The sequence below is a fragment of the Bubalus bubalis genome, chromosome X, assembly GCF_019923935.1.
Source record: "Bubalus bubalis isolate 160015118507 breed Murrah chromosome X, NDDB_SH_1, whole genome shotgun sequence".
NCBI lineage: Eukaryota > Metazoa > Chordata > Mammalia > Artiodactyla > Bovidae > Bubalus > Bubalus bubalis.
The window spans coordinates 81,410,503-81,554,681 of NC_059181.1; the positions used below are offsets into that span (position 1 = coordinate 81,410,503).

The 144,179-nt window shown below is 42.4% G+C and overlaps 1 protein-coding gene and 1 long non-coding RNA gene across 10 annotated transcripts; one reads left to right on the plus strand and one right to left on the minus strand.

Moving 5' to 3' along the window:
- Window positions 1–32,913: 32,913 nt before the first annotated feature.
- On the plus strand, window positions 32,914–99,174 carry AMOT (angiomotin). 8 transcript variants are annotated; one of them, XM_006048215.3, is made up of 15 exons: window positions 32,914–33,349; window positions 40,731–40,909; window positions 41,024–41,099; window positions 48,574–48,722; window positions 50,344–51,277; window positions 57,904–58,402; window positions 63,342–63,486; window positions 64,409–64,501; window positions 67,155–67,300; window positions 79,437–79,586; window positions 80,338–80,528; window positions 91,618–91,740; window positions 92,655–92,887; window positions 94,097–94,786; window positions 95,378–99,174. In XM_006048215.3, the coding sequence occupies exons 5-15, from the start codon at window positions 50,406–50,408 to the stop codon at window positions 95,473–95,475; spliced, it is 3,240 nt and encodes a 1,079-aa protein (XP_006048277.1). In that variant the 5' UTR covers window positions 32,914–33,349; window positions 40,731–40,909; window positions 41,024–41,099; window positions 48,574–48,722; window positions 50,344–50,405; the 3' UTR covers window positions 95,476–99,174. The 8 variants fall into 8 exon arrangements, with proteins under 8 accessions (XP_006048277.1, XP_006048276.1, XP_006048279.1 ...); XM_006048214.3 differs by lacking the exon at window positions 40,731–40,909; XM_025277215.2 differs by lacking the exons at window positions 32,914–33,349; window positions 40,731–40,909 and adding an exon at window positions 33,445–33,510.
- A 31,560-nt stretch (window positions 99,175–130,734) lies between these two features.
- Window positions 130,735–135,458, minus strand: LOC123331908. Of its 2 annotated transcripts, none has more exons than XR_006548717.1 (3): window positions 134,970–135,458; window positions 133,708–133,819; window positions 130,735–131,625 (listed from the first exon to the last, which is right to left on the minus strand). It is a non-coding gene; the product is annotated as an uncharacterized LOC123331908 (long non-coding RNA). The 2 variants fall into 2 exon arrangements; XR_006548718.1 differs by lacking the exon at window positions 134,970–135,458 and adding an exon at window positions 134,022–134,074.
- Between the last annotated feature and the right edge of the window lie 8,721 nt (window positions 135,459–144,179).

Sequence of the window (144,179 nt, forward strand, 5' to 3'; positions counted from 1 at the left end):
TCAGTTCAGTCGCTCAATCATGTCCGACTCTTTGCGACCCCATGAATCACAGCATGCCAGGCCTCCCTGTCCATCACCAACTCCCGGAGTTCACTCAGACTCACGTCCATTGAGTCAGTGATGCCATCCAGCCATCTCATCCTCTGTCATCCCCTTCTCCTCCTGCCCCCAATCCCTCCCAGCATCAGAGTCTTTTCCAATGAGTCAACTCTTCGTGTGAAGTGGCCAAAGTACTGGAGTTTCAGCTTCAGCATCATTCCTTCCAAAGAACACCCAGGACTGATCTCCTTTAGGATGGACTGGTTGGATCTCCTTGCAGTCCAAAGGACTCCCAAGAGCCCTCTCCAACACCACAGTTCAAAAGCATCAATTCTTCAGCGCTCAGTTTTCTTCACAGTCCAACTCTCACATCCGTACAGGACTACTAGAAAAACCATAGCCTTGACTAGATGGACCTTTGTTGGCAAAGTAATGTCTCTGCTTTTGAATATGCTATCTAGGTTGGTCATAACTTTCCTTCCAAGGAGTAAGCGTCTTTTAATTTCATGGCTGCAGTCACCATCTGCAGTGATTTTGGAGCCCAAAAAAATAAAGTCTGACACTTTTTCCACCATTTCCCCATCTACTTCCCATGAAGTGATGGGACCAGATGTGCTTCTACAGTGGGGGGGGCTCAGCTTCCAGCCATGGAAGTCCCACAGTGCCTCACCACAGCCCAAACAAATCAAAACAAATGAAAAACCATCAACCTCACCATGGATCATGTCTGACCTGTTAAGTCTTTAAAACTCACGAATCAGTGTGTCTGAGAAGGATCCTGTGAACTCCAGGCCCACCTGGGCAAACAATTCTTCCCCTGCCTTGCTCTGCCATATTCATTGTTGAAGGCTGGGCTTCCTTGGTTCCCAGAACGTATTCCAGTGCTCTCACCAGCATAGAAGCTCTTCTCTTCTCTATATGCTAGTCCATATGGCACTCACCCTGACTGCTTCCCTAGTTCTTATCAGACCCCTCTCCCTAGGGACTGAAGATGATGAAATGATAAAGTATGACAAATAAATGAAATCACATATGTTTTACGGGGCAACTTACATTACACATGTAAAGCAGTCAACACAGTGTCGTATGTCATACACTTAGCAAATGTTAGTTCCCAAATGAGCATTGAAAATCTCCTTAACAAAATCTACCAGCCATTTCATCGTTTTACTTTGCATTTTTCAGATTTTGATATTATTTGGAATTTTTTAAAACCACAGACAAGCATCTCCCTTCCTTTAAAATGAAAATAACTAAATAAGCCAGTTACCAAAGGACCAATATTCTATGATTCCACTTAGGTGAGGTCCCTAGAGTAGTCAAGTTCATGGACAGAAAGCAGAATCGTGATTGTCAGGGGATAGGAAAAGAAGGTGAATGAGGAGTTGTTATTTAATGGGTAAGGAGTTTCAGTTCGGGAAGATAACAATTTCTAGAAATCACGTGGTGTTGACAGTTGCACCACCATGTGAATGTACTTAATGTCACTGAAATGTACACTTAAAAATGGTTACGAGGGTCGATTTTGTATTATATGTATTTTACCACAGTTCAAAAAAATTTTAATTAAAATTTGAAAGATTAAAAATAAGTAAATGAGGGACTTCCCTGTTGGTCTAGTAATGAAGACTCCATGCTTCCAATACAGGGGGAGTGGGTTTGATCCCTGGTTGGGGAACTAACATCCCACAAGCCCCAAGGAGCAGTCAAAAATTCAAAAAATAACTAAACTAAAATGTTTCTCTCCCTTCTTCTTGTCCTTCTTAAAAGGCCTCTGCCTCCCTTTATCTCCCATGCAATCTTGTTTTTCACATTGTCATTCGAATGGTGTATCTGATCACAACACCCCCCATTAACCACTGTAGGATACAATGCAGTTTTCAGCCTGACATGCAAGGCTCTTCACCTAAAGCTCTTTTCTAGTCCCATCTCCAAACACTGCCCTATGATGTATCTCTGGCCAAATCATACCAAGTTGTTCTTAGTTTTTCAAACATGGAGTATTTCATGACTTGTCTCTGCCTAAAATGCCTTCCCAGAGTCTCTTATCTCCCTGACCAACACCTCATCCTTCAAGACTAGCCTCAGTGTCTGCCCTGTGGACTCTTCTTTGACAACCTCCCCCGCCCTCAAACCAAGCAGAACACTGCCCCTTTTGTCCCACCACTTTACCAAGTCTAGCCCACGATCGTTGCAGGTAGCATGCTGCATGGCAATAGTTTGTTTGTGTCTCTGTATTCCTCGTTAGACTGGGGTGGGGGATCAAGGGCTCATTCATGTTTGTATCCTCAGGGTTTAGACTGAACTGGAATACTACTTAGGAACTGATTAATGCATTGTTGAGTGAGTGAATGAATGTAGAGAAAGAGAAGCACAGATTTGTTCATTTGTATCCCTGTTGCCACCACTAAGTTCCAGAAAAACATCTATTTCTGCTTTATTGACTATGCCAAAGCCTTTGACTGTGTGGATCACAATAAACTGTGGAAAATTCTGAAAGAGATGGGAATACCAGACCACCTGAACTGCCTCTTGAGAAACCTATATGCAAGTCAGGAAGCAACAGTTAGAACTGGATATGGAACAACAGACTGGTTCTAAATAGGAAAAGAAGTACGTCAAGGCTGTATATTGTCACCCTGTTTATTTAACTTATATGCAGAGTACATCATGAGAAACGCTGGGCTGGAAGAAGCACAAGCTGGAATCAAGGTTGCCGGGAGAAATACCAATAACCTCAGATATGCAGATGACACCACCCTTATGGCAGAAAGTGAAGAGGAACTCAAAAGCCTCTTGATGAAAGTGAAAGAGGAGAGTGAAAAACTTGGCTTAAAGCTCAACATTCAGAAAACGAAGATCATGGCATCTGGTCCCATCACTTCACGGGAAATAGATGGGGAAACAGTGGAAACAGTGTCAGACTTTACTTTTCTGGGCTCCAAAATCACTGCAGATGATGACTGCAGCCATGAAATTAAAAGACGCTTACTCCTTGAAAGGAAAGTTATGACCAACCTAGATAGCATATTCAAAAGCAGAGACATTACTTTGCCAACAAAGTTCCGTCTAGTCAAGGCTATGGTTTTTCCTGTGGTCATGTATGGATGTGCGAGTTGGACTGTGAAGAAAGCTGAGTGTCGAAGAATTGATGCTTTTGAATTGCAGTGTTGGAGAGGACTCTTGAGAGTCCCTTGGACTGCAAGGAGATCCAACCAGTCCATCCTAAAGGAGATCAGTCCTGGGTGTTCATTGGAAGGACTGATGCTGAAGCTGAAACTCCAATACTCTGGCCACGTCCTGTGAAGAGTTGACTCATTGGAAAAGACCCTGATGCTGGGAGGGATTGGGGGCAGGAGGAGAAGGGGATGACAGAGGATGAGATGGCTGGATGGCATCACTGACTCGATGCACATGAGTTTGAGTGAACTCCGGGCGTTGTTGATGGACAGGGAGGCCTGGCGTGCTGTGATTCATGGGGTCACAAGGAGTTGGACATGACTGAGCAACGGAACTGAACTGCCACTACTACTATCAATAAAAGTCCTAAAAGAAAAAATTCTTATAGAGACTGTGTTGTCAGGGCAGTAGGCAATCCAATATCTGATGATAGAGAAGAAAAGGGGTAGCAAACCTCCATTGCCTGCTCATACCTTCTTTCCTGCCCCTAAGGAAATCATATCAATCTTGGAGCCAACTGCCCTGACTGATAAGGGATTCAGAATTGGGATGGGGCAGCACTAGAGGGAGGGTCACTGAAGAAATGGGAAATATGTTCTGGTCTTCTCATGTTGGAACTGGACTTTTTTTTCATTGACATGTGATACACACACTACTTTACTTCAAGCACATTATGGGTTAAATAGCCTTGGGTAAACTAGTTTGGGAATATGCCCATAATTTATAACATTGTTTATATGGGTAAATTTTTTCTGAGTTTAAAAAAACAAACTTTGGGAACTTAACTTGGGGACTTCCTGAATTCTTTTTGGAAGTACAGTGAATGTATCAATGGGAATCTAGAGATGTATTAAAATGAAGAGTTTTAATCAGGGAGAGGGGAGTGATCATGGCTATACTTAACTGTAACATTATAGGTATTATATTATACCAATCCTGTACTATAGTTCTCAAATGACCCATTACTGCAACTAGTATTATATTCTATAACAAAGTAATTGAAATAAAGTTGAAAAATGCAAGGTTCCATTTTAATCTGGTCTCATAAAGTTCCTCCATCCTATATAACCAATGTGTGTCATACACAATGCCTGAAATTTTGCTTCAGAACACAAGCAAGCCTGTAAAAGCAACGTACCCTCTCTCAAGTACTTTTACAGCAAAATGTCAGACCATGAAAATGACTCACTGACTTACAGTTTGTCATCCGGGTAAAATATCCCCTGAAATAAAACAGTCTTCTGTAGGGACACTCAGTGCATAAACAGATGCATTTGAAAGCCAATATGACCTAAATGGTTATTTCTGTCCATTCCCCTGCCCACATCCAAATGTTTGTGATATATTACCAAGCAGTTGAAGGCTGCAAGGCAATATGCATGATTTGAGAGGAAACAGTTCATTTACTGACACTACACAGAAAAGTTGAAGAAAGAGTCTTTCTTCTTAAAAAAAAAAAAAAAAAAAAAAAAGCAGGAATCTAAAACTGCTTTTAAAAATCACCATTTTCCTGTTAGAAAAAACAATCATGGATATCTGTCAAATATTAATGACAGTCTGTCAATCACACCCCAAGCCCGCCCCTCCCTGTTTTCAAGAACTTGTCTTCTTGTTGTAAAACTAGCTTTTAACTCTTTCCAAAGCAATAGAATTATATTGCTGTTATGTGTGACTGAAATGTGTGACAGGTTGTTTGGATTGCAATTCCAAGGCCCCAGTTATGACCCTACCAGTGAACACACTTTCCTCATTCAATAGAGCCTTGTGTCTACATAATGTCAAACAAATGGTAGGGCACTAAACAAATAATGAGCTGATTCAGTAACCTGGGGAGCGTCTCAGGTCGTGCCTACACTGTAGGCAACTTGAAATTATTCTGAGAGGCACAGTCAAGCCTGCCCCAAGGCAACCCTGTGAAGTTGAGAAATTGTCTGGGCCACCCTCCCACATCTTGTCTTGATACACCATCCTGAACACGTAGAACACATTCATGCACTAAATACTTAACGAATGAACCTTAAGGAAAAATTCAGGTCGTTCTGAAATGGACTAAAGTTGCCCATGCAGTATTTTAAGTATTTCCCCGAGGGACATCTTAAGCTAAGGCAAATTAAGCAGACTGCTCTGGTTGTCTACTGACTCAGGACACAGTGGGATTGAGAGGAAGCGATATATTAAGGGTGGGGCCTATGGAGGATAGAAGATGTAGGCAATGGGTTGAAGTGTTCAGGTAAGGCGACAGAGAAGATATTGGGTCTTGGATCCTGCTTTTTAAGAGGTAAACTTCTCCTGTCTACCTTTACTTTTATGAATTCACCTTTTCATCCTTCCTGCCAATCTCAAAAATCCCACTACTGGGCATATACCCCGAGAAAACCATAATTCAGAAAGACATACGCACCCCAGTGTACACTGCGGCACTATTTACAATAGCCACCACATGGAAGCAACCTGCCAAAATGTCCATCGTCAGATGAATGGATAAAGAAGAGGTGATATATATATACAATGGAATATTAGCCATAAAAAGGAACAAAACTGGGTTATTTATGGAGATGTGGGTGGACCTAGAGTCTGTCACACAGAGTGAAGTAAGTCGAAAGAGAAAAACACATCTTGTACATTAATGCATATATGTGGAATCTAGAAAAATGATATAGATGATCTTATTTGTTGGGCAGGAACAGAGATGCAGATGTAGAGAATGGATGTGTAGACATGAGGAGGGAAAGGGAGGGTAAGATGAATTGGGAGACTGGGATTGACATATACATACTACATTTGTAAAAATAGGTAGCTAGTGGGAATCCTGTATAGCACAGGGAGCTCAGCTTGGTGCTCTGTGATGAGTTAGATGGGTGGAATGAGCGGTAGGGTGGGAGGAAGGTCTGAGAGGGAGGGCATATATGTATATATATATAGCTGATTCACTTCGTTGTACAACAGAAACAAGCACGTCATTGTAAAGCAAATATACGTCTCCCCCCAGAAAAAGATGTGCACCCAATCATTGTTCAAGCTCCATCTTCCTGCCTTTCCTGTGATCATTTCAATCACATTTGGTAAAGGCAGCTTTACTGACTATACAACCAGCACTATGGCTTGTCTGTACAACTAGATTATAATCTACCTGAAGACAGGGACCTTGACTTCTACTTCTCAGGATAGCTATAGAAAGCTGAGCATCTCTTCTCTCCCTACTCCAGTTAGATGTTTTAACTTGCTCTTCTCCACTTACTTACATGCACAGGATCTTCTAACTGGTAAAAGCAATAATAAAAACTTGATCCTGCCTTCCTTAAGCTTTTATAACCAAACTGTTTCTCTTCTTACTCGATTCTTTTCCCTAGGTGATATCATCTCTCAGAATTTCAACTATCAGTTATGATTCTGGCTTCTAAGTGGTGGTATCCAGCTCTGATTTTGCCTCAGACTCCTAGGCCCACCTCTCAAAAGTGACTGATAGCTCACTGCCATCTCATACTTGGCTAAGGAACAAAATCCCCTCCATCCTCCCAAACTGACTTTTTCCTCCCTGATTTTTGATAAGGGAGCACAACTCTCCAAATTCTTCTATTAAGTTCAGTTTATTTCAACAAATAGTAATGGGATGGTTACCAGGAAGAAGACATTGAGCCCAGAAATCATGCTGGCATTTTTAAATCTTCTGTCTCATTCTGTCTTCAGTCTATCCGAAAGCTCAGTAAGTTCTTCCTTTGAAATGTCAGCCATATCCAAACCTCCCTATCTAGTCTCTTTTTCAAGGATTCCAGCAGTCCCAGAACTCATGGTCTTAAGCTTGCATTTTGGGCTTCTCTGGTGGCTCAGCTGGTAAAGAATCCATCTGCAATATGAGAGACCCGGGTTTGATCCCTGGGTCGGGAAGATCCCCTGGAGAGGGGAACAGATACCCACTCCAGTATTCTGGCCTGGAGAATTCCATGGACTACATAGTCCATGGGGTCATAAAGAGTAGGACACAACTGAGCTACTTTCACATAATAGCCTTCTAACTGATGTCCATGCCCGTATCTCTCCTTCCTCCATTACTGTGCTCTCAAACTCTGTTGCCTATTAGGAATACCTAGAGATCTTTTTAAAATCCTAAGGCCCAGGCTACATCCCACACCATTAAATCAGAATCTTGGGGTTAGCAACAAGGACGTACTATATAGCACATGGAACTCTGCTCAATGTTATGTGGCAGCCTGGATGGGAGAGGGGTTTGGGGGAGAATGGATACATGTATATGTATGGCTGAGTCCATTGGCTGTTCACCTGAAACTATCACAACATTGTTTGTTAACTGGCTATACCCTTATACAAAATAGAAAGTTTTTTAAAAAAGGTGTTAGTTAAAAAAACACACACACACACACAAAATCTTGGGGTTAGGATGGAGGCATCCAACACTGTGAACCAATGCTTATTCTATTCTACTCACTACTGTCAGGTCTTCTACAAGCACTGCTCTCATTATGTAACTTTCTGGTTCAAAACCTTTAATAAGCCTCCATTGAGCAACTTCAAGGCTCCTTAAAATCTGATTCAATTCTATCTCATGAAACCTAGGCCCTCTCACCCTCATGACTATATGTTGGAATGTGTTTCTTCTGTCTATCCAAATCTTTCTCATTCTTCAAAGTCCAGTTCATCTAAGAAGCATCCCCTAAGGAATTCAGACCATAGTGATTATTTACCTTTGGGGCACCTGTAGAACTTTTGGCCTATGTAGTCATAACCCAAGCATTGGCTTGTAGTAATATTTTCTGTTTCCATGTCTCATTTTCCTATTTAGTTTAAGCCCTGGGGACCTAGTCTATGTCTACCATATATCCCCACTGTACAGAGTTCAGTGCTATAAACATCGAAGGCATTCAATAAATATGTTGATTGGTTTATGTCCCTCCCATCATCAAGTATCCTTGCCTGGAAAATCTCATGGACAGAGGAGCCTGGTGGGCTGCAGTCCATAGGGTCACAGAGAGTCGGGCACGACTGAGTGACTAACACTTACTTACTTACTTACATCATCAAGCATGTTTCAATCAACATGTAACTAACTTTGTATGTTTGTGCTGTGTGTAATATTGAAAATTAAGCAGTGTGTTTAATCTCTACTCTTGTCAGTACACAGACTGACAGAAAACAGGACAGCATTACTTTCAGGTGGGAGTACTTGTCTTGAATACCTCCTGGGTATAGTTAAGGCATGTAGATATTATATGTGTGTGTGTGTGTGTGTGTGTGTGTGTGTGTGTGTGTGTGTATAATAAACCCAAGGGAGGCTATTAACAATTCAACATTTCCTGTTCGTGTGGGAATGCTAATTCCATTTATCAAACCAGGACAGAAACATTGTTCCTTTAGACTGATCCTCCCTTTTTGGCTCCTGGGGCTCAAGGCTATAATCACTAGCAGCCAGAGAAGGGAGAAAACCCTCCCACTGACCTTCTGACCACTGGATCTGAAAGTCAGGCTGATAACAGTTAAAGATGTCTATGTTCAAAAAAGTTGAAATGGGCCATATGTAATTGGAGGTAGCTGTAGCATAGTGTAAAAAGACTTAGTTCTGGGGTCAGAGAAGCCGAATTCACATCCCAGCTCTGTCACACAATTGTCCTGAACTTTAAGCAAATCACCAGACCTCTATTGATATTGGTTTCTTCATCAGTAAAATAGGATTAGAAATAAATAGCATAGTGTTTGGGGGAATCATTAAATAATTTTTGTTAACTCTTTGTAGTACGTAGTAGGCACTCAATAAATATTAGCATCTTTGAATAATGTTAGTCCATCAGTCATGTCTGACTGTTTGCAACTCCATGGACTGTAGCCTGCCAGGCTCCTTTGTCCATGGGATTCTCCAGGCAAGAATACTGTAGCGAGTACCATTCCTTTCTCCAGGAGATCTTCCTGACCAAGGGATCGAATCTGTGTCTCCTGCATTGCAGGCTGATTCTTTACTATTTGAGCCACCAGGGAATATGTTACTTGCTTATTTAGCATAAAATGCAAATATTTTAACAAAAGGGAGCCATCCAGTTCCCCTGTAAATGTTCTATACATTAAAAAAAATGTATTTGGAGATAATTTCAAACTTAGAAAAGTTGCCAGAATAAAGTGGCACAGAGAATTCCCTGGCGGTCCAGTGGTTAGGACTCAGCACTTTCCCTGCCATGATCAAGGTCTGATCCTTGGCTAGGAAACTAAGATCCTGCAAACCGTGCAGCACAGCCAAAAAAAAAAAAAAAGAGAGAGAGAGATAAGGCACAAAGAATACCCACATACCCTTTATCCAGATGCACTTTTTGTTAGCATTTTACCCCATCTACTTATCTCTTTAATCTAAGGACATTCCTGAATCGTTTGAGAGTAAGTTGCATGCATCATGACCCTCTGCTCCCAAATGCTTTGGTGTATGTTTCTTACGTACAAGAATATTCTCTTACGCACCACAGTACAGGTAACAACTTCAGTGATATTAACATTGATACAACGTTTTATCCAATCTACCATCTGTTTTCTAGTTTTGTCAAGTGGCCTAATAATGTCCTCTCTAGCACACTGTCTCAATCCCAAATACAGGACCTAGTCTAAGATGGGGTATTTAAACTAGAAGTAATGTTTTTTTAGCCTCATTTAACCTGGAATATTTCCACTGCTGTTCTTTATTTTTTATGATGTTGGATGCTCCACTTAGAATAGCACTGAGTACATGGTAAGTGCTCAATAATGTTAGATATATCAGTATTTCTAAAATTCCAATGTCAAATCAAATGTACAAAATTTTACCGAATACTTCTTACAAGCAAGGTATTTTACTAAGGCCAAGTAACATTTACTTCACCAGTTACAGAACCACAGAATGCTGGGCTTCAAAAAGCTTTAAGCATTATTGGTTCTTAAGCTTACTCTATATCACAGATATTTGAGAATCTGGTAAGCTAAAAAAAAAAGAGAGAGAGAGAGGAAGAATCTGGTAAACTCTTTGGAACTGTCCCAAGAAACAACAACAACACTTCAGTGGGTTGATGGTGGCTCCCTAAAAGATATGTTCATTTTCTAATCTCTAGAACCTGTGAATGTGACCTTATTTTGAAAAAGTGTCTTTGTATATACAATTAAGGATTTTGAGATGAAGAAATTGTCCTGGATTAAAGAGGTGAGCCCTAAACCCAACGACAAGTGTTCTTATAAGAAAGGCACAGAGTGGACTGCCCTGGTGATCCAGCGGTTAAGAATCTGCCTGTCAACGAAGGGGACACGGGTTTGATATCTGGTCCGGGAAGATCCTATATGTAACAGAGCAACTAAGACCATGAGCCACAATTACCCAAGCCCATGCACTCAAGAGCCTGAGATCCTCAACAAGAGAAGCCACAGCAATGAGAAGCTCGAAACTAGAGAAACTAGAGAAAGCCCTCGTGCAGCAGTAAAGACCCAGAACAGACAAAAATGAATAAATAATTTTTAAAAACCAGAAACCTACACAAGAGACAGAAGATGTGAAGTGATGTGAAGATGGAGGCAGAAATGTGGCCAAAAGTCAGGGAATGCCAGAAATCAGCAGAAACTGAAAGAGGCAAGTCACGTAATCTCACCCAGAGCCTCTGGAGGAAGCAATGCAAGAGCATAAGAGATGCTGGTTCAATACCTGGGTGGGGAAGATCCCCTGGTGGAGGGCATGGCAACCCACTCCAGTGTTCTCACCTGGAAAATCCCATGGACAGAGAAGCCTGGAGGGCTACAGTCTCTAGGGTTGCAAACAGTCAGACACAACTGAGCATGCACACGCACACACACGCATGCACACACGTGTGGCTTTCCAGACACAGTTATTTTGGATTTCTGACCTCCAGAACTGCGAGAGAATAAACTTCTGTTGTTTTTAAGTCACCAAGTTTGCGGAAATTTGTTACATTAGCCACAGGAAACTAATAGAACATACATCTTCACATGTTGTAGGTTTCAGTTAGTCTGTGAACCTGGAATTGAGAAACCCTGTTCTTATCCTATTTTCTCATTTACTGATCAGGAACCAGGGACTCAGGCAGGCCCCAAAGCTAAATATTCAAGTAGGAGGAGGGACGGCTGATTACAGAAACCCAAAGGTCGTGATATGGGATACAGAATATGGGCTTCCCTGGTGGCTCAGTGGTAAAGAATCCACCTGCCAATGCAGGAGATGCGGGTTCCATCCCTGCATCTGGGCGATCCCCTGGAGGAGGGCATGGCAACCCCCTCCAGTATTCTTGCCTGGAGAATTCCATGAAGAGAGGAGCCTGGCGGGCTACAGTCCATGAGGTCACAAAAGAGTCTAACACGACTTAGTGACTAAACAACATTCCTGCTTTAAGGCAAACTTGTTTTCTGTGATGGATTAGGAAATTTCCAGGGCCCCACAGATGCCTTTCCCTATCCTGTGACCTGGCAAACATATTTTTGGTCTTATTTGCTCATATACAGAGAGTATGTAGGTGCTCTAAAGATTAGATTTCTCCTGGCATTTCTGAAATTTCCATTTATCCAATGACACATGCACATAGCTCTCTGTCCCTCTGAAGTGGCCATGAAAGGAGAGTGGGGAAGGGGAAAAGGGAAGGTTCCAGGACAGCTTTACATTTGGTTTCCTGCCCATATCTTTCCCAATGTATCCATATTCCCAATGATACATCTCCTACTCGAAAATGAGGAGTTCCTCACACATTTTATGAAACACTATGCAAGGACCACACTGTGGCACTGTTTCATTCCCCAAATTTAATAAAATACACAGTTCATTTCATGTCATACTATAAACCTTCACCCCAATGGTTTGTGGTATGGCAGAGGGAAGGGTGCAAATCTAAGGCCAATTAGATGTCACCCTCAGTAACAGAGCCCAGGCCAGACCCTGCTGCCACCATGGCAAGGCTTTGTCAAATTCAAGTCGGCAGTGTTTGTGTTTATTTCAGTCCCATATTCAAAGACCCTCATTAAAAAAATATTGATTTATTTATTCTTCATTGCTGTGCAGGCTTTTCTCTAGTTGTGATGAGCAGGGGCTAATCTTTAGTTGTGGTGCATGGGCTTCTCACTGTGGTGGCTTCTCTGGTTGTAGAGCACGGCCTCTAGAATGTTCAGACTTCACTAGTTGTGGCTTGCAGGTTCAGTAGTCTCAGCTTGAAGGCACTGGAGTGGAGGCTCAGTAGCTGAGGCTCACAGGCTTGGTTGCCCCATGGCACGTGGAATTTTCCCAAACCAGGGATCAAATCCATGTCTTCTGCATTGCCAGGTGTATTCTTTACCACTAAGCTACCAGGGAAGCTCCCCCTATTTTTTGTCATGTTCCACCCTCTCCCTTCTGCCTACCCCCAGGAAAGTGCCCTTACTTGTGTCCTTATCACATTTCATGCTTTGTCTGGCTGTGGTAATTTTGCCCATGAAGGTACTAACTGATAACAAGGTATAAGGTTGAAGAATGACCCCTTCAGAGAAATATTTTATGTTTAACCAGATCTGTCTTGGAAATCAAAGAGCACTCAGAACCAAAAAGAATATAGCTCTAATGATGAACTGACATGTGGCGGATGAATCCTTTGGGGTAGGAGGTCTGTAACCTCTCATATTCATGTATTCAGTTCCAGCTGACAAGTATCAAACACATGTTCTTTCCCTGATCAGACCAGGCATTTTCTTTCACTCAGCTCATTGTCTTCTTCACAACAACCTTATGAAGTAGATATTTTGTTGTTGTTGTTTAGTCACAAAGTCATGTCCAACTCTTTTGTGACCCCATGGACTGTAGCCCACCAGGCTTCTTTATCCATGGGATTTCCCAGGCAAGAATACTGGAGTGAGTTGTCAGTAGATAACAACATCTCAATTTTAAAGAAAAAGAAACTGAGGGACAGAGGATTGAAGTGACTTTCATGGTCAGATAGCAAGAATGTGTAAAAGTTAATACTTCCCAATGTCTGTCTGACTTCCAGTCCAATGCTCTTTCTTCTATACCCCTCTGTATCATTAAACATAATTTGAAAGAATACCTCCTTAGGTTTAAGACTCTGTCTTGAGCCTTATGGGATGACACAGAAATGAGCATGTCCATGCCCTCTAAGAACTTAAAATCTATTTCCTTCAAAGCATATTATGATGGACTTCTGCATTGACAGGTGTCATCCCTTGAATATCTTTCCTGGATTGTCTTACACAGGTCTAAGGAACTCTCATTTCAGAGAGTCACTCAGGGGTTGGGGGAAAGGAGGAGGTAGTTGGTGATGCATTCATTCAGATGCTTTCTTGTAACTAAAAATCTGAAAGTCTTCTTCCTTCTATAAGCACTATCTATTTCTGCCTTCGTCAGTAGTAGTCTCTTGTTTACCTCCAGCATCCTGGTGACCTCCTACCTCCCAGGAAGTCAGCTGGCTCTGCTAACTAGGCTGCACTCTTTCTCTGTTGTCACATAAATTCCTAGATTGCCAAGGCTTGTCCTCTCCAATGATGGGCAGTTTCTATGGAACATTCGGTATGATTTTTTTCCTCTGCTCATAGCATCCCCTAATACTCCATATATCAACATTCCTCTTATATTTTCAATCATCATGATTTCCCTGCTCTGTACCTCTCAAACCTGTTCTCCAGAGGGATCAGGTATTGAACCTTTACATATCACTATGAGTACATTCAAATTCATTTGTTCATCCATTCCAGTAACAAATACTTTGAAGGGTGTACTATTCAAAGACATTACTGATAGAAAAAAAAAATTTCATGGACATTTTCCTTCAAGAAACTCATTTTCTGGTAGCAAAGACAGACTACTACAATAGAGTCAAATGCCATTATTTTATATTCAAAGTAAAACCATAGTACTGCAGAGGCTGCACAGGAACATCTAACCTACACTAAGAGAATTGAGGGAGGGCTTCTCAAGGAGGTAAGAATTTCTGGAGAGAGAGAGATTTTTGAGGTCTTTGGTGATTCTGGCTTGGGTAATTAGACAATAAGGTAGAGGGTGGTGTATTCGTGGAGATGGTAATAAATAAAAATAAGTCACTTCAGTCATGTCCAACTCTGTGCGATCCCATAGACGGCAGCCCACCAAGCTCCCCCATCCCTGGGATTCTCCAGGCAAGAATAATGGAGTGGGTTGCCATTTCCTTCTCCAATGCAGGAAAGTGAAAAGTGAAAGTGAAGTCGCTCAGTTGTGTCCGACTCTTAGCGACCCCATGGACTACAGCCTACCAGGCTCCTCCGTCCATGTGATTTTCCAGGCAAGAGTACTGGAGTGGGATGCCATTGCCTTCGAGGCAAATGAGAATTATGGGTTAGGATGGAGGCAGATGATATGTTTGGCTTTACACATGTTAACTTTGAGATGCCTATGAAACATTCAGGGGATTCCAGCATGCAGTTTGATACCTGGATCTTATAAGAAATATGACAGGTGTACTGATTTTGGAATCACTCAACATGTGCCCTTGTTGTTTTGTGAGATCACAAAGTCTTTGGCTTCTGACTCGTGAATAGCAGGTGGAAGAGACATTGTTAAGGTGGGAGAAACTTCCAGGTATCTTTGAAATATCTTGGCCACTGGTCGGCCTTGTGTACCCCACAGCCCCCAACTCAGTCCAGCTGCTCTTGATCCAGGATAGAAGGACAGGTTTGTGGACTTTAGCTGTGAAATGTGATTAGCACAGTAGTTAATATATTCTGCAAGGGGTGGAAAATGACCCAAGAAAATAAAACGTGGTATCTCTTGGTCTTGGTCCTTCACTAAATAGCATTTATGCATTAAAGAGAATTGGACAGAATAAACAAGAGGTTGTATGCTCCTGATTTGAGGCTTTTTTGTTCTTAAGGCTTTGTAAAGTCTTCCTTACCCCTGTTTATAGACCTTCTAAACCATTCTGTACCACCACCAAGTTACTCTTCATAAAACACCACTTTCATCAGTCTCCCAAACCTCCAAAAGAGCAAGGCCCAGTTGCCATTCAAGTTCCTGAAAAATCTAGTCCAATCTTACATATGTGAAGTTTTCTTAGCCTCTACCAAACTATCACTCACATGTACTGAAAACAAACCAGAGTTTTTCAGATTGTTAACTCTTGCTAATGCAAGAGTTGAAGAGTTGTTCCATGAGCTTGAAATGCCAGGTACTAACTTCTTTACCTACAGTCATTCAAGGAATCTTTATTGAACAGATACCTGAGCATTCACACACATTCAAGGAATCTTTATTGAACACATACTATGTACTTTCTTTGCCAATCAAAGTTCATACAGCTCTAACCCTTATCTTCCATATTATATTGCAATCATGGTTACAGTAACCATATATTCAGGATAAAAAGAGAATTTGATAAATATACATGTGTTATGGGACAATCAGGAGAGATTATTTTAAATTGAGGCTATTCATACTCATCTGGATTATATCAGAGAACTCCGTATAGACTTATTTAGCATTTTGTTTTTATAGCTACACTGGAGATTTTGGAGGCTCAGTCCAAGTTTAGACTTCTTTGTACCCCACAGGGCACCAACTACATGCTAGGTATCTAGTAGTTATTCAGTAAGAATTTGTGTTTGGACTAACTACTAATGTTCTTTGTTTGAGTCTGGCAGCATTCTTTAGGTGTGACGCACCCTCAATTACTAGGAAGGTAGTGCACAAGGAAGATCAATGAGAGGAAGATTAAATTTGGCAGAAAATACAGTTTAACAGAGATTAGCCCTTCTGCTGAGTAAGCTGAGCCTTGGTAAACTGAGCCTGTCTTCTTCCTAAGAGCAATGGAAATAAATCACCTTGTGGGTGAAACAGAGTTAGTCTCCATTTGCAGGGGGATTTTAAGTGTCTCCATGGTTTAGTCCCCCTCAGAAATCTCCCCATATTTAATATCTGCTGTCTTCAAATTACCTTGGACATTTTTCTGAGACCCTGTGAAAATGAGCAAGGAGCTCTCACTTTCCAAAATGTCCACCAAAGCCAAAGGAATATTAATTAGAGGTAGGAGGAGAGGGTCCCATCACTTCATGGGAAATAGATGGGGAAACAGTGGAAACAGTGTCAGAGTTTATTTTGGGGGGCTCCAAAATCACTGCAGATTGGGATTGTAGCCATGAAATTAAAAGACGCTTACTCTTTGGAAGGAAAATTATCACCAACCTAGATAGCATATTCAAAAGCAGAGACATTACATTGCCAACAAAGGTCTGTCTAGTCAAGGCTATGGTTTTTCCAGTGGTCATGTATGGATGTGAGAGTTGGACTGTGAAGAAAGCTGAGGGCTGAAGAATTGATGCTTTTGAACTGTGGTGTTGGAGAAGACTCTTGAGAGTCCCTTGGACTGCAAGGAGATCCAACCAGTCCATCCTAAAGGAGATCAGTCCTGGGTGTTCTTTGGAAGGAATGATGCTAAAGCTGAAACTCCAGTACTTTGGCCACCTCATGTGAAGAGTTGACTCATTGGAAAAGACTCTGATGCTGGGAGGGATTGGGGGCAGGAGGAGAAGGGGACAACAGTGGATGAGATGGCTGGATGGCATCACTGACTCGATGGACATGAGTCTGAGTGAACTCCGGGAGTTGGTGATGGACAGAGAGGCCTCAGTTCAGTTCAGTTCAGTCGCTCAGTTGTGTCCAACTCTTTGCGACCCCATGAATCGCAGCACGCCAGGCCTCCCTGTCCATCACCAACTCCCGGAGTTCACTCAGACTCATGGCCATCTGGTGTGCTGCAATCTATGGGGTTGCCAGGAGTCAGACATGACTGAGCGACTGAACTGAATTGAACTGAGGAGGGGGGGGGAAGAGGGAGCTAGTCTCACCAAAGGAAGTTCATCTATTCCCTGGGGAAAAAATGAAATGTGAGTTCAGGAGATAGAGGAGAAACCTTTTAAGCTTTGCAGGACCAGAGTAGAAGTTGAATAACAGAGAGAGATGAGATGGTAAAATGTGGCAAAAAAATAAGTCAGAAATTTCCTGTAGCCTTGGAAGACAAGGTGATGGGGTCAAAACTGCTTCAAACTCTGTTTTTGGATATTGAGGAAAACTCTACCAGTCAGCAAGCCTTTTTGTAAAGAGTCAGCTAGTAAATACATTTTAGGCTCTGCAACCTACAGAGCTCTAGTCTTGATTGTACATTCTTCTTTGTTTCTTTTAACAACTCTGTAAGGACTTCTTAAAATAATTGTTAGTAGCAGTTTGTCTGCCCTTGCTCTGGAAGGTGGTGTGTATGTGTAAATTTCAAGTCCATTTCAACTTGAGAAACACTTAATGATGAAGAGGATTCTCAAGGAGGAAAAGACTAAACTCCAGGCTAAATAACCAGTGATTCTCAGCCTGAAAACAGGACAACACTCCCAGCACCAAGAATTAGCTGGAGGAGAGAGCCAGAATTCAGTGAATCTAACAGTCTGTGCAAAAGCTACTCAAACTGGAAAAAATTTGTGAGTGTGATTTGAGCAGGACACTGAGCATCTGGCCAAATTAAAGCTGGGGAACTCTCCCATAAGCTTTCAGAGCAGACCCAAACACAGTCTGGAAGCTGAGGTCAAGGAGAGGCAAACGCTCAGGGTGTTTTTTTGACCACAAAGGCAGGGGAAGTCCTGGGCTTTGTAATTACCAAGCAGCTGGGACTGCACTTTGGGAATAAGTAAAATCTATGCATCTGGTCCCATCACTTCAAGGAAATAGATGGGGAAATAGTGGAAACAGTGTCAGACTTTATTTTGGGGGGCTCCAAAATCACTGCAGATGGTGATTGCAGCCATGAAATTAAAAGACACATACTCCTTGGAAGGAAAGTTATGACCAACCTAGATAGCATATTGAAAAGCAGAGACATTACTTTGCCAACAAAGGTCTGTCTAGTCAAAGCTATGGTTTTTCCTGTGGTCATATATGGATGTGAGAGTTGGACTGTGAAGAAAGCTGAGGGCCAAAGAATTGATGCTTTTGAACTGTGGTGCTGGAGAAGACTCTTGAGAGTCCCTTGGACTGCAAGGAGATCCAACCAGTCCATTCTGAAGGAGATCAGCCCTGGGATTTCTTTGGAGGGAATGATGCTAAAGCTGAAACCAAAATACTTTGGCCACCTCATGCGAAGAGTTGACTCATTGGAAAATACTCTGATGCTGGGAGGGATTGGGGGCAGGAGAAGGGGACAACAGAGGATGAGATGGCTGGATGGCATCACTGACTTGAAAGACGTGAGTTTGACTGAACTTGGGAGTTGGTGATGGACAGGGAGGCCTGGCGTGCTGCAATTCATGGGGTCACAAAGAGTCGGACACTATTGAGCGACTGAACTGAACTGAAAATCTCTGCAAAATGTAACTTACCTGCCTGGGATCAGTCTAAAATACCTTATAGGGTATACCCTGATGAATGTAAAGAAATTAGGCCTGAAAAATTGGAGTCTGGGGACCCTGGGAGTTCAGGTGCAGGAGAGGGGGAGGTTAGAAATATTCCCTCCCCCTTCCCCTAGGAACCACTTTTCACTAGGGAGGACAAAGGGGGCCTAAAGGTAGAAAGTACTTAGTCTCTAAAGAACACCTGACAAACAGCTTTTGAGAAACCAAGGGAGGGGCTCCCCCCCAGATGTTGACTGAAAAGACCTGAGGGCAACAAGTCTTAAGCTGAGATCAACTTGTCAAGAAGATAGGAAGAACAATGCTTCCCCCACCCAAATGTAGCCTGGGGCCGGAGCATTTAAGACTAAATAAATGCTTGGTGCCTAATTGGGAGGAGGAAGGGTTAGTGTGGATTGGTGTGGGTTAGTGTGGGTGGTAACCACACTAACCACAGATGTCCTGAAAATAACCATATATTTCAGCCTCCAAGGTGTTTTCACCACCCTTGTTTGATCTGAAGCTCACAACGAGCCAGTGTGGTCCTAAAACATGACAGAGATTATTCTCCCAATTTTTATAGATGAGGAAATTGAAGCTCAAAAGGGTTGAGCTACTTGCCCAAGTTCTCACAGCTTGTAATTAGCAGTTACACACTCAAATCTCTCAAGAGTTCATACCTAAAGCTACTTTTACACTACTGCTGGTGTTCTTAGTGACAAAACACCAAGGTGGGAAATGGTTGGCAAAGAAGTACATCCATGGGGAGAGGTGACCCACTGGGGAGCTGGAGAGGTGAAAACAGAAATGAAAAATGAGAAATGAGGATGGTAAAGCTGTGGGAAAAAGTTCAGGCTTTCAGAAGGCTAGGAATCGAAAAGACATTTACATTAAAATAGCTGGGAATCCAGAGTCTTTGTTCCAAGGAAATGGGGAGGTGAGTTTTGAAAGTATTGAGAGCATCCCGGGAAAGCCACCATGATGGGGTTTTACCGAGGGCAGAGGGGTACACTGGAGAAATGACTTTGCCTGCTCAGTTGTCACAGGTGCTGAGAAAAATAGTTTTGATTTTGGTTTTAAACACAAAGTAAGATGGGGAATTGTTATGAAATATGTTTCCTTCACCCAACAAGTATTTCATAGGTACCCACTATGGGCCAGATACAGCATGTGCTAGGTTTTGGGGATATAGCACTGAATAAGAGATTGTCCATGACCACGGGTGAACCTAAAGTCTAGCTGGGCATCCAGAGTATAAATAGCTACATGACAATGTGAAAAGTAATCTAATAAAGAGAGGAACTAGGAAAAGACTTGGAGCCTAGAGAAAGAGGGAGGGATCTAGGGAGGAGGTGTTGCTCGCCCACAGCATACCCTGACTGGATGCCTGCCCCACTCCCAAGGAGAGTGTTATTGAAATGCTGGAAATGGGATAGTACATGAAACACGACACCATGTGAAATGAACTACATATATTGTAAACATAAGTTGCAGTTCTGTTGTTCTGTAATGAGGCAAAAAATGCAATTTCTTCTTTTCAAGCTAGAAACCATGAACCATGAAAAACTATGAACAGCCTTCCCTTCTTTCCCACTCTGACACTATGCTTCTAGAAAGGGGACTATGGGACAAGAGGGATGGGACATCGGATCTCTGTTAGAAAGTTCAGTTGGTTAATGTCACCTGAGGAGGAGCATGACCAGAGTGGTTGGAGGGGAATGTCATCATCCCAGATTTATGCTCTTTGATCTCCTGGAGATAATGAAAGTTTATCCAAATAGAGGTTAAACCTATGGCTTAGGGACACCCTGGGTGAAAATTTGCCACAGAGGGAACTGCTACTGAATAGTTCAGTCGCTAAGTCGTGTCTGACTCTTTGCAACCCCAAGGACTGCAGCATGCCAGGCTTCCCTGTCCTTCACCATCTCCCAGAGTTTGCTCAAACTCATGTAGGAAACTCAAATAGGAAGAAAATATTGCCACTTAGCATAAACTCATACAAGTCTCCTTTTACTACAAATTGCATGGATCTTAAGTACTTTGTTCAAGCCATCTATAATCTCTTATGTAGAAATTACCTGACTTCACCTGAGTTTTCTTCTTTCTTTTTAACAACGCTTTGTACAGACATTTGAATTTGTATAGAAACTACCTGCCTTCACAGGTGTTGATTGCTTTGCTAAAAATATAATAATAACAATAATGTAATAACTACTACTTACTATTATTATTTACTGATACTATCATGTTTCAGGACTATGTGGACAACATCATGAATTTTCAAGGATCTTTAAATATCTACTTACCATTCCCACATCCCTCCAAAATGTAAGCTCCGTAAGGGCAAGGATGTTGCCTGTTTTTTTCACCAAATCATCCCAAGTGGTTAGAACAGTGCTGAACACATAGTCGATACTCAATACATATATGTCCAACCAACAAATTATAATTCAGACTTGTGAGGTTAAGTGATTTTTCCAAGGTCACATAACTACTTGAATGTAGAAATCTTAACCTAGTTGGGTTTGAATGAAAAACTGCTTTGTTTCTTCCACTATACTAGGCTGCCTTTGGGTGAAACTCTTCCTGGTTTATAGTTCTCATGGGAATACAGGAAGCAACACCATTCATAAACCCATCGGGAACCATCTTCTTGCCATCAAAAGCCTTCAGCCAGTCAGTCACACTCTAATGAATCGACTTCCTATCTCTCATGCCTATACTGTCTTCCCTCTGATCTCATAGCACTTATTTACTAGCCACCAAATAAATAAACCACCTTGTGCTTAAACAGTTCACACCCACATTTCCTTGCCATACTTCAGACTTCCCCGTTATACACCAAGATCAAGAAACCGGGAGGCAGGAGGATATGGATGACACTTCTGACATAGCTCCCCATGCCAGCATTAGGCAAACTTGTCTGCATCTGACAACCGTCAGCAGTCAAGAGTTGCAACGAACCCTAAAGATCATCTAGTTCAATGCATCTGCCTAGCACAGGAAGCACTCTAAAACAATGACTAACTCAGGTCAGTCCATGGGTATTCCTAAGGAAGTAAGCAAAAGGGTGCCAGGCCGTACACAAAGCTATCTGATAAGCTTGAAGCTTCTTCCTGAATCAATGATTTTCTAGATTGGAAGACAAAATTAAATAATTTACCTATGAAATAATTTAAATATTATTTGTATACTAAAACCACTCGTGATATAGTTTATCACATAGAATATGCAATTTTCATGAATGTTTAAAGAAAAACAGGAGACTAGGGTAGAGGTTACTATTGTTTAGGGAATTTTTCCATGAAGAAGTGACATTTAAGCTGAGGCCTGAGAAATAAGATTGAGTCCACGAGGTGAAGACTGGAGCGAAGGGAGGTGTGTGTTTGTGTTCTTGGCAGAACGAGTAGTATGGGCAAGAAATCTAAGGCAGGGACATGTGGGATTCAAAGAGCTGGGGGCCTTAGTGTTCTCAGCTCACACTCCACAACGAGAATATTCTATTATCTCAGGATCTCCTGAAACACCTCCTAGGAATTCTTCCTCTTTTGCTCATATCCTGTGAAAACACTGTGAAAATCTTTGTGGGGCACAGGGGTGGGGAGAAGTTCCAATTGCCTTGAACTGAGATGTCTGCAGCTACTCCAAAAGCACCCCAAATTCCTTAGCCAAAACCCAGAAGCCAGAACACATCACTGTCATTGCTTAAGGATTTTCAACACTCTTGCTAAAACTAGTTTAGAACTGCTTGGTATAAAAGTAAACTCTAATCAGCCCATGGCATAGAATATTGCAAATAACCATCTCAGCTGCTGTAATATCTGCATATGGCTGACATTTCATCCTCATCATCCTCCCCCTCTCCCAATGAAATAGGTGCTATTATTATTATTAGTTATTAGTGAAGGACAGGGAAGCCTGGCGTGCTGCAGTTAATGATGTCACAAGGAGTCGGACATGACTTAACAACTGAACAACAATTGCTCTTTCTAAAAATGAGGAAGATCAGATCAGATCAGTCGCTCAGTCGTGTCCGACTCTTTGCCACCCTATGAATCGCAGCACGCCAGGCCTCCCTGTCCATCACCAACTCCCAGAGTTCACCCAGACTCACGTCTTTCAAGTCAGTGATGCCATCCAGCCATCTCATCCTCTGTCGTCCCCTTCTCCTCCTGCCCCCAATCCCTCCCAGCATCAGAGTATTTTCTAATGAGTCAACTCTTCGCATGAGGTGGCCAAAGTACTGGAGTTCCAGCTTTAGCATCATTCCTTCCAAAGAAATCCCAGGGCTGATCTCCTTCAGAATGGACTGGTTGGATCTCCTTGCAGTCCAAGGGACTCTCAAGAGTCTTCTCCAACACCACAGTTCAAAAGCATCAAATCTTCAGCGCTCAGCCTTCTTCACAGTCCAAGTCTCACATCCATACATGACCACAGGAAAAACCATAGCTTTGACTAGACAGACCTTTGTTGGCAAAGTAATGTCTCTGCTTTTGAATATGCTATCTAGGTTGGTCATAACTTTCCTTCCAAGGAGTAAGCGTCTTTTAATTTCATGGCTGCAGTCACCATCTGTAGTGATTTTGGAGCCCCCCAAAATAAAGTCTGACACTGTTTCCACTGTTGCCCCATCTATTTCCCATGAAGTGATGAGACCGGATGCCATGATCTTCGTTTTCTGAATGTTGAGCTTTAAGCCAACTTTTTCACTCTCCACTTTCACTTTCATCAAGAGGCTTTTGAGTTCCTCTTCACTTTCTGCCATAAGGGTGGTGTCATCTGCATATCTGAGGTTATTGATATTTCTCCCGGCAATCTTGATTCCAGCTTGTGTTTCTTCCAGTCCAGCGTTTCTCATGATGTACTCTGCATATAAGTTAAATAGACAGGGTGACAATACACAGCCTTGACGAACTCCTTTTCCTATTTGGAACCAGTCTGTTGTTCCATGTCCAGTTCTAACTGTTGCTTCCTGACCTGCATACAAATTTCTCAAGAGGTAGATCAGGTGGTCTGGTATTCCCATCTCTTTCAGAATTTTCCACAGTTTATTGTGATCCACACAGTCAAAGGCTTTGGCATAGTCAATAAAGCAGAAAGAGATGTTTTTCTGGAACTCTCTTGCTTTTCCGATGATCCACTAGATGTTGGCAATTTGATCTCTGGTTCCTCTGCCTTTTCTAAAACCAGCTTGAACATCAGGAAGTTCACGGTTCACATATTGCTGAAGCCTGGCTTGGAGAATTTTGAGCATTACTTTACTAGCGTGTGAGATGAGTGCAATTGGGTGGTAGTTTGAGCATTCTTTGGCATTGCCTTTCTTTGGGATTGGAATGAAAACTGACCTTTTCCAGTCCTGTGGCCACTGCTGAGTTTTCCAAATTTGCTGGCATATTGAGTGCAGCAGTTTCACAGCATCATCTTTCAGCACTTGAAATAGCTCAACTGGAATTCCATCACCTCCACTAGCTTTGTTCGTAGTGATGCTTTCTAAGGTCCACTTGACTTCACATTCCAGGATGTCTGGCTCTAGGTCAGTGATCACGCCATCGTGATTATCTGGGTTGTGAAGATCTTTTTTGTACAGTTCTTCTGTGTATTCTTGCCACCTCTTCTTAATATCTTCTGCTTCTGTTAGGTCCATACCATTTCTGTCCTTTATCGAGCTCATCTTTGCATGAAATGTTCCTTTGGTATCTCTGATTTTCTTGAAGAGATCCCTAGTCTTTCCCATTCTGTTGTTTTCCTCTATTTCTTTGCATTGATCGCTGAAGAAGGCTTTCTTATCTCTTCTTGCTATTCTTTGGAACTCTGCATTCAGATGTTTATATCTTTCCTTTTCTCCTTTGCTTTTCGCTTCTCTTCTTTTCACAGCTATTTGTAAGGCCTTCCCAGACAGCCATTTTGCTTTTTTGCATTTCTTTTCCATAGGGATGGTCTTGATCCCTGTCTCCTGTACAATGTCACGAACCTCTGTCCGTAGTTCATCAGGCACTCTATCTATCAGATCTAGGCCCTTAAATCTATTTCTCACTTCCACTGTATAATCATAAGGGATTTGATTTAGGTCATACCTGAATGGTCTAGTGGTTTTCCCTACTTTCTTCCATTTAAGTCTGAATTTGGCAATAAGGAGTTCATGGTCTGAGCCACAGTCAGCTCCTGGTCTTGTTTTTGCTGACTGTATAGAGCTTCTCCATATTTGGCTGCAAAAAATATAATCAATCTGATTTCAGTGTTGACCATCTGGTGATGTCCATGTATAGAGTCTTCTCTTTTGTTGTTGGAAGAGGGTGTTTGCTATGACCAGTGCATTTTCTTGGCAAAACTCTATTAGTCTTTGCCCTGCTTCATTCTGTATTCCAAGGCCAAATTTGCCTGTTACTCCAGGTGTTTCTTGACTTCCTACTTTTGCATTCCAGTCCCCTATAATGAAAAGGACATCTTTTTTGGGTGTTAGTTCTAAAAGGTCTTGTAGGTCTTCATAGAACCGTTCAGCTTCAGCTTCTTCAGTGTTACTGGTTGGGGCATAGACTTGGATTACTGTGATATTGAATGTTTTACCTTGGAAACGAACAGAGATCATTCTGTCGTTTTTGAGATTGCATCCAAGTACTGCATTTCCGACTCTTTTGTTGACCATGATGGCCACTCCATTTCTTCTGAGGGATTCCTGCCTGCAGTAGTAGATATAATGGTCATCTGAGTTAAATTCACCCATTCCAGTCCATTTTAGTTTGTTGATTCCTAGAATGTCGACATTCACTCTTGCCATCTCTTGTTTGACCACTTCCAATTTGCCTTGATTCGTGGACCTGACATTCCAGGTTCCTATGCAATATTGCTCTTTACAGCATTGGACCTTGCTTCTATCACCAGTCACATCCACAGCTGGGTATTGTTTTTGCTTTGGCTCCATCCCTTCTTTCTTTCTGGAGTTATTTCTCCACTGATCTCCAGTAGCATATTGGGCACCTACTGACCTGGGGAGTTTCTCTTCCAGTATCCTATCATTTTGCCTTTTCATAATGTTCATGGCGTTCTCAAGGTAAGAATACTGAAGTGGTTTGCCATTCCTTTCTCCAGTGGACCACATTCTGTCAAATCTCTCCACCATGACCCGCCCATCTTGGGTTGCCCCACAGGCATGGCTTAGTTTCATTGAGTTAGACAAGGCTGTGGTCCTAGTGTGATTAGATTGACTAGTTTCCTGTGAGTATGGTTTCAGTGTGTTTGCCCTCTGATGCCCTCTTGCAACACCTACCATCTTACTTGGGTTTCTCTTACCTTGGGTGTGGGGTATCTCTTCACGGCTGCTCCAGCAAAGCGCAGCCATTGTTCCTTACCTTGGACGAGGGGTATCTCCTCACTGCTGCCCTTCCTGACCTTCAATGAGGAAAAAAATGAGGAAAACAGGCTCCAAATGGGCCCAAAGTCACATAGCTAGTAAGTGACAGAACAAAGACTCTGATACTCGGTCCTTGGTGCTGAAGCCCATATGCTTAGTACCACACTGCCCGGATGAGCAGGGTTAGGACGGAAGAGTGATAACTAGAGTCTTAATCCCAGCAGGCCCCTAAGCAAACCCATTGTGCTAACCCCTGGAATTCCCTAAGAACATTGAACAGAGAGGCATAAAGAAAGAAACAGTGTTAAGTGACTACTAAAAGCCAGGCATGGTGACAAGGCCTCTCAATGAGTTATTTCATGGAATACTAACAGCAACCCCCTCATGGTGGAGAAATTATTACCATCCCCCTGACTTTACAGATGAGGGAGCTGTTGCCCAGCATGGTTAAATAATTACCTCATTGGTAAGTATTTGAGCTGGGACCGAAATCCGGGCTTGAGTGACTCCAAAAGTCTACACCCTTTCCATCACAGTACACCAAAGATGGCTTAATGTTTAACCCTTCACAGGTTACATATTTGCACTTTAACAAGGGTCTTTCCTGTGTGAATCTCACAGGACCATGGCGAACGTGAAGAGAAGGCTAATTGGGGGCTGCAAGGTGAGCTTGCCTTAAATCACACTGGAATGGCATTGACCTGCCCTCTCCCTGTAGTTCCTGAGGTGGGGCAGCGTGCCAACAAAGATAAATCTCTATTCCAGTCACAGCCTTCTTCTCCAACTGGGATAACAACTCTAAGAAACTCTAGCAACTGCAGAAACAGAGAAAGCTCTGAATCAATCAAGAGTTTATGTGTAAAGTGTAATGTCAGAGGATGAACTTCCTTTAAATCCTGTTAACTTCGTACAGTTCAACATCTCACTGGCTCAGGAATGTGATTTCTCTCTGAACTTGCTTTCAGCGATTTGTTCTTTATCATTGACTAAATCGTCTTCTTCCTCTCATCCCACCACCTTTCAGAAGTGCAGACTTTGATGTGTGCCTCTTGGTCTCCCTACCTCCCTCTTGCACCATCTAACACAGGACTTTGCAAACAAACCCTGCTGAGAAGTTGGACAGTCTGGGCCTTTCCAGAAACTCAAGCTGCTGAGGGAGATATGATATTTAGTTAAGCTGAAATGAAGCCCTGCATAAATCATAAAGAGGTGAACCCAGGTTACTCAAACAGGACCCTAGGAGGTACTTGGGGAATAGACTTGCAGTCAGCTTTATTTTTCTACAGTCGTTTGACTTCCAAAATACTGGGGCCCACAAGTACCCCAGGAGTAACTTGGCTCCCAAATGCTGGAGCAGGTCTTGGCCTTGGAGCACAGTTCTTGTGTTGTTTCCTGAATTCCCACATTGATGTTTTCCACGCATAGATCAGGCTTCAAACTTCCTGTGTCTGGACTGTGTGTGTGTGTGTGTGTGTGCATGCGTGCACACTCACGTGTTTGTGTGTGTGTTTGTGTGTTATATGCTTGGGAAGGGTGGATAGGGAGAAGGAGGGGAAGCTAAAAGGAAGAGAATTTAGCTCAGTGCTTGTACTGCATATATATTCCTTTGATCCTTTTCTGTTCAGATAAAGCAGCTATTATCTATTCAGCTGGCTTCTGTTTATGCAAGGGATAGTATTCTTGGGAATAAATGAGAGACTGACTTTAAGAGGTGTCCTGGGGAAGGCTGCTTCTCAGTGTTTGTCAAATATATCTGAAGAGTGTGTGTGTGTGTGTGTGTGTGTGTGTGTTTTCCTGGAGTTGGGGCAAGAGCAAGAGTCATGTGGAGCTATAAATCCTTAGGATTTATTTTCCCTGGTGTATGTGCTTGCCTCTACTTTGTTTCTAAATACCTTCAAATGATTGAGTTGTTCACGAGGCAATTAGAGGAAGATGTGCTCATTTCACACTCCCAGTTGACTTGATGGGTGGGGAGAATGTCATTCAATACAAGGCACTATGGTTTTGTGGTCTTTCCTTCTAGAAGAACCTAGCCAGGGATCGAGGAATACACTATAAACCACTATAAACCATATTCTCCTTCCTACTTTTCCCATACATTGGGGGAAATATTGTGTGCAAAGGGCAGATTTTTTTTATTAAAATATTTGGTAGTTGCCAAAATTAAAAACCAGGAGGCTTTACACTGAAACCTTTGACTTCTACTTTCTCTTGAAAAACAGAAGTCCTGGCCAAATTGGGCCTGCTTTTCCCCTGGTGATGACCCCCTTTAGAGGGGTCCTGCCTTTTTCTTGCAGAGAAGGCAATGGCACCCCACTCCAGTACTCTTGCCTGGAAAATCCCATGGGTGGAGGAGCCTGGTAGGCTGCAGTCCATGGGGTCGTTAAGAGTCAGACACGACTGAGCGACTTCACTTTCACTTTTCACTTTCATGCATTGGAGAAGGAAATGGCAACCCACTCCAGTGTTCTTGCCTGGAGAATCCCATGGATGGAGAAGCCTGATGGGCTGCAGTCCATGGGGTCGAACAGAGTCGGACATGACTGAAGCGACTTAGCAGCAGCAGCAGCAGCAAGTAAGTAGCATTAAATACATGCACAGTGTTGTACAACCATCACCACTATCCTGTTCCAGAATTTTTTTATCATTCCAAAGAGAAACTGCTCATTAAGCAACAACTCTCCATTTCTTCCTCCCCTCAGTCCCTGATAGCCACTCTACTATTTTCTGTGTCTGTGAACAGTGCCTATCCTAGGTACCTCAGATGAGCAGAATCACACAATATTTGTCCTTTTGTATCTGGCTTCTTTGGCTTAGCGTAATATTTTAACGGGAGACCTTGATTTTTTAATTGCTTTTTTCTTGCACATGTGGCTGTTGCTCAGTTGCCAAGTCATGTCTCGCTCTTTGCAACCCCATGGACTGCAGCATGCCAGGCTTCCCTGTCCTTCACTATCTCCCAGAGTTTGCTCAAAACTCATGTCCATTGAGTCAGTGATGCTATCTAACCATCTCATCCTCTGCTGCCCTCTTCTCCTTTTGCCTTGAATCTTTCCCAGGATCAGGGTCTTTTCTAATGAGTTGTCTCTTCACATCAGGTGGCCAAAGTAGCATGTTGACATTGATTTTTACTGTGTTTGGGGCGGGGCACTGCACCCCATGTCTTCCAGGATCTTAGTTCCATGACCAGGGATTGAACCCAGGCCACGGTGAGTCATAATCACTAGACCACCAGGAAACTCCTGATTTTTATTGCATTTTAAAGGAAGATTTGCATTTTATTGGAGAAAAAAAAGTGTCAAATAGGACAGGTAGTTTGGGATGGAGATTCTTGACTTCTAAGCTTAAAATGTTCGTTACATCTATTATCAATATGTGGAGATTGTTCATGTACTCAGGCAAGCCCGTGTCTTTACACAGGTGTTCTACAGCTAGTGGTTAATTCTTGTGGTATCCCCCAGAGGCTTCTCTATATAGTCAGGATATGAAGACACAGGGATGCTCCAGGGATTAGTTAAATGTGTGTGGCAAACTTGGCTGTATAAACTCGCTCTCTGGAACTAGTATTCGCTCCCTGCTCTCAACTTCTACAGCTTTTACTGTCAATCACACTCATTTAGCACTTATCATATGCTTGTTAGTTGTCTTTTTCTGTATATACCCTTGAAGGCAGGAGCCAAGTTTCATCCCTCTTTGTTTTTTCAGTCTTGTCCATAATAGCTGCTCCATCAATGTTTGTTGATGTTTGCCCCCCTCCCCCCTTCCTTTTAAGTAGAGCAGGCAAAGCATAGCTTTACACTGAAACTCAGTTTAAACAAGCTGAAGGGTTTTCAGGGTAAAAACAGAAGGAAATCTTGCGTGGCAGGACAGAAGAACACCTAAGATGCTTAGAAGACTTGGGCGAAGAGGAGGTAGTGAAAAACCTGTTATTAGCCACAGGCTAAGAAAGTGACTCACACAGGGCCTGATCCACCATGAGATTCAGAGCTGTGCTCTGTTCTACCACATCAAAATTCAAAATCAGAGGAGATCAGTAATGCCCAAGGTAGGATTTGAGATGGGGAGTGTTAAAGGAAATAAGTGTTTGAGGAGTTTCCACTGTATGAACACCCCAGTAGCTGTGAGGAAGGCAGGTTTAAAAAAATCTCTGAAGGACAACTTCAAGCCTGGGGTCAGGCATTCTGCAAACAGTCACCAGGCCTTTGCTACCAGGGTTTGTTTTCCAATATTTTCCATAACGGCCTAAACCACCTCTCAAGAGGGGCATGAGTAAAAGAATTTTGGCACATCTATGCAATGGAACACTGAACAGTCATTAAAAAGAATGAGGTAAAGGAAGTTACCCTGATATGGAAGGATATTTAAGAGACATTGCTGAGTAAAGAAATGAAAAATGTGTGTGTGTGTGCAAATAATATATTTTGAAGATTATACCTAGGTATGGAGAGAAAGGGACTAATGAGAACAGAGCTAGAGAGGAACCCTTTATGGTCCTGCTTTCAGCACTGTTTTCATTTTGCCATGTGCATATTTTACTTTTCCCACTTTAACAGCATTGTTAATTTTAGCAAGTATCCCATTACCATTATGATCAGCAGTCATCTGCAGCATATACCCACCCTATCCAGCTCTGTTGTCCACCCCTCCAAGCAAGGCTGGAATAATCTTCCTTTGCTTCACAAACCAGGTGTCTTCACGTCTTGAACACTCAAAATCTCACCTTTCCCAGGAAAAAAATCACCTAAATAACTTCACCACACACATAAACTGAATCATACCAAGAAACCATTGTTGCCCCTGTGCTTGCTTCTGAATCTTTCAGCAGCTCTAGCAGAACCCTCTGCACATTGAGGGTACCTCACTACTTTTTCTGCAGCTGGTTACAGCCTGGGACCCTGTTCATGGTGAGATGGTATTTCCTTGGAGCACACTTTCTCTTGCATGTTGGTCCATGGCACCTCAGAAGGTTCCCATTAGGCAGGTTTGCATTGGGTGTCATTTTCTCATTGGCATGAGTTCTTTGTAATAGCTCTGCATTGTCAAGGCCTTACATTTAGACTAACTTCCTCCTTGTAGTATTTTCTAGGAAATATGGATCTGTTAGAGAATGGTGGTTTCCATGGTAAATGTTCCCTCACATTTGTTTTCTTAAGTGCTCTTCAGAGATACACAGTATGATTTCCTCTTTTAGTACCAGCATCACAATAGACTTTAGGTCGTGGCGCCACTGCAGAACTGTTTAAAAAAGAAATCTCACCTACCCTGGTTAGATTAAGTAGTAATTTATTATGCTAACTGCAGGGAGCCACTTTCATATCCACCCTGAAAACTGTAGGAAAAGAGCTGACTTTCAAAAGAAATAAAGCCACAGGGAGGTGATATATGTATACTTATGGCTGATCTGCATTGTTGTATGGCAGAAACCAACAAAACATTGTAAAGCAATTTTCCCATTAAAAATAAATTTAAAGGAAGAAAAAGAAAAAAAAATAAAGCCACAAAACCTACACACCTTGGCTATAAATGCTTAAAGCATATGAGCTGAATATTTGATTCCCAAACACATGTGGAGAATCTCCACGTGTGACAGAAACAAGTAGGAACATATACACGTGTGGAGTGCCTTGTGATTTACAGAGTTTTCACACACAATTCGTTTTATATTTCATATACCAGTGCCATTAGGTTAACAGGACATGTCTCATAGCCTTTATTTACAGATAGGAAAATAAAGGCTCGGAGAAATTAAGGAATTTAACCGAAGTCGTCGCACAACTAGCTAATGAGTGCTTGAGTCTGAAGGAGTTCTTCCTTTAGTTCCGAATTCCATCTTTCCTGCTATTTCTTTGTGCTTTCGTTTCCCGGCTTAAAATGGTTGATTTTCAGTGTCCCAGGAAGCTGTTCTCAACCAGGCTGTGTTTTTCAAGCAATACCAATTTTTTCGCAGCCGGGAAATATGAACACCACATTGACACTTCTCATACTTTTTTTCTCCCTCTGGGCCTAATGAATTAAGGGGGAAGAAAAGTTACCTATTCCCGGAGGGCTGGGAAGGTGTACCAGATCCAGCCGACACACTGTCGTACTCTCTTAGGAGACGGAAAAACCAAGCGTCTCATCTTTCTTTTCTCGGCAGTAGCTGTGAGAGAACCGAGAGCAGGACAATAGCCTCTTGTTTAGTTTTATTAATTTTGAGGGAGGGTGGGACCAAAGAATCCGAGCGACGACGCACGTGACCAATCATAAGAGAACCTTGGGCCAGGATTCGCCAACCGGTAGCTGTCAAAGACTGGTGGGCGGAATTTACTCCTCTAGGCCGGCCCCGCCCAGACCGGCCCTCTCAGCCCGCCCAAGAGGCGGAGACTCGGAAGAGCCCCGCCCACGCCACCCCTGTTGCCAGCGCGGCCCGCCGCCGGGAGGGGGGCGGGAACGCAGGGTGGCGCGGGGGAGGAAAGGGGTGGCTAGGGGGAGTGGAGGAAGAAAGGAGGGTGTCTCGCGTAGCTGTGACCTGGGTGGGGGCCTCCTGGTCATAGGAAACAAGAGGGGAAGGAAAACTAAGGATCGCTGCTCCTTCCTGAATTATTTTAAGCAAGCTTCTCGAGAAGCTGCTTTTCAGCATTTCTGTTATTTGTTTTTCTTCCCCCCGCTATGGGGCGGGGGGTGGCACTAGCTCTCCCACGCGACTCCGCTCCGCTGTTGCCGCACACTATTTTTGGAGTCTTTGCACAAGTCTTTCCTTCCTCCCAGCCAGTTCTTGCGTAGACTCGGGGCTACTATAACCGAATCGTGCCACGTTCGTGGGCTTCCAGAGTGAGCGTCCCCGCTTTCGTCGGAGCTATCGGACCCGGGCGTTCAATTGTTTGAACTTCCCCGCCCCCTAGCCCCGCCCCTCTTCCGCCCCCCTCCCCCCCCGCCCGGGGTCCTGGCCGACTCCCCCCCTTCTTTCCCCGCCCTCTTCTCCGCCCCACTGCCTAGTCCACCCCGCTCCCCGCCCCACCCCCCGGCTCCTGGGCGGTCCTAGCCGCTCACCGCAAGAAGAAAAGCCACCCGTTCGTCCCCCTCCCCTAGCTCCCAGCTCCTTTGCCCAGGAGCTGCCTTCATCGCAGTCACGCCCCTTCCTTCCGAGGAGCTTTCTAGCTGCCTAAGCTGGTAGACCCCCTGATTTATTCCTCCATCTCCGCTCCCTTTCGCCTCATCTTCTCTTAGTTTTCAGCGCCCCCTCCACCCCCACCTCCAGTCTGTCTCGCCTCCGACCATCCGCTGCTCCACCCTCCGGCCCGGTATCCTGCCTGTCCACTGCCACCAAGGAGAGACCGGACGGAGCGGTGAGGAGGGGAGCAGCCGGGAGCTGGGGCTTCCCTCCTGCCTACCCCTGGCCTCTGGCCCGGGACCGAAGCCACTTGCGCCAGCAGAGTCGTCACCGTGTCTTCGTTTCCTTCAGGGGTAGGAGACGCGTGGTTACTTTTCGCGGGGAATTGGGGCAGGAATCCATGGTGGCATGAACTTGATCATAACCTCAGCGTGAGTGAGTCGATCTAGATTTGCGTGGGGATGCCTGTGTTCTACTTTCTTTGCAGCTGGCCACAAGTTTTCCGGGATGTGCAGTAAGTTAAATAGGTTAAAGAGTGTGCGCTCTTTTCCCCGTCCTACGGAGATGCGAATGGGTACCACTATTTGATGGCACTTTGACTTTCTTGCCTCCTGGGGTCCTTGTAGGTCTCTAGGTAATTAAGCACAAAAGAAACTAAAGAGCAGAGGGAACTTGAAGTCTACGTTTAGATCATCTGGAATGTCTGGGTTTATCTCAGATTGTTAGATGCATTTTTCCTAAATGCTTGGGGTTGGGGTGGGAGCTCACACTCCTCTTCCCCGGGGCTGTGAATTCTTGAAATCTTAGCCTGGAGGAGTAATCTACAGTGCTATACTCTTTTAGGTATAGGTTCTTTTAGGTATAGGTGTGTGGTCATGAAGAAAGGGTTGCCCCTTATTTGCGTTATGGATGTTAGTAATTAGTTTTGCCTGATCGTGCAGGTGTCTTGAGGGTCCCAAGGCTGGGTCGCTGTACACAGATGCTTCAGCAGCAGAATGGCTTTATCAGGGTAAGCCAATGAAAAGAAAATTGAGAGACAAAGTGACAGTCTTTGTAGACTGAGCAATCCCTGGTTAATTGCTGCTAGTAATAATATAATAGTAATTTGCAGCAAAGGACTAAATACGATTAAATGAGAGAGGAAAGGACAGTTTGTGAGAAATGGCATTTCCAATCTCTGACATGTATTTTAGAAGGGATTTTTCTGATACCTTGGAGTATCTGATTTAGTTTTACTTCCTCTTCCCTGTCCTCCCTCACCCTGATGAAGAGTGGAAGTTGGGAGGCAGATTAAAGCTTTAAAAAATATAACCCTCTTCTGCCATTCAGAGAGAAAGATAATTAGTCACCATAATCTTCCATAATGTGGGGCTAAGGGTATTTAAGTCTCCTTGAACTAGGCTTTGTGAAAAGTCCTTTCTCAGAACAGCCTTTGTGAAGCTTTCTGAGTTAGACCTTTCAGCACCCTCATTTAGTAGCTAAGAATAGTTTGAAATACCATTTTGGATGCTAGATAAATCTTCACCCATCTCCCACCTAACCTCCAATCTAGCAAGCATGGCAAACTTATAAGAATGGTGGTGTTCAAAGACCAGTTACCAAGATGTCTGCAACATATTGCTTATTGGGGAACAAATTATTTTCTTATATTTTTACCTGATTTCATTAGTTGATTTCAGTGGGGGAAAAGAAAGCAGGAAGGAGAGAAGGAATGCTACAGGGTGACAATTTTAAAGGCTATCATATTTCAGATCAACTGAGAAGGAAAAGTTGGCCTGACGAAACTACATTTTATAACTGGCCTGGGACATTTCAATAGCCAGGTGGTTGTAGAGTAGTTGCATCTATTTACAGATGATAACTCAGGTTCCAGCTATTCTGTATGGGTTTATCCAGTGTCATTTACAGACACTTTCTGGCACTACATCATACTTCATTTTAAGATACTTCTTTCTTTGGAAAAGTCTGTGGCTCTGTAAAATTGAAAGCACTTTTTCTTACTTCATAGTCTAGATATGAAGTAAATCTCTAACCATGCTTATATGTAAAGTAACTTTTGCTTGAAAGTTGCGGATCTGTTTACCTATGTAAAAGATTTTAGGGAATTTAAAAATTCACATTCAATACTGTTTTGGATTTGGAAATTGAAATCTCATTTCTGGTTTATGAAGTAGGATTTATTAGACTAATGTATTACCAAGGTGTTTTGTGGAGTTGCTTTTTATGAAGTTTTGTAAAGACCGAATCAGTCTCTTTCTAGAATGCCTTAGGAACAGTCTATTCAGAAAGCAGAGGGATGGATGCTATGACCTTGAGGTTCCATTGAGTGCCAGAATTCTAAGTGGGTACATCTGCTTCTGTGCCTCTCCTAAGAGCCCTCTCCCAGGGCCTGTGCCTTCTTTAAAAGGGTGTCTTTGTAATTAAGCAGCCCTTCTCCCCCATCCCCCTTTTCTTCCTTTGATCAGCTTTTTTAAGGCCTTTTTTTCCATTTTGGAGACAAGAGTTGTTTCTCACACTCTCCTACTCCCTTCTTAAGGTTTCTTTTCCTTTCTCCCCACCAAAGTGCCCCAAAATTCTCAGGATGGCTAGAAATTGTTTTGTTTTGTTGGGGTGGGGGTGTTACCAATGAGGAGGTGTTGACGATATAGTCCCTCTTGAGAAATGTTTGTGACCAGGTAGCCTCTTCCATGGAGACTGAGCATTTGGAATGCATGAGAACAGTTTATTCTTAGGGGCTGTCTGGAAGAAATTGTCCTTTGCACCCATTAAGCCCAGCTTAAACCCACTGAAAGGGGTGGAGAGAGGTGTGTGTGGTCGTAGCTGAGCCTTTTAGGATGGTAAATGGGTAAATGTTCCCAAATCTCCTATTACATCACCTCTTTCCCCCATGGATTCAGGGGGTTTGGAGATCTGCTTGACAAGTTAATTAGCTTGGGACTAAACCAATTTGTTTAGAATTGTGCTCCATTGATTTCCTGTCACCAGGAATTTTTGTTGCTGGTTTGCTATGACGTGTTGTCTTTAGTCTTGCTTACTTCTTGGTTCTTTGCTTCCTTTTGTGGACTTTGGTCCAAAATCTAGGGTCCCACCCCTAAGTCAAAGGTTAGAATTTGGTCCCAGGAACTAAGGGGGGCATTAAACAAGCTGCCCATATGGCATTACTCTTCTCCATGGTGGGTTTCTGACCCCTTTTAAAACAGAGAAAGGAGGGCCGTCTCCCCTTCCATACACGAAATCTGAACTAGGAAAGAAAAGAGGAAAAAGAAGGAAAATAGGAGGTCATTTGTTTTGTAAAAGAATCCACTACAGTTTTCTTTGAAAGAACTAGCTTTCCTAGTTAGTGCCTTTGAACTATGACTTGATATGTAAAAATTCACTCTAACTGAGACTGCTCAGAAACACATTTATTGCATAAAGGTTTTAGAATTTTGTTGTAATGATTATTGCTTGAATAAGTGAGGCCATTATTTGGTCTTGGAAATCTTTTTGTTACATGGGATGGAGTTAACTGTCTAAATCATCCTGGCTTGTAATAATGCTGGCCACGTTTAGCCTCACCGTACATCCACTCATAGAAGAAAGCTAGTATGACTTTCTGAAACAGTATCAGATTTCGTGGATTTTGAGAAGTCTAAATGGGCCTCTATCCCATATAGGTAGAAGATTTAAATTCCAGTTGTTGTATTTGAATAACCCAAGGATTCGGAAATTTTTTTTCTGGTAGTCTGTTCATGTATCTAGTAAGGCTGACAAAAATAATAGCAACTGATGCCATTTTAAATAAAAAAATGCACAATAGGTTTTCCTTGTGAGCCTGTTGGTGAGTGGGACTTGGTTCTGAGCCCAACTTTTAAGTTTGCCACCCTTAGCAAGTTTCCTCCTCTGTAAATTGTGGGGGATCAGACAGGATGATTTTGAGAACCAGTTATCAAAAGTTTAGGGTTCTCTACTTAGGCCTCGATTTCTGATGTGAATGTGAATGTGAATGATTCCTACTAAATGAGGTGCAGCAGTTGTTAGAAATACAATCATGTAGTCACATGGATATATTAAGAAAAACACTCGAAGGATATATCAATAATCAATATATTGATATAAATGCATTGTGTTTTGTATTTAGCAACATGTCAAATTAAAAAGCTAAGACCCTACCCAAAACTTCATCAAGAATCCCATCATCCTAACAGATCACCTGCTTTCATTTTTTGTAGTTCCTTTCAAGTCCTTGTTTCTGTACTATTATGAGTTTTACAGAGTAAGAGTCCTAGAAATGTACACTGTTGCTTTTAAATTTTAAAAAAGAGCCCACCTAAGACTTAGCTTTATAAACCCACGTGGAGGAATGAAGTCAGAATCTGAGTATATGTGAGGAATCAAATGCCAGGAGAAACTAACAGATTTAATAAGTAATCCCTAATCCATTTCTGTAATTTAGGGTGTTCATGTATCTAGTAAGGCGTTTAAGTGTACTCCCTTGACGTCCTAGTACCCTTCTCCCATTCTTTTTAAGCAAAAGGAAAACTAGCATTCACTGTTTACTTTGTCTAAATCATTAGCAATGGTTCTTAAATCACTGTATCATGATATACCTTCAGGAGAGTACAAATATGGGTATACTATGAAATCTCCCAAACAAGAAAGAAAAAGCAAGAGAACACACATTTTTTAATAGCTTTGAAAACAATATTAAACTAGAATAAATAATAGTAAGGAAACTAAGGGTTTTAGATAATTAAATAAAAGACATAGGTAGTAAGCAGGATGACCCACACATAAGAGGTTCTTCGTTTGAGGCTTTACTATACAGTGACAGTTCAGTTACATGGTCCTTCAATTTTCCTTTGATAGGCTCTTCATAAATTAGATTAAATTTCATTTAACCAGAATAGGAAAGTGAAGTATGGGTTTTTAGTACTCAGAAAGTACCAAGTCAAATATAGGAACTTTTTTAATGATAGGTGTTCATGGGGAAAATGCAGATGGATATATCTGCTAACATCTCCTAAGGTGATTTTTGAAGATCTGCTTAAAAAAATAACTCTGTAGGCTGCCCTTGACATTTGTTAAGTCACTTTCACTATTGCCCCAACTCATGAAATATCATTAGACTGCGTGACTTGAAGCCAGGCTCTGGGTTTCTCTGCCCAACCCTTTGACTTGCCATGTGACCAAGGGTAAATGAATTAGCTGGTCTGAGCTTCAGTTACCCTTCTGGGAAGCAAGGATATTAATATTTCACAGAGGTGTTTAGGCATGCTTCATATTGGGCACATGCTTTGAGGTCATTGGATGAAAGGTGTCTGCATGATGGCCGAGCAGGCTTATTATAGGGTCCTGAGCAGGTGTTCACTTTTAATGAGCTTTTTCTCTTTTATAACATCCAGAGCCCTTTGGTGCCTCAATTGCCGTACTGACTATAATTGATTGTCCAAACATTTGTATTATTGGTCCTCTTGACTTTTATAAAAAAAATTACAACATTGTCATTTATATGATAAGTTGAGGTTCTAATCAGAGGACTCCAGCATCTGCTGGGGTGGTGAAAAATAGCTTCAAAAAGAGACATTAGTTGGAATGTGCCATGGAGATCATTGAGTTCTTCAAAGTTCTTACAAAAAATTAAAAAGAGTAAAGAAAATTTCTGCATGTATCTCTGTGTGTGGATGTGTGTGTGTGTGTGTGTGTTTTAAGGGAGAAAGTTTTGAGTAATATTTGCTTGTGACACATACTGATGATAGCCAGTAACTGAAACCCAGCCATTGTAGTGTTTTATACACAGCTGGTTTTTATTAATGATGGAATATTTATGCTTGCTGCACAATTCGTGGCTCATTTCCATGTGTATGTCAGAACTTAAATACCCCCCAAAGCAACATTAAGATAACATTAAATATAAATGTGGCCAAGCTAGAAAGGGTGGATTGGGGGAGTCCTCTTTATCCTTATTGATGTTGCTTCAGATCACAATAACTGCCTCCCAACCTTAGGCATTGATGCTGATCTTTATTTTTTCCCTTTATATATCCTGTAGCATGCTTCAAATTTTGATCCTTTTGATATGGACAAATGATTGCCCCCCCCCACCCATAATGCAGATGAAACTGATGTATGTGTTTTTTAAGAGCATATTTTCCCTGCACATGCTTCTCATTATCCGAGAGGCCTGGACTCAATCAGTAAAGGAGCAGAGAAACCACATAATTGAAAGGAGAATGACGGTGGTGCATACTTGGAATATTTGTGGGAAGGAGATTGCTGACATCAGAAAATGTAGTGGCCTGAGTGTTAACAGCATTGAAGAGAAATAAGCTTTCTGTGTTTCTGTGCATTGAGAATTATTTTTAAGGGGATAAAAATATGGGCCAGGTTTGACATCCTTTTATGAAGTTGCCCTGGAAACTTTGATGAAGGTTGTTATAGAATGGCTCAATTAAATAAAACCTTCCCCATTAGGAAGCTAATTAGTACATCACTTACTCATTTCGGTTGTTTTCAAGGGGCATGGATTTGCATTGAATTAATGACATTCTTTTCCATGTGATAGCAAAGTAAGATAAAAATCACAGATGGGGAAAATTATTTAGATTGCCTATTTTGAAGAAATCGAATTTCCTCTTTATTACATTTAGGTTTTCAGTTCAGATTTTTCTTTTACTCTGGTTATATACAGTGATCACATTTTAGTTTAGTAGCTAGTTTTACTTTGTGGATCATGGGCTGTAAACCAAAGCTTATTAGTTTGAGTTTCCCATATGAATTGGAGAAATACGACAAATGACAATAAACCATTTTATTAAGGTAACATTTGTGTTCTTTTCTCCTACAATTAGTTTCTCTTTGCTGTGTGTGTGTGTGTGTTTGGTGGAGGCAAATTGCTTTCTTAGGAAAAAAAAAATGTTGGAGCTAAGAAAAATTTGATGACCGCCCCCCTTACTCCCTAGAACATTTTGTCTGCCTCAGGCTCTCAGCTTGGCTTCCATTAGGACACTGTCATGATTTTTCCGACCTAGTACTTTTTGTGAGTATGCTAAGTGGTTCTCCCATGGCAGCCTGAAGTAGAGCGGTTATGATGGGAATTGGAGTGCAGAATTTCTAGCATGTTCTTTCTACTGTACTCCATCTTTTTAGGGAAATGAATCCTTACTTCTGAGGGTTGAAGGCCATTTGCAATAGAATAAGTGTCCTGTAGTTAAATAAATATGTAATATGGGTCTGCTGTGGTCCTCCTTTCCCTCGTAACTAGTAGGGGACAGTCATTCTGTACATATATTCCCTGATGCCGTATGCCTGTGACCTGTGCCTGCACGAGTTTCGGAGAGTAAGTGGGGACATTGGCTGGGTTATCTGATTTGTAGTTTAATTGATTCCACCTTAGCCCTTCCTGAGAAATCAGGGTCTAGATTTTGTTTTTCAGTAGCAACTCGGTGAAGACAGGTTCCTGGGGCTTGTAAATCAGAGGGAGGAGAAGCGGCTGCCTTTGGGGAGTGACTCAGGCCCTTTGGTATGAAGATACGAAATGCTGGCTTCTGTCCATGCACCTGCTGGATGCCACACCTGTAGTCAGCACCTGAGCCCCACTCAGAAAAAACAGACTGAAGGCAAATGGAGCTCCCTTCAAAAGGGGTTCAACAGAACGGAGAGCTCCTGATTATGTTAGCGGAGCACCACCGTGAATGATTGCATTGAGCCATTGCAGTGCTGGTATGGGGAAACGTCTTAGATCTTTTCTTATAGGTGCAGTGCACTGGCTTGCTCAAGAGACTGTTGAAGTCCCAGAGGAATTTGCTTTCCTGATGAATTTCTCCTGGGAACTGTCATCTTAATTGGAGAGTCAGTTCTGTAGAAGTTTGTGTCTAGTCACACAGCATGGGGCAGGAAGTCACAAGACCTGGGTTCTGATCCTGGCCCCACGAGTAAGTCAGAGTGGAACCTTGGTCAAATTAATTATCAAAAACTATCTGTCCTGGACTTAAGCTTCTCCTGTTAATAAAATGGAATTAATTACATCAGGCTTTATTTCCTCACAGAGCTGCGAAGAAGGACGAATAAGATAACAGAAGTGAAAGCTTCTGTCTCCTTAGAAGAAAGGCTGAGAAACTTAAGGTAAGAGTATTATTGTTATTGCTATTCTGTGTCTTTCATTCCTTTTCTTCTCTTTCTGTTGCCTCTAGCAGAGTGTTTGGAAAGTTATTTACTCAATAGGCAGTTATTAAGCACCTAATGTTTTAGGTGTTGGGAAGTATATAGAGGAAATCATGCACTCAGCCCCTGCCCTCTAAGATCACAATTTCCATTTCTGGCTTAGCCTATCATAATGGTTTCTATTGGGGCTTCCCTGATGGCTCAGGTGATAAAGAATCTGCAGTGCAGGTGACCGGGTTCCATCCTTGGGTTGGGAATGATCCTTGGAGTAGGGAATTGCTACCCACTCTAGTGTTCTTGGCTGGAGAATTCCATGGACAGAGGAGCCTGGTGGGATACAGTCCATGGAGTCGCAAAGAGTCAGACATGACTGAGGGTAACATTTTCACTTCACTTCAACCTGGATACTTAGAAACATAAAAGAATAAAAATGAACTTTCTTTTCTCTGCATTGCAAGTGGGGACTTCTGACCCTGGAGCAGTGTACTGCAAGGTCTCGATTAAAGGTATATGGGGGAAAAGCCATTCAGTACATAAGGGAATTTCTCTCTCACTCCCACATTTGCAAAGCACCTGACTCTTTAATGATTACTTTTTTGAGGAGTCTATCCTTAGCTTCATCCTTGTTCTGTTCTGCTTCTATTCTGTATGATCCAGCCCACTCTTTGACCTTAGCTTTTACCATATGCTAATGACTCTGGAAGATATATATCAACCTATCTTTGACTCCTCCCTTTTCAACTTCCCCAACATTGGTTATCAGATTCCACCTCTCCTATTCAGCTCATGGGATTTTTCCCTGTAGGAAGTTTTGCTCAGGTGGCCCAGAGTTTTTTTTTTTTTTTTTTTTTTCAGCATCCTCTGCATTGCCTGAGCTATTTGCTCATACCTCTGGTCTCCCATTGAATTGTGCCCCCTCTGCTTGTCTGGGAACTCCTCGAGGACTAGACTCTGTATTACTTTCTTTTTTTTTTTTTTTTTTAATCCATTCTAGGGCTTATTCTGGAGAAGGCAATGTCAACTCACTCCAGTACTCTTGCCTGGGAAATCCCATGGACAGAGGAGCCTGGTAGGCTGCAGTCCATGGGGTCGCAAAGAGTCGGACACGACTGAGCAACTTCACTTACACTTTTCACTTTCATGTACTGGAGAAGGAAATGGCAACGCACTCCAGTATTCTTGCCTGGAGAATCCCAGGGATGGGAGCCTGGTGGACTGCCGTCTATGGGGTTGCACAGAGTCGGAAACGACTGACGTGACTTAGCAGCAGCAGGGCCTATTCAGTGCCTGGCTGTAGTAAAGTGAAAGAAAGTGGAAGTTGCTCAGTCGTGTCCCACTCTTTGCGACTCCATGGACTATACAGTCTGTGGAATTCCCCAGGCCGTAATACTGGAGTGGGTAACCCTTCCCTTCTCCAAGGGATCTTCCCAACCCAGGGATCGAACCCAGGTCTCCCACATTGCAGGTGGATTCTTTACCAGCTGAGCCAGGAGGGAAACTGGCTATAGTAAGTGCTCAATAAATGTTTGTGGAAAATATGGTGCGATAAGTATTGTAATAGAGATGTGTCCAAAGTCCAGTGGGGAGACTGAGAAGAGAGAATTAATTTTCCACATTTAGCAGAGTTGGGGGGCAAGGGGAAGATGGAGATGGATTGGGAAAATTCTTCAAGGAGAAGATGGAAAGAGCAACTGCCATCTTCTGAAAGCTCTGACCGAGCAGCCCAGAAAGAAATGCTTGTTGTGTCTGCTTTTGCTAAGCCAGGGGCATCTCTGCCCTGTTGCCTCCTCTGTCTTAAGACTGGATGACTTTTATGGTTGGATCTGCAAATAAACCTCTGTCTATAACACATTGACCATGTAAGACAGGTGCCACTTAGTCATATAATATTAAACAAGACTGACCTTAAATGTGCCTCCTTAACTGTGGTTGAAAATAGAAGTACACACACAGGCTCATTGGTCATGTGCACTTATTTCTATATAGCAAAATAGCCTTTAAAATATATTGAAGATTGGTTCTGAAAATTAACAGATTTATTTCTCAGAATGTACCATGTTGGGTCACTGGAACTGAATGTTTTTGAACTGTCAGATCTTTCCAAGGGCAAAAATGAAACATGATATAAGCCATTATAGGCCATGAACCTGTTCTCACCCACCTGATGCTTTTACTAATTAGCTTCTTGGCTGAGTGGCAATTTGGGGCAAGTGCGTGCAAGCTGGATTCACAGGGGAACCTACATTCCACTCTGCCATTTCGCAAGCCACTAGGATACTACACTGGCTTCTTTCCCTCCCAGGAGTCCTGCTCTGCCCTGGTGGAAAAATGGGAGCAGAAGAACTTTTCATTAAATAAAGGAGAGATTTCATGGGGCTTTGGTGTTTTGTTAGTTTTATTTATTTTTTTAGTGAGTTGTCTGAAAACATTCATGTTCCTTGACCCATTAATTTTACTTCTGGGACTCTATTATTAGGGAACAATCCAAAATATTGAAAAAAGGCTAAATCACAAAGATGATCTTGTCGCATTATTTAAATTAGCAGAAAGTGAAAAAGCAATTTAAATCTCTTAATGATTGGAGAATGGATTAGGGAATCTTGATGCACTCATTTAATGGACATTGAATTGTTTGTTAAGAAGTCTATGTCACAACATAGAAAAAGTGCTTATGATTAAGTGAAATGGAGGAGCCAAAATGATATGTATGTTAATATTTCATTGCTTTGTGAAAAATACAAAACCACATAGAAATAAACTACAGATAATATTTTATAATGCTAACAATGCTTGGGCTGAGGTGCTGGGATTATGAGTGTTTTTTTTTCTCTTTGTTATCAGTATTTGCATATTGTGCTTATATTATTATACTTGTAAAATAAAAATGGGTAGTATGCCAATGAAAATAGAAGATTGGTAAAGCTGGCAAGTTTCAGGTATATTCTTAACCTTTTCACAGTTTATGCTCAATCTGATTCCATGGACTGCTTATACTTTTTCTGAGGCAAGAAGAAATGGGATGTGATGGTGTGATCTATTCCTCCCTTGGAATGGGTGTTTGTGGAGGGGAGTGGAGGGTGGTAGCATCAGGATTCTCCTTGTTAGTGTTTCACTGCTCATGTACTCTTTAGGGTTAATCACCTTTGTTGACTATTACCTTGTTCAAGTTGATTGTTTTAGAATCTAGAAGAGTAAAACTGCTACCAAATTGACCATGCCTTGAGTTACCATTTGAGAAACAGATAACTGACACTGATCCTAAGATTTGGAAATGCCAAGGACCTGCTGTGATTCTTAAAATAATTTTCCAACCTAATCTAGATAGAAGTAGAGATAGGAGCAAAGAGGTGGGGCCAACTCATAACCTGTTCTTAAACTAGTGCTCGACTTAAACCACAGTAAGTGCCAAGTTGGTACGATGTTGACAAGACCTGGAACAGAGGCCTGGAAATATTGATCAATATTGATCAGTGGAGGTTCCTACTACTCTCCAACCTACCTGCATATCATGGCCTAAAGAGGAGAGATTTTGCCGGGTCCTTCTGCCATACCTCTGGCTAAACATATCCCTCTTAGGTCTTTGAATTTTCCCTCCTCCCATTAACATTTTACTTCCAGTTGAATTGGAAAATTGATGGTAGCATTAAGCCAGATTTATAATCTCTTAAAACCAGAGTCAATTCAATTTAATGAATATTTATTAAGCATCTTCAATGTACAAGCTAATATACTACATAATATATTGTAGTGCGAATGTGCATGCTAAGTCGCTTCAGTCATGTCCAACTCTTTGTGACCCTATGGACTATAGCCCACCAGGCTCCTCTGTCCAAGGGATTCTCCGGGCAAGAATCCTGGAGTGGATTGCCATTTCCTTCTCCAGGGGATCTTCCTGACCCAGGGATCAAACCTCTCTTATGTCTCCTGCATTGGCAGGCGGGTTCTTTACCACTAGTGCCGCCTGGGAAGCCCATATATTGTAGTGGAAGTGCTGTTACCCTGGGAATAATAAAACCTGCATTCTGGCCCGGGCTCTGATCACTTTTAAGCTCTGATATCTTCATCTTTAGAAAGAGAGGGTTAGACTACCAGATGGTCTTCCAAGAGTCTTTCTAGTTCTGGCCTTCACTTATTTAAGGATGTGGGCATAGAAGATTTGAGTTGCAAATAAAAGGTTTAAAAAAAAAAACTTTCTTCATAAAATAACTGTACTATGCTAGAAAAAGACCACTTTGAAATAGTAATAGTAATAGCTAACTTTTATTGAGCCTTTACAATGTACTGGGCTCTGAGCTTAGCACTTTACATAGACTACTTCCCTTAATCTTTATAACAACCATATGAGGTATGAACACCGCTAGCCCTATTTTGCAGATGATGAAATTGAGACTTGGGGAGACTGAGAGACATGGGTGAGGTCAGTTAGTAAACCATAGATCCAGGATTTGGATTTGGGCAGTGTGATTCTGGACCCAGGCTCTTAATCATGATATTTATACTGCCTGCCCATTACCCACTGAAAGTTTTAGGGATAACCTGCAAAGGGACCATTGTTCCTTACCTCCCAAAGGAAGCAAATTAGTAGCTTGCATTTCAAGACTCTTGGGAAAGGCGTTCTCTAGAACACTTCAGGCTACAATATGGACCAATGTGAGAGGACATGAGAGAATTCAATGGCCTGTTTGGCATCTTTATGTGGGAGGTTGTATGTCTGTGTGTATGTTATGCACAAATACATGCACACAGATATAGGGAAAACTTTGAACTGGCTTCCTTCCATTTAGCTGGAAGTAAAATGGTATGAAACAAGTTGACCAAGATTTAGCAGAGAAACAGGTTCCCTAGACTCAGATTCTTCATCCTGGTTGGTAGAGTGAGGGGTGAGGGCAGAATTGGAGGAGGAGGTAGAAGGGATAGAAAGAAGATCTTATAGGCAGATTTCAAAATTTATGTGAAGGGTTGGAATTTGGTGTGTCCTGGCCACGTTGATTTTCTGGGACTTAGCTTGGGAAACACCTTGGTTGTTTCATTTTGGCTCACCCTCTCAGGTACACTGGGAGTGGCCGATGACTGCAAATGCAGTGAGAACTTAGCTTGGCCTTGCTGCCCTGTTGTTGTTACAAAAGAGTTGAATATATAGATTCAAATTGCATTTTTAAAGAGAGAACCACGGAAATCCTTTCCTCCCCTATCAAATATCCTCAGGGACAGTCTGTTTGTACAGGAGAAACAAGGTTATTTTATTGATTGAAGATGATGTCAGACCCCTGGAAGTGGCATGATTAAAGCTGTGGGCAGATAAAAGTTTGCAGAGTTCACACTATTTTAGTTCTTGCGCATGAGACAAGACTTGCATTTTATTTTTCTCTAATAAATGGAGTAGTGTTTTCCTTCTTACGTGACTCTGAACATGTAGATGAACATAAGTATTGTAGGGGAAAAAAATCGGTAAACTGGAAAGGAATCAGTAAAGCTTTTTTCTTAGACTGATTTCTTTTCCTCTTTTAAACAGAAACAAAAAGGCCAGGGGGCGGTGTCCTGGGAAGGGACAGTCTGTCTGGTTGACACAAAGTGATTTGGGTTTTGAAAAGGATATGGAGGAGAGGGGACAAAATTGAAGGAAGAGAGCAAGATGTTGGATAAGTTTTCTTGGTGAGGAACTGGGTGTTAGGAGCAAGCCAGTCAAAATCAGCATGAAGAATCTAAATAGTCCTGGAAAAGAGTCGTGGTGGTTTCTCACCAGGGGCTCAAGTTTAAAACCCTGTTTTCTGTGTGTTTCATTAAAAAAAAAAAAAAAAAAGACAACTGTTTTGTTCAAAATTGGGCAATAGAAACACAGCAGTTATTTACCATAGCTCTGTTAGCAGCCCAGCTTTGATTCCAATTAGAAGTTGTTCCTCTGCTTTTGAAATTAGGGGAGACACCCTAAAACAATTATCTTGCATACTGGAGATGATTTTGCTTTTTGATTGTCATTATATATTGGACCAAGACAAGATGGAAAGACAAATATCCGTGTTTGTTCACTCTATAACTGTTCACTTTATTTTTGGCAACATTGCAAGGAAATAATGTTAAATTAATCACCGTGCGGTTTTGTAGATTTTTTTTTCCAACTTGGATGTTTTGGACATGCTCCCAAAGCACGGGGACGCGGGTGTGCTTCCTTTGCATTGCTTTGCTTCTCAAATGGCGTCCCTGGTGCAGATTAAAGGCTTTCCTTTAAGTGATATGAGTGAGTCATGGCTAGTCCAGGGCAGAAAATAGGAATGTAGATCATGTGCCTCTCACCTCAACCCCTCAGTTTCATAACCATTTTGGTTGGACCTGCAGGGCTTTTTGCTGAGGGTCAAAGGAGTCATTCGAAGTGAGGACTATCTCAAATCCATATCTGGTGGGCATTTGCATCTAGTCTCTATAATGTGAGTCTAGTAGTTTCCTTGCGTGGAGATACTGGGGCAGTGGAAGCACTGAGAAGGCAAGTGGAGCCATCTTCTCAGAGAAGAGTTGCTGCTGTGTGTGGAGAAGGGCCATCACTTTTGCTACTCTAGTAAGAATGGATGGACTGTTGATCAGATTGTAAGCTCTGTGAGGGCAGGAACTATATATTGTGTGTCATTTCTATCCCTCATTGTGTCTAGCGCGAGGCTGGCAAATATCTGGCATAGCCAGGATGCAACAAATACTTAATGGCTTGGTTGACAAGAAGTTGGGATTTTCTTCTGGCCCTCTGAGGCTGTAGCCGTTAATCAGGAGCTTCACCAAGTGTTCTTTTTTTGACTAAAATCTACCTTCTGATGACTGCTTTCCCTTCTGGGATGTGGGCCAGTGAGCCCCACTCACCTCCCCTGCTATTGATAGCAGTTTAAAGGTCGCACTCTCAAGGTGATGGTAGTTACAGCTTTTGTCATCACCTACCATTCCAACGCCGTGGTAGCTCAGCTGGTAAAGAATCTGCCTGCAATACGGGAGACCTGGGTTGGGAAGATCCCCTGGAGAAGGAAATGGCAACCCACTCCAGTATTCTTGCCTGAAAAATCTTATGGATAGAGAAGCCTGATGGGCTACAGTCCATGGTGTCGCAAGAGTCAGACATGACTTAGTGATTAAACTACCATTCCAACTCAGAATGGGAGCAACAGCTCCTGAGGGCTGTGAGGCTATGACAGAGCCATCTTGCACATTTCTATCTCCAGGAGACTGGCTGGCCTCCTGAATACAGCCACCAGAGTGAGATTGCCTTTTGTCCTTGTGGAAATGGACTCTGCCATTCACATAAAAGGCAAAAAAAAAAAACAAAAAACAAAAAAACAAAACCCAAAACGGGAGGAGAAGTCATCCCCTTGGAAGAACTGGTTTGGTTAACTGTTGGCCATTGGTGGCAAAATAGAAACGACATTTTTGTTTCTCCCCCTCCCCCTCCTGACCATTTCAGAGTGACCAGTGGTTGGACTCTTGGCGACGCTTACCCTGAACCTGAGTGTTAGGGCAGAGGGAATCTACTGTTGCGGTTTCTGGAGCTGCTCATAAGCAAGAATTCCCTATCCTGAGCAAGGCTTTAAGCCTAAAAGAAAGCAGAAATAGGTATGGACCATCAGTATGCATGGGTGCCGGTGTGTGTGTGTGAACCTGTGTGTGTCCGGGGTGGGGTGGCTGTGGGGTGGGAGGGGGTGGTGTGCTCTTTAGAGTCTGGGGCAGCTCACTGTCTGGATCTCCCTGCCTTGCAGAAGGGGTTTCTGAGTGGTGTTGTTTTAACCATACACACTCCCATTTCTATTTTTCTTTTGACAGAGGAGAAGTAATTTGGTAATCATCTTTCCAGTTTGAGGCACCAAGAGAGATTTATGTTATACTTGTCAGCCTAATAGAAAATCTCAGTCTGACAGTTGAAATACAGGAATCCCTGAGGGTCATTGGCAGGGAGGGAAAGGGGACTTAAGGGCAGGTTGCTCAGCCCCTTGGTATATACTTCCCCAAGAATCTGATGAATGGGATTTAAAGGGGGCCTCTGGAAGGTTAACTGTGGAGTCAAACTGCTCAATAGAACAATTAGAAACCAGGTAGCAGTAATCAGAAAAGTAGAAAAGGAAGGGGGATGACCTTTTTCCAGCTACCACACACCTTCTGGGTCAGTCCCTGTAAGACTGAAGGCAAAGGGGGATCATGTTTCCAGAGACACTGGAAACTATTTCATATCATAGAAATCAGGACCTGGAAGCCAGGAGTCCAAAGTTCTCCTCTAGGAACCTGAGGCTGATTAGGTTGACCTAACTGTGACTTGGTGTGACATCATGTCCATTCTCCAACACTACTTAAGATCCTTGAGGTGAAAATTTTCACTACTGAAGCTTAGTATCAAATTGCAGGACTTAACATGACAGACAGATTCTGTCCAAAGATTTAATGAGCTTCTAATGAATTTGTGGATACTATACTACTATCAGAGGCACACTTCAAATGAAAGAGGGCTTCCCCTTTAAACTCCTCGTACCCAACAACAACAACAAATGCTCAATGACTATTCCTGGATGGCTGAAAGAGAAACTTTGTCAATAACAGTTATCCCAAGCTCTTCTCTTATTAAGCCAAGGAGCATCCAAAATGGACAATACAAAAAGGATTAATAAAAAAAAAAAGATATGTTTCAGAGTTCTATGAGATCAGAGAAAAAGATTTGCATCAAGCAGAGATCATTTCTATCTGGTACTACCAAGCTCTCTCATCACTTTTTATTTATCTTAGTTATCATTTGACATTTTGTAGCTCCCTCCACATGCTGAACTGTTTTACAGATCCTGCCTATGGGGTAATTTCCTGCCCCCACTGCCACAACCTTAAGAGTTGAATTTTTCATTTCGATAGAATACAGAGAGATGAACTTGATAAGCGCCTAGGAAAATTGCACTCTCTGACAACCTCACTTGACTGCTTCAGGTTTCCCCAGTCCTTTTAGGAGTTAAGAATGAATACTTAACCCAGGCTAAAAGTAAAAGAGGAAACAGAGGGCTCGTATGCCTCCAAGTTCCTCCTCATGTCAATGCTAGAGCCAGAAGTGGTCAACAATTAACTGATTAAGTCTAGATTCAGTTCTCTACTTGATCTCTGCAGAGAAATCCTCACCCCCCCCAAATACTCATTTTCTCCCCCTTTAGAGGACTGATTTATCCATCAACTGGGTGTTAAGCTTCCTGTTTCCCCTTCCCAGGTCAAGGGCAGCCCAGGTGCCCAATTTCTCTCTCTCTTCACAAGGCACCACCAGCAATAGAGATGAGAAATTCTGATGAACAGCCAAGTGGAGGAACCACGGTGTTGCAGCGTCTGCTACAAGAGCAGCTTCGCTATGGTAATCCCAATGAGAATCGCAACCTGCTTGCCATACACCAACAAGCCACAGGGAACGGCCCTCCTTTCCCCAGTGGCAGTGGGAACCCAGGCCCTCAGAATGATGTGTTGAGTCCTCAAGACCACCACCAACAGCTTGTGGCTCATGCTGCCCGACAGGAACCTCAGGGGCAGGAAATCCAGTCAGAAAACATCATCATGGAGAAACAGCTGTCTCCTCGGATGCAGAATAATGAAGAACTCCCGACCTATGAGGAAGCCAAGGTCCAGTCCCAGTATTTTCGGGGCCAACAGCATGCCAGTGTCGGAGCTGCCTTCTATGTCACTGGCGTGACCAACCAGAAGATGAGGACTGAGGGACGCCCATCAGTTCAGCGGCTCAATCCTGGAAAGATGCACCAGGATGAAGGACTCAGAGATCTTAAGCAAGGACATGTTCGCTCCCTGAGTGAACGACTCATGCAGATGTCACTGGCTACCAGCGGAGTTAAGGCCCATCCACCTGTTACCAGCGCTCCTCTCTCCCCACCACAACCCAATGACCTGTACAAGAATCCCACAAGTTCCAGTGATTTCTACAAGGCCCAAGGGCCACCTCCCAGCCAGCATAGCCTGAAGGGCATGGAACATCGAGGCCCCCCACCAGAGTATCCCTTCAAGGGCATGCCACCCCAATCTGTAGTGTGCAAGCCCCAAGAGCCAGGGCACTACTATAGTGAGCATCGTCTGAACCAGCCAGGGAGAACAGAGGGGCAACTGATGAGGTATCAGCATCCCCCTGAGTATGGAGCAGCCAGGTAAGACAGTTCCCTTTCTGTCATTCCCTGACCTCATCCCCAACCAGCTTCTGCTGTGTCGGGAACCTTAAGGGAAGTAATGGGCAGGCATTTGGTGTAACAAACTCTGCAATGCATGGCTGGCCCTCAGCTTAGTAAATGTCCTGCCAACCTGAACGTGTACCCTTCTTCAGACATCATTAGTCCTGTAATTAACATATCCTTGACTTTATAGGTTGAGCATGGCCTCAACTGCCTAGTGGCTGAACGGGAGCACAAGTCTTGATTTCAGTAGTGTTTCACTGTCCAGTCTCCTGGGAGATTGAAGGAAGAGTCAGTGTTCCTCTTGTGCATTATTAAGCCTTCCTTTGAGGGCAAGTAAATTATCTTGCACTTGAGTCTGGAATATCCTATCACTTTCATTTATTCTCTTCCAAAAAATTCTTTTCACTAATTTCTGCAAACAAATCTTTCTGCAGAATTACCATGATTCGCTCAGACACTAAACAAACATCTGGATATTATTGTTGGGAGAACTCTATATGTGCAGGTTCAGCACGTGACTAGCCTTGTACTTGCTCGCAGTTCACGAAGTCTGGGCTGCTTAATCTTTCTTATGTAGTGAGTTTAGTAGTTGCCGGTGACGTTTTTAAACATCTAAGTTAAATTCACCTCATATTGTATAGAAGTTTTGGTCAAATGCTAAAATGCAGAAGAAAAAATATTCCCATGGCTTCTGTACAACTTGCCATTTGTTTAGGAGGACTGTTTTGAATATTCATTAATCCCTAAATATAGTTCTGAATTATTCAAGGGCCTGTTGACTTATTGCTGTATCAACTAGACCTTACGATTCCTTGATTCTGTTCATTGTTCCTATTGGGGCCATGTCTCCAGTCAGGAGTATTTCAGCGTATGGGACAGAGGGAAGGTTTCAGGGTTGGACAAAAATGATGACAGTTATATGTGGTATTCCTGCCTGATTACCATGGGTAATTATGGGAGGCTTTTTTTCTATAGGCAGCCCCCAGACCAGGCCTATGATCTCTTTGATGTCTAACTTTTTGTCTCCTGTCCCCTCTTACTCATTTGGGAAAGAGTCTCTTGGCTTGAAGTATAGTGGGTGACTCAGGAGAGAAAGAAGGCAGTCAAGGGGTGGAGTAGGGTGAAGGTAAGAGAATGCACCTGGCATTTCCTGGTATTTTACTTTTTTCACCTTCAGGTCCTGTTTTTTAGCTAGAGGCAATTCACTTTGGGCTCCACTCCTAACTTTGCTAGTTTAGGATTTTTTTCTTTCCTTAACTCAGGTTGATTTCCTAACCCTTTTCAACCTCTGCTGTGCAGCTTTCAAAGGGCAGGAGCCTAACTTCTGATAAGTGGCTTGGAACAGGAAATGGGGTAAGGGACAGGGCCCTTCCGGTTTAAATGAGCAAGAATCCGATTCCCATCTGCCCAGTAAAAGACCCGGGGAGGGGTTGGTCCATTGGACTGCTTAGCTTAGTGCAGACCCATGCAAGCCAGCAACATGTCAGTGAAGCTGGGGGGTTTTGTTTTTCTCTTCTCATCAGCATGGAAGAGTCTGGGGGGACTCCCTCCTGTATGTGGATGGGATGTGTGTGTATTGCCTTGTGGGAGGGGAATGTGTTGGTTGGGGTGTGGAGCAGAATCCAAGCCCCGCTTAGCACATGGCCCGCCTTCCCAGGAAAGCTATTTTCAGAACTCATTCAGGAGTATTGTTTGCGATCTGAAATGACTCCCACAGCGTTTGAAGCTAGATGGAAAAGCCCTTTGATCTGCCTAAATAAATACTAAGGAGCCCAAAGAGGGTTTTTTTTTTTCTTTCCATACTGATTAAACCACCAGAGAAACTTAGTTGCATATATTTAACCGGAAGAGATTTGTATTTTCTCCTCCCTCCTATGTTATCTATGGATCTCTTGCTCTGCTTCCCAAAGCAGTAGAGCCCACGCTGATTATCGTCTCTTGAGCAGTATTTTAACACACGGGTTTGCGGAAATAGTTTTGTTTTTTTTCTCTATGGGAGAGAAATGGTGTTTTTTTTTTTCCCCCTCTATGGGAGAGAAATAGGGTGCTTGATATGCTCAATGAATGTGCCTGCATGCTCAGTTGTGTCCAGCTCTTTGCAGTCCCATGGACTGTAGCCCGCCAGGCTCCTCTGTCCATGGAATTCTCCAGCCAAGAATACTGGGGGGTTGTCATTTCCTTCTCCAGAGGATCTCCCTTACCCAGGGATTGAACCCGCACCTCCTGCATTGCAGGCAGATTCCTTACCACTGAGCTACCTGGAAAGCCCATGCTCAATGAAAAGTCAAGCCTAAAACAATCCTAATCAGAAGATGCTCTTTGTGAGTTTTGGGTCTGCAGCAGAAAAACTGGCAATAAAATTTTTGCAGAGCCTGGGGTGAGGGTGTGGCACATGTTGACGAATGCCTGCCAAGGGGAGGACCTTGAATGGCTTTCCGTAAGTGTACCATTTTAGGTGGAGGCACGTTTTTCCTCCTTTATTTCTTTTAAACCAACTAGCTAGACAGTTTGTGAGTACCTTTCCAAGTAACTGCTGCTAGTACCAAACAATTAGAAGACAAAATACTTAGTTCTTAATCCACAAATTACAGATCAAGATTCAGAGCAAGCTCTTTGAGCAAATTGTTGTCCAAAAAAACCTTTGTTGACCTTCAGAAGTGAAGTGAAGATGCTCAGTTGTGTCCGACTCTTTGTGACCCCATGGACTGTAGCCCACCAGGCTCCTCCATCCATGGGATTTTTCCAGGCAAGAGTACTGGAGTGGGTTGCCATTTTCTTCTTTAGAGGTGCTGTGAAATGCTAGAGATTTGCTGTTAAGATGAACACAATGTTATAAACAGTCTTTTTTATTACTTTATTTTCCCTATCCCCTCCTCCCCACTTAAAAAATAAATATCTTGAATGCCCTGAACTCCAGATGGGAAACAAGGCCAAACCATCTGAAGAATTAAAAGTTTGTTGAATCTTTGTCTAAGTGCTGAGCCTTTTCTGCAGCCGGGGTTTATGCATTTATCAACTGCTTTTAAAAATCAAATCCTTTCTGTTTGTAAAGCAGCCACCTCCTTTCAGTTGTTGATATCGTGCCCAGATCTGAGGTTTCTTGAAATCCTTGTTTAGTGGAATCTAAGGGTGACCTAACTCTGTAGCTCAGAGCAGAGTTGGTTGTGCAAGAGAAACAATCAGGAATTTGCAGCCCTCTCCAGACTTCAGAGAGTGACCATCACAGAGCCTGGGAAAGGCAGTTTCTGTGGGGAGAATAAATTGGGTTCCAGGCTGTTGGCACCTGATCTGGTGAGAGGGTGTATGGGGGAGCTTGCATACGTGTAGGCTAGGACTGTCTTGCGTGCATTGGGGGCTGGGATGGGGGGTTGGGGTGACATAAGTCTGGGAAGAGTGGGGGCTCTGGTCAGCGAGGGGGCAGGGTATAAGTTGCAGTGTCAGCTTGATTGCTTTCCATTTGTGTCCTCACAAGCTGTCTCTGGGTGGGGATCTTCCCCGGCTTCGAGGAGATGCTGATTTTGGTCCCTGGCCTCTGTCCCATATGTCTGTCAGGTCTCCTTTTCCAAGAGAACCGGAGGCCCAGGTTGTCTTAGGAAGGAGAAGGACAAAGGGAGGGAAGGGGCAGGGATGCAGGTCAGGGCTTCCATGGGATCATGTGATTCTGTTGTCTGCATGCGCCTTGTTGTTCTGGTTAATATGTCAGTGGAAGGAGCTGGGGAGAGTGTCGCTCATCCAGCTGACACCTTATTACCATTATTACAATTACTCTATCTTGAGTGTAGGTTTGCTTCCTCTGACATTCCCCCAGCTCTCTCCCACACCCGTCGTTCCTCAGTCCCCTTCTCTCAGGGGGAAATTCACACAAGCATTAGTACTGTCCTGCTTTTTCATGGTGGGCGGATGCTGAGATCCAGATGGAGTTCGTTGGCTGGAGGGCTTTCTCTTCTTTTACAACTGCCCAAGCCTTGCTTCGTGTTTGCAAACCTGCCAGGGTCGGACTGCCTCAGTTTTACCAACAGCACGGTGCATGGAAATCTGCTTCCTTTTCCAGTCTGGGAAATGTGAAGGGCAGCTGCCTCTTCTCCATTTATCTCTAGGCAGAGCCCACAGTCGTGGCCATGGTCACTGCCATCCTGGGCTTATCCAACTCTGGAGCCTCCTTCCAGGCACCTTGTGGTCACTCCTTCCATGAGGCCCCTGGGAGGCCATGTTCTGTCCAGGGCATGGGGAGGCCTTTCGGTCTACAGGTGGGAGAGAGGTCAGTGGCTATTCTGTTTGAGAGAGAGGTCTAGGTTGCTGGTAGGACCCAGGGGAGCTGAGGGGAGGAAGCCCACTTCACAGCTGGGCGTTCAGTCTTTAAAAGAGAACACCTACCAGGCCTTGGGTTTACACATCCTGGCAATGAGGATGAACGTTAATATGGTCATTTTCTCCTTAAAATTTGAGGGCTGGATTAGAGAACATGAAATTTCAGCCCCTCTTTTCTGCCTGAGGCATAAGCCCTAACAGATCCCAGGCTGCCATATTTTAACTCAGGATGGCCAAAAAGTTCATTCAGGCTTTTCTGTAAGATGTTTTGAAAAACTCAAATGAACTTTTTGGCCAACCCAATTTATAATAGCTCTTACTTAAAGTGGAAGGAGAGTACATAGATCATTTAACCTTTGAGGAAACTAAAGATCCACAGTATGAAAAATGGAGACAGACTCCCCCCACATAAGTTTATAAACAGCTCCCATGCTTCTGATTGCATGAGTGCTTTAAACTCTCAGACATAAGGGTTATGTAGGGTAGCAACTTTCCAGTTGTCATCATGAAAACCATGTAAATTTTTCTGTCCACAAGTAGTAGTTTGCCCACTTTAGTATTCAGCAATTATTTATACTGACAGATATGTGAAATTGGAAGAATGTGGGTATACCAGAGGCACTGATGGGGCTGAGCAACAACCTTCAACTTGAATACGTTTGAGGGCTCTGGTGAACATCTGGGTTATTGGGTATGTGTGAGCAAGTGTTTGGAATGGTTTTGTAGCGGTAAAAATCCGTCATAGTAAGGATCTCTTGTAGCGACAGATAAATGAACAGTAATGATAACTGGAGTATGTGTGGGAGGGAATGTGCTTTAGCATCAGGAATGCCAGTTAAAAGTTAATTGCTCCTGGTGATTTGTCCCAGTTTCACCACAAATTTTATGCAATTTAGTGCAAAGATTAAGTGGATATCCCATAAGTAAAATCACTAACAGGGTCAACCATTCTCATTGGGAGGTAGATATGAGACTGTTGGTAATTCAACACTGAGAAGAGCCCAGTATTTTAGTAATTCATTTGTGACCTCGGGAACAAAATAGGCTCATGCAGATGAAGTAACTTGAGCAAGGTTACACAGCTAGTAAGCAGTAGGAAAGGTCTCCAAACTCTGTTGGGATCCAAATCCTGTGCTCTTAGCCATCTGTCTTCCCTGGATTGAGAAATACCAACTGTAGGACAGGCATCCACTGGATGTGGGAGTATATTAGGTTAACTGGGCAGGGGCAGGGAGGTGAACATTATTTGTGTGTGTTTGGTGTATACTGACAGATATTCTTCCTGGTTGTGGCAATGGTGGAAATGATCCATTTGCATACACTGTTTCCATTAATGGCTCATAGTCCAGTATTAGGTACCAAAATGGAAAAGTCACATTAAACCATGTGCCAAAGTTCTCTATCTGGAACTTTCTATAAGTAATAGGTTGGGAATCTGAACATCACTACAAATCAGTGCATTTTATTTAATAGTAGTAGAAAGAACCTGAAAATGGCACTTAGGTTCTACCCTGGCACTGCTTCTAACTCACTCTGTAATATTTAGCAGGATACTTCTCCTCTCTGGACCTTGGTTCCCCCCTCTGTCCACTGACAGAGTTGGACTAAATGATTTATTTAAGGCCTTTCCAGTCCTTACATTTTGTGATTCAGTACATCACAAATTGTATGATAGTGTTACTTGTAATCCCTTCCAACTCTTGGAATTATTGCTGCTAAAAAGCATCATTCAGTTATTAACAACTGTCATCGACAATAATTATTTGGTGTCTCTAATGTAGTAAGTACCTGTATATCCTCAGGTAGTTATTTCTGACTATATGAATTATCCAAGAGAGTTGCAGATAACAAGATGAGGGGCAGATTTGATGACGGTTTGCTCTTTCCTTCTGGGCAAGTGGAACGAACTTTCTGTGACCCTTTCTGTGTGCAGGGCCACATACAGTATGCCAGAAAAAGCTTAGTTTAAAATCATGAGGTGACAATTACGTTGTCAAAGACGCATTTGAAATGCTTAGAATTGAGAAACAAGTGTATAAGGATGCATTACTTTGATTTTCACAAAGCTGAGATCATCTGATCTGTCCTCCATAGGATCACACCTCTGTGGGTCAGGTATTGAGAGGAGGCCAGGCGTGGAAGGGACTGGAGAGGTCTCGGCAGAGACCTTGTAGTCCAACCCTGCCTGCTCCTCATTTTGCACCTGTTCTGGGGGAGCCCGGGAGCCTCCACATCTCCCTTTCTTGTGCCTTCAAGTGGGAGCTTAACCTGAGTACACCCTCCATGTTTTCCAGGCCAACACAGGACATCTCATTGCCTTTGTCAGCCCGGAACTCTCAGCCTCACAGCCCTACTTCTTCCCTCACATCTGGGGGTTCCTTGCCCTTGCTGCAGTCTCCACCATCTACTAGATTGTCTCCTGCCCAACACCCCTTGGTCCCCAACCAAGGAGACCACTCGGCTCACCTGCCTAGGCCACAGCAGCATTTCCTCCCTAACCAGGCTCACCAGGGGGATCATTACCGTCTCCCCCAGCCTGGCCTGAGTCAACAGCAGCCACAGCAGCCACAGCCACACCATCACCACCATCACCAGCAGCAGCAGCAGCCAGGAGAAGGCTATTCCGCTATGCCACGAGCTCAGCAGTCGTCTGCTTCATATCAGCCAATGCCAGCCGACCCTTTTGCCATTGTTTCCAGAGCCCAGCAGATGGTTGAGATTCTCTCAGATGAGAATCGGAACTTGCGGCAGGAGTTGGAAGGATGCTATGAGAAGGTGGCGAGACTGCAGAAGGTGAGATCTCCATATGGGGCTATTTGAGTCTTTTTGAAATCTTATTTGTTTAATATTGATATAGAAGTGTCCACTTGTGGGTCCCTGTATGACTTATGGGCGAGTCTTCAGGATTCTTATATCTGAAGGTTAGATGGAGCAAACTTTAGAAAAACCTTCTGCCTCTCTATCTAGAAGTAACATTTCACAGAAACCATAGCCACCAAGAAAGCTCAACTGAGTGTTTGAGAATTACGAAAGGCAGGGAAACTGCTTCAGAAGGTCAAGAACACTGGAGAGGGCTGTGTAGGAGAAGTACCTGCCAGCATAAAGACTTTTCCTTTTGATTATATTTTCCCAAATACAAAATACTGAATTTGAATCTTAACTATAAATCCATAGTTCCCAGAAAAATCTCATCATTGAAGTTAGATCCTGACCTGCCTTGTTCTGGAAAGGGCCTAGAGTTTTCCAAGTGGTAGTTTTCATTGTAACTCTTTTTCAATCCCCTTTCCTTTCCCCCCTTCTTGCGTTGGTCCTTCCTTGCAGCTCAAATGAAACATCTCCTCTCCTCTGGTGTGTGTGGGGGGCAGGAGGGGTTTAGCACACCACAGATGGGTAACAGGTGACAGCCTGAAGCTAAGGAAGTAGCAAAAGGAGTGTATGTCCCAAGTTCACATTCTTCCCTGGGCCCCTCCTGAGTCTTTTGCAGCTGGGACTTTAGGTCTTGAGTGCCCTAAGCTAGGAACCTTAGCTCTTGGCTTCCTGTGGCTGGTGGTGAATAGGGTTCTGCCTTTGGCAGCCTCTTTGCAACTTCTGTCATTGTGGAGCTCCTTTGGTTTGATCTCCCAGACAATGCAGACTGCTCAGGGATGTGAGGATGAAGGTGGAGGAGGGAAGGGAGGTTGCCTGGTATTGTTCAGTAACTCGATCCTCAGGAGACACCCAAGAGTGGAAATTTCAGGGGCCTGAATTAAGCTGCTGCTGCTGCTAAGTTGCTTCAGTCGTGTCCGACTCTGTGCGACCCCATAGACGGCAGCCCACCAGGCTCTCCCATCTGGGATTCTCCAGGCAAGAACACTGGAGTGGGTTGCCATTTCCTTCTCCAATGCATGAAAGTGAAAAGTGAAAGTGAAGTCGCTCAGTCGTGTCCGACTCGTAGCGACCCCATGGACTGCAGCCTACCAGGCTCCTCCGTCCATGGGATTTTCCAGGCAGGAGTACTGGAGGGGTGCCATTGCCTATGTATGTAAACACCAGATCTGAGTCCTAAAGGAGAGGAGGGCTTATTATCAGCTAAGTATTTTTACGGAACAAAAAAATGCCTTCACTGCACCTAATGTTCCCAAGTCTGGATGGATGGGGGTTGTTGAGTGAGAAATGTTTCTTCCTGGCTTTGCCCCCACTTTAAAATTTTCCCTCTTCTCTCATACCTGCCCCTGTTCCATCACATTGATACTCACACACTATAAGCAGACAGGTCCAGTTTGGCTGATTAGGTTTAACAGTTGACACTGCTCCCTAAACTCTTATTTGTGGTGGCCCTGGCCCCATCTTTGATGTAGTAAATGAAGGGTGAACCCAGATCTTCTACAGACTCTCTTTTCTAGAGGATAGTGAAATTTTTTTTTTTTTTTGAGGGGGAAGATGGGTGGCAGGGAAGTGGAGCAGAACAGAGTCTGGGTTGTTGTTTTGTTCTCCATTATGGGGAAAGATGCCTCAACCAAGTGTAATTGGGACAGCTTGAGTGCTGGGAGAAGTGAAAGCTGACCCAATGCTGCAGTGGGTTAGAGGCACAGGTGGGTTAGAAGAGGACAAATGAGGGGAATAAGGTAGATGTCAGCTGGTGCTGGAAAAAATAAGAAGGCCTGAGGCTCATGAGGGGAATAAGTAGATAGAATCAACCTGGAAACCCACCACCATCCTCTCTCTCCCCTCACCTCCCACCACAGACCAAACGGATGGATATGCCCTTCTGACTCCTTTTCCTTTTGACAGATGTACAACTTGCCCCTTTAGTGGGGGCAGTATCTACAAACGGTATAGGGAAAGGATTGGTACAATGACTTGAAATAGTACTCTGAACAACTTGAGTAAAGGGACTGCCTTCCATGAGGATGCAGAATAAAAGGAACCCTTATACACTGCCAGTAGGAAGGTAAATTGATGTAGCCACTATGGAAAAGAGTATGGAGGTTTCCCAAAAAACTAAAAATAGAACTATCATATGACTCAGCAGTTCCACTGCTGGATGTACATCTGAAAAAAAAAAAAAAAAACACTAATTCAAGAAGATGCATGCACCCCAGTGTTCATAGCAGCATTGTGTACGATAGCCAAGATATGGAAGCAACCTAAGTGTCCATCAACAGATGAATGAATAAAGAAGATGTGGTGTGTGTGTGTACACACACACACACACACACACACAATGGAATACTGCTCAGGCATAAAGAGAATGAAATTCTGCCATTTGCAACAACATGGATGGACCTGGAGGGTATTATGATAAGTGAAATAAGTCAGAAAAAAAAATACTGTATGATATCATTTGTATGAAGAATCTAAAAAATACATCAAACTAGTGAATATAACAAAAAGAAGCAGACTCAGAGATACAGAGAACTAACTAGTGATACCCAGTGGGGAGAGGGAAAGAGGGAGGAGCAACATAGGGGGAGGGGAGTAAGAGGCACAAACTATTAGGTATAAAATAAGCTACAAGAATATATTACACAATGCCAGCTTCCCTGGTAGCTCACCTGGTAAATAATCCACCTGCAATGCAGGAGACCCTTGGGTTCAATTCCTGGGTTGGGAAGATCCACTGGAGAAGGGTTAGGCTACCCACTCTAGTATTCTTGGGCTTCCCTGATGGCTCAGATGGTTAATAATCCACCTGCAATGTGGGAGATCTGGGTTCGATCCCTGGGTTGGGAAGATTCCCTGGAGGAGGGAATGGCTACCCACTCCAGTATTCTGGCCTGGAGAATTCCATGGACTGTATAGTCCAGGGGGTCGCAAAGAATCAGACACGACTGAGCAACTTTCACTGCATGAGTAATATAGCCCATATTTTATATAACTATAAATAGAGTATAACCTTTAAAAATAGGGAATCACTATATTGTACACCTATAACTTCTACAATATTGTACGTCAAATATACTTCCATAAAAACATAAACAAAGGGGACTGCCTTCCAGGTGTGGCATTCTGTGGGGCACTAGAAAACCTTGTACTCTGAAGACAGCCCAGAACAGACCAGCACCAAGCCTGCTCTTTCAAATAGAAATGTTTATTTTCTCTACCAAGCACTTGAATTTCATGCAAAAGCTTTATTGGGCTCAGGCCTTGCAGATCTTGTCTCTAAATGCCATTCACCAGTTTTCACCTTCTGTGCTGCTATCTTGGTACCATCTGCAAGGAAAAAAACACTCTCAAGTCTGCTCTTTTCTGTGGTGTAAGCTTCATTTGTTTGCAGGCAGTCCCGCCTCAGGCATCATGCTGGAGCTGGGGCAGGTGCAATCAGAGTTGTTTGGTAACCCCACCTTTCCCTGAGTCTCCCATGGGGTGGGGGGTGGTGCTAATATTTCTCCCCCTAAAGTAGCCTGAGCTTTGTTAAGGAGGATAGTGAAAAGCTGAGAAGGAATGCAGAATGGTTGCAGGAGTCAGATTTAACTTGAAAATTACTTAATAGGCAATGGGGTTTACTTGTCTTATACAAATCATATGCAAATATCTCTGTGGTTGTGATATGTACAGTGAAGCTCTACTGGTTCCAGAGAGACTCTGGAGTCAGACTTCTTATTTTCTTCCCAATTCGGGCTGATTCAGGGCGGGATCCTTTCTCTTTGAGGTTGTGTGTGTGTGTTTACCTTTTAGAAGATTTGCTGGAGTGTCATAAAACACAACTCTAATCATGAATTTCTGTTAAAAAATCTGTTACAGTGTCCCACTGACTATGGGATAAAGTCCAAATGCCTGGCATTAAAGCCCTTTTATGATCTGACTCCAATCTATCTTTGCAGCCAGATCTTACCAGCTTCTCCCTGTGTACCCCACAGTGTCCAGCCAAATGAGACTACTGGTCATTCTGGGAATGCATTCGCTCACTTAGAATAGAATACCCTTCCCCTCACCTCTGCTCGTTGAAATTTAACCCAGCTTTCAGGATCTGACTGTAAATGCCACCTCCTCCCTGAAATTCTCCTCTCCCTTCACCCCCAAACAGGAACAACCTCTTTCTCCCCTACAATTTATAACACTACTCCAGCTTTTCTTAATAACATATCTTTCCCGGTATTCTTTTACTTGATTAGATTGAAAGCTTCTTGAGGGCAGTTGTAATGTCCTTATTCATATTTACACACCCCACAGTGCTTTAAAGAGTTCCTCTAATATTTGGCCCCTGGTAAATGTTTGTTAAATTGAACTGAACTAACTAATGAGGCTGAGTCTTAGGGTTTTTAGTTTTGATCTCTGCCTCTGCCTTCTAGTAAAAGGCCATCTCAGTCTTCTCTTTCCTAAAATGGGGGAGAGGTACTCTTGTGTAGGCCAATATCAGCCCAGATCAAAATAAACATATAAAAACCCTTTGAATGCTTTGCAGTAACTATATACATTATTATTTTCTAAATTAAGAAAGGAAAGGAAAATCATTTGTAACTATACTTATGAAATTTATCCTCTCCTACAACCTTCTCTGAAGACAGATAAACATATTTGTTTTTAACCTAAGGAAATCTTGGGGACTGGTGAGTTAATTACTGAGCTTGAGGTTGAACTTAGAAATTTTTCCAGGAAACTTTTCTTATCTGACTGTGTTATGATTGCCTCCTGCCTATCCATAAATCCCTGGGAGAAGTTATCATTAAGGATTTGCATATATGTTTTCAGATCTTCTTCCCCCATCCACTTCCTACCATCATCACTGTCTTTCATTTTTGTTGTTGTTCAGGTGGAGACAGAAATCCAGCGAGTCTCAGAGGCATATGAGAACCTTGTCAAGTCATCCTCCAAAAGAGAGGCCCTGGAGAAAGCAATGAGAAACAAGCTTGAGGGCGAGATTCGGAGAATGCATGACTTCAACAGGGATCTGAGAGGTGAGAGAATCACTGAAAGGCATCAGTCAAGACATTAAAGGGAACAAGGTCCTACTGTAAACAACAAGGTCCTACTGTAAACAACAAGGTCCTACTGTATAGCACAGAGAACTATATTCAATATCCTATGATAGAAAGGGAGGTCAGAGCCTACCAGTACCTCTAGCAGTCAAAAAAAAAAAAAAATCCCTTTGATAAACTTCAGTGAAAAGAATATAAAAAAGAATGTGTATATAGATATATCTCAGAATCACTTTGCTGTATAGCAGAAATTAACACAATTAAATCAACTATACTTTAATTTTTAAAAAAGGGTGGTGAAGGGAAGGGCTAAGCTAAGGAACACATGGTAAGGCTTCTAGGTCTTGTCCAGCGCACTGGGATGGTCAGCAAATTGCAGAGCATAGACAGGCTAGGTTTTTGTAACTATAGTCATGTCTGTTCCTAAGCTTTCTTAATCAAAGGGGGATGAACTGATGTGTAAATCAGATGGTATTCCTCTCAGGTCTCTTGGACCCAGTTGGCCTGCCCCCATAGTCTATGCTACTTGTCTTCCTTTCCAGCTTTAAAGATTTTATAAACATTTAAATTTAAACATTTTATAATAACTCTGGTGCTCTTTTTTCCCAGTGAATTAAAAATATCATATATTCAGGGACAGATTTCTTGGATAGAATCTAGAAATTTGGACTTAGGTGTTGTCAGTGAGGAGTGAAAGTGTTAAAGTACTTGCCTCCTACTTTCCCTTCATGGTCTAGTGTTGTTTTGGGATCCACGTTTGCAAACCTTTGTCTGTGTCACCCCTTCTTGTGTAATAAGAAGAGACAGGCTTGTTTTGATCAAGATCAGTATTTAGAGGGCAAATAGCTTGTGCTTGGAAGTTTGTCCTCAGGGCCCTGTTGATTGTCTCCAAATTCCACAGAGCGTCTGGAGACGGCCAACAAGCAGCTTGCAGAGAAGGAATATGAGGGGTCAGAAGATACCAGAAAAACCATCTCTCAGCTCTTTGCAAAAAGTAAGTCTGAAAGCTTCAGCAGCAGGTATTCATGTACGAGTGGGAGTGAGGTGTATGAAAAGGTTATGCAGTTCTATATAGCCCCCTAAAACAGCCAGGGAAGAGTGAAGGTCATCTAAGGATTCTTTTTCCTGTTCAAGCATCAAGTTGGGAGATTGTGTTTTTTTCCTTCTGGCCACGAAGGCTGCTTGCTATAACATCAAGTCACATCAACATAACTCCTGTATTAAAACAGAGAAGCCCCTTGGAATTCTGGCTTTTTGTCATAGCTAGCTGAAAAGGACCTCGGTAAACTTGGGGTCCCTTCATATTGAAGGGACTTATCATTGAAGGCTGCATCTGCTGGTTCTGGAAGAGATGAGATTACCACATAGAACTGAGACTAGTGCTTAGAATACCTAACCTGTACCTGGGACTCCAGTCAACACCCTTTTTATATCATATGATTCCATATTGGAGGATTGCAAGGGGAACTAGAGGGAGACCACAGCTAAGGCCTCAACTAGTGACTCTAGTGTGGAGTTGGAGGTTGTGCGGGAGGGCAGAGCTATGTCTTCCTCCTAATAGTGTTTCCTTTGTTTGGAAATACTCCTAGGACCAGGACAATGAATTAATCTTTTTCTTTATCGGGTCCCTAATGGACTCCACCCAGCTAGACAATGCTTCATTCTTTCCAACTGCCGCAGTAAAAGCAGCAGTAAAAAACTACACAGTGGATTGAGTCCATAGGGAGAGACAAGTCCGGAGGAAATAGATTATCTCCTCTGACTTCTGCAGATGCCCAAGGCTTGGTGGCTGCTACCCTCGGCCTCCACCAGTGTGGTTCTCAGCTGGAGAAGTACTTCGTGGGGATCCATCAGGCCACATCTTTGTTGGGCCTCCACATGACCCTTTCAAGTCATTCCATGCAGCTTCCAGTCAGCTTTTACAAGTTTGTTTGATCTTCACTTACAATATCCCCCTCCCTTCCTGGGTTGCTCTCTTGTGCTTTGGCTTCAGAACTGGGGCTTTTTTTTTTTTTTTTCCTTCCTCATTTCCCTGAGCTTCCTGTTCTTTTGTCAGTTTGCCTTAGAGGAAGGAATGTTGCTTTTCTGGTGTCATCAGTGCTTAGTGTAAATTGTTGTGAAGTTGCTTTTGTGGTGTCCTTTGGAAGCTACTTTGCTGGTGGAGATGGTGGTGGCTTCCCAGTTTAAAACACAGAGAATGTATGGGTTCTTGGCCCTGGATCTGTGACTTCACACTTCTCCCTGTGTGGAGATGGTATTTCAGGTGTCCTAATAGTTCTGCTGCTGGTTTCTCATGTGGTCATTTAGTAGATCAAACTGTATTAGCAGCAGGGTCCAAGACTGTCAAACGGTCCTGGAAGGAGCCTAGTAGGTAGGGAAGAGGGCATGACTTGTGTGCCTCTGTCATTTCTTTTGCCTTTGGGCATCCACAGGGTGCTACATGGTTGAAAGTGTGGCAGGAGCCAAGAAAACACTCTTGAAAAGCCCCCCTAGACAGGCCAGACCAACCTAATCCTAGGAGAAGGCAGTCTGGTACAGTACAAAGAGCTCAGAACAACTTGGCCTTAAGGGTGTGGGACATGGTACAAATTACTCAAGCTCTCAGAGACTCTGTTTTCTCATATGCACAATGGAGAAGAGAATAATACAACACCTGCTGTGTATGGTTGTTCTGAGGATTAAGTTAGTACAATACTTGGTATGCAATAAGTATTCAACAAATACTTATTTCTTCCCAAGGTACATCTGAATAGGTATGTAAAGTCAAGATGGGAAGGAAGGTAGGTTGCCCAGTTAAAGTCTCTCTTACAGGGACTTTCCTGGCAGTCCAGTGGTTAAGACTCTGAGCTTCCAAGGCAGGGGACGCAGGTTTGATCCCTGGTCAGGGAACTAAGAGCCCACATGCCATGCCTGTGGTGTAGCCAAATAGTCTCTCCTAAAGACTTAAGTATCCATGTCTTGAGAGGAAGGGCACTCTTCCTGCCACTGAGAATCAAAACTGCTCATTTGAGTTTTTGTGTGAGGTCTGTCCGAGTTAAAAGCAGAGGGACCTAGAAAGGCATGGGGCATAACTACGTGTGTCATGGTCATCTGTACCTACAGTGTGATCTCAGATTGACCTCAGTTTGAAAATTATGTTAGTGAATAAAGGGTGACATTGCCAGTTTTATGCATTTTTATGAAATACCATTTTTTTTCTGATCGATTTAATATCGATTTTTTAATTGATTTAATAGACTGTCTATTGAGGAAATGATGGGGAAAATTTGTGGAGGCTCAATGGCTCATTGGCCAATACAAGACTGTTTGAAAAAATAAAATGGAGGAGACAAGCCTACCTGTTCTTCTGACATATGTGTGTCTGTATGTGTTTTTGTGTTCACCTTTGTATAATATTTTTCACAATACTTTTGACATCTGTTTCCTCATTGCTTCTGCACAAACCACCATTGTTAAGTGACTTCTAAATTGACACAGCAATTTAGTGGTAGAACCAGTGGTAAGAGTCCAGATCTCGGCATCCTGCTTCTTGTCGCTGGGTGTTAGAACACTAAAATGTCCAGGAATGGGTATGACTATCAGTTTTGCTCAGGTAAGGTTTTGAGCCAGCTCTGGAATGGCAGTATTAATATTTCATGTCCTGATAGATAAGGAGAGCCAGCGTGAGAAGGAGAAACTGGAAGCGGAGCTGGCCACTGCCCGTTCTACTAATGAGGACCAAAGGCGACACATCGAAATCCGAGACCAGGCCCTGAGCAATGCCCAAGCCAAGGTGGTAAAGCTGGAAGAAGAGGTATGTGTAGTTTCCTCAGGTGGCATGTGAGCCTGACGGTAGAAGAGCTAGAAACTGATGGCACTGGGTTGGGGGGTCTTCCATTTTGGCAAACTGGCAGCTGCATCATTCCCTGACAGGAAGGTGCTATCTGCTACTTCTAGTTATAAGTGTACTGATGTGACTGGACTTGGATTTTTTTGTCTCTTCTCTTCAAGTTCCTTCCTTTTGCTTCAGAATTGAAAGTTACCAAGGTCAAGGAGTGATTTTCATTTGCTCATTTATATAATAAGCTAACTACCCTCCCTCTCCAAATTCTAAGTATTGATAGCTAATCTTGCCTTAAATTAAGCTAATGACAGATTTTGTGTATATATCTGTATCTATAGATATAGATAGATAGATATACATATATATCTATATGTGTGTGTGTATATGTTTACATATTTGTATTTTGTGTATATATACATACACATATATGTGTATGTGTGTGCATATATACACAAAATACATATACAAATATATGTATGTATATATATATCTCACTGATTGTCTATTCTGAAATTGGAATTAGTAGGAAAAAAATAGCCTCCGTTATAAGAAGTTGGGATCTTTACAAACTTGAGATTAAAAAAGAAAGTGTTCAGTTATAAAGCCTTACCCATTCTGGCTATTATAGGTGAGATGCCTCTCCTACTTGCATTCATTGACTGCTTTCTCTCCCTCAGTAAGAATGTTCTAGTTCTTAAAGATCTTCTGACTTATAAATACCCTTTGAATTCTTTTGTGGGCATTAACATGCTTGTTGGAGCTGCATTGTGGGCTTGTAACTTTTCTAATAGATGGTGCCATCTAACCTATGATGTCCTTTAACCTGAATTGTTTAATCGTTAAACTTCAGGTTGCATCAAGTCAGGCTAATATTCTGCTTCATCAGTTGTCTAGATCAGAAATACTGCCAAGTTTCTTTATTGAAAATGAAGGATACTTGTACGTGCCTGGTCTCCAGGTCTTAGGAGCTTAGCACTCCCTCTAGCTAGCCCTTCACCACACTCATATATTCCCTTCCATTCCCTTTTTGCAAGGAGATCACAGAGTAAATTACAGGACAGGGTTAAGACTGTGTTCTTTTAGAGAAGGGAAAACTGAGAGACCCACTGAGAAGTAGCTTGCTGGTAGTCACATGGCAACTCTTAACAGAGCCAGGAATAAAACTGGAATCTCATGACTCTTCATTCCCTAGACCCTGCTGCCTGTCTCCCCATCTGAATCATCCCTTGGTTCCACTCCCAAAAAGAAAATGTGGGCGCTTGTTCAGATTTAGTAAACCTCTGCATCTTTTAATTAAAAAAAATAATTGCTTTACTCATTGGGCCACTCTTTTTCAACAGACTATGGGAAGCTTGTCCAGACTGCTTTGAGATTAGGGTATATATACAGCCCACTGCCTCTCCAGGAAGGATGCCCATCTAATTGGAGATAAACTGGGGATAAAGACTCTGCAGCCATCTTGGTTTTCAGTGTCTGAGGGCTCAGTGGTAACTGGCTTTTAATCATGGAAATAACATACATGTATGGAGACGATGTTAATCTGTAGTTCCCACTGGGAAGCCCTCACTGAAACAGTTGCCTGAAATACATTTCTGGCTTCAGACTTCTGAGGCTTTTCTGGGCATTTGTTCCAGAGATTTTTGTCATTTTCCAGGGCCCCACTCCAAAATATGTGGATTTACAATTTAAAGAAGAAGCTCTGAATATTGGGCTAGAATTGAATGATGGCATCTAGTAGTCAGAGATATCTCACATAAGCTCATCAATTATAGTTAATTTTTTAGTCTTCATCCAACTGGTTGTCTCACACAGAGTCTAGTAATTGGGAAATTCTGAGTTGCTGTGGCTAAAGGAGGCAGGACATGTGACAGCAAGCATAACCTGGGAGCCTTGTACCTGGCAGAATTGCAGAGGTAGAGGCCATGTAATGTCTTCCAGAATCTCAGGCTAGATCACCTCTAGCACATGTCAGGGCTTAAAACCACATCTCAGGGAAAAAAATCCATGGATTCCTGTTTACCTTTTCATTTAAGTACCCCATAAGGGCTAAGTTTGCTCCTGGGTGATGTTTGACGTATCTCCTCCACTGTATTCAAAGGAAAACATTCCTTTTCCTTATCTTCAAAGACAGGAATTGATAACTGAAGTTTTGCTTGTTTTTGCTGTGACTCAGCCCCCACGAGGTCTCATTTTTCCTGGGGTAAAAATTTTAAGTAGAACATTAGGGAGGTATTTAAGATGTAAGTAGCCTTGGAACTAATCTAGTAAGGGTTCTTGATTGTGATTTCTTCACAAAAATGGTGGACATTTCTAAATGAAGAAGAGTATTCCCAAACAGAAAATATATATCTATCTGTTGGAGGTGGCTGAAGTCAGGTCATGTTGGAAGGCAGAGGGATATTGCAGATGCCTGTCTATGGCTCATAGAAACAGATAATTTAGTCATGGCTTACAAATGGCACCATGAATTTTCCTTAGAAGTTCTTTCAGAGAAAACCTCTCTAGTCTACTTTGTAAATGAGAATTAGGGAAATTTTCCAAAATTAAGCTTTTTTTTTTTTTCCCTAGGGAATATTTTCTTAGCCTACTAAGTGCAAGGTCACTCAAGTTTACCTATTCAGCATTGCATCAAGATGGTCAGGTTGACACATATTATATATTGAATCATAATGTTGTACACCTGAAATGCATGTAATGTTACAAATTAATTATATCTCAATGATATCACCTGCTTTACAGATGTGAAAATTGAAGTGTAGATAAGTGAAGTGACAGGAAGCCCTGTGAACCCACTGACAGGTGGCTCAGTGGTAAAGAACCCGCCTGCCAGTACAGGAGACATGGGTTTGATCCATGTTCCAGGAAGACCCCGTGGAGAAGGAAATGGCAACCCACTCCAGTATTCTTGCCTGGAGAACCCCAAGGCGAGAGGAGCCTGGCAGGGTCGCAAAGAATCGGACATGACTTATCACCTCAACAACAACAAATAAAAATAAAGATGGTTAGGGAACAATGATGACTACTTTGATGGTCTGAAGACCCTTGCATCTATTTATGTCTTTCTCTTTTATAACATCCTCATTTAGATATTTTCCCTGCAATCCTTTCCATCTTTCTAATCCTATTAACTCTCTTGCCCATGACACTCAGCATTCACTGTGCTCTAAGCTCTATACAGAAAGGGTGCCTTGGCCTTACAGAGAACTTTCTTGTGCAATCACAGTCTCCTTCCTCTTCCAAGTTCAGCACAGATTTTCTCACGAACCCTGCTCTGCTGACATCGAGGGATATGGTATCTTGCTAGGAAGGGGATATCATTCTAAAGAGCAGACCTGTTTTTTTGGTGATTGACTATAATCCTGCTTGCTTACGCAGCATGCAGCTGGCTGAGGTAAATGGGGTCTTTTCATCCCTGCCCTTATCTTTCAGGACACATAGGTCCTATTGAAGTGGAGCCTCATTAAGCTCCAAGTCAAAAGAACTCTGTGTCCTACAGCAACCAGGGTATTCTCACATTCAAAGAGACTTCCCTCTGCCCACCACTAATTTGACCTCACTGGAGAGTTTCGACAGATGCTTGGCATATCCACTCACAAGGCTCAAGGCAGCCCAGGCTTCTGGCCGGCTACTGTCTTATGATGATCCAGAGCGGAGCTACTGCTTGGGTAATTGTTTCAGGGATGGTGGGGAAAAGGCCCTGGCAAGATCAAAGAGGGAAGATGCTGCGGGTGGGCTGCTTACTGAGCAGAATGCACAGGAAGGGATAGAGTAGAATGTGGGAGGGCTGGCAGAAAGAGCCAGTGAGCCTTGTTCTTTGGCTTTAGGCTAGATTGACAGCCACAGAGATTCAGGGGCAAAAAGGGCCCAAGTGTTAACCTCTTCTCAGCTGCAATGTCTGGTACAGATATTTAGACACTGCAGTGAAAACCCTTAGCGGTGGTGCATTTTCCAGAGTCCTTTTGCCACTCCTCTCAGTTCTCCAAAACTAAATCCATATTGTTTCATTTCATTTCCACCACCATTCTTCATGGCTCATATTTTCTCATTTCTCGATCCCCTGCCACTTATTTGACTTGTCTTTGACTTTAGAGAGACATAATTTTCACTATCACATATCCATAGGGCATCTTAACTGTCTCCTTCTTGCCCAATATTAGAGGAAGATGTCCTAGGGATAGACATTTATATGTCTCATCCAAAATAATCCTCAAACAACAGTATTTTGCTGTGATACGTAAAATTCATACAGTGGTTATAATGGATTATAAATCTGAGGGTACGAATTATGTGTGCATTGAGAGTATAGATAGGAATTCAGATAAAATATGTATATAGCAAGAAATCTTGAGTGCTCTGCTGATGAATTGTTGACTCATTTGAAGGGTGTTTCATTTAAAGAGGACTTTTTTCCATATTTACGGGCAGCATGTTTTCTTTAAAGTAGGTATAGCTCCACTCAATATGAGAAATTATGTCCCTGCTCCCAACATAGGTAAAGTTACTTCTCAGAGTTTGATATTCTGTTTTTCTCCTGATTTTGGCATTTGAAATCCCCAAATGAAAAGCCTTGTGTATTTTTCTTTAGTCTCCTTAACAGAATGAACTCCATTCCCTTGGTAGCAAGTTTCTAGACGTGGTTTTATTTTTTACTCTGCAGTTCTTTTAATATCTACCAGTGGACCACAGCTTCTTGGCAATGGACACAGGCAACTTGCTAATACCAGGGTAATGTTACCAAATTGCTTCAGAGGGAACTCTTACTTGGAGCCATGTGCTCCTGTGTAAGACTAAATCAGATCAAATCACTGGAGGCTCATGGAGCAACATGCAACATATAACTTAGTTGTATGAAGGAGAGGAACAAAGAAAGTACATTTCAGTTGTGACATTTATGGTACTGTGAGTGTTCGGAGTTCTGGGAGGTAGAAGGGAAGATGAAAATCAAGACATAATGAAGGATGACCTCTGTGACACTGGACTTAGTGCTGTATCATTAGTCTGAATGTTCTTTGGTCATTGGGTGTGTGTATATGTTGGTGTTCATCTAGCTCATAATAGTCTACCCCCTCTACTTATCCATATTATATATATTTTTATTATTTATTAAGACTTTACTTTTTTTAGGGCAGTTTTATGTTCACAGCAAAATTGAAGGACAGGTACAGAGATTTCATCATATACTCACTGGTTACACACATGCACAGCCCGCGCCTCCCCCGCCCCATTATCAACATTCCCCACCAGAGTGGTTCATTTGTCACAACTCATGAACCTACATTGACACATCATAATCACCCAAAGTACAATGTTTACATTAGGGTTCACTCTTGGTAGTGTACATTCTGTGGGTTTGGTAAACATACATAATTACACATATCCATCATTATAGTATCATATAGAATATTTTCACTGCCCTAAAAATCCTGTGTTCTGCCTGTTCACCCCTACCCCCATGTATTTTTTTAACCTTTTTAAAGTATTTCCAAATACTTACTATATCCCCACTGTGAACCTTGAAAGTTTCAATAGATTAGGAAATTAAAGTGCAGACAGATTATATAGTTGGTAATACATCTAGAAGAAAACTCAGATCTCTTAACTCCAAAATATCCCATATTATGCCTTGTCTACCAGTGAATAAATGGAGAAGGTTGATGATGAAATCACTTTCTGACAAATGACTGAGACAAATGGGTAGCTTTTGGAGCCCTAGATGTAACTTTGTAAAATTAGCCATCCTTGAAAAAATAAATTTGAAAGACATCTGCAGTTGTTGGAAGGAGGGAATAGATGCCATCACGTGGTATTCATTTGCAGGGATCAGATTTTCCTGAGTCAGAAGGGGGTTAAGAGATCTGCCAAATGCTTGGGAATGGGTTCAAATTATTGTAGAAGTGTGATGAAAAAACATGATTGATTGAGCTCAAGAGTATTTGCCCTATTCTTCAGTAGATTGCCTTCCTGCAATTCTTCCCCCCAATTTTATGATTCCCCTCTAAAAACTTAACTCTTAATAGAAATGATTTGAAGCCCTTATCTTGACTTTCCAAGCAAAGTCAATACATCTGTGAATGTGTTTATTGTTTTTGTATCTTAGCGTTATAGCTAAGCTATGCTATGCTCGTTTTTGTTCCTGTATTTGACAGTTATTTAATATTAACTGGTCACCAACAGTATAGTGAAAAATGAACTATAATTAGAACCTAAGAGAGATATGAAGGAAATCTCCAGTAGTGCTGAAGTGGAGAGCAAGGTTTCTCAACTTCAGCATTATTGACATTTGGGGCCAGATCATTCTTTGGTGATTGTGATGGGGGAGGCTGTCCTGTGCACTGTGGGGTGTTGAGCAGTATCCCTGGATTCCACTAACAAGTTGCCAATAGCAACCTACCTCCAGATCTAACAATAAAAAATGTCTCCACACTTAATGTTCCCTGGGGACAAAATCACCCCCAGTTAAGAATCATTAGTATAGAGGTAAAAGAGTAAACTACCATAGATTGGACCTTTGAGGTACAGCAGGAAGTGACAAATTGGAAGAGAAGGTGGGTCTAAAAGATCAAGGCAGAAAGTAAGAATGATTTAAGGAACCCCATGAGGAGATCATAGGATTAGGGAAAGAAAGGGAAGACCCAGCACAGCCAAAAATAAATAAAAGAGGAGCCACTTGCTACAACTCACCAATTGCAGGTGGCTTCTGAAGCACTCCTTAGAATGCTAGGACTCTGGAACAGTTTGAAAATCACTCTGGGGGCAGGCACCTTATCTGTAAAGGGCCAGAGAGTACATATTTTCAGTTTTGTGAGCCATATAGTTTCTTTTGCAACTGCAGCTGCTCAACTGTGCCATTACAGCAGGAAGACAACCCTAGCCAATATGTAAATGAGTGAGCATGGCTGAATTTGGCCCACTGCTGACCATTTTGGTTTGCTGGCTCCCAAGACCTCTGGAGAAATATCAATAACCTCAGATATGCAGACGACACCACCCTTATGGCAGAAAGTGAAGAAGAACTAAAGAGCCTGTTGATGAAAGTGAAAGAAGAGAGTGAAAAAGTTGGCTTAAAGCTCAACATTCAGAAAACTAAGATCATGGCATCAGGTCTCATCACCTCATGGCAAATAGATGGGGAAACAGTGGAAACAGTGGCTGACTTTATTTTTGGGGGCTTCAAAATCACGCAGATGGTGATTGCAGCCATGAAATTAAAAGACAATTACTCCTTGGAAGGAAAGTTATGACCAAGCTAGTCAGCATATTAAAAAGCAGAGGCATTACTTTGCCAACAAAGGTCCGTCTAGTCAAGGCTATGGTTTTTCCAGTGGTCATGTATGGATGTGAGAGTTAGACTATAAAGAAAGCTGAGCACCAAAGAATTGATGCTTTTGAACTGTGGTGTTGGAGAAGACTCTTGAGAGTCCCTTGGACTGCAAGGAGATCCAACCAGTCCATCCTAAAGGAGACCAGTCCTGGGTGTTCACTGGAAGGACTGATGTTGAAGCTGAAACTCCAATACTTTGGCCACCTGATGCGAAGAGCTGACTCATTTGAAAAGACCCTGATGCTGGGAAAGATTGAAGGTGGGAGGAGAAGGGGACAACAGAGGATGAGATGGTTGGATGGCAACACTGACTCAATGGACATGGGTTTGGGTAGACTCCGGGAGTTGGTGATGGACAGGGAGGCCTGGCATGCTGCGGTTCATGGGGTCGCAAAGAGTCAGACACGACTGAGCAATTGAACTGAACTGAACTGAAAACCTCTTTCATTTTTTACAAATGGGAGAACAGGGAAGGAAATTACCATTAAGAGTGGAGGTGGGACTAGAACCCAAGTCTCCTGATTGCCACCTTGCTCCTTTACCTTTCAATTTACTGTAAAATGGAAATTTCTGATGTGTGTGTACAAATGTGTGTGGTGGGGCAGGGAATGATGTCTGCCTAAGAGTCTTTATTTAAACAGTACCTTTGACTATAGGTAAAGTATTTCTCAGACTTTCCTGGTGACACAGTGGTAAAGAATCCGCCTGCCAGTGCAGGAAACTCAGGTTCAATCCCTGGATCGGGAAGATCCCCTGGAGAAGGAAATGGCAACCCACTCCATTCTTGTCTGGAAAATCCCATGGACAGAGGAGCCTGGTGGGCTATAGTCCATAGGGTCACAAAGAGTCAGACACGATTTAGTGACTAAGCAACAACAAAAATATTTCTCATAAAGCAGAAGTGCCCTCCAAATTGTATTATTTTGAGAGAATATGGTGTCCTTACAGCTTCTAATTGTATCTCCAATGAAAAAAGGCCTTGCCCTCTAAAGATACGTGAAGCTCTGTTGCACAAGGGGTTTGAGGCCTCCTTGTTATATGCCTTCCTGGGGCAAAATGGCTGTGTTTTTAATGCCTTAATTGATGTGATAATTAGACTTATTGAGATAATGAGAACCATGTCAAGGCTATCTGGAGTGAATGTTCCAAGTTGAGAGGACTAGAGGATGTGCGACTTGGCATTAACTTTTTCTTTAAAACAGAAAAACAACTCTGAGTACTTTTTGTACCAGACACTCTACTAAGCACTTCATTTTTATCTCATTTGTTCCTTCTAGAGGTATATCAAATTATCATCATCTCTATGCTACTGATGAATGAGTAAATGGAAGTTTAGGGACATTAAGTAGCTTTCTTCAGATTTCATACAATTAGTAAGTGGGAGAGCCAAGATTTGGACTTGGGTAGCCTGAGGCCAGAGCCCATGACCTTAACTACTTTCCTCTATGGGCTCTCTCTTTACCTGGAAGGAACCACTGACATTTCTGATGGCATTGAAACGTGAAGTTGGGGACTCAGGATGTCCTAATTACCGAGCTAACATTTGAGGAGCTTAGCATATGAGATAGTTTTACAGAAGAGAGCCAGAAAATAAAAGGGGATTTACCATGATGAAGGTAAAAATGAAACATATAAAGTCTAGGATAATAGAGGAGTTAATAAGCCTAATAGACCTGTGTTATTTTCTGTGTATAGATGAGACCTAGAAAACATAAAATATATAACCTTGAAGATTGCTGACTTCATTGAGTGCATCTTTATAGGGTCTTACACTGGTAGTATCCACTGGTAGTATGTAACAGTTGTCCTTTTGTATCCTAAATTATCTAGGGGTTAAGCATTTACTAGGTGATCTTGGTATTTATAGGGCTTCCCTGATGGCTCAGATGGTAAAAAATCTGCCTGAAATGCAGGAGACATGGGTTCAATCCCTGGGTCAGGAAGATCCTCTGGAGAAGGGAATGGCAACCCACTCCAGTATTCTTGCCTGGAGAATTCCATGGACAGAGGAGCCTGATGGGCTACAGTCCATAGGGTTACAAAGAGTTGGACACGACTGAGCAACTAACACTTTCACTTTCTTGGTGTTTATGTTTGAGCTGCACTGTTTCTTCTTTAAAGAAAGTAGAAGAGTTATGCCAACAACAGAGGTCCTGGTACCTTGTGGAAAACCATCCCAGTGGCAAAGCATAATGGGATTTTTCTTAGCCTGCTTGTGGAAGTTGTCTGACTTGTGTAACTGTCTTCAGCAAACTCAGAAAACTCTAGGCCTTTATTGCTTTTCCCTTTCAGATGGTTAGCTCAGTGACTTCTACTGCTGGGGATTCCTTAGCTAAGACATTGAGGGTACCTTTCTGAAGAAAGACAGGGCATGGAGAAAGACACCTAGCCCTGGACTGATTATTTTTCAGTTCTCTGACCTTACATTGCAGTACTTTACTATCAAGGCAAGAACTGCATGCTATCTAACTTTAATTGCCTTTAAGTATAACTGCTGTAAGCCTCAGTAATTATAGTTAACATTCTCTGCATTAACATTGCATGGCTCCCCTAGGGTTTTCAGAGTGATTCACAAATAAATGCATTCAGCTTTAAATAGCTCATCAGGACTATGGAACCCAAAAGGTGAGGGATAGAGGATATTTTCTGCTCTCCAATTATTCAAAGCTTAGCAAATAAGAAGGCAGGGGTGTCCATGGCTTAAAGGTCTCGATTGCCCTACTCCATGTTATTACAAATAGTCACATATCCCAGGAAAGAAAGGTTTAAGCTTATTAAGAGAAAGAGAATGGCAATTTTTGTTTCTTTTATTTCCTAGGCGAAGGTCTAATGGATAAAAGCATTTAGACTTATAACTTGCCTCAGCTGGTTTACAAGGCTAGATTGAACTAGGCCTTGGAATGAAAGGAAATGTCAAGACATGTAGTGCAAATTTTTTAGGTTTTCCCAGTCACCTAGGCAAAGCATAACACAAGTCTGGTAGGAAAATAGAAGTTCTCTTCTACATAGAGAAAGTTCAGCAATTTTAATTTGGAGAGAGAGCAGGTAAAAGACAAGGAGAGGTTCCTAGTTGGCATATACCATCGTTGTCTAACTGGACATTCTAGAGAGCAGTTGATTTGGACACATTGCCTTGAATCTGTTGCCTGGTTTCTGCGATGAGGGAGTCAGGTTGGTTCTGCTGGCTTTACTCCAGCTAAATGGATGGGGGCAATGCTGGTAAAGTGGGTAACCTCTTACATTGCAACTGTCTACCTAGGTATCTCAAGGGCTTGGGAATTTGTTGGAAAGTTAGAGTTGAGCTGAATTCTTGAATTTCCTTTGGACCATGTTATCAATAATATCTTCACATTTAAGTCTTTGTAGTGAGATTTTAGGAAAATAATAATAACAGATGTGACCAGCTGGTAAGAATTTCTGCTATAGAAAGAGTCCATGAGTTGATTTTATTAGCAAGAGAGGCACTCCCACAAGCATTTTAAGTATTAAGGAGCATCATCTGTGCATTCCTAACAATTTGGGAAAGTTGTACTTTCCTCTATCTTCTTAGATGTTGAGAGTAAATATGTTGTTGTTGTTGGTAGTGTGGTCACTAATTTGTGTCTGACTCTTCTGCAACCCCATGGACTGTAACCCACCAGGCTCCTCTGTCCATGGGATTTTCCAGGCAAGAATACTGGAGTAGGTAGCCATTCCCTTCTCCAGAGGATCTCCCTGACCCAGGGATCAAACCTGCATCTCCTGCATTGGCAGGCAGATTCTTTACCACTGAGCCCCCAGGGTGTGTATGCCTTCTTTTAAAAGCTCTGGAATTCTCTTCATTCCTTCCTTCCAATGGAATCAGGGATTTGCCATGATGGAATTTGCCTTGGAAGTTACAAGGGTACAAAGAACTCAAACTCTGAGTCCCAGCCTGCTTCAGCTTTTGTATTTGGTTATGGTTCATAGACTTGCAAAGAGAAAGAATTATTATATGTGATCTCATTTAGTCTTAGATTTGATTCATTATTTGGCATCTTTAGATATCTTTAAAGGTCCCAGAGTGAAAGTTAAGAGATTACAGTCCAATGTTATCAACTCAGGCTCATGAGTGAGGCAGAAGTCGCAAATGACCTGTGTTCTTTTAATATAGAACTGGTGGGACAGTGCTGGTCAATGAAGAGACTAAAGACTTTTGAACCATTGCATGGCACCTTCACTTTTGAGGGGCAGAAATGTTCCAGGAGCACAGCAGTGATGACACTGAGTAATTACTAGGACTGTAGAGTTCAGAAAGACAATTCTGGCCTCCTTGTTGACCACCCTTTTTCTCTTACTTAAAGGGGAGACTGCTATATAAAGGGGCTTCCTTTCCATTCCAAATTAAACTCTTCTCCCTGGGGATCCCCCTTTCATTCTTTAGCATTCCCCCCAATATAAGGACCAAAATAAGATATTCCTCCCCCAGAATATTGCAGTTTAAAGAAGGGAAGAGGTGAGGACATCTATAGATGGGAATCTTAGGAGCTTGCTAGCAAAGACTCTCTTGATAGAAATAGACTTGGGGGGAAACATAGATAGAGGGAGAGATGAAAAAGGAGCTCCTAATTCCTAACTGCTGAGACATCTATGTATGGTCAACACAAGGCAGCCTGCTACTCATGAAGGATCTTCTTGCTATTCATTCTTTCCTGGAGCTGGACAGGAAGAGATGTAAACACAGGGCTGGATTTGGAGGGCTCTATATAACTGACCCTGTTGTTCTTTTTCCTTCCATCTTGCAATTCGCCCAACCTGGATTTTCAGCTAAAGAAGAAGCAAGTGTATGTAGATAAGGTGGAAAAGATGCAGCAGGCTCTTGTACAGCTCCAGGCAGCATGTGAAAAGCGAGAGCAGCTGGAGCACCGTCTCCGGACACGACTGGAAAGAGAACTGGAATCCCTCCGAATCCAGCAGGTATGGACAATTTCCAGAAAGTGGGATGGTTCCTGATCGCCCATTTGTCAGATAGTGTCTGACATGAGAATGAAAAATATACTCTTGCCCTACCTGGTCTTACTCCAGAGCGGCTCCCAGTTGTAAAGACATAGTCGGCTTCCTTAGCTTCCTAGCGCAGCACAATCCTTAATGCCTTATAAGAGGTAAAGATGCTATACAAACAGACTTTGGGACATTTTAGGATTGGAAATGGTCGTTAGAGTCATTTAGCCATACATCTCACTTTTTTTTTTTTTTGGCCCCATGGTTGGCATCTTAGAACTTAGTTTCCTGACCAGGGATTGAACCCATACCTCCTGTAGTGGAAAGCATGGAGTTTTAACCACTGGACTGCCAGAGAAGTGCCCCCATCTCCCCAATTTCAGATGAGAGAAAATCAAGACCCAGGAAAGGTTGCATGATTCACTTAAGATCACACAAGTTTAGGGGAAAGGTAGAGATGAAATCCCAGATTTTTAATTTCTGTTTCTATGATCCACTTTCTGAGCAGCATGACAATTTGATATGGCAGGCTCCTTTTGTGGTTCAGAGTCACATACTCAAGCCTAAGGTAGAAAGTCCTAGGAATTTCCCTAGCTTCTGAATTGGAGTCCAAACTGCAGTGGCTTGGGCAGTAATCCTGTCCAAAAATAAGGACTCTTCAAATGGGACTCGGCCCACCATGGTCCTAACTCACTAACGTCAGAGGTCTTGGCATCTCCCCCAACAGCGCCAGGGCAACTCTCAGCCCACCAACGTTTCAGAATACAATGCTGCTGCACTGATGGAAATCCTTCGTGAGAAGGAAGAAAGGATCCTGGCCCTGGAAGCTGACATGACTAAGTGGGAGCAGAAGTACTTGGAGGAGAATGTGATGAGACATTTTGCTCTGGATGCTGCAGCCACTGTAGCTGCTCAGAGGTAAGTAGTTGGCTGGTAAAATCTCGGCATGAAGGGCAGGGGTGGTGGGGAGAACAGAAAAGTGACTGAGTGATAGTTTTTCCAGTGTTCCCTGCCCCCCATCATGTTGTGTTTCTTTTTTCTCGGTTTCTGCTTAAGTGTGGTTTTTAGTTTTCTTTAATCTGGTTAATGCAGAGACTGGGCCTTCCCTGGTAGCTCAGCTGGTAAAGAATCCACCTACAATGCAGGATACCCTGGTTTGATTCCTGGGTTGGGAAGATCCCCTGGAGAAGGGATGGACTACCCACTCCAGTACTCTTGTCTAGAGAATCCCCATGGACAAAGGATTCTGGTGGGCTGTAGTTCATGGGGTCACAAAGAGTCAGACACGACTGGGCAACTAGCACCGCACAGCACATGCAGAGACTGAATGACTGTAGGGGCTGAGGGTACAGGATTGGAAAATTCAAGTTACTGATGAACTTTTTAGACTCATAGTTCAGCTTTCCTCAGGAGCCTAAACAATTGCAGACCGGATCAAGTTGTGTACATCTCTTTCCCCAGGGCCTCAGGCTTTTTGAGCCACATGTGTAGGTTTCTTTGTTTAGCCCCAGGACTGGAATGAAAGCTTCTCCAGAGAAATGCCACTCCAAAACTAAATGTCACTCAGGAGTGGCTACTGCCATTTGATAGCTCTGGCTCCTCCAAGGTATGCCGAAGGTTGTACTGAACCCGAATCTGTCTGTGCCCTTTGAGAAGGTCTATATTTGAAGCCCGCATTCTCAGTGTCCCTGAGTTCATTGCATGTAAGCAGTCACATTCCATTTGGTAAAGGAGAGAAAGTGGCAGGAGGCTTTTTCTTTTTTGTTTTTTTGCCTTTTATGTGTTTCCCCTCTTCTCATTATAAACATTTATTATTGGTCTTTGGAGGACACTGTGCTCTTATCCAGTTTGTCTGTCTTGCTGCTGTTTGTAATCATCCATTGGGAAAGAAACGAAAACTAAATTTGAATGGTGCGTGTTGGAGATAAAGACAGAGCCATGGTCTGGAGTTGGGTAGCTAAGGCAGGCTATAGCATATTGCACCCAGATAGGTCTCTACACAGAAAGTTATTAAAAATCCTGGTGTTGTTTTAGCATTCTCCTAAATGTGGTAAGCCAGCAGAGTCTGGCAGTGGTTGCCAGACTTGGGCTGGAATATGTGTAGAGGGGGCGGTGGATACATTTATTTTTGAGTCCTTCTCTTGCCAAATCAGAGGGAGGTCAGTGCTTAAAAGCTGGACTGGTGGTTTGTAAATCTATTCCCAGTGCTTCAGGAAGATGGCTTACATTTCTCTAATGTGATCTGTCTGTTTTCACATACCCCCTATAAACCTTAAACAAATTGCCTGTGTCTTGATTTTGAGGTCTTCATGGGCTTAAGCTTACCTGTCTTTTTTCTTTCTTCTTCTGAGAACAGTATGCTCAGTACCTGCCAGTGTAGTAATAGAGTGCATAGAAGCCCCAGCTATGCTGGAAGATGGTCAAGAGGTTTGTAGGCAGCTTTGAAGCAGAATGAAGTATAATTTTAGCTGCTGGTTCCCAAGAAAACACCTGTGCTCACTCTTTGTTCAGAGCTTGTTCAGGAAACCCTAACGATGAAAGGGAGATGAGGGCATTTTTGTCATCTTTGGGCAGAAACTTAGAAAGCTAGAGCTCATGAAGGTGTGCTGTGTAAGAAAATGTTGGTGCTGGGAAGTTTGCTATTGAAACTGACTTCAGAATAGACTCCAGGTCAAAATTCAGGAATGGTAGGAGGTTGTCATTTGGGGCCTTATATAAAGAAACTACCCCTTTCCTGCCTCCCTGGAAAGTTTAGAATATGGGGAGAATCCCCTTTCAGATGGATTTCTTTCCAGAGTCTGTTGGCTCCCGTAAAAGAGATTTAATTTAAATTGAATTCCTTTAAATCACCAGGTATAAAGTTTCCATGTAATTACTATTTTCAGTAAAATGGGCATGCTTATCATTTAATTATAAAAAGCGGCCAGTTCCCCCCTAGTAGGAACACTTTGTAATAGTTCCCTGGATAAACATTTCATATCTGGACTGTGTACCTTTTGCATGCCTATTAATACAACCCACATGAGAGATTGAGAGATTGTATTTGAATTCCTGTAAAATGAGAGAATTGGACTAGGTGATTCCTCCAGACCCTTCTATTGCTAAGATTATACTATTTTCCAAATATTTGCATCTTATGCTCTGCCATGGAGATTGGTCTCCTTTTCCTCCTTTCTTTCTTTATGAGATTTCAGATTTGGAAACTGGCATTCAGAAAACTTTATTTCAGAACCTGTGTGCTTTTCTGCCTTCCCTTTCAACTTCTCTTGCCATTTATTTTCTCTCCAATGATTTCACTTTCCCTCCTCCCAATCCTTAATGTATTGACCAAGGTTCTGCTCTTTGCCCCTTTCTGTAGTAAAGCCTTTATATATTATTTTCTTTCAGAATAATTTTTAAGTGCCTAGGCTATTGGCTGCAGATAGAAAGTGCTCAACATACGTTTGAGTAATAAAGGAAAGAAAGAAAGGACAAAAAATGAAAGAAGGAGAAAAGAAATGAAAGAAGGACAGAAATTATTTATCACTCTACAATTTAAATCCTTAAATCTAGTGTCACGTTGTAATGGCCTTCTTGGTTTCTTCTGTGTATTCTGCTAGTATCCCAAACTTAATATATTCCTAAAATAATAGCTCATAGGTAAATAACAGGTTTCATGATTAGGAAATGTTGCTTTGGTGGTGTCAATGGTAGTTGCAGAATTTTTTTCAATTGAAGTATAAGCTACATATTTAAAAACTACTCATTTTAAGGGTCTGATTTGGTGAATGTTGGTAATGATATACAATAATGTAAGATATTATTGTATATGTATCCACCATCAAAATAGAGGACGCATTCTAAAGTGTCCTTATGCCCCTTTAACTTGAACCCCTCCTCCTATGCCTGACCTCAGACAACATCTGTTCTTTGTCATTGTAAGTTTGCCTTTTCCATTGGCAAACTTGCAACATTGCCCAACATGGGGTTGGCCAAAAAGCTTGTTTGTTTTTGCAAAAAAATCCTAAATGTCATATTTTTAAAAAGGCCATATAGTATGTACTGTTTTTTTAAATTTCTTTCACTCAGCATGATTACTCTGAGCTTCCTCTAAATTAATGTGTATATTAATAGTCTGCTCCTTTTTTATTGCTGAGTAGTGTTCCATCACATGGATGTACCACACTTTATGCATTCATTTGATGATGGATTTTGAGATTGTTTCCAGCGTTTGGCCACTGTGAATAATAAAATACAGATTTTTAATACAAAAATAGACATCTGTCTTTTCTCAGGTGAGAAGACATTAGGTTTTCTGTTTATACTCATTGTGGCACTTTGATTCTATGAAACATCTCTTGTCAAAGGGAAAGCTGTCAATGCAAGAAATCACATGTGGTGTTTACTATAAGATGCTCTTCTAAGTGCTTTACAATTATTGCTTATCTTAATGATAATTCTTTGAGCAAAGTACTAGTTTTCATTCTATAGACAAGGAAACTGAAGCACAGACAGATGAAATACTTCCCCCAAGATGATACAACTATTAAAAAACAGAAGAACCAGGACTTAAATCTGCATTTTTGACATCTTAACTGCTATATTCTGCTGTGCCCCATATAGGATGATTTCAAAGGTGATGAAATAGGGATTATCCCCTTTTGAGAGTTGCTATTTGAGATTTATTTAGTTTCTTAGTCTATTATAAATAATCTCAATAACATAGCCTATATTATAACTTCATATTATTGTGTTCCTAAAGATTCCCCTCTAGATGCCTAATGTAGATGAGGGAAATTACTAGCAAGTAGGAGTTCATCTAAGAACCAATTTGGCAATGCAGATTTTTAGTTTCAGCTCACAAATGGTGATCTATTTCTAAATAGCAAAAAGAAAAAAAGATAACACACCTGACCAACCATGTAACTTATTTCTTTGCACTTACTAAATCAGGTTGTTACTGTTCTCCAAATGTGCAGTGTTTCACTTTTATTTGGGACCAAGTACATCTGGGAAAGAGGGAAGTAAAGAAATGGATAGCAGAGGGTAGAAGCTGGTCACGCTTGTTATGCATGTCTATCTAATCTTGCACTGTGGAGACCTTTCTCCAGTTCCTTTCTCAGTTTTTCCTCTCATTCTACCTTCTATCTTAGTTATCTTGCTCTCTACTCTAGCTTCACAACTGGGTACTGTTTTTGCTTTGGCTCCATCCCTTCATTCTTTCTGGAGTTATTTCTCCACTGATGTCCAGTAGCATATTGGGCACCTACTGACCTGGGGAGTTCCTCTTTCAGTATCCTATCATTTTGCCTTTTCATACTGTTCATGGGGTTCTCAAGGCAAGAATACTGAAGTGGTTTGCCATTCCCTTCTCCAGTCGACCACATTCTGTCAGACCTCTCCACCATGACCCTTCTGTCTTGGGTGGCCCCACATGGCTTAGTTTCATTGAGGTAGACAAGGCTGTGGTCCGTGTGATTAGATTGACTAGATTTCTGTGATTATGGTTTGTGTGTCTGCCCTCTGATGCCTCTCGCAACACCTACCATCTTGCTTGGGTTTCTCTTACCTTGGACGTGGGATATCTCTTCACGGCTGCTCCAGCAAAGTGCAGCTGCTGCTCCTTACCTTAGACGAGGGGTATCCCCTCACAGCCGCCCCTCCTGACCTTGAACGTGGAGTAGCTCCTCTCCGCCCTCCTGCACCCACACAGCCACTGCCCCTTGGACATTGGGATGCTCCTCTTGGCCGCCGCCCTTGACCTCGGGCATGGGGTAGCTCCTCCTGGCTGCCACCCCTGACCTGGTGATAGAAGCAAGGTCCGATGCTGTAAAGAGCAATATTGCATAGGAACCTGGAAAGTTACGCCCATGAATCAAGGCAAATTGGAAGTAGTCAAATAGGAAATGGCAAGAGTGAACGTAGACATTCTAGGAATCAGCAAACTAAAATGACCTGGAATGGGTGAATTTAACTCATATGACCATTATATCTACTACTGCGGGCAGGAATCCCTTAGAAGAAATGGAGTAGCCATCATGGTCAACAAAAGACTCCAAAATGCAGTACTTGGATGCAATCTCAAAAATGACAGAATGATCTCTGTTCGTTTCCAAGGTAAACCATTCAATATCACAATAATCCAAGTCTATGCCCCAACCAGTAATGCTGAAGAAGCTGAAGTTGAACAGTTCTATGAAGACCTACAAGACCTTTTAGAACTAGCACCCAAAAAAGATGTCCTTTTCATTATAGGGGACTGGAATGCAAAAGTAGGAAGTCAAGAAACACCTGGAATAACAGGCAAATTTGGCCTTGGAATACGGAATGAAGCAGGGCACAGACTAATAGAGTTTTGCCAAGAGAACGCACTGGTCATAGCAAACACCCTCTTCCAACAACACAAGAGAAGACTCTACACCTGGACATCACCAGATGGTCAACACCGAAATCAGATTGATTATATTTTTTGCAGCCAAATATGGAGAAGCTCTATACAGTCAGCAAAAACAAGACCAGGAGCTGACTGTGGCTCAGATCATGAACTCTTTATTGCCAAATTCAGACTTAAATTGAAGAAAGTAGGGAAAACCACTAGACCATTCAGGTAGGACCTAAATCAAATTCCTTATGATTATACAGTAGAAGTGAGAAATAGATTTAAGGGACTAGATCTGATACATAGAGTGCCTGATGAACTATGGACGGAGGTTCATGACATTGTACAGGAGATGGGGATCAAGACCATCCCCGTGGAAAAGAAATGCAAAAAAGCAAAATGGTTGTCTGAGGAGGCCTTACAAATAGCTGTGAAAAGAAGAGAAGCGAAAAGCAAAGGAAAGATATAAGCATCTGAATGCAGAGTTCCAAAGAATAGCAAGAAGAGATAAGAAAGCCTTCCACAGAGATCAATGCAAAGACATAGTGGAAAACAACAGAATGGGAAAGACTAGAAATCTCTTTAAGAAAATTAGAGATACCAAGGGAACATTTCATGCAAAGATGTACTTGATAAAGGACAGAAATGGTATGGACCTAACAGAAGCAGAAGATATTAAGAAGAGGTGGCAAGAATACACAGAAGAACTGTACAAAAAGGATCTTCACGACCAATATAATCACGGTAGTGTGATCACTCACCTAGAGCCAGACATCCTGGAATGTGAAGTCAAGTGGGCCTTAGAAAGCATCACTACGAGCAAAGCTAGTAGAGGTGATGGAATTCCAGTTGAGCTATTTCAAATGCTGAAAGATGATGCTGTGAAAGTGCTGCACTCAATATGCCAGCAAATTGGGAAAACTCAGCAGTGGCCACAGGACTGGAAAAGGTCAGTTTTCATTCCAATCCCAAAGAAAGGCAATGCCAAAGAATGCTCAAACTACCACATAATTGCACTCATCTCACATGCTAGTAAAGTAATGCTCAAAATTCTCCAAGCCAGGTTTCAGCAATATGTGAACTGTGAACTTCCTGATGTTCAAGCTGGTTTTAGAAAAGGCAGAGGAACCAGAGATCAAATTGCCAACATCCGCTGGATCATGGAAAAAGCAAGAGAGTTCCAGAAAAACATCTATTTCTGCTTTATTGACTATGCCAAAGCCTTTGACTGGGTGGATCACAATCAACTGGAAAATTCTGAAAGAGATGGGAATACCAGACCACCTGATCTGCCTCTTGAGAAACCTACATGCAGGTCAGGAAGCAACAGTTAGAACTGGACATGGAACAACAGACTGGTTCCAAATAGGAAAAGGAGTACGTCAAGGCTGCATACTGTCACCCTGCTTATTTAACTTATATGCAGAGTACATCATGAGAAACGCTGGGCTGGAAGAAGCACAAGCTGGAATCAAGATTGCCGGGAGAAATATCAATAACCTCAGATATGCAGATGACACCACCCTTATGGCAGAAAGTGAAGAAGACCTAAAGAGCCTCTTGATGAAAGTGAAAGAGGAGAGTGAAAAAGTTGGCTTAAAGCTCAACATTCAGAAAACGAAGATCATGGCATCTGGTCCCATCACTTCATGGGAAATAGATGGGGAAACAGTGTCAGACTTTACTTTTCTGGGCTCCAAAATCACTGCAGATGGTGATTGCAGCCATGAAATTAAAAGACGCTTACTCCTTGGAAGGAAAGTTATGACCAACCTAGATGGCATTTTTAAAAGCAGAGATATTACTTTGCCAACAAAGGTCCGTCTAGTCAAGGCTATGGTTTTTCCAGTGGTCATGTATGGATGTGAGAGTTGGACTGTGAAGAAAGCTGAGCACTGAAGAATTGATGCTTTTGAACTGTGGTGTTGGAGAAGACTCTTGCGAGTCCCTTGGACTGCAAGGAGATCCAACCAGTCCATTCTAAAGGAGATCAGCCCTGGGATTTCTTTGGAAGGACTGATGCTAAAGCTGAAACTCCAGTACTTTGGCCACCTCATGCGAAGAGTTGACTCATTGGAAAAGACTCTGATGCTGGAAGGGATTGGGGGCAGGAGGAGAAGCGTACGATGGAGGAAGAGATGGCTGGATGGCATCACCAACTGGATTGACATGAGTTTGGGTGAACTGCGGGAGTTGGTGATGGACAGGGAGGCCTGCCGTGCTGCAGTTCATGGGGTCCCAAAGAGTCAGACACTACTGAGCGACTGAACTGAAGTGACTACTCTAGCTTCAAATCTGACATCTCTAAGATTAAAGTTAGAGTTTTCAACAACTTGTTGTATATTGTCATGGCTATTCAATAAGATACTGTAACTCCACTGTAACTAAAATCAAAACTCATAGCGTTTTCCAAGAAAGAAAGAGAGAGAAAAGTTCTTGGTTTCCTATCACAGAAATAGAGCAGTATGCCATCTTTTCTAGTCATTTGAATTAGAAACAACAAAGTCCTCATTCATTCTTCCATCTCCCTAACACCCACATTTAAATAGTCTCCAAGTTCTAGCAATTCTGCCTCCTGTAGCCTGTTTCCATTTCCTGTGCCACTTCACTGGGTCCCATTTTCAAAATCTGTTGCTGGGATTATAACCTTTCTGACTGGCCTGCCTGATTCTAGTGTTATGGTTCCTTTCATCTCTCCATCACGTTTCAGCAGAGATAAAGCTATCTTCCTAAAACACAGCCTGGATTATTTCATTCCCTTTGAAAAGCTCTAATAATCTTTGGGGCCTATTGGAATTAAGTCCAAACTCATTTCTGTAGTAGTTAATTCTTTACTTTTTTCCCCCTCCCCTTGCATGTTCCCTGCACTCAGGGACTAGTCTTATTCATGTCCATTCACTCTCCAGCCTCCCAGGAACTTCAAACACAGTGCTCCACTCATGGTTGAGTTCCCATGTTAAATAAACAAAAGGCTGCTACTGATAGGAAAAGATGGCCTGGAAGTTTAAAAGGCTGCTAGATGTTTTAATTAGGAGGTCATGGGTGATATTCTAGAAAGCAATGTAAGTAATGTGACAGGGATAACTTTGTCAGACAGAGGAAGGAGAGAGAAGATGATTGGAACGATAGTTGCCAGAAACAGTTTACTTAAGAATTTGAGATGCAGGATAGTAAATTCAGGTATCTGGGTTTGGGGTCTGTAGGTTGTCATTTCAAGTCCAGTATCTCTCTGCTGGGTATGGTCAGAGTATTGGAAGTTAGCAGGTCAAGTTGCTCCCTCCAGCGCTGTGCCCACTTGCTTTGGCTTAAGCCACTGGCCTGGTAGCCCTGGTCTAGAAGGAAGATTGATGGTGAAGGCCATCCTGGCAGCTCTGTAGGAATTCACTAAGTGCCCCACATTTTCAGGCTCCATTCCTGAGGAGTTCACAGTGTCCATATCAATTAGCTGGCAGGGCTGTGTGTCCCCAAAATGGTCTTTTATGCAATGAAAGTGGCAGGAAGCCAGCACTGGCTCCCCCAGTGACAGACCGCAAACTCAAGTCCCCAGTGTCGGAGCCAGGCCATCACATGGGAACTCTGCACTGCGGGCAACTCCTCTAGGGTCATACCTAGAGCTAGAATTCATTCAACTCATACTCTCTTGTAGGCAATTCTCTTTCTACCTATACTTTTCTCTCTTAATAATGGATAGTTTTGTTGAGGGATTTTCCTGTGCCTGGCACTGCATGGCTTACATGCATACTTTCATTTTATCCCTCCCCTCCCCCATCCCATGAGATATGGGTATAATTATTATCTCAGTTTTGCATACAAAGAGACTGAGGCTTAGGGCAGTTAACCAGTTCCTGAGCTCTTCGAGTTTGTTAGTGGCAGAGGACTTGGGAAAGTGGAACTTGACCCTGACCGGGTCTACAGTCAGGGTCTGTGCTCTCAACATTACACAACGCTGGTTTCTTTTGCATACTTTGGGACACAGGGGCCATTCAAAGTAGGATTACAAGCAAGTGAACTGCAGTAGGGCAAATGTAGAATTCTGCTGCTACTGCTGCTAAGTCATGTCAGTCGTGTCCAACTCTGTGCGACCCCATAGACGGCAGCTCAACAGGCTCCTCTGTCCCTGGGATTCTCCAGTCAAGAATACTGGAGTGGGTTGCCATTTCCTTCTCCAATGCATGAAAGTAAAAAGTGAAACTGAAATCGCTCAGTCGTGTCTGACTCTTAGTGACCCCATGGACTATAGCCTACCAGGCTCCTCTGTCCATGGGATTCTCCAGGCAAGAGTACTGGAGTGGGTTGCCATTGCCTTCTCCGAATTCTGAGATGCTAAAATACTTTGAATTTAGCAAATGATGAAAGCCACTGTGGTCCTTTCCCTTCTTGTTCTCCTACTACTTCACAATTCAGGTACATTGTTTCCCACCTCATGTATAAGGGGCAAGCATTTGGGGGAACTGTTAATTTTGCAGAAGCTCTCCAAAGTATCCCAACTTTAATACCTACTTTCTGCCTCTTCCTTCCCCTGCCCCTTCACTGCCATCTGCACTGGTCACAGTCTCTAAGCTCACAGGACGTAACTAGCTGCCAGCACAAAAGATGCCTGGAGTTCTCCTGCAGATTCTCATTCTCAGAGGAAGTATCGTACAGCAGTGCCGGTCATTGTTTTCTCAGCCCATTGTCTGATTTTCTTTAAAACCAATGTTATTATAACATTCTTCCTAATCCCTTTTTTTTCCCTCCAAGTTACTCAAGTAAGATCCAGTTTTCTTCCTTCTCTTCTCTACCACTAGTTCTAAATGAACTAAAGAAAGATGCATGATATCACTTATCAGGAGGATATAGGATTCCCATGTGTCTTTGACTTGTGCTGTTTAAACATCGGCCTTGTCTATGGGTTACATCCTTTCCCTTCCTCTCCATGTCTCTCCTCCACCCTTCACCTCTCTCACATACACATACACACACATACTTTTCTCCTTGTTAGTTACTCTTTGAGTTAATGGCCTGAGACACTTTCAGATGGAACATGATGGTCCTTCAGGCAGTTGGGACTCTGGCAGGAGACTAGTCAGTTGAGGGGGACTCACTGATTTGGCACTAGAATGTTTCAGATGTAGCTTCAGTAGGAATCAAGTGGCACTGACTCAAAGACTCTGCTTCTCACTCAGTTCCCATGCCCTACCTGAACTGGTCTGTTGACATGTCTAGAGTTCATTTTTAGCAAACACTCAGGTAGAGTTACTGCTGTTGAATGTAGCAACAGCTATTTGGTACATTCTCTGACTTACTTCAAAGTCTAGTTTTTTCCTCTCCATGACTGTCATAAGAATAAAATGGGCATTTCTCATATGTAATATAAATAATATAAAGTTAAAAAATAAATGTCTTCCTATTGCCTGGCCATGATCTAAAAACTTGAAGGTACTTTCTGCCAGAGGTTTTGGCAGAACTATGTAGTTCTGAAGGCAAGCCTGTGCACCTCTCATAGAATCCATCACTGATTCTTACCAGTAAGTCACCCAGAAAGCCACCATTCCTGATAAGTTTGATTTTAGTTTAGGACTTTCTGACAATACGTTTGACTTAGGAGGAAGATAGGGTTCATCAATTTTGTTGCCCTCCCATCATCATCACTGCCATTTTCCTTCCCAGGGACACAACAGTCATCAGTCACTCTCCTAATACCAGCTATGACACGGCTCTAGAAGCTCGCATCCAGAAGGAGGAAGAAGAAATCTTGATGGCTAACAAGCGTTGCCTTGACATGGAGGGCAGGTAAAATGCTGATCTGGACTCTGGTGGATCTGAGAGTTGGTGCAGAGACACCAGATAGGTCAGTAGGGAAGAGCAAGCATCTTCATTCACCACAGGGACACCTGATAAGGCAACCTCCTCCACCCCTTCCCCGCTCCCAGCCTGTTATTTAGGATTTGAGATGGAATGACCTTTACCTTGATTATTCTAACTCTGGAATTCCAAGTAATATTGCTTTCCTCATTGTCCTTGGTAATTGCTTTCCATAGGCCCTCTGCCAGAACTGAATTGTTAGTATTTGCACTCTGGGGTATTCTTTCTAGGATTGCACCTCAACTCTGTGGTACAGTAAAGTGCTTGGCAAAAGAGCATCCACTCAAACTGGGAGATAGGGTATCCGATGTCTCTCATAAGCTCATGGTCACTTACTTATTAGCCCAAGTTGTAGCCCGTTCATAGAAGTTCTCATTGACTGACTCATCATTTCCATTGACTCAGATTCTTATCTGTGGTACCCACTGCATCAGTTTACTCTCTCACATACAGCCTTTCTTTTCACAGATACTTTTTCTTTGGCTTCCTAAGGTTTAAGCAATAACTCCTGGATGATCTGCTGTGCCCATTTGGGTGTGCATTAAAAATTGTTGCAAGACACTGTCTCTTGTCTTACAACTCAGAAATAAGTAGACCACCCCTTAGTTGAAAAGATAATGGGGAACCTCCCTGGCTGTCCAGTGGTTAGAACTGCGCTTCCACTGCAGGGGCCACAGATTCAATCCCTGGTTGGGGAACTAAGATCCCCAAACCATGGCAGCATGGCCAGCCAAAAAGATTTTTTAGAAAAAGAAAACAGAAGCTCAAGTCCACGCATGTAGTGAGATCAGAACCTAGAGGTGGCAGCAATGTTTTATACATTTTTTGTCTTTGGCTCTTAGGATTAAGACCCTCCATGCCCAGATTATTGAGAAGGATGCCATGATCAAAGTGCTCCAGCAGCGTTCCCGGAAGGAGCCGAGTAAGACAGAGCAGCTGTCATCCATGCGGCCAGCAAAGTCGCTGATGTCCATTTCCAATGCTGGATCAGGCTTGCTCTCCCATTCTTCAACCCTGACTGGCACCCCCATCATGGAAGAGAAGCGGGATGACAAGAGCTGGAAGGGGAGCCTAGGTAATGACGGTAAACAAAACAGATGTATACCTGTGGCGGATTCATTTTGATATTTGGCAAAACTAATACAATTATGTAAAGTTTAAAAAATAAAATTAAAAAAAAAAATAAAGTGACATGTTTAGAGAGAACCCTGACTTGGATACATGCCCACATGGCAATGAGAAGGAGTGATGGTCCTGATTTTAGAGAGGAAGATACACCAGGTTCAGTTTTGTCATCCTGAGAGGCTGACTGCATATTTAGCAGAAAGTGTGAAGTCTCACTGAGAGAACACTGGTTAAAGCCACAGGCTGATAAGAATCCCAAGTTCTCTTTGGGAAGGAAGATAACGTCAATTTCCTCTTAAAAATCCTCAGCTTTGGCTTTTGCCACATGGAACCTTTTGTCTTTGTCCAAAGCCCATGTGGCTTTCGTGTCATTCACCATTTCAAAATTCCAGCTTTTTCTGTGTTCTTTTCTCCCATATAATAGGAGGACACAGAGTTCTAGTTAACCTAAGTGGAGCTGGGTGGCAGGTTTTTGTTACCAGAATGTTCTGAGAACAGAATGTACTTTTTCATTCCATTCCTGTCCATTCCTTCCCCTCTAATCAAAACCCCAGAACTTTTGTGGATACCACAAGGCACATTTTTTAGAGCCTGAGGAAACAAGCTCTTTATATTTTTTTATTTTAGCTCTTTTTGTTGATTCTAATACCTCTCTTGGTCCTCTGACACTTGCACTGTCCTTTGGTTAGAGTAGGTATTTGGGGGACCATGGTCAGGATGAGAGCCTTAGATCACACAATTACCATCACACCCATCTGCAACCACAGAATCCTTGCCTCAGTCCTTTTCAGCTGTCTGCTAATAGCTAGTGTTGATTACAAGTGGAACCAAGCAGAAGCATTCTGACAGCTTGTTGGAAATCAATCACCATTGGAAAAATAAATCAAAACAAATACCCAGGACACTTAAAGGTTTAATATGTTGTGCTGGGGGTTAGAGAATGAGAACCAGAAGGGATCTGCCCCGTCTGAAAGAAACTTTGAGCCAGCCCTGGTGGGAGGTGCCTGACAAACTAATTCCTGGGTTCTCTGGAGGCACAAGGAAGGAATTTGGAACTGTTCCTATTTCCTCCTGAACCTCCTGCAAGGAAGAAGAGGTCATCGGGTGTCTATTGGAATAGCCTGTAGTTTTCTAAGTTCTCTCCTTCTTTCTTTGGTAGGTATCCTCCTGGGTGGAGACTACCGTGCTGAGTCAGTTCCTTCCACCCCTTCACCTGTGCCGCCCTCAACTCCCCTGCTGTCAGCTCACTCCAAGACAGGCAGCCGGGACTGCAGCACCCAAACGGAACGGGGAGTAGAATCCAACAAAACCAACGCTGTAGCTCCCATCTCTGTTCCTGCTCCAGTTGCTGCTGCTGCCGCTGCTGCCACAATCACTGCCGCCGCTGCCACCAACACCACCACCATGGTAGCTGCTGCTCCAGTGGCTGTCGCTGCTGCCTCTGCTCCGGCCACTGCTGCCGCCACCGCCCCGTCTCCAGCAACTGCTACTGCTACTCTGGCTGCTGCCGTTTCTCCAGCTGCCACCGGAGCTCCAATTCCAGCTACTGCCTCTGCTGTCACTGCTACTGTTGTTGCTCCTGTTGCTGCCGCCACCATTCAGGTTGCTCCAGCTGTTCCGGCTCCAGTTCCAGCTCCAGCTCCAACTCCGGTTCCAGCTCCTGCAGCGGCTCAGGCTTCTGCTCCGGCTCAGACTCAGGCACCAACTCCAGCTCCGGCTGCGGCTGCTCCTCCAGCTCCAACTCCAGCTCCAGCTTTGGCTCAGTCTGAGGCTCCTGCAAGTCCAGCCACCGGTTCTGGACCACGTCGTTTGTCTACACCAAGCCTGAGCTGCAATCCGGATAAGCCAGGTAAGGATTCTCTGGGTCAGATAGCTCGGGTTTTTGCCCTCAATTATGGATTGGTGGGTTGGCCTGATGTGTAGGCACAGTTGGTCATGTGGGCCGGACTTTTCAAGTGCTAAAGCAGATTCATCAGAAGAGATGAGGGCAGAGAGTCTGTCGAGGACTTCTCCAGGACAGGAATGGGGATGAGGCAAGGTCATTTTCCAAGTAACAGTAAATGCTTGGGTGAGCAAGATGCAGAAGGTTGTGGGCCAGTCTTACTTTGCCATAGGCTTAAATATAGGCTCTAAAGCCATTTCTCAAATTTTGAGTGTTTCTGAACTGCCAACGCAGGGGGTGTGAGTTCAATCCCTGGTAGAGGAACTAAGATCCCACATGCTACACAGTGTGGCCAAAAGCTTTTTTTTTTTTTTTTTTTTTAAGAAATGAGTATATATACCTATGGCTAATGCATGTTGATGGATGGCCGAAACCAACACAATATTGTGAAGCAATTACCCTTCAATTAAAAATAAATAAAATAATTTTTTAAATGAGAATAAAATGTGAGTTGTCACCTTGTCCCTAAGTGTTTTCTAAACCTTTATTTCCATTTAGATGGCTCTGTTTTCCACTCCAACACTCTGGAAAGAAAAACTCCCATTCAGATCCTGGGACAAGAGCCTGATACAGAGATGGTGGAATATCTCATCTAAACGGTCGAATCAAGAGCTGCAGTGTATCAGCAAGAATGCTTTTAATCATTCTTCCCTTTTGTTTGTTCTTATTTTGAGGGTGAGGACAAGGGTTGGGGGAGGGGATTTTTTTAAAGGAACTTTTTATTGAATCAACATAGTACTTAGGTAATACCATACGAACTCCAGTCTGTTCTGGTACCCTTAGGGAGTACCTCTAAAGCCAGATCCATTTGAATGTGCTCTAAAGTTTATTGTTTGGATTTATACAACTACTAGGACTGTTAATAGCTGGATATACATCAGTGTTCTCAACGTGGTGAAATTTGTTTCTCATTTCCATATTCCAGATCATTCTTTTATAGAAGAGCACAGTATGTTTAGAAGACCGTGTGTAACATGTAGTTCAGAAGTGGGAAGCCAGAGAGGATTGAGGTGTGTGCTGTTTTGTATGGTTACCACCTAGGCAGCATCCAGAGAGACCTCTTGCTTTGGGCTCATGAAAGGGAATAGTTTTAGAAGCTGTGTAAACTGGAGAAAAGGTAGGGAGTATTGGGGTGCAGAAGGGTGCTGGAGTTAATTTACCCCTCCCAATTTCCCAGCTACCCTGGGCCAGGAGATTGTGTTTATCTTTATTTCAGTGGTGCTTTGGAAGTGGGTTCTTTTGGTTCCCCTCGTGGAGGTTCATACATTCATATATATACTCTGGAGTAATTTATGCATTTGGATAATTAATATATTGCTTTCAGATGCTAGGAGAGTAAATTAGCTGAGTGATGCACAACTTCTCTCTTAGGGTGTTAGACCACCTGAGGCCTTGACGGACAGTTGCATGAGGTGCTGTATACAGACTTGTGTAGTCTGTGTGGAGCCAGGAACACAGCTTGCTTGCCTTTCCTGAGACCAAGCTGCTCAGTGTTTATTTCTTCTCCAGCACAAATTCACTGGCTGTGTCACCAGTCTCAAACTGCTCATCATTAGCAAAATGAGGAAGCATTTTTGTTGACAGGTTGAAGGCTTTGAATTTCTGGTGACTGCGTTGAAATAACTCGTGTTGTTTTCCCAAATTCTTCACATACGTCTTAAAAGACAAATTTGGCTATCACCTCCGATGGAAGAGCATCAGAAGCCCAAAGTACTCTGCTGCAGTCGGGGGAGAGGGTGCTGCAGCACTATTCTCAGCTACCTCTTCGCACTGCCAGTGACTTCATCTTGGAACACCTTTGGAGAGCAGCAGGAAGCACACGTGTGGGCAGGGACCAACGAGGCCATAGCCCCAAGCTTGGCTTTGGGCTGCCTCTAGGGACACAGAAGGGCTGTCTGTTGCCACAGGTCTCTGCTCTGTGTCACCTCTCTGCCCTTCATTAAGGTGACAGATCCACAGACAATGTCATTAAGATCAGTTTTCAGGGGTATCGGGTGGGGGGTGAGGGAAGGAAGGGAGGTGTTAGATAAGGGTGGGGGGCATAGGGGTTTGGGGATGTGTTAGATAGAAACCAGATTAATAGAAGAGTAGGCCTGATATATTACATTGTGAGGCATAGTGGCTGGAAGAACTTTAGCTATATAGCCCTTCCCCCTCATTTTAGTAATGAGGAATCTGAGACCTGGAGAGGTTAAGTGACTTTTTCAAGACCACACTACAGCTTTCCACTCTGCCAGTTACCATGCTTATTTTGGGAAACATTTTTTCTATACAAAATGCTCCCGTTTAAGAAGAGACACCAACATAGTCCAGGGCACATGCGTTTTGGACAGTGTCCCTGGTTTGAGTAATTTGTCCAACGTTTTGAATTCCTTGTTTCTCTTGCAGTGCCTTTTGCAAGGTTTTTGCTTTCCTGATCCTTATTTCAAAAGAGTCACGTGAAACATCCCCCTAAGAAATCAACCTCACTTCTTCTCTTGCTATGGGTTTGGGTATCAGATCATTTTACAGGGTTTCTCTGCTAATGTAGGAATGGCATATTTAACAATATTTTTGTATTGTTCCTGAAAGGAATTGTTTTGTCTGTGGTGAGGGGGAGACAGGAGGGAAGGTGATGTAACTTTTAAGCCAGTCTTGACTGAAATTTTCAAAAATGAAATGATCATCCTACACAAGTCCTCAGTCATCAACTGAATCCCAAATAGAAATTAAAAGTGCAGTTGTGTTACTACTCACTCATACTACCCTTTAGTCATGGGGGGAAACCCTCACATAATAGAACCAACAAGTAGCAAACCTCAGGACTGCTACTTTCTATTCAGATAAATAGAAAAGAAAAAGAAGAAACCAACATTTCATCTACTCCTTTCATGATTATGACACATTGCCAAGTTTTTGCTAGCTCTGGGAGCCGTCCTTTTAATCACATTTTGTAAGGTGACAAATGTCATACATTCCACACTGTGTGGCAGCCATCTCTTTAGACTCCTATTTTTTGAGGAAAAGAAGAAGTTCTTGGCCAACTACTATTTTGAACTTTTCACAGCTTCTCTGCCCCCTCACACCAGAGGGAGTCCCTTTTGGCTCAGTTTTTAATCCCAGGTAATTTGCTAAAGTAATATGGAACATCTAAGAGATGGAAGAAGTCCATGTCAGTGTTTTCTGTTTACTGGGAGGATAGATCCAGCCTTTTCAGAAAATCTCTAATAGGTGTCATTTTAAAAATTCAGGTTTATGAGAGAAATCTCAAGTTAGCCACCTTTTCATGATTGTGTCGAAGTAATAACATTTGGGGGATTCTTCTGGACTCCCACTTATCTATGCATTTTACTGGCACCTCAGGACAGGAGGGTGACCTTGTTGTCTTAACTTGTACTGCCTGGTGGTCTCTGGGGACCTTCTGAGTCAGTTGTATACCAGTGTCCCATGTACAGAAAAACTTCATTAAAATAAACATTACTTGATATAAAATTCCTATTAACAATTTTTTATTAAATAAAACTAGCTTGAGCTGTCTTTTAAGACCATGTATCGGATTATTGTTTTAATGAAGGATTTATTCTCAGTGCTGCTTTTGAGCTTCAGGACGACAGGATAGTGGGAACCTAAAATATCTGATGTCATCTGCCATGGGAAACACACCAAGAGCCCAGTCGTGCATTCTTTTTCTTGTTACAGAGTGGGTGGGGACACCAGTTGAGAAACGAACAAACTGATTGTGCAGACTACTTTTTTATCAAGAGCCTAACCACTCATAATCCGGCAGCTTCAAGTGTATACATATGCACTAACTTTTATAAATGATATTCTCTTGTCTGTTAGCCATGCAATCTCATTATCTCAATTGCTCATTCACATTTGGAATGTGTTACTTAAAATGTGTGCAGTCTTGTTGAACATGTTTTCAAAGGAAGGCATCAGCTATGGGCTAATTGCCACCAATTTCAGCCCGCCATGATCCTTGGAAATATATCTTCCAAGTACCATCCATCATCAGTTAGACAACTGTTGGGAGTTTGTTTATTTTTCTCTGGTAGCAACGATGGGTTACATGGAGCCATCAGAACTCCTTCTGGCCTCCCTTGTGATTGATGGCATGTGTTTGTAGAATGGATAGCTGAGGTTGGCAGATGGCTGGACAGAAATCACCTTTGATTTAAAATGTATGTGGCCCCATAATGATGGAGACCCTGTTCTGTAATCAACTGAGCTAGTTCCAATAAAGTTAAGCAGGTTTGAATCCACTTTGTGCCTATCTTTTCACTGATAATAAAGTTAGCTATTTTAAAATGTAATACTGTGTGGAAAATGCTTTGGTGTTTACCCAGAAGAGGCTTTATTTATGCTGTATCAGTGATTACTTTCAATTCGGTATCCAGTGAAATTGCCTTTGAAGGGCAGCATGTGGCAGACTTTGCATTTGTTTAAAGTATGGAATGTGATTATAAAGTATTAAGACAACATCACCATGGGCCACATGGTCTAACTGGTTCCTTTATATATTCAGGCAGCATATATTAAAAGCTTTGCATCTTTTTATCTCCTGGTTCCAAGGGATAAAGTGATGGCCACCCAAAGCAGAGAATTCATCCTTGGGTTAGCATTTTGGAAGGCCCCTTGATGTTCCTTTTGTACCCTTGTTCTTATGCCAATTCATCAGTTTTGGTTGAGGGAGCTTGTTATTAAAAGCGAATCAAACCCACAAACAAGTTGGCTCTTTTCACTGAAAATGTTAAAGCTGCCTTTACACTTCTCTCTCTGTGCCTCCTGTTTACCGTCGAGTCCCAGCCTGACCTGGGAGGATAAGATCCCCACAGGCTTTGAAATGGCAGTTTTCACAGTGACATTGGGCATGTTGAGTGGTGCAGAATGGATAGGGAGAAGGTATAGAATTCATTCCAATTGTAAATTTTATTTTTTTATTAAATTGGGCTGAATTCCCTCTATATTTATGATGAGTACTTTATTTTTTTAATATAAATTTATTTACTTAATTGGAGGTTAATTACTTTACAATATTGTATTGGTTTTGCCATACATCAACATGAATCCGCCACAGGTATACACGTGTTCCCCATCCTGAACCCCACTCCCTCCTCCCTCCCCATACCATCCCTCTGGGTTGTCCCAGTGCACCAGCTCCAAGCATCCAGTATCATGCATCGAACTTGGACTGGTGATTCGTTTCATATATATTATACAAGTTTCAATGCGATTCTCCCAAATCATCCCACCCTCTCCCTCTCCCACAGAGTCCAAAAGACTGTTCTATACATCTGTGTCTCTTCTGCTGTCTCACATACAGGGTTATCATTAACTGTATGTGTGAAAACCCACTTCTCTTTTTCAGGACAAAGAATATAGTATTAAAGTTAACCACACCTTCTTACAAAGCTTTGGGAAGCATTCCTTTCAGAAATATATTACGTCTAGTTCTTAATGAGCAGTCATTTGTGGACAGAAAAAGCAGGTGTTCCTTCAAAAGTGACTAAGGTCACATTGTAGGAGTATGTATACATATCAGTATTTTTTTAATTGGAGAATAATTGATTTACAATGTTGTGTTAGTTTCTGCTGTACCAAAATGTGAAGCAGCTATAAGTATACATATATCCCCTCCCTCTTGAGCCTCCCTCCTAACCCTCGCATCCCACCCATTTAGGTCATCACAGAGCACCAAGCAGAGTTCCCTGTGCTACGCAGCAGCTTTATTATCCAGTATTATAAAGTCCTCTTATCTGTGTGGTACTGCACCTTCCATCCTGTGGGCCACCTCCACCATGATAAGCAATCCGCTTTATCTATATTAGTTACACACTGCAGGAAGAAAACACCTGCTTCTCACGTTGACCACCTCCATCTGATCCTACAGGTCGGCTTTTATTGGAGAAAAAAAAGTGTAAGTGACTGGATCTTGGGACAGTTTCTACATGGATTGGCAATCACTCTGATATTTAAATGAAGATCCCTGAATAACAGGACTTGGTTTCTAAAGAGAAAAATGCTCCCCACAGCACCACCATTTCATACCACATCCAAGTACTCACCCCTCAGATGCACAAACTGGCCAAGCCCAGGGTATTTATTTTGGCTCCCATGTATCATTCATTTGCCTATTGCCTCTACCACTGGTTTTAGGCATGTGGGAGTTGCTGAATAACTACATATTCAGTTCAGTTCAGTCACTCAGTTGTGTCCGACTCTTTGTGACCCCATGGACTGCAGCACGCCAGGCCTCCCTGTCCATCACCAACTCCCGGAGTACACCCAAACCCCTGTCCATTGAGTCGGTGATGCCATCCAACCATCTCATCCTCTGTCGTCCCCTTCTCCTCCTGCCTTCAGTCTTTCCCAGCATCAGGGTCTTTTCAAATGAGTCAGCTCTTCTCATCAGGTGGCCAAAGTATTGGAGTTTCAGCTTCAGCATCAGTCCTTCCAATGAACACCCAGGACTGATCTCCTTTAGGATGGACTGGTTGGATTTCCTTGCAGTCCAAGGGACTCTCAAGAGTCTTCTCCAACACCACAGTTCAAAAGCATCAATTCTTTGGTGCTCAGCTTTCTTTATAGACCAACTCTCACATCCATACATGACTACTGGAAAGACCATAGCCTTAACCAGATGGACCTTTGTTGGCAAAGTAATGTCTCTGCTTTTTAATATGCTATCTAGCTTGATCATAACTTTCCTTCCAAGGAGTAAGCATCTTTTAACCTCATGGCTGCAATCACCATCTGCAGTGATTTTGAACCCCCCAAAATAAAGTTTCTCCCTCTTTCCATTGTTTCCCCATCTATTTGCCATGAAGTGATGGGACCAGATGCCATGATCTTCGTTTTCTGAATGTTGAGCTTTAAGCCAAGTTTTTCACTCTCCTCTTTCACTTTCATCAAGAGGCTCTTTAGTTCTTCACTTTCTGCCATAAGGGTGGTGTCATCTGCATATCTGAGGTTATTGATATTTCTCCTGGAAATCTTGATTCCAGCTTGTGCTTCCTCCAGCCCAGCATTTCTCATGATGTACTCTACATATAAGTTAAATAAGCAGGGTGACAGTATGCAGCCTTGACGTACTCCTTTTCCTATTTGGAACCAGTCTGTTTTTCCATGTCCCATTCTAACTGTTGCTTCCTGAGCTGCATACAGATTTCTCAAGAGGCAGGTAAGGTGGTCTGGTATTCCTATCTCTTTCAGAATTTTCCAGTTTATGGTGATCCACACAGTCAAAGGCTTTGTCATAGTTAATAAAGCAAAAATAGATGTTTTTCTGGAACTCTTGCTTTTTCGATGATCCAGCAGATGTTGGCAATTTGATCTCTGGTCCCTCTGCCTTTTCTAAAACAAGCTTGAAGATCTGCAAGTTCATGGTTCACATATTCCTGAAGCCTGGCTTGGAGAATTTTGAGCATTACTTTACTAGTGTTTGAGATGAGTTAGATGTTGCCATTATGTACAAGGCCCTAAAGTTTCATAAAACACTGCCTGATTCTAGTTTATTAGAGAAAACCACACACACACATTTACAATTCATTGTGATATATGAAATACAAAAACTGAACAAGATGCAAAATTGGTGCAAAGGAGGGAATGATTGTTGTAATGGAACAAAGAGTATATGTGTGGGGGAAGAAGTAAGTTGAGCTTTGAAGGACGTGCAGGTGTTAACCTGGTGAGCTAGAGGGTGGGAACAAACATTAAGTGCAAAAGAAATAGCATGTACAAAGGCAATCTCACTTTGTCAGACCTGCAACCAAGTGAAGACTATGTTTCCAAGATCCAAGTCCCTAGAGAACTCCTCTGAATTTTAACAATCTCTTAATGGAAATTTAAAAACTCACTTAATTAGGTGGTAGAACATACTAGTTCAGAAGTCAAAAGAACATGGAGTTCTAGTCCTAAATCTGCTGCTAAACAGATGTTTACCTTTGGATAAATCCCTTAACAGGATCAGAGAAGTTAAATGCAATAATTTATCAGTAAAATGCAGATGAATACTTGTCCCTGTGGGTCTCCTAGAGAGGGGATAAAAGCTTCACAAAGTGAGACTATAGGGAAAAGGTAAGGCAAAAGGATAGGCTGAATCTATAAAGATGAGGCAGCTTATTTAACTTTTATCAAAGACAAATTCAAACTCACACAAAAACAGAATAGTGGAAGGCACTTCCACATCACCACTACTGGGTTTCAGCAATTATCAACATGTGGCAAATCTTGCTTAATTTTTAACTCCCACCCATCCACCCTATATTATTTTGAAGCACATCCCAGACATCATAGCATTTCATCCCAAAATATTTTCATATGCATAAGATGAAATTTTTAATAATGAAAAATTTAAAGTGCTACTCCTGGAACCAAAGTGTATAACCCACCAAACAAACAAAATGATACGACATTTGTGCTTCTTTGCTTTACAAACCTTGTCTGTTTGATCCCATAATTCCTGCTTCAAACTGACACTTAAAAGTCTCAAAAGTAAGGGGTTCATTCTCCCACAATTCACAAATCGAATGGGGGAGGGGGTTTTTGTACTTCTTAAACTTTTTATTTTGTATTGGGGTATAGCTGATTAACAATGTTGTGATAGTTTCAAGTGCACAGGGAAGATATTTTCTTTAAAGGCTCCCCAATGCAGGTTCTAAGCTAATATTCCTCCTTCACTCATAGAAAAATCTCCAGTTCTTTACAGTCCTTGTCATCCAGCTATTCCTTGTTTACTCTCATCTACCAATTTGGTCACTATCCTAAGTGCGATGATGACTTTAGTCCCTGGATCACAGTTGTCCTTTCCAGCTCCACAGATTGCCACATCCATTCCACTTGAGTCCACTGTGCCTACCGCTAACCCAGACCTTGGCATCCTGCAGAACTCTTCCACTGTGGAAATCACATACATGAGGACCTCACTCTCTGGCTACAGTCTCCCATCCTCCCAGTGCCCTACTCCCACTCTATCTGCCCTTTGACTTCCAAGAGACCATAAAGTCTTTAGATGTCCCTATTTCCTCCTAGGCTTTTAGCCTTGACCTACTTTGACCTATCTGAACCTCATGCTCAATCACCTGAACCCTCAAATCATTCATATCCCCTTAAAATATCAATCATTCATCACAAGCTTGGAACTCATGAGTCATCCATGAGCCTCTCTCTCCTTCATAGTGCTAAGTCACTTCAGTCGTGTCCGACTCTGTGACCCCATGGACCGTAGCCCTCCAGGCTCCTCTGTACATGGGATTTTCCAGGCAAGAATACTGGAGTGGTTTGCCATGCCCTCCTCCAAGGGATATTCCTGACCCAGGAGTTGAACCCACTTTCTTTAAGTCTCCTACATTGGCGGTGGGTTCTTTACCACTAGTGCCACGTGGGAAGCCCCTCTCCCTCACAGCTGATAGCCAGTTCATCACTGATCCTCACAAATAACAAAACTCATTCACCATGCTCCAACTCTATTGTCAGCAACCTATTTCAAGCTATCATAATCCTTCATTATCATGCTATTTCAATAGCATAATTTATATATTTATTTTTAAATTATGAAAGTATGATAACACATTTAGAGGAGACTTGGAAAATACAGAACAAAGTTACATATAGTTCCTCTATATATTACGATTATTTTTTTAAAGTAAAGTAAGATTTTTAGTTAGGGTTTCAATATCAAACTCTCAAAAATTAATAGAATGAATGGACAGAAAAGTAGGATATAGTAAACCCAAAAAGCACTATGAATCAATTCAGCATAATTAAGATTTATACAATTTTCACACAACAGCAGGATACAAATTCTACTAAAGTTCCCATAGACTATAAACCAGGAGACACTGGAATATATCAAAGAATATAAAACAAGGTACAAAAAATTTCATGGTCTAAAGGTTCAATAGCATAATTTTTGTGTGTGTTTTTAAAAAGTTTAGTTTTCATGCTTAATTTAGGGAATTATTTAAATTTCTTAATGAGATCTGTTGTTATTTTTATAGAGTGCAAATATCTCCTCAAAGTATATACTTCATTTTATTTTTTTATTAATTTCTGTTGGAGTATACTTGCCTTATAATGTTAACTGATCTGTCATGCTCATTCTTGTTTTACCCCTTTATTATATCTATTTAGCATGAATATTTATATTTATTCAGCAACAAATATAACTTATATCATGTCATTCCCCTGCTAAAAATCTTTCAAAAACTTCCCTTTGCAAAGTGAATAAAATGATATGGTGAGAATTAAACAACTAACCCCAAATTTTATTGTTGATAGATGTGAAACTAAAACTCAGATATCTTGGACATTTATTCCAGTAGAATCATTATCATGCCTTATTCTGAGTGTTTTCTTTTTCTTATAGGACAGTACTGCTATCACATCATTATTTACTTTGATATTAATCTATTAATCTAGAAGAGTACTTCTTGAAGTCCTATCCAAACCATCTGTATCAGAATCAGTTCAGGCAGGCGTTTATTCAATGCACTCTCCCTGGCTTTGCCCCAGAGAACTTCTCTTGTAGTTTTAGGATAAGACCCAGGAATTTGCAATTTAACAAGCTTCCCAGGAGACTTTGATGTAGTTTGTTCTGAGACTACATACTTTGAGAAACATTGGCTGAGGATTTCCTGGCATTTATCTTACTTCCCTTCCCCTCTTCAGTTCCTCTGCTACATAATAGACTCTCAACTGCACACAGTTAAATAAGTCCAATTTGAACATGAGCTATCACACACACCCCTACTTCAGTAAGCAGTCATTTTCTTTTCCTGAACTTTTTATTTTGTATTGGAGTATAGCCAATTCACAATGTTGTGATAGTTTCAGGTGCACAGCAAAGGGACTCAGCCATACATATCCATGTATCCATTCTCCCTCAAACTCCCCTCCTGTCCAAGCAGCCACATAACATTGAGCAGAGTTCCATGTGCTATACAGTAGGTCTTTATTGGTTATCCATTTTAAATATAGCAGAGTGTACATGTCCCTCCCAAACTCCCTAAATATTCCTTCCCCTCATCCTTCACCCTGACAACCATAAGTTCTTTCTCTAAGTCTGTGAGTCTGTTTCCCTTTTGTAAGTAAGTTCATTTGTATCATTTCTTATTTTCTGCATGTAAGGGATGTTGCCGGGAGCCAGCGTGAGGCAGGATGTCATACGATTTTTCTCCTCTGACTTACTTCACTCAGCATGGCAATCTCTAGGTCCATCCATGTTACTGATAATAGCATTATTTTGTTCTTTTTAAAGACATTTTACTTTCTTCATTCACGTTTAGCACCTATGGTGAAATAGCTGCCCATTCTCCCCAGATAAAACTCTTAAGTGGTTGGAGTCATTGCTCTGATCAAATGAGACATGTTGGTTACTTTTGTTATTGGTTTACATGGTTTATGGTCCTTGAGGCCACCACCACCATATTTATGATCTTGGTCAGCTCTTTTAGCCTCAATGACTTCTATACTATGAAGTCACTGAATTTTGATCTCTGATGTCCCTTTTGATTCTTCTATCCCTTGATTCCATGAGACTAAATACTACTTTCCAGGTCATAAATTCTTTCACATGGATCCAAAATTGGCTATGTGGCATAGATAAAAGATTTTAAATATATTGAAAATATACTACAGGCCTAAGAATCTATTCATCAGACTTCAATAATCCCCCCTCGTTCTGCCTACACTTGACATTTTATTCCCCCATTTTGCCTATACCTACTTCATTCTCTTACTACACATATTATTTTCCAAAGAAGACATATCCACAAAAATAAATTTCCTAGAAAAACCTGAGATCAAAACAGAGGGAAGGTAGGATTGTTTACATTACTTTCAAGCTATGCATCTAGGTAATTTGCATTTATCCAGTTGTTGGGGCTAAGTTGCACAAACAAGGGAGAGTAAAAGAAGAAGTAATCAAGGCACATGTCATGTTGTAGAAGACGGCCAAGAGAAGGATGGTATTAGCTAAGCCACCATGATACACCCATGGGACAAACTAGAGCTAGGAAAAGAAGAAAGATAAATAAATTTCTTGTAACTTGTTGTTTAGTTGCTAAGTTGTGTCTGACTCTTTGTGACCACATGGACTGTAGACCTCTAGGCTCCTCTGTCTATGGGATTCTCCAGACAAGAATATTGGAGTGTGTTGCCATTTCCTTCTCCAGGGGATCTTCCTGACCCAGGGATAAAACTTGTGTCTCCTGCCTGGCAGGCAGGTTCTTTACCGCTGAGCCACCAGGGCTTGGTGTTAAAAACTAGTTGTGTGACAAATACATAACATATGTATTCTTCCCAACAACCAAAGCTAAAGATCCAAGAAACAAAAAGTAATGTATCTTTTAGAACTTCCCTGGTGGTCCAGTGGTTGAGAGTCTGCCTACCAATGCAGGAAACATGGGTTCGATCCCCGGTCAGGGAAAATTCCACATGCTGCAGAGAAACTCTGCCTGTGTGCCCACCACCACTGAGCCCTGTGCACTCTAGAGCCTGTGCTCTGCAATAAGAAAAGCCTTTGCAACAAGAACCCCCCACACCACAACTAGAGAAAGTCCGTGGGCAGCACAGTCAATAAATAAATAAATTATATATAAAAAGAAGTTTAAATTTAAAAAAAAGAACGTATCTTTCACACCCAGAGGCAAATCCACATCATGTGCATTTTGAAACTTTAATTGGTGGAATAATTACAATATTGTGATGGTTTTTGCCATACATCAATATGAATTGGCCATAGGCATACATGTGTCCCCTCGATCCTGAACCCCCCTCCCACCTCTCTCCCCACCCCATCCCTGCAGGCTGTCACAGAGCACCGGCTTTGGGTGCACGCCTGCATCATACATCAAACTCGCACTGGCTATCTATTTTATATATGGTAATGTATATGTTTCAATGCTATTCTTCATTGGCAGATAAATGGATAAGGAAGTTGTGCTACATATGCACAATGGAACGTTACTCAGCTATAAAAGGGAGTTCATCTGAGTCAGTTCTAATGAGGTGGATGAACCGAGAGCCTATTATACAGAGTGAAGTAAGTCAGAAAGAGAAAGGTCCTCTTTATGAAAAAGAATTTTTTTAATTATAAATGTACCAGCAGATATGAATATACTTATTTAGAATGAGAAATCACAACTAACTACTAAGTTTTACAAGCTGACAAATACCATATACATAAAAATAGAAAAGAAAAATAATACAGTATATTATTTTTATGAATTAACTGTCTGACATGTCTATAATATTTTTTTCCCTACACTCTTGGCTTCATATTTTTGTTGGTTTCTTCATATGACAGTGGTGTTGTAATAACATTTCTTATCTAGAAAATAGGAAGATAATTTACTCTTTCCACTAGCATGGTTGATCAATATGTATCATTATGATTGATAGTTGGAATGCTAAAGCACATGACTTCACACACTTGAAGCAGAACTGATGCTTGTAGAACTGATTCAGGTTTGTGTGCTATACACATAAGAATTCTGATAATTGGATTTTTATGCAAATCCCATCACAGAATAAATAAAAGTAGTTGCATACTTGTATACACTGTATTACTGAGGACATTTTTAACAGAACAAAACTTCCTCTGCTCCCAGGCATTAGTGAGAACTGAATGCCCTGCTTACTTTTTTGCACATCAGGGGACTGAAGAAAATTTCCTCAGATTAGCTTGTGAATCCATACATACAAACCTTACCTCGGTACTCACACACTTTCAGTGCCAGGTATCATAAGACACTTTCATACAGTAATAAGACCTCTGGCTTTGCCCCTTTGTATTACCATGCTGGATAGCTCAGCAGAAGGAATAGTGGAGGTATTTCTGGAAGTCATTCCTTTACCACAATGGTTTAGCAGTGATTTATCTGTACACAGGACTGACTGCAAACCACATAAATATGCCACTGAACACAAACTAAGTATATCTGCCACCAAACTTCCCTTTGCTGGATCTCAAACATGAGAGAAAGTGTAAGGGAGGGAAATGAGAGTGTAATCAAGCTAGCAGTTATACTAGTTTGGGTTCTCCAGAAAAGCAAAATATAAGAGAGGGAGGAGAGGGAGGAAAGGAGACACAGAGAGAAAGATAGATACTAAGAAGTTATCAATTTTGAAATATTTGGACAGAACTGCTTTTACTCTGCAAAACCTCAGTCTTTGCTCATAAGGCCTTCAACTGATTGATAAGAACCACCCATATTATGAAGGGTAATCTGTTGAAACAAAGTCTACTTATTTCAATGTTAATCACATCTAAAAATATCTTCACAGCAACTTCTAGATTGGTGTTTGACCAAACAACTGGCCACATTAGCCAAGTTGGCACATAAAGTTAATGATCATAGAAGTCTTTAACCAATGTTAACTAATAGGTTAAGCTCTCCTATTATATATTTGTTTCCTATTTGTCTCCTGTAAATATAGAAACACACTACTATATGAACACATTGCTAGAAACTCTCTGAGGTCATTGGAATGGGCTCATGCAATTCATGTTCCCCATCTAACCCATCAGTGAATACCATCAGTTCCATCTTCAAAATATATCCATAATCTGATCACTTCTCCTGAGTTCTGCTAGTTTCACTTTCTTGTTATATCACTATCTCTTCTGGAATTTGTTCATCTCTGCTTTGTATTCTTCATTCAGAGAGTTGGTTACCTCATTATTTTTTTAAGTAGTTGGAGGAATTTGGGGCAAAAATTTTCATCTACTAAGTGGTAAAACTATTTATGGCATTTTGTCTCTGTCGCACATTTCCACCTTTTAAAAGATAGTATACTTTTATCAATACTGTGTCAGTTCCTTTTTTATTAGCCATCCTTGAATGATTTGGATTATTCAGTCTCAGTTATTTGCAGGAGATTGCAGTGTTGGAAAGTGGACCAGGGTAGCCCTCCACATTTCACACTCCCAGAGCTCTATCCCTTGCAGGTAAACAGATGGGTGTCTTACAGCAGGTTCCTGGCCATGGACTGGTACTGATCCGTGACCTGTTAAGAACTAGGCTGCACAGCAAGAGGTGAACAGTGGGCAAGTGAGAAAGCTTCATCTGTGTTTACAGCCATTCCCCATTGCTCTCTATCATCCCTAGATGGGACTGTCTTGCAGGAAACAAGCTCAGGGCTCCCACAGATTCTGCATTATGGTACCAAGTTGTTTCAGTCACGTCCAACTCTTTGTGACCCCATGGACAGTAGCCCACCAGGCTCCTCTCATGCGTGTGTGTGCGTGTTCAGTCACTAAGTTATGTCAGACTCTTTGTGACTCCATGGGCCATAGCTCGCCAAGCTCCTCTGTTCATGGGATTATCCAGGCAAGAAATACTGGAGTGGGTTGCCATGCCCTCCTTTAGGGGATCTTCCCAACCCAGAGATGGAATCCAAATCTCTTACATTTCCTGCATTGGCAGGCGGATTCTTTACCCCTAGCACCACTGGGACTGTATTATGGTGAGTTGTATAATTATTTCATTATATATCACAGTATAATAATAATAGAAATAAAGTACACAACAAATGTAATGCACTTGAATCATCCTGAAACAATCCCTCCCCGCCCCCTCCCTGGTCTGTGGAAATTGTCTTCCGGGAAACTGGTCCCTGGTGCTGAAAAGGTTGGGGACCACTGTCTTACAGCAAATATAGCTCCTCTGTGAGGTTCTTTGTCCAGTCCCATTTTATTGGCTTCTCTGAATCAAACCTAGTCTACGTGGGTATCTGCCCCTGCTCTACTCATCCCAGTTCTTGGGTCTGTTGCTGTAAACCATGGAATTAGCTTTCATACTTCAGAATGTACCAGTCAACTTCAGGAAGTATATTTTTTCTTAAGCTTCCTAAGATCTATGTGTTCTTTCTACACTCTCAATGCTTCTTCATTTCCCATGCCTTCTTTCCATTTGGCCCCTATCTCAAATACTTTTAGCAGCTGCAATTTGGAATCTGGAGATTATATCTGTCTTAGTAGATAAGTGGAGCTTGGAGGGCATTTTTCCATTCTTCTCATTGTTCTTGCATAATCTAGCAAGTGAAAGGGAAAATGCTGACATATGCAGACATATTGATACTGTAAGTGATCCTATTTTTGTTCATTATTATATCCTCAGAGCCTAGAATAGTACCTGACATAAAGTAGGTACTTACTAAATGTTTTTTTGATAAATGAATGAAAACAGCTGCATTTTCCATTCATGTATCTGAGCTGTTGTGACTGCTGAAAAAAGATAAGAAAATTGATGCCACTATACACCTAGAGGCTCAAATTCCAGCTGAGAACTTCTGTTTTTGCCCTCAGCCAGTTTCCTATTCACCTCAGCAAGTATTCTGCCTATGGCTCTCTTCTCCCACAGCGTATAATTACCTGCCTCCCTCCCTCACAGCCTTAAGTTCTACTTCAGTGTGAAATATGAGTTTTCAACTGGGAATCCAAGGGTATTATTAAAAATACATAGCAATAGGTATAAGGATGTGTCCTGCAACATGATAAACATAATGTTGTATCTATATGAAACAATGGATGTTCACTAAACCTATTGTAGTAATCATTTCATGATGTGTATAAGTCAAATCATCATGGTGTACATCTTAAACTTATACTGTTGCTGCTAAGTCGCTTCAGTCATGTCTGATTCTGTGCGACCCCATAGACAGCAGCCCACCAGGCTCCCCCGTCCCTGGGATTCTCCAGGCAAGAGCACTGGAGGGAGTTGCCATTTCCTTCTCCAATGCATGAAAGTGAAAAGTGAAAAGTGAAAGTGACGTCGCTCAGTCGTATCTGACTCTTAGCGACCCCATGGACTGCAGCCCACCAGGCTCCTCCATCCATGGGATTTTCCAGGCAAGAGTACTGGAGTGGGGTGCCATTGCCTTCTCCAAAGTTCTGTGTGTCAATTATATCTTAGCAAAACTGGAAGAAAATATATAACAATAGGTAGAGCACTACCCTTTCTCACTCAAAAAGCACTTCAGCTTTAACAAGGAATATCGTCATGTTGGAGCTGTGTGTGTGCATGTGTGTGTAGTCGCTAAGTTATGTCTGACTCTTTGAGACCGCATAGACTGTAGCCCTCCAGGCTACCTTGTCCATGAGATTGTCCCAGCAAGTATACTGGAGTGGGTTGCCATTTCCTTCTCCAGGGGATCTTTCTGACCTAGGGATGGAACGCTCATCTCCTTCATTGCAGATGATTCTTTACCATTGAGGGACCTGGGAAGCCCTCATGTTGGTGTCAACCAGCTCAAAATCAGCTTCAGGAACAATTTCAACTTCCAGCCCTCTCCAACAGCAAGTTTACCAACAGCTCCATTCAACTCACTAGTTTGCTTAAGTCTTTGAAGATAGGGCATCCTTCTTACAGATTAAGACCCATCCCATCATCTCCTTGGACTTCCCAGGTGGAGCTAGTGGTAAAGAACCTGCCTGTCAATGCAGGAGACCTGGGTTCGATCCCTGGGTCAGGAAGATCCCCTGGAGAAGGAAATGGCAACTCACTCCAGTATTCTTGCCTGGAGAATCCCATGGACAGAGGAGCCTGGAGGGCTACAGTCCATGGGTTTACAAAGAGTTGGACACAATTGAGCACACATGCATACATCGTCTTCACCTTTGTTCTGGACTTCACCCTTATCTCCTTGAGGACTTTGTTCCACCCATGAGATCCCCTATTTTATCTGCAACCTTTCCTCTCCTCCTTAGTTTCTCCTCTCCTCTAACATGCTGGAGTTGCAGGTTCATCTCTTGCTTTACAAACAAGGGTACAGGTGGGAAAGAGGCTGGGGTTCAGAAACTAACAAAACAAGGAGTGTGCCCTAATGCAGAGCCTCCAGGATTGGAATTTGGAATGGAGGAGGCTCAGGCTGGCCACCTGAGTGCTTCTGACCTCAAGCCTCCCTTGCTCTGGACGTGAGGGAAGGGCTGAGTCCTTTGGGGTAAATTGTGGGCCCAGCTCTGGGGGATCCAGGGTAGGCAGAGCCAGAGACAGGGAAGCTTAGGAGAGGGTGACTGACGATAACAGTTGCCTTCAAATATTTGAAGGGATGTCAAGTGAAAAGAAATTTTATATTATGTAACCCCAGGACTACGACTAAGAGCAAGGAGTGGAAGCAAAGAATATACAAGGTGATGAAGAGCTCTCTATCACAACTATCTGGAAAACAGAATGAGATAAGTTGCTTTGGGGGACAATGGATACATGTATGTGTATGGCTGAGACCCTTTGCTTTTCACCTGAGATTATCTCTACATTGTTATAAACTTCATCATTTATGTATTCACAAGACTGCTTTAGGGTAGGGACACACACAATTTACTTTTTGTATTCTCAGCATTTTAGGCTCAGTGCCTGGTTCAATGCCTGTTACACAGTAGGTATTCAATTAGTGTTAGTTATTCACGATAAAATAATGATAAGTTCTCAGTGAATATTTCCCAAAACAAAAGCATTAAAATAAGCATCATGAGAATGAAAAGACAAAATGACCTTTCCTAAAATGATATTCTGGTAGTTGTCATAAAGATGAAATAAAATAATCTATGCAAGAGCCCTTGGCAAACTGTAAAGTGCTATACCAACATTTAAGTATTTTCAGTGAGTTCACCCTCTTGGCCTAGTCCTAGGCAAAGCCTTACAGGTAATTCAATAATATACAAACCTAGGTCTCTGATTTTGTGAAATTAATAATTCAAGAAGACCAGATGAATGAAATATGAAACAAAAGGAAAGAAATTGAGTGCTAAATTGTGTGGTGTTGTCTATATAACAGCACTTCTTGTGCCCAGGGGGCTAGGATGGCCCTGTTAATTTATCAATGACTGCTTACATTCTTTTAGCCTACAGTATTGATTTCAACAGTAACTTGGTTTGTGATCCTGGCACTGTCATAGCTCATTTGTATTTGTTTCCTCATCTGTCAAATAGGAATAACAACTCCTGACTTACTTTGATCCAATGAGGTAATGTACTAGAATGTGCTTAGTCCAAATGCAATTATGATTATCATTTTGCAAGCATTTCATGTCTCTGCACTTGTGATACCTAATCAATATTCATTTCTCTTATCATGCTGATAAGTGGTACCAAATTTATCCAATTTCTTCTCCTTAGAGCAGGGGTCCCCAACCTGTGGAATCTAATGCCTGATGGTCTGAGGTGGAGCTGATGTAATAATAATAGAAATAAACTGCACAATAAATGTAATACACTTGAATCACCCTGAAACCATCACATCCCTCTCCTGGTCCATGGAAAAATTGTCTTCCATGCAACCAGTCCCTGCTGCCAAAAAAGGTTGGGGGCTGCTGCTTAGAGGGAAGAAAATTGAGCCTCAGAGGTATAAATGGTGTACCTGTTGAAAACTGAGTTAAAGCAGATACTCCTTCACAGAGTGTATACAGCTGGCTATTAGAGATGGCAACAGGGTGGTGTTAGGGGTAGAGGGTGGAATTTGGGGAATGCAGACTGACTCAGTGGCAGTTGAGTATGGGCTCTTTCCCTCATCTGATATGTGCTTTTCTTTCCTGGTAGACCTTTCCAGAAGCTGCTTGCAGGGAGGTCTAAGTGTCTGTTTTCAGTTTTCTTACACTGCCTTCTTGCTATGGACTGAATCGTGTCCCCCATTCCATCCCCAAATTTCTATGTTAAAACTCTCACCCCCAATATTTGGTGATAGAGCTTTTAGGATGTAATTCTAGTTGAATGAGGTCATAAGAATGGGATCCTAATCTAATAAAGTGTTTGGCTTTATAAAAAGAGAAAGAGAGGCAGAAATGTCTTTTACCCATGGGCGAGCACTGAGGAAAAGGCCATATGAGCACCCAGTGAGAAGAGGGCTGTCTGCAGGCCAGGAAGAGAGCTCTCACCAGAAACTAAACCCTGCTGAACCTTAATCTTGAACTTCCCAGCCTCCAGAACTGTGGGAAAATAAACGTCTGTTGACGAGGCCATGCAGTCTATGGTATTCGTTATGGCGCCCCATGCAGACTAAGACACTTGCCAGCACACTACAGGCACATGCAGATGTGCACATGATGGCTGTGAAGGAAAGGACTACAAACCAAGAGGAAACCCCACCCTGATCTGAGGCCCTGAAACTTAGGGAGCGAGCAGTAGTGCGTGGTATGTGAATGAGTGGTGCCTGCCTTCCCAGACAAGGAGCTCTACAACTGTTTTCCAGCAGGGGGTCGTTTGTGTTTTAAACTAAAGCCACATTTCTGAGCAAATCCCTGCATCCTTCTGTGGTACAACTGGCTCGACTGAACCATGAGAGGCTGAGTTGTTGAAGCCAGCCACGGTCTGTTTCTTTTTTTAGTGCTCAAGTTCTGTAGAGGCCTTCTGTAGCAGATGGGGTTGTTTCTGCACCTTCTTTTGCTGCACTTCCCCATCCCTCCGCCCAGTTTCTTCAGAACTAGAAAAATTAAAAATTGAAGTAGGTTTAGGAATTACATGTTTTCTTTTTCTTCCATTTGAAAAGAAAATGAAGTTGCTGCTTCTGATTCTGTGCTGTGTTTCAGGGATCTATTTTTTCCCAGGCATTCAAAGTAACAGTGGCTCCTTCAGACTATATCACTTTAGCCATCAATGCATCAAGATGGAATGAAAAACCACAGGCTTAGAGACTGCTTCCTGTGTAGGCTTCACCAGGCTTGCTTCACCAAGCTGACCAGGAAAACATTTGGTTTCCAGATGCTGTATATGACAGGGCCCTTGTTCTCTCTTACGGTCCATGTGACCTCAGCTATGGATGCTTTTGGGGTATGGTCTCAGCTACTTGCTTTAGACAGTTTTCCAAGTAAGTTTGTAAAGGTTAAGACAACAAGACAGGTGGGTGACAGAGCCTAGGAAGGATTCAGTGACATCTACTGGCCAAACTCGACTATCTCTAAAGCACTACTTAATTGGTACAAAGTTTTAAAAGTGCAAGGCCCTGGACATCTGTTCCCAGAGGATATGATTAAGTAGTTCTTTTAGGGTACCTGGGCAGCTACACATTTAATCAATTCTGAAGTTACCCTGATGCACAGTCAGGATTGAAAATCCTTGCCTTAGAGGGCCTTCAAAATTAAGAGGTGGACATAACCACAAAAGGCAACTCAGCTTTCCTCAGCTAGATCAGTTGCAGACCCTCAGGCTGCCATGATTTGAAAAAAGGCAGCTATTTCATGCTGATGCTGGCTGAGTAAAGCGAAATGAATGATATGTCGTGTTTGCTTTCAGATGAAGGACTATGAAGTAGTACACTGAGTTAAATGAAATGGAATATGCCATTTGCATATTGCTATTTAAGTGCCGTTTATTAAATATTTAATAAGTCCCCAGAGTGGGCAGGAAGGAATTTTCCATTCTACTGTTTGGTCAGAAAAATTGGTCATACCTGCTGATATCAGCCCCAGAACTTCAACCCTATTTTTCATTCTTATGTTTATTTATTCATGTTTTGATTCAGATCCATTCATTCATTCATCAGACCATGCTCCAGAAACTATGTTGGCTTTGGGGATATATTGAAGAAGTTAAGCCTCTTCCTTTAAGGACACTAATGATTAAAAAAAAAAAAAAAAAAGGCAGCAGCCGTCTGGCACAGATGTTACCAAAACAAAGTTGCATATTTGGCGGTCCATATACATGGGAAGAAGAGGCAAGGGCCTCAAGGAAATATATTTGTTATCATAACCCAACAGTCATGTAGGCAATGTTCCAAAAGTTTTATATCTATTAACTCATTTCATCTTCAAAATAATCTTAAGAAATAGAGACTATTATTACCCCATCTAATAGATGAAAAAACTGAGACACAGAAAGACTTTGTAACTTGCCTAAGATCACTCAGTTCTCAAGAGGGAGAGCTAGAATTCAAAGGTCGTTTCTTAACTACTTTTCTATATACGCTTCCCTTTGCTGTCTGAAATCTCCACCACTGGAGTCATTGTTTTTATTCACTAGAACAATCAACAATCGTAGTATTTATTAAAGACTTAGTATGGATCCGGTTCTGTACTACTGTACACTAGCACCTATTAATTACCTCGTTTAATCTTTACAAGAATTATTATTTTACAAACAGGAAGCTGAGAATCAGGTTAATTCACTTGTTCAAGGTCAAATAGCTAGTAAGTGGCAGAGCTTCGACAAGCTCTGACTGAAGAGCCCACGCAGCCTTCCCAAATGCTGTGACATAATTAAGGCGATGATAACAAGAGAGCTGTGGTTAAGAGTACACACTCTGGAGCCAGAAGACCTGGGTTTGTATCTCTACCACCTACGACCTGTTGTAACTGTTGATTAAGACGCATCTAGAAAATGACGATGACAGTAGCACCTATCTCATAAAGCCGTCATGAAGATTATCTGCTAACACAAGAAAACCCTTTGAAGAATGCCTGTCACATGGTAAGCACAAATATTATTTTTTGACAAGAAGTCACCACCAGCCATCTCAGTATGAATGTCTATCAGATGTTAACTAGCCTGTCACCTAGCAAAGCTCTGACAAGCTGTGCTGTAGGATTTGTTGAGGTGGGGAGTATGGAGTAGGGCATTCTAGGCAAAGGCACGAAGGTCAGAAATAATGGGTTGGCCAAAAAAGTTCATCTGAGCTTTTCTGTAAGTTTGTTCAGGCTTTTCCATAATATCTCACAGAAAAACTTGAATGAACTTTTTGGCCAATCCAATAGCATGATGTATTTGGAACTGAGGAATGAAAGGTGCTCAAAACAACTAAGGCAGGACATAATGTTTTTCAACTTTTTATTTAGTTAGTTAGTTATGGCTGCCCTGAGTCTTTGTTGCTTTGCACAGGCTTTCTCCAGTTGTGGCAAGTGGGGACTACTCTCTAGTTGTGGTGTGTGGGCTTCTCATTGGGGTGGCTTCTCTGGTTGTGGAGCATGGGCTCTAGGCATATGAGCTTCAGTAGTTGCAGTGCGTGGGCTCAGCAGTTGTGGCACAGGGGATTAGTTGCTCTGCAGCATGTGGAATCCTCCAGACCACGGACTGAACTCATATTCCCAGCATTGGCACATGGATTATTAACCACTGGACCATCAGGGAAGTCCCAGGGCAGGGCATATTTGAAGAATAATGTCCAAAGCAGAGGGCTTCACAGGTGGCTCAGTGGTAAAGAATCCGCCTCCAATGCAGTAGATGCCAGTTCGATCCCTGGGTCGGGAAGATCCCCTGGAGTAGGAAAAGGCAACCCAATCCACTCCTCTTGCCTGGGAAATCCCATGGACAGAAGAGCCTGGTGGACTACAGTACATGAGGTTGCAAAGAGTCAGACACAACTGAGCACACACACAGGTCACAAGCAGAAGTCACTTACAGGGAGTCTTACATGCCACACATAGGGATTTAGACTCGACTTTCTACAGAGTTAGAGGTTTTAAAGCAGAAAAGGGACAGGATCTGCTCTGCAATTTAGAAAAATAACTGTGGTAGCAGCCTGGTGGATGGATTGAAAGGGTTAGACTTGAAGCAGATTATTCCCATAGTTAATTTTTTTTCTTTTTTGATGAGTAATAAGTGCCAGAACTAGGGCAAATACTAGAAATATGAATGGAGAGGAGGGGTGGGTTTCAGAGATAATTAGGAAGTGACATTCACAGGACATGAGGGAGTGATTGAATATGTGAGAGAGGTATAGAGGAAGGAATCTGATATGAGTCCCAGGTTTTTGGTTTGAGTGTCTTGGGGAACAAGGGTGCCATGCAGTAAGACACCCTTATTCTTCTACCCTCTTCTCTATAGGAAGAGAAGAAGGTTTGAAGGGAAAGAGTAGAGATAATAGGTCTAACTTGGGACATGTTGATTTGAGGTACCTTTGGGGTATCCTTGCTAAGGTGATGATGCATATATGAGTCTGAAGATGAATATATGAGTCTGAAGCCCAGGAGAGAAATCTAGACTAAAGATAAAGATTTTTGGATTCATCAGCCTGGATGCTGTATTTAAGGCCACAGGAGTGGTTGAGATTGTGTAGGAAGAAACCACAGAATGTGAATGGAAAAGGAGCAAGAAAGAATTTGAGGTCACAGCAGCATGTCAAGGGTGGGCATAAGAAAAAGTGTTCATCATGGAACCTGGGATAAAACAGACTAAGAGAAAGAAAGAGAACGAAGAGAGAAGGTTTCTGTTAGGAATTGGGGTGAAATTTTGTTCATATTTAAATGGTATATGTCTATAGTACCTGCGAATGTTGAAATTTCTTTGTTGCCAATTAGCCTTTATCCTCATGAGATTTCCCAGGGAAAGATCTGAAAGAACAGTAGGCAAATGGGGAACAAAACATCACTTTAATAAAAAGGCTTAAAATTCACTGCTTGGTTCTCTAGGAAAGTTGGGTTGAATGACATAGCTTAGGTTAGAGGTTTAACTAGGGCTTCCAACTCCTGGGATCTCTAGGTGGCTTAATGGTCAAGAATCCGCCTGCCAATATAGGAGACATAAGAGATGCAGGTTCAATCCGTGGGTCAGGAAGATCCCCTGGAGGAGGAAATGACAACCCACTCCAGTGTTCTTGCCTGAAGAATCCCATGGACAAAGGAGCCTGGTGGGCTACCATCCATGGGGCTGCAAATAGTCGGACATGACTGAGCATACACGCAAATGCAAGAAAAAGAAGAAAGAAAGAAATTCAACCCCTTCTAGAACTTATCCCTCTCTTGGTAGAACCTGAAGGATGCTGCAAGAACAACACAGCCAAGGGCAGATTCTGTGACCCAGATGCCTAAAAGAGTGGCGATAGGCGAGAGAGGACCCCGGTTTAATGGGAGAGAGAAAGTGGACTAGAGAAGAGGAGCCAGATATAGAAATTGTAAAACAGGCCAGCAATGGAGGAGGAAGTGTGGAAAGTTCCAAGCAGAGAAGGGTCGTCGATGTTTAAGGCCACCAGAGAAGTCACATAAATAAGGCAGTAGAGGGACATGCTGGACTTCTCTCCTTGTTTTCATTTCTAGTCCTCACCCTCAAGTCCTGCAGTGTGTGCAGTGGAGAAGCATGTGCAGTGGAGCAGCCTATCACCATGAGCTCACTTGTCCCTTGCCTGCATCCTTGGTTTGCAAGGATGGTGGGATGTGGGGCTCTGACTTTTACAACCTAAACTTGCATGTTAGAGTCCTATAAGGAGTCATAATAAAGTGGTAGCTGGCAGATAGCGTATATTTGACCTGAGCAGTGTTTGCCAACATAAACCAGGAGAGTTCACATAAAAATCTGGATTTTCTGTCTTCTCTTGAAAACTTAAAATCTTTGGCAAAGCTGAGTCTGCACCATAAATGATTGCAAACTTGGTTGTCATCTTGACATAGACACTGTGCTCTCAACCTTCTCTATCACTTGATGTCCAGGCAAGTTTATTATTTTATCTCAATAGCCTGGTACTTTCCAGGTATAGAATTTGGGGATAACACTAGCAATTAATAGATGGGAATGCACTACAAGAAGGGGTAGCAAATGTTTCTCTACAGGGACAGATAGTAAATATTTTAGGCTTTGCAAGTCATGCAGTCTCTGTATCAATTACCCAACTCTGCCACCATAGTGCAAAAGCATTCATGTAAACTGATGGGTATGATTGTGTTCCAATAAAATTTTATATATGGACTCTAAAATTGGAATATCATATAATTTTTATGGTTATGAAATATTATTCTTTTTATTTTTAAAACATTAGGAAATATTTTTAAAAATTTGCAGTTCACAGGCCACACAAAAACAGGCTGCTTTAGCAGATTAGACTTAAATGCTGTAGTCTGCCAGCCCTAAGGAATCAATGTTTAACATGATGGGAGCATGTGGATCAGAGGCCCCCTTCCACCAGTCAGAATATGTAATCATGCAAATCAGCTGGGAAAATATGGTTATGGCCATAAGCAAGACAAGACTGGCTTGGGAACATAATTTTGGATGGATAGAGGTGGGATATTACTTGGACCTGGCTTTATAAATAGCCTCCACTCTATGAAGTCCCCAAAATAAGGCAAGCATTAAGAACCCAGAAAGAGATATCCATCTGAAACCACTCAGGAAGAAGAAAGCTGGTGGCAGACAATGACTCAAATTGGGCAGATTCTCTTGTTAACATCTTTGGCTTTCCTCCTCCTGATTAATGGCATGACTCTTCCCCAGGTCTTGTGTGCGTGCATGCTAAGTCGCTTCAGTCACATCCAACTTTTTTGCGACTCCATGGACTGTGGCCCACCAGGCTCCTCTGTCCATGGGATCCTCCAGGCAAGAATACTGGAGTGAGTTGCCATGCCCTCCTCCAGGGGATCTTCGCAACCTAGGGATTCAACTTGCATCTCTTATGTCTCCTGCATTGCAGGCAGGTTCTTCATCACTCATGCCACCTGGAAAGCACTTCCCTAGGTCTTAGGGGACTTCAAGTGGGCAAGCATCTGAGAGAGAGAGAGAGATGCCAGCCAACCCTTCTGAAAAATATACAAAGAATGAAAAGGCTGTTAAAAATCATTAAGTAGTCAACCTGACTAATGTAAACTAGAATGAGTCTGAAGGGTAGGTATGTGTGGAGCCAGGGATGGGGAGAAAAAGGCTTTCTGAGGAAGGCATGATTCAACCTGGGCTGGAGCTTATAAAACAGTTACATGACAGAGCATACTATATGGCTAGCAATGCATCCTGGGGACCTTGAGAGAATTCTCTAGGATATCAAGTGGAGGAAAGTATGAGCAAGTACCAAGAAATGTCCCTATACTTCCATATGGAGATGAAAATGACAATCCTTCCCAATTTAGAGTAAATGTGTGCATACCTTCAAAATTCATATGTTGGGACTTCCCTAGTGGTCCATCAGCTAAAACTCGGTGCACCTAATGCAAGGACCCCAGGTTCAATCCCTGTTCAAGGAACTAGACCCCAGATGCCACAACTAAAGAACCTGAGTGCCACAACTAATACCTGATACAGCCAAATAAATATATATTTTTTTAATTCATATGTTGAAATCCTACCCCGCCCCATGTGATGGTATTAGGAAGTGAAGCCCTTGGGAAGTGATAAAGTCATGAGGTCAGATCACTCGTGAATAGGATTAATGCCTTATAAAAGAGACCTCAGAGAGAGCCCTGGTCCCTTCTACCATGTGGTGGAAGACACAGAGAGAAGGCACTGTCTATTGAACTAGAAAGTAGGCCCTCACCAGACACTGAATCTGCCAGCACCTTAATCTTGGACTTCCCAGCCTCCAGAACTGTGAGAAATACATTTCTGTTATTTACAAGCTACCCAGTCCATGGTATGTTGTTATAACAGCCCAAATAGATGAAGATATTTTCCTTCTAGCTAATTTTAGGGCAAAGGTTTTGGTCCTAATTATCAAAGCAATATAAACTCCCTATAGAGATATAATAAGCATAATATAGAAAAGTGTTTCAAAGCAGATAAAAAAATTTCTGATTATCCCTTCATCTAGATGTAGACATTGTTCATGCTTTAGTCCAGTGCCTTTAAAACACCTCTAGATAACTGGGAATTGTATATGTAACTTTTACCTTGCTTTTTTCTCCACTTGATCTTAAAATTTTCTCTATATCATTTTGCAAACTTCAGCAGGGTTCAGTGTTTAGACATTCTTAAAGGTTTGCTATTATGACTACTGTTTCAACCGATATTTTTATTCATAAAAATCTACATTTAAAATACTTTCCTTAGGGGGAAAAAAACAGCTAAGAGGTAGCACTATAGGGTTGAATGGTATGCTATTTTCAAGTTCTTGCTACATATTTTTGTCTTATTTTTAAGATCTATGCGAGGACCTTCATGTCCATGGTCATTATCTCATCTTTTTTCATTATCTTTATTATTAAAAAAATATTTACTAGCACTATATGTCAGAGCTCTGAGGTGGACAACAAAGAACTTAAAGAAACAAACTCTGTTCTTTGGAGCTTGCAGTTTATTCAAAAACCCAAGATCCAAACACATAAAAGTGTACTGAATTCTATTGGTAAGGATCTCCCCTACAGATAGACTGCAAAAAGTTCATTAAAAAATATGAAGAAGGATATTCCCTGCAACTTTGTAATTGCAATAAATGCCCCTCAAACACCAACAAAAATCAATCAAAATCAAAATCCCAAAGCAGAATATTACCAAGATGTCCACTGGCAGGGGACTTGATAAGTAAATATTTGTGCAACCATATCTTGGAATATTGAGGGATAACAAAAATAATAAGTTAGACCTGTATCGGCTGAAATTTAAAATCCTCTAATATAAGTTATTCAGGAGAAAAGGAGGCAAGGGCAGAATAGTATGTATATAGTACCGTGTGTTTGTGTGTTATGAGAGAGAGGCAGAGACAGAGAATGAATATGAATATAAAGACAATCCCCAAGACTTCCCTGGTGGTCCAGTGGCTAAGACTCTGTGCTCCCAATGCAGGGCACTGGGTTCAATCCCTGGTCAGGGAACTAGATCCCACATGCTGCAACTAAGACCCTGCATGCCACAAGTAAAATCCGGAAAAGAAAGTGAAATTGAAAGTTGCTCAGTCATGTCCGACTCTTTGCGACCCCTTGGACTATACAGTCCATGGAATTCTCTAGGCCAGAATACTGGAATGGGTAGCCTTTCCCTTCTCCAGGGGATCTTCCCAACCCAGGGATCGAACCCAGGTCTCCCACATTGCAGACAGATTCTTTACCAGCTGAGTCACAAGGGAAGCCCAAGAATACTGGAGTGGGTAGCCTATCACTTCTCCAGAGGATCTTCCTGATCCAGGAATTGAACTGGGGTCTTCTGCATTGCAGGTGGATTCTTTACCAACTGAGCTATGAGGGAAGCCCTAAGCTATGAGGAAGACCCAGTGCCACCAAATTAAAAAAAAATAAAAGACAATCCCTTATCTGCTTTTTGTTAAGCCTAAAACCTCTGAAAACAGAACATTCCCCACCATACCCCAAAACTTGGCATAAATTCATTTGGGATAGAACCTAATATTAACTGACATGTGGCTATTTGTGATCTTCATTTATCTCAAAATAGCGTGTGACAAGCTTTAATGTGTTTAATATTGAACACGTCTAATCTAGGTCTTTGAGCTCCCCAACCCCACTGTGGGAGTGATGTGCTAAATGTCACAAGCACTATCTTACTATGTGAAAAATCTTAAAATTTTTGAATTCCAACATACTTCTGGCCTCCAGGGTTTAGGATAAAGGATTATGCTCTGTAATATAGATATACATATGTATGCTGTATGGGAAGCCTAGTGTACTGCAGTTCATAGGGTTGCAAAGAGTCAAACATGACTTAGCAACTGAACAACAACAAATGTTGGTTTTCTTATGGACAATATCATTTGGAGTATTTTATAGTGATCTTGGGGAAAGAGACCAGGGCAGCTTGGGAAAGAATTTTGCTTTTCATTTGGTAAAACCTTTCCATAGTTTGAATTTTCTAACCTTTATATGGGTACTACTTTTACCAAAAAAAATTTAACACAGATTACAGCTCATTCCTGTTTTCTTCTTTGCATCTCTCCATATTTAAAATCAATATGAAAGTAATGAAATTTTAAAAGAGTGTATTTAAAATGATAAAAGTAAGGATGGCTAAAATGAAGGAGCAGTCTATGATAAGAATTAAGAGGTGACATATCAGGAGCTTAAGACTTTGCATTGATGTAGGATTTGGTTGGACTTCCATGGTGGCCCAGACGGTAAAGAATCTCCCTAAAATGTGGGGGACCTGGGTTCAATTCCTGAGTTGGGCAGATGCCGTGGAGAAGGGAATGGTTACCCACTCCAGTAATCTGGGGAATCCCCATGGACAGAGGAGCCTGGAAGGCTACAGTCCATGGGTTTGCAAAAAGTCAGATATGACTGAGTGACTAACACACACACACACAGGATTTGGTTGGCAGAGATGGTGGGGAATTCAGGTGGGGAAAGTGAACTACATAAAGGCAAGAAAGTTTGTGAGATCTAGAAAGTTTATGAGACTGAGTTCGTGCAATCTAGAAATTTGGGAGATTAAGTTACGTGATAGATACCACCTACCCAGAAGGTAAAAAGGACAAAGGAGTGAAGGGCTGGCTCCATTTCCCACTTGTATTTGACTCTGAGTGTTCTTCCACCAAACTGGAGGGTACAAAGTTATAATCTGTCTCCTACTCTCAGTTGTCCCCAACCCACCACTTACTTCCCTTCTCCCACTCCTTTCACAGACCTTTCATTAAATAACCTCTTTTTAAAATTCTCAGGATGCCAGCTGATGTTCTAGAAACAGTTACCACTGACATTTCTGTGCATACTAAAAGATATACACAGAATCATTTGCGGGGAGAGAAAAGCCTTTGGATATCAGCTAGCCCACTCCCCTACCTTGTATACTAGGAAGGGACAATGAGGGGATCATGAAAGCTGAAACATCTTGCTAAGTTACATAGCTCACTAATGCAGAGTTTCACATAAGGTCTTCTACCTTACAGACCAATTTCAGCTTACTTTTCTTCCCTTTGTGTTTGCTGGTGGTACATATGTTTCCCAGACTAGCCTGTGATCTGCTAAGACTCCAACATGTTATTTATATCTAGAGAAGGTGAAACCAAAATAAAAGCTAGGGAACTGGTGGTCACTAGAGAAGCATCATGCTTGTGTAGATGGGAGCCTGAGTACCAGCAAGTTACCATAGCAACATCTGGGCATGCATTTCAGGCTCAAGGGAGAAGATAGAATTCTCACACACTGCCTGTCCTCATCAAGATGAGATCCAACACTCCAAGAAAATGGGCCTCCAACTGTCAAGTGTTGGGGGTGGGGAAGGGCAGGCTTGGGGGGCGATAAGAAGGTGGACACACTCTTTTCTTCCAGTTTGCAATATCCTCCGTTTTAAAGGTGAAGGAAGGGAAGGAAGGAAGAACGGAAGGGAGGGAGGGAAGGAGGGGAGAAGCTTCTCTTTTCATTGGCATTTTGCTTGCATATAAAACACTGTGCTGCCATTAACCCTTCCTGGACTGGAAAAATTTTTTCTGGCTGTATCTCCTTTCTTAGAAATCCAACTCTCCTTCCTGTCTCCTGATTCTACCAACAGTCTGACATGAATGATTCACAAGGTTTTGTAACAAAAGCAACTATTATTTTTCTTAAAGGTTCTCCCTACCATGGTCAGCAGTGAAGCAAGAAATTTAAATGATGGCAGAAATAGGGGTGGGGTAATGTTCTGGCATGGATTTGAATTGCTTTGGGATCCTAAAGTAGGGAATAGATCCACTTTAGCTCTGACTTCCCAAGGCTGAATCTCCTGACCTGGCTTACACATCTTGCTAAATCTCAGTCGAGCTGCTGAGAAGGAGAGATTTTGGCCTTGGACACTCATGTGGCCATGGATCCCATGGCAGGGGAAGCCCAGAGGGATGACTTAGAAAGTCTGATCATCTAAAGTGGACAGATGAGGTCAGAAAAGCAAAAGATTGCTGCTTCTGGCAAGGCTCAGGTACTCAATCTGTGAGGTGGGAAGGCTAATGCTATCAGCCTGAGTTCCTATCTTTGTCCATCACTGGCTTCTGGACCAGTCAGAACAGTCTTTTCCCTTTATACACGCCAGGGTCGTGTCCACTTTCCATTTCATTGATCTCCTCTACTTGGATTTCTCCCTCCTCTTCCCCTTTGCTCATCTGAATGATCTAGGGATCTGTGATCCAAAATCAGAGTTCTGTATCCTCCATAGAGCATTCCTTTGTTGCCCCAGCCTGTGACAATCACCCCTTGCACAAATCTCACTTATATTTTATATTACATAGCTATTTCATCTCTCTGTGCTTGGATGGGGTAGGTGAGGACAACAACAGCATCCAGATAACGTTATGTAAAGTGTTTAGGGCAGGGCCTGAGATGTAGTAAGTGCTCAGGAAGTCGTATCTGTTTTTACTAATGTGGAGGGGCAATGCACAGACCCAGGTTAAGGCCATCACACATTGCACTATATCAGTGGTTCCCAAACTTTTTGACACTGGTTTTGGGACTGGTTTTGTGGAAGACACTTCTTCCATGGATAGGGGATGGAGGATGGTATCGGGATGATTCTCATAAGGAGCACTCAACCTAGATCCCCCGCATGTGCAGTTCATGGTAGGGTTCACACTCCTATGAGAATCTAATGCTGCCACTGATCCTGACAGGAAGCCGAGCTCAGGTGGTAATGCAAGTGATGGAGAATAGCTGTAAATATAGTTGAAGCTTCACTTGTTCTCTTGCTTCTCACCTCCTGCTGTGTGGCCTGGGTGGGAAGGGAGGTTGTTGGGAACCCCTGCTCTATACGATGCATAGCAATGGCCTTGAAAGCAGCAGGTAAGGTATCTATTCATGCTATGGATACACAAGAGGATTCTTTGCCTCCCAGAATAGATAGAGAATAATAGCTAACATTATGATGAGTGCTAACTATGAGCCAGGCAATGTTCTAAGTGCTTTACTTGTGTTAACTCATTGAATCCTTTTAACACCAAGAGTTCAGGGCGATAGTTACTATCTCCATAGTAACTCTACTATACTTTCTACTGAGGAGGAAGAGGCCCAGAAACATTGGGTAACTGGCATCAGGCCACACTATTCAGTTAGCAAGCAGTAGTAGAGCTGGATATGAAGCTAGACAGCATGGCTCCAGAGCCTGAATTCTTCACCATCATATTCTCCCCTTCCAAACTGGAAACTGAAACCTTAGGGAAGGTTATGGGGGTCAAGAAGGTCATTTAGAAGAGTAAAGGCCATTTAGCCGGAACATGTCCAGACTCTTAAAGAGAACACAGGCTTTGTGGGTGGCCCCTCTCTGTGGAGAACAAGCAAGCTTTGTATGTGAAATGGGTGTACTGATGCTCTCCTTGCTGCCTGCTCCAGAGTACTTTCAGTTGCCCTCAGAAAGCCCAGCCTGAGAGTCTGGGGCCTTCATGACTCACCATGAGGAAGGGGACAGGAGGTAGGGAAAAGGAGAGTGGCGTTCCAAGGTTGTGGGCACCAGAAGAGCCCTGGAAGACCCTAGGATGGTGGCAGTGAAGCTAGAAGACAGAAGTCTGCCGGCTGCTGACTGATCACTGCGGGGTATGAGTAGCCTTCAGAAACTCAACATCATCAGTCAAACCTCACGGTCTTATCTCACTTCTTTTGGGGCTCCTTGTTGGCCACTATCTTGTTGTTTATCTGGAAGGAATTTCAAGTGTTGCACAAAGTTGAGATGAAATGTCAATACTTGGTTTCGATGAAATAGTGCTCACAGGGGGATTGGAAATCTCCTCAGAGCCAGGGCTGGGTGGGGGATTTTGGAGAAAGGAAAGCTGTCACAGCTCCCAGACTTTGAACCATAGCAGCTGGCTGGTTAGAAATCCTGCCCTCCCTCAAAATTCACAACTCTGCGGTGAGCTTTCATTCCTAGCCTTGCTTCAGGCTATTTTCAAATCTCTGGTGACTTCACAAGGACTTGAAATATGAGGTTACACCTGAAGAACTGCTATAGTCCTACAGGTCTTGCAGTAGGACACATGATTTTCAGTCCCTAAATTCCTGGCTGCCTCCATGTCTGTCATCTTACTATTGGCATTTAACGTTTTTGAGTCTTAAAGTTTTTTCCCATCTTCAGGAACACTCATCTAAAAACTAGAAGGGCATCTGAAGTTCATCTGATCAAAGCCAGCTAACCTCTATTTTTTTTTTCCATTTCGTAAGTGCTTAGTTCTTCATCTTGAAGAAAGTAACTTCAAGCCTCAATGTCTTACATTCTTAATTATTTGTTCAGCCAATGTGAATTTATTGTTTTTTTATTTGTATTTTATTTTATTTAAGTGTGATGACTGTTCGAAGCAGGTAGCACATAAATTAACCTGAGGTTTATGACTTCTTTGAATTCCCTGAAATTGTAGACAAAGCTGCCTGTGCATGTGTGCACATTTTTCTTTTTCCCCTTGCAAAGGTCTTATCAGGCCTAAGTGTCAGTTGTGCTGATGCTTGGGGTCAGTGTGGCACAGTAGAAGAAGACATGGGCTTGAGAGTCAGCAAGACCTGGCTTTGAATCCTGGCTCTACCATTTACTAGCTGGAAGATCTTGAACAATGGACATACCCACTCTGAGCATCACCTATCTATAAAATGGGGAAAACACTAGTGCCTAATTTGAGTTGCCAAAATAGGTGCTCAATAAATATTCAATCATTCAACAAATATTTATTGAATGTTTACTCTGTGCCAGTTGCTCTTGTGTGTTCCAGACCTACAGCAGTGAATAAAACTCCCTATTCTCATGGTTGTTGCTGTTATTATTGTTTTGTCATGTCCGACTATTTTGTGACTCCATGGACTATAAGCCTGCCAGGTTCCTCTGTTCATGGGATTTCCCAGGCAATAATATTGGAGTGGGTTGCCACTTCCTTCTCCAGGGGATCTTCCCGACCCAGGGATTGAACCCACGTCTCCTGCATTGGCCGGCAGATTCCTTACCAATGAGCCACCAGGGAAGCTATTCTCATGGTGCTTATGTTAAAACATCAAAGGAGTGCAATAGGGAAAACTATGATAAGGGCCATGCAGGAAGCAAACAATAAGGACTGAGAGGGAGAAAAATGGGCAAGCAGAGAAGAGATTAATTTTTAGTAGGATGGCCGTGCTTTGAATATGCTGACATTTAAGCTGAGATCCAAAAGATGGGAAAGAGATAAGCATGAAAGGGGAAGGATGATGTATTAGTCTTATATCACTGTTGTAACACATCACCACAAACTTAGTGAATGAAAACAACCCTGATTTATTGTCTCACAATTTCCAGAGGTCAGTAGCTCAGGCAGGTGGCTCAGCTAGGTTCTCTGCCCAGGGTCTCCAAGATCAAAATCAAGGTGTAGGCTGAACTGCATTCCTTAGTGGAGACTCTGGAGAAGAATCCACTTCCATGCTCATTTCCCTTTCATGTTTCCCACATGGCCTCCCACCATCTTCAAGTCAGTAAATGTGGCTTGAGTCCAATCTCAATCTTCATGCGTCCAATCTCTCTGACTTTCTTTTCTGCATCTGTCTGCTTTTAAGGGCTCATGTGATCACATTAGGCCTATTTGGATAATTAATCCAGGATAATCTTTCCATCTTAAGGTCAGCTTATTAGTAACCATAATTATATTTGAATAATTCCTCTTGTTATGTAATATTACATAACCACAGATGTGACATCAGGGGCTGAAGGGTCTAGGGGCCCAAATTCTACCTACCACAGATAGAAAGGATATTACAGGCAGAGGGAATAGCATGCATAAATTCAATGAGCTTGGCATTGAGCATGGCATATTTGAGGAGCTAAAAATCATATGTAGCTGGAATAATGTGACCAAAGAGGACAGTGGAGCAAGATAATAGTGGACAGGTGGGCAGGGGCCAGCTCAGAGTGGGGCTGTGGTCAGGAGACTGTATTTTAGTCTAAGGGCAATGAGAAGCCATTAAAAAAGTTAAAGCTGGAAAATAACATGATCTGGTTGACATGTTAGGAACATCATTCTCACTACTTCATGAAGAATGAATTGGAAGGGAGCAAACATGAAAGGGAAAACACTATTATGCAAAATAAAGACAACAATCTCAACCTTTAATTCAAGAGCCTCTAAAGCTGTTTTAGTAACATAACACTGAAAATTATAGAGCTCTTTGTGGAAAATCCAAAATACTTGTATCTAAATTATAAAATATCTACCAATATAATCCCATGCTACCTTTTATGTTATAGTATAGACACCAAGGATGTCAGCAAAATTTATGTAACATATTCTATCTATCAGCTTATTACTCTTTCTTAAAAAATTTGGGGGAAAGACTATCATTTTGTTTCATCTTCAGTGACACAATACTCTGGTTTTGTCCATAGATAGATTGAAAAACACTGTTAAGAGAAGAGCAATTTATTGGGGCCTAGGTAGACACTGATGCAGGTTAGACACAAAACCAGGGCTGTTCATATGTCCTTTGAGTCTCCTGGGGTTCACATTGCCAGGATTTTTAGCTAGCTCTGTGAAATGCATTATTACAGTGGGAAGAAATGCAAGGTTCAAATGTTAGACATAGCAAAAGCCTAGGTTCACATTTCAGCTTAACTCATTAATGGGAAGCCAGATCCTTTCAGCCTGATTTCTATGTGAGTGCTAGGTCCCAGGTTGAAACTGTTTAGAATCTACCTGACAGCCTGATCAGCCAGGCTCCCATGGCCTCCTGTCCTGAAGCTCTTTGAGCACACAAAGCCCCCAGCTTTGAGCAGTTCCCCACCCAGGCTCCTCTCCTGCTCTCTGGTTTTCAAGAATTCTCTGAACTATGCTCCTTGCAGGCACTCAGACTTCTTTCCCGACTTTCTCATGCTGTCTGTCCATTGACACACCTCTCACTGGGTCCTTCAAATGTCCCATTTTTTCTAAATAGCCCTTATGTTTCCTTTCATCATTTCTTGGCCCCCTCCTCCCAACATCACACATCTGGGGCTCTGAGACTTGTCCATCCTGACTTTGTTCAGCTCATCCCTGCTAGGAACATACATTTGCATGTCTAAAAGCCCCATTAACATTATGATTATGCCTTCCCCATTCATCCTGCAGTTCTCTCAACATCACATACATTGAGAAGAGGGAAGGAGTTTCTATAGGAGCCAGGATGCAGGTGTCAGAATTGTGAGTGAGGCCTTAAAGGTGGCACTGTTGGATTCCTGAGAGCCGGGGCTCAAGTAGCTAGGAGTGGGCTGAAGAGGCGCTGGAATGTCCACTTCAGGATTTCTGGGAGATTCTAGGGTCTGAGAAACAAAAGCAACATTGTCATCCTTTTTGGACAAGTCTCCCCAGCTTCAAATGAGACAAGGCCTGTGCACTGTCACATCTTTATATCTCTTTGGAGCACTGGGGACTTCTTTGGTGATGGTGGGGGAGGGGGTGAGCATCAGAGAGCGTGAGAGAGCCCGAGAGGGCACTAGGGCGCGAGAGAGAGGAACTGATAAAAGAAAAACCTTTTTAGTATTTTGAGAAAGCATTTGAAAAAACGTGGAGGTTATGGGCTAGTCCAGTTCTGGCAACCACTCTGCATGAGACAAGACATGTCTGTGAAATATATGGCCCAGGTGGCAGCTCTTTCTTGTTCCGAATTATGAGAGTCATGCTGAACATTTATGGAGTGCCTGCGACTATGTGCCAGGCCCCACGCCAGGCCTCTGATGTGTTCTTATCCATTTAATCCTCACAATAACATAGGGAGATGGAAGTGATTATTATGTTTACAAGACATGGGAGAAAATTGAGGCACAGAGAGGAAGCAAAGAGTTCAAGGACACGTATCTGGTAAGTGGCAGAAGCAAACTTCCAGCCCAGCTTTGGCCAACTTTGGCGCCAATACTTGTCACAACTACACTATACTGGCTTTGTTGGCCAGTCAGGGAATCACTGCAGAGGCCAGCAAGTCCCTTCTTATCCAGCTCACCTCAATTTTGAATCTCTCTCCCTTTCTCTGCCCCCAGCCCCAGGATTTTCAATACCTTCTAAGACCACCCCCCACCACACACACACACACACACACACACACACACACACACAAAGCCCCACTGGGAATGGGAAAACCTTGGAGCAGGAGTCGAGTCAGTTCATGGCAGACAAACATCCTTTGGTGTCTGTACTCAGGCAAACACTGATGACAAAAGAAATCACAAGCTATCTTCCTGGGAACCAAAGGCCTATTTTGTATTCTTCACAGAGGAAATTAAAAATTTGTACACCCTTCCACGTCTGCTCCAGGTCAAGCATCTGCAGGATGTGTTAAAGCCCAAGACTCCATCTGGATTTCTTCAACTCCTTGTCCTTCACCCTGCCTTATGCCTCTCTGTTCCTTTATCTGTTTCTGTCTCCCACTTCTCACTCCCTTTTCATATTTACTTGCTAAGCCCGTAGCCAGAAGAGAGAGTTGTATTTTTACTCTCCAGGGTGATTTCCTGGCTGGTCACATTCTCCTCTACTGAGGCTCTGATCATCATATTCTCTCAGCAACCACCCAGACATATGTTTAAAATTTAGGAAGTGAAGGGGGCCCATTTCTGTTCAGCTGAAAATTAATCTCTTCATTGAAAAATGGTGTGACATGCCAATTAAAAATAATGGTGTCACTTTGGTAAAATACTGCTTTCAATTTCTCACAGTCTTTCCTCAGTCTTTAATATCACAAGGCAGAGTCAAGACTGTGGCCTACAGCACCAACTCTAGAACTTTCTGTTTGTACCACTCTCTCTCTTTTGGGCTATGACTCTATGAGTGACAAGTATGATTAACCCCATATACCTCCAGGCAGGTGACGTGCCTATAGTCATACTGCTAGAGAAAGGCAAAGATAGGACTCAGAGATCTCATCCTCAACTTTAGAGATCTGTCCACTCTTCCATACCCACTGGGCATATTCCTTCTCCCATGCATCCTGGATTTTGGGAGAGTGTAGTTGGAAGCAGCCAGTAGATGGTACTCTTGAGTGCCAGGAGACAATAATACAGCACTAACATTGTCTAGAAGTTTCCTGAACTTTACATGCATTTTTTCCATTTAATTCCTCCCAAAACAGATGTAATAAGTACTACTATTGTTCTATTTTATAGACGAGAAAACTGGATTACAGAGAGGTTGAGAACAGGGGTACTTAGCAAAAGTACTCCTTGACTAGCTGATACTCCAGAGTCCAGGATGCCTTATGGGAGGTGTCAATTCCCACTTTACAGACAGAAGTACCCCAGCCCCTCACCACTCAAAAATTAGATAAGAAAATTTTACTCAGATTGCACATTTCCTCCAGACAAATTGCAGAAACCATGAAGTGTACAGTTTAGTAACAATACCAACAGTCTTACCTTATATAAGGTAGGAGCTAAAAGCTCTGGAGTCAGTACAGCTGAGTTCAAATCCCTCCACTTGGTTGTTTGACCTTAACAAGTCAATTTGTTTATTATCCAGTTTCCCCATCTATAAAATTAAACAACAATAATGAAGATAATCACTCTGAATTTTGCAGGGATTAATGAGAAAACATGGGTAAAGCTTCTAGAAAAAATGTTAAAGCTAGTGTTATGATATCTGTCAGTATATTTTCTCCTGTTATTTCTCTTAAAAGTCTCACTGTCCATTTTGTGAGGCAGAAGCTGGGACACAGAGTGAAATGACTTACTCAGGACCACTCGTGCATGCATGCTAAATCGCTTCGGCCGTGTCCAACTCTTTATAAAACTAAGGACTGTGGCCCGCCAGGCTCCTCTGTCCATGGGATTCTCCAGGCAAGAGTACTGGAGTGGGCTGCCATTTTGTTCTCCAGGGGACCTTCCTGACCCAGGCATGGAACCTGCCTCTCTTTTGCCTCCTGCGTTGGCAGGCAAGTTCTTTACAACTCAGAGTCCTGTATATCCTCCTGACTGGCTGGCATTGGCTCTGGGGGCAACAAGAGCTCCACCTCAGGGCTTGGGCTCCCAGCTGCCTGTGTATGTTTTAAAGGGCTCCATTGAAAACATATGTGCTATGTTCCCGCGGCCCCCGCCCCACCCCCCCCAATCCTTTTTCCTTTCCTTTCCTTTTCTTTTATTCCTTCAGGGAGGAGAAATGAAACCAGATGCTATAAGACCAGGGGGGAAATCCCAGGAAAGTCTTGTTTGCAGTTAATTTTGTATATTTTATTGGCACAGTTTCTGTCTCTCTTCTTCCCCCTTTGAATCTCCATTGCCTTCATCCGCACTTTAAATGGCCCAGACCAACAGTGCAGTCAAAAGGCAGTGGGGGCGGGGAGGCCTCCTCTGGGATGCCATGTTCGGACTGGGATAGATTCTGTGTCCGTGGAGAGCCGCTTTATTTTCTGCGAGGCTTGAAAATCTCTCAGTCTCTTGGGCTTCACACAGTCTCAGGTTCCTTCCTTCAGATGCTCTGGCACTCCTCTGGGGGCAAGGAACCTGGCCAGCCGCCCTACTCCGGTCCCCTCTTCCCCTCCCCCAAACACCCACTTCCTTTATAGCAGCTGCAGCTGCTTGGGGTCAGCCTGGGCGCTCCAACCCCTCCCCCACACCCCTTTCCCCCAGGTAAAAATAAATAAAATGTCAGTGAACTGATGGCTTTTTGGATTGCACCTCACCTCTTTCTTCCTGTTTTGAGTTTTCTGATTTCTTTGTGGGAACTACAAACCTTGCCTGGACTCTGGTGTGGGTGTGATTTCCTCCTTTCAGGCTCTGGTCCCACTCTTCCCCCTACTCCCTCCTTTCCTGGCTTGACTGTCTTATCTTTCTAATTGGGGTTTCTCACCAGCAAAGGTTTCCATCTTCTCCAAAATTAGTAAGTGTCTGGAAGGGAGGATGGAACTAAGTTTTCTGTAACCCAGCAATTGGAGCTGAGAAGTGGAAACTTCTAATTTATCTTTTACCCAAGACTAACTAGTGACGATGAGCTGTTCTCAGTGACAGTGCCATTTGGCTTGGTGAAGGGGATATTAGCCACCGTTGTTACCCCAAATCAGTTTGTTGTAGGAAGGCGGACCCCTTCCAGGGCCCGAAACTGGGCTCTTGTCTAACACTTGGAAATGAATTGTCCGAGGAGACACATGTGCTGACAAAGCAAGAGATTATATTGGGAAAGGGCACCCGGGTGGAAAGCAGTAGGGTAAGGGAACCCAGGAGAACTGCTCTGCCGCGTGGCTCACAGTCTTGGGTTTTACGGTGATGGGATTAGTTTCCGGGTGGTCTTTGGCCAATCATTCTAATTCAGAGTCTTTCCTGGTGGTGCACGCATCACTCAGCTAAGATGGATGCTAGTGAGAGGGATTCTGGGAAGTGGACAGACACGCGGTGTCTCCTTTCGACCTTTCCCAAACTCTTCCGGTTGGTGGTGGCTTATTAGTTTCGTATTCCTTATCAGGATCTCCTGTCATAAAACAACTCATGCAAATGGTTACTATGGTGCCTGGCCAGGGTGGGTGGTTTCAGTCAGTGTGCTTCCCCTAACAAGTTTACAGAAAGTGTTCTTGCTTGCTCGACAAATACACCTTCAAGGCAAATCCCTTAATCTTCACCAGCCCCAGCAAGCCCCTTCATAGAACAGTGAACAGAACAGTGTGTATACACACACACACACATATATAGGATGATTCCTAGGTGTCTCAGTGGTAAAACATTTGCCTGCCAATCTGATCCGTGGGTTAGGACGATCCCCTGGAAAAGAAAATGGCAAGCCACTCCAGTATTCCTGCCTGGGGAATCCCCTGGACAGAGGACCCTGGCAGGCTACAGTACATGGGGTTACAAGAGAGTCATGACTTAGCAACTAACCAACAACTATATATACATACATATGTATATAATATATATGTATGCATATATATATGGGGGTAGGGGGGCATCTTCCCTGTGTAGAAATTCTGGAGCCATCACTGGCCATCTGCTATATAAGCTGCTCTCCTTTTCAAGACTGCAAAACTATACCAACATTTAGCATCTTTGGAATGGACTGTGATGTTTGTAAAATTTAGCTAGTGTGTATAGGTCCCGGATTGTGGCCTGGATGTATCAATCAGAATAACAACCTCTGTGGTGCACTTGGAGTTCTGTTTGTAATAATTGTAAAACTATATGCCATAAAACAGTTAACAACCATTGACTGAAATCCTTATTCAGTGTAGAACCCCATTCTATTCACCTGAAGTGCACACAGGGCTTCTCAGGTGGATCTGGAATGCATTAAAGGCTTGGAGGCAACCTGAAGGGGAAAAAGGCAGCTGGAGACAGGCTTAGAAATGTAAAGCACGTTGTTGTTTAAGGTCAACGTGGTGGCTGAATAGCAGGCGGCTGCTGATGGAGGCAAGGTAAACTGCTGGTTGCTTAAGCAGAGTAGAGGGCCTGAAACTATGTCCCTCTCTCTCTGGAGTAGAACTAAGAAAGTTAGAAATTGTGAGTCTGTTTTTAGTTCCTGTCTTAAAGAATTTATGTTTAGGGATGGGAAAAGTATGCACAGGTGTATTGGGTTGGCCAAAACCTTCCTTCAGATTTTTCCATAACCTGTTACAGAAAAACCTAATAACTTTTTGGCCAACCCAACATAATGGTGAAGAGGGGCTTCCCTGGTGGCTCAGTGGTAAAGAACTCGTCTGTCAGTGCTGGAGATGCAAGTGACTCTGGTTCAATCCCTGGGTCAGGAAGATCTCCTGGAGGAAGAAATGGCAACCTCCTCCAGTATTCTTGTCTGGAGAATCCCATGGACAAAGGAAACTGGAGGGCCACAGTCCATGGGATCACAAAGGGTTGGACATGACTTAGTGACTAAACAACAACAATATAATGATTAAGAACATGGCTCTGGTGCCAGGTCATGTGAATTCAACCAGATCTTCCACTAATCACCTTGAGCCAGTCATTGTCTCCTCTGACTATTGTATCCTCATTTAGAATGTGGAGGCAATAGTTGTTATCTACCTCATGAGGACAGTGAGATGAGCTCATGCCTGTAAAGTACCTAGCACACAGTGAGAACTCTACTGATGGCATGTGTGTGCTCAGTCATGTCTGACTCTTTGCAACCCTATGGATTGTACCCCACCAGGCTTCTCTGTTCATGGGATTCTCCAGGCAAGAATAATGGAATGTGTTGTCATCTTCAACTCCAGGGGATCTTCCTGACCCAGGGATTGGCCAGCATCTCTTGGATTTACTACCTTGACAGGTGGATGCTTTACCACTGCGCCACCTGATGGCAGCTACTATTTATTCAGTGCTTACTAAGTGCTACACTCCACACTACATGCTTTCCTTGCATTGTCTCCTTTTAATTCTTATAACTATCCTATAATGCAGAAGTCATTATTATTCCCCAATGCCCAGATGAGGAAACTGAGGCTGAGAGAAGAGGATGATGGTAATTGAGTGTAGCAGGTGCTATAATATGCTATGCTCAGTTGCTCAGTTGTGTCTAACACTTTGCAACCCACCAGGCTGTAACCTGCCAGGCTCCTCTGTCCTTAGGATTTCCCAGGCAAGAATACTGGAGTGGGTTGCCATTTCCCTCTCCAAGGGATCTTCCCGACCCAGGGATTGAAATTGTGTTTTCTGCATTGGCAGGCAAATTCTTTCCCAGTAAGCCACCTGGGAAGCAATAGGTAAGTGCGATAGGAATACAAAAATGGACCTGTCTAATCCCTCCTGGGCAAATCTGGGGAAAGCGTCACAGAAGAGTGCTTACGTAAGATGGGCTCTGAAGACTAAACAAGGATTCACCCAGAGGCGCAGAGAGTATGCAAAGGCAAATGCACAGTAATTGAGCATAGTCAAGTGCAGATGTGGGCAAGGTGGGTATCAGCAGGAAACAGTCCTGAAGGTTGACTGAGGACCTTTTATGTCTGCCATGCTGAGGAATTTAGACCTCATCCTTGAGAGAATCATCAAAGACGTGGAAAGGCTGCATACAGGGAAGGAGTCCAAGTTAGCGATAATGAGAGTCTGTACTGACATAGTAGCAGTGCAAACAGAGATAAACCCAAGTGCTATGTAGCCTCTATTTTCATCTCAAGGGCCTCACAATGTAGTGCAGAAGACAGTTCTCAAATCAAAAGCAAACCAACCATTCCATTACAATGCAGTATGCTCAGTGGGAGCACCCCACATGCAGGGTGCTGGGGAAGCACAGAGAAAGAACATTCTTCAGGTGCGGGGAGAGGTCAGAAAAAGCTACTCATAAAAGGAACCTCTGGAACTAAGTTTTGAAGGGTAGAAAGAATTATCCAAGCAAAGAAAAGATAAGAGGATTGTCATTCCAGTCATAGGAATAACACAGCAAAGGCACAGAGGGTTGTCATTCCAATCATAGGAATAACACAATAAAAGTACAAAGGATTGTCATTCCAGTCATAGGAACAACACAGCAAAGGTGCAACAGCATGGAATGTGAGGGCCTGCATGAATTTCAGTATAGATGGAGCAGAAAGTGCATGAAGGCTAAGGGGCAAGAGGGGTAGGATATGGGATTAGGAAGACAGCAGAGGCCAAGTTTAGAAGACTTTATCTGTGCCATGTCAAGAAGTTTCAACTTAATCTAGTAGGTGAATGGGGAGTCATTAAAGTAATTGAAGTAATTTATTTTATTTATTCTTTTAAAATTTATTTTATTGAAGTATAGCTGATTTACAATGTTGTGTTAATTTCTGCTGAACAGCAAAGTGATTCAGTTATACACACATATATATATTATTTTTCATATCTCTTTCCATTATGGTTTATTATAGGATATTGAATATAGTTCCCTGTGCTATACAGTAGGAGTTTGTTGTTTATCCATTGTATATATAATAGTGTGCATCTGCTAACCCCAAACTCTCAGTTCATATCTCTTCCTCCCCTCTCCCTCTTGGCAACAAGTCTATTCTCTATGTCTGTTAGTCTATTTCTCTTTCACAGATAAGTTCATTTGTGTCATATTTTAGATTTCACATGTAAGTGATATCATATTGTTGAGGTCCTTTAATGGACTGGAACTTGGTGGTCTGGAGTCAATGATAAGAAAGTAAAGGAGAGGAAGAGGCTGATATTCCTTGGTTTACACAGAAAGCCAATAAAGTCCCTGCATGGGGCTTGCTCTGTTCACGAAGGCCTCAGGTGCCCTCTCAATGGGGTGAAGGCGCAGAGCACCTTCTCGAGAGGGTCTTAGAAGCCTGGGCAAGAAAGTGAACTCAGAGGGCCTCTGTGCTCCAGGGGATTAGCCTGAAAAAGAGAGGGAGGGAGGGAGCGAGTGAGCGAGCAAGCAAGAGAGAGAGAGAGAGAGAGAAAGAAAGAAAGACACGGGGACCAGAGCTCTGATGGAGCAAAGGTGTTTTAATCAACATGGGGTGGGCATATATACTGTCTTACAAGGTAGTTATTCTTAGCAAAGATAAAGATTAAAATTCCAGACTTACAAAACATAGGGGATCCATATTAAAGAGAGAGAGAGTTGTAAACAATCACTTTTACTGTATGGTTCACAAGAAGGAAGAGGGTACTTATCACCATATAGAAACACTAATGAAGGAAATGCCTGGATTCCTCAGCCCCCGGGAGAGTCTTGCCTCTCCTCTTAATTCCGGAATATTCAGGAATTAATAAGGAACAGAGACTTCCGGACAGATCCAAAACAGCACACAGGAAGCCTCCTGTTAAATGCTTCCTGACATCATATGGTACTTGTTTTTCTGACTTGTTCCACTTAAGTATGATAATCTCTAGGTCCATCCATGTTGCTGTAAATGACATTATTTCTTCCTTTATTATGACTGAGTAGTAGTATTTCATTGCACATTTATACTACATATTTATCCATTCATCTGTTGATGGATATTTAGGTTGTTTCCATGTCTTGGCTATTGTAAATAGTGCTGCTATGAACATAGTGATGCATATATCTTTTCAAAGTTAAGAGTTTTGTCCAGACATATACCTAGGAATGGGATTGCTGGATCATATGGTAGTTCTATTTTTAGTTTTTAAAGGACCATCCATACTGTTCTCCATAGTGGATGTACCAATTTACATTCCCACCAACCGTATAGGAGTGTTCCATTTCACTGAATTCATTTAATTAAGGGCCAACCAGATGTAACGATGCACCTATTAGACTAGTAGTAGTGTAGAGTGTGGGATTTGAGGTGGTGAAATTAGAAGAGGCAAGACCAGAAGCAGGAAAACCTGGTAGGAAATTACTGTAACAGTTCATGCTAGAGATGATGAATGGCTCAACAAAACTGAGGTAGGTGTGATAGGAGGGGAGTGATGGGGGAATTAAAAGTGGCAGGACTTGGTGACTAATTCGATATGGTGGTTGATGGAAAAGGAATTAAGGAGGACTCGGGTTTGGGACCTTAATGATGAGTAAATTTTGGTTTCACCAACCAAGAAGAATAGAGAACAGAATCTGGAAGAAAAATGATGAGTTTAGTTTTGGACATATTGAGTTCCAGATGGTTGTAGGGTATCCAGGTGGAGAGGAGATGTCCACTGGAAATGTTTTGATATATGAGTATAGAGCTCCAGGGACATGTCCCTGACAGAGATTTAGATTTGGAAAACATCAGAATATGGATGATGGTAAAAATCATCGGAGGAGATGAGATCCCTAGAGAGAGGATGTATAGTGAGTATAGAGGAGGGCCAAAGAAAAAAACCTTTTGGACTATCAATATTCAGTAGGCAGACAGAGCAGAGCGTTCAGGAAGGTTGGTGCTTAGCCTGGACTCTACATTTTAGGAATTGTGGGGTTGAATGAGAAACCCTGACACAGTAACCCCAATCTTTCCTTCTTAGAACTTCTAAAACTTTTTGTGGCCTATATAATTGAGGATTTTAAATTTTAGGGCAGCATATTTTTCAAAGTCTAATTTAGTAACTTTTTCTGAATATTGTTGCAAATTGCTTCGCAAAAAAACTTTCATTACAAAGTTTTCCAAGTTAACTAAAAATCTCTCTAGGCAGAAAAATTGCATTTATTTTCTTTGTCTCATTTACCTAAAAGCTTTGAAGTATCATATCCCTTTGCCTCAGGAAGAGTTGCTTCCTCTCAGTTTTAACCTAGGTCAAGCACCAAGCATTGTGCTTAGGAAAATTGTAGGTGGCCAAAACGGTTCAAGTGGCATTATCTGTTATTTTTACCTAAATATGCCTACACTATCCTGTAACTACACACACACACACACACACACACACACACACACACACACAAGTTAGGTCTTTGTGAAATAGTGGTGGTTCAATTTCAATCTTGCCTTTCAGGTTTTTGTTTTAATTTTTTTTTTTGTACTGAAGGGCAAATAAGAAAAAAAAAGAAGTATGTGGCTTCCAGGGGCTGTTTCCCTTTAGATTACTACAGCATGTTAAAAACTGATCACAGTTGATATATATCAGCTTGCCTGAGTCTCTGCAACATGCCTCAAATGCAAAAATCCTTCGTGATGGACGATTGTGGGTAAAAACATACATGCATCAGATTTCTCCTCTGATAGCTTCCAGACCTCATTTTAGTGGGTTTGGCTCTTAAGGCAAACTCCACTGGACAGCACAGGAGTAGCACTCAGTCATTTCTCCCACACTTGGCCTCCATTCAGTGGGCGGACCTGACTAGCTGCTTACATCCTCTCCCTCCTAGGGGAGAAGGGAAGTTAGAGATCTCCCTGGTGAGTGCTGAGTTGCCATCTGCGCATAAGGTTTTATAGTCGAGAAACAAACACTCTGCTTTCTCTCAACTTCATTGTAATAAATCTTGGCAGAGACTCTCTCAGAGAGAGAAGAGGAAAGAGGGAGTAGAGAGATACAGAGACAGAAGAAAAAGAAAACAGAGGAAAAGGAAGAGAGGAAGAGAAAGGGAAGAGAAGGGATACATTGCCATTGCTATGCACTACTTTCCTGTTTGTGCTTTGTATTTGTAATACATGGGTCCTAAATGCCACAAAGCTATTTCCTTCCCAATGACTAGTAGTAACAATTTAATCCAAATGGTTTGTTTATGAAGGGAGAATAGGGTCTTTTGTTTCCTACCTACCTGGTTATATTTTTAAGTGAATTCTTGAGTTAAAAAAAAAAAACAAAAACAGCAACCAAACTCTAGTCAATGTTCCAATAACCTACTCCTTTTTGCCACCCCCTGCCTTTTGCTGCTCCACAGGTAAGCTGTGCTCTCATCCACAGCAGGGGCTTCCCAAGGCAGGGTCTTCCCTGATGGCTCCGTGGTAAAGAATCCTCCTGCAATGCAGGAAACATGAGTTCGGCCCTTGGGTTGGGATGATCCCCTGGACAAGTGAATGGCTACCCATTCCAGTATTCTTTCTGGAAAATTCCAAGGACAGAGGAGCCTCACAGGCTAAGTCCAAGGGATCGCAAAGAGTCAGACACTACCGAGCACACACATGTACATGCACACATCCAAGGCAGAGCCTTCGTCATCAGCTGAGGGTTGTTGTGCCCTGGCCAGGCTATAGCGACTACACAAACACGTCAGCCTTCACCACCAAGTCTCTCTTGCTATTGCCACTTTCTTGACCTTTGTCTCCAGCAGATGAAGGTAAGGGAATTCTTTTTTTTCAGCCTTTGGTACAGAAAAGGAAATAAAAGTTAAGGAAAGAAAAGAACAGGAAAAGAGAAAAGGAATATGAAAGAAAAAATACGAAAACCCCTGTAACAGTTGTCCCCAGGCTCCATCCCTAGCTCATGTGACCTTCTCTGCTTCTTTGCTCAGAAATTCATTAAACAAATGATGTTCTAGAGGGAAGATGGGGGCTGACATGTATATACTGCATCACTAAATGTGCACTAAGTCATTACAGACTTGTCCAACTCTGTGCAACCCTATGAACTGTAACCTGCCAGGCTCCTCTGTCCATGGCATTCTCCAGGCAAGAATACTGGAGTGGGTTGCCGTGCCCTCCTTCAGGGGATCTTCCCCACCCAAGGATCGAACCCACGTCTCTTACATCTCCTGCATTGGCAGGCAGGTTCTTTACCACTAGCGCTACATGGGAAGCCCATGTATACACTACTGTGTATAAAAATGATAACTAGTAAGAACCTACTGTGTACCACAGGGAACTCTCCTCAGTACTCTGGTGACCTAAATGGTAAGGAAATCCAAAAACGAGGAGATATATGGGCTTCCCAAGTGGTGCCAGTGGTAAAGAATCTGCCTGCAATGCAGGAGATGCAAGAGACACAGGTTTGTTCCCTGGGTTGCGAAGATCCCCTAGGAGGAAGGCATGGCAACCCATTCCAGTACTCTTGCCTGGAGAATCCCATGGACAGAGGAGCCTGGTGGGCTACAGTCCATGCAGTCACAAAGAGTCCGACACAACTGAGCATGAATGCATGTACATATATATGAATATAACTGATTCACTTTGTTGTAGAGGAGAAACTAACACAACATTGTAAAGCAACTGTACTTCAATTTTATATTATTATTTGTTCAGATGGTAATACTCTGGATATATTTGATTAAATATTAAATTTCAAAAAAAATTAACTTTAAAAATGATGATTTTTGTTTTGAGGCATAACCTTTTCATTCCCTATTGTGGGGTCAGGAAAGTATTGATATATGATATGACGGAGATTAGACAGGCAGTGGAATTCTCTGCCTGGGTTCTCATTCCAGGACCTAGCCCAGTGCCTGGCCCATAGTGCCAAATCACCTCCCTTTCTTAAAAAGCTTGAGTACCCTGTAGCAATGCCACCATTCCTGGACTGTTCAGAGTGTTCTAGCACTATGTGATATGCCAGTAACATCTCATTGGGAATCCACTTTTCTCAAAGGTGTTTGGTTGCGAGGGAAACAGATTCCCATTAACAGG

Coding starts and splice junctions, on each gene's coding strand:
- AMOT (XM_006048215.3), top strand. CDS start 50,406: ATGAGAAATTCTGATGAACAGCCAAGTGGAGGAACCACGGTGTTGCAG. Junction 58,403..63,341: donor AGGTGGCGAGACTGCAGAAG/GTGAGATCTCCA, acceptor GTTGTTGTTCAG/GTGGAGACAGAAATCCAGCG. Junction 79,587..80,337: donor AATCCCTCCGAATCCAGCAG/GTATGGACAATT, acceptor CTCCCCCAACAG/CGCCAGGGCAACTCTCAGCC.